A 108761-nucleotide genomic window follows, 5' to 3' on the forward strand; every position below is an offset into this window, starting at 1 on the left:
ATTGATTCATGTATTCTCTAGTCCTCGCTTGAATCAGAGGTACTTAGCTTCATGGGACGCCTGAGTAGAGGAGTTCATAGATGGACTTTAGGAGCTTACCCACGGCTTTCATTAAATTCTCAAAGAGAATCCTAGCATGAGGGGGTTAAAAAATATATTTCAGCTTCAATGTTGGCTTTGTTAGACCCTTCTGTTCAATTCTGATGTTATGTCGGCCAGTTCATATGCAGTAATATAATAAGCTCTTTATTAGTCAAAGTTCTCCCATCACATTTAGACACTGGATAAGACTCTAAATCTGATCTACAGCTTCACACATTAAGTGAGTATTATTGTAGGTTTGTTGTCCTCAGCTTCATGAACTGTAAATTATTTTATAAATGACAACTTCAGCAACAATAAGAGTTTGGATATCTGCCATGAACATTTCAAAAATAAAGCCATATTTAAAAGAAAAAAAACAAAAGACAGTGTGGATTCAAGGTATTTTTATTTTTATTTTTTCAAAAATTCTCTATTTTCTATTTACAAGAAATACACTTGTGTTTTTTAATTATTTTATAGCTTAGTAAGACCTAGAGAAAAAATCCAGTATAGCTGAGAGTCACACTTTGCCACCTACAAATGAACATTCTAGGTACATTATTTACATTTAAGAGATAAATCCAGTTTGTTTTAACTGAATTATTTTTATTAACATAGATTTCTATAAGAAATTTAGTTTGATCATTTCATAGAAATAAAAAGTGTCAATTTTCATATTAGAAAAAAATATTTTTTTTGGTCAAATCTCTTTTCTGTAGCTCTCTAGCTAAAACTTAGTCTCATTGAATTAATGTAATTACCTGAACTCAGTCTCATAAAGTTATCTCAAATAAATGGGGAATGTTGTTAGAATAAGAAGTCAACATTTTCAGTCCCAGAGAAAATTTTCTTCGGCTAACCTGAGCAACATCTTCAGAAATGCTTGTTCTACAGATCCTGCAATGGTCGCACCACGCCCATGGCCCTCAGGAGCTGTTGGAGAAATGGTGTCTCTGTCTCCCACACTTCTCAGACCCAGATGTGCACAGAGGCAAAGAAGAAGCAAAGTCAAAGACAGTCTATCCCTTTGATCTTCCTCTGGGGAGACTGCTCACACACTACAGCTTCGCTGGGGAAAAATATCCCATTGTCTGAGGCAAAAGGACATCACGTCATTTCATCCTGTGCCTGAAAAGGCAGTTTGGAACAAGTCATCCTGATTCTAGAGATGTGAGATGGTTCCCAGCTGTGTCACGACTTGTGTTTGGTTCCTAGGCAAATTGCCCAGTTTCCTCTGCTTCCAAATTTCCCCAACTGCAAAAGAGAGATAATACTTGTTACCTTTCTCTTACGGTGTTCTGAAAAATAAACAAGGCAAATGTTTCTATAGTGCTTGGAGATAATTGTGTGAAGGCAGATTTGCCTAGAACTAGAGGTTGGCTTTTTATTTTTGTTGTTCTTGGTTTGTTTTTGGCCTGACTTTGGCATGAATGTAGAAAATCTAAATTAAATTAAATTCCAACCAATCACTCATGTTTATGGAGCATTTACAGTATGCAAAGCACTGTGCCAGGCACATGGAGAACACAGAGAGGGCACGTCCCTACCCTGAAGGAGCTCACAGCTTCCTCTGAAAGAGGTATTATAGCCTAGAGGTTGAGGAACACAGTGTAGCCATCGGCCAAGGTAACTGGGTTGAAATCTCACTCTACAACTGAGCAGCTGGAGACCCTAGAAAAATCACTCAGCTTTACCAAGCTCCGGTTTCCTCATGCAAAACACAATAGCTAATCTTTAAGTGTCGGCTAAGTGGCAAGAGGTGTTCGATATACTAAAATTTACTTAAAACTCAGAACAACGTTAAAACTCACAGCAACCGTCTGAGGTAGATACTATCATTGTCCCCATATTTGTATCCCCATCTTATGGATAAGGATGCTGAAGCTTGGAAAGATTACATAACTTGTCCGAGGTCGTACAGTTAGGAAGTGGTAAAACCAGGACACAAACACATGCTGAGTGGCCTCAAAGCTTGCAGACTGTACCACTATACTACACTTCCCTCAAATGGGAACATAGTAATACTCACCTCAAATAGACTTGTGAGGATCAACTGAAAGAATGCACAAAAAACCGTTAGCACAGTGTCTGAAGCATAACAAATGTGCAACAAACGTAGAAGTAGTGGTAGAAGAGATTAGAGACACATATAAATGACCAGAATTCCAAGTCAAAAATAAATGCACACCTCCAGTCTATTTCACAGGAAAACTCCTTCTTATAGACCAATCATTATAAAGGGTCTTACAGTCGGGAGTGGTACTGAGGGAAGAATAGTCAATGAACTGCAACATTTGTGCACTGGCATACAAGTGATCTATACTACAAAACAGTGATGCTTCATATACATGTAAATTTCTGGAGATCATTTAAAGAAATGTGAAAGTGGGGTGGGGGGTGGGAGATGAAGGTAAGGGGGATCAAATATATGGTGATGGAAGGAGAACTGACTCTGGGTGATGAACACACAATGTGATATATAGATGATGTAGTACAGAATTGTACACCTGAAATCTATGTAATTTTACTAACAATTGTCACCCAAATAAATTTAATAAAATTTAAAAAAAGAAAAGAAATGTGAAAGTATCTGAAATACCCAGCTATTATTAAAATTCGGACTGTATTCATGAGAACAATTTCCAATTAAGCAATGTGAAAATGCAACTGCTACAGTTCTTCTCCCCTTCCTTAACGCCCATCCCCCAATTTCCTTTAGGAAGAAACAACAGCATGGAGTTTCTTTTCAAAGTCTTAAAATAAAAATCTCCAAAAAAAATGGATCCTGCTTATAAAACCTTTTAGAGTAGTTTGGAGGAAAAAAAAAAGTTGCATAAAGAGCCAAGTGCTTATATCCTAGCCAAGTTATGAGCCTCTGAGAACAGGAGCTTGAAGGGAGGACTGTTAACTCTTCCCCTGTTGGTTTGCACTGCTGGTAAAGCTCATCGCGCCCTCCGTGAGAGGCCAGCCTGCCAGAGAACGGCAGGAATCTGCAACAAAAACGATGACAGTCTGAAATACGCCCCAGTGCCAACCTCCAAATTCTCCTGTCACCCCAGACTCTGAGGAGTTGACAGAGCAGCAGAATTTCAACTCCAATAGACTCAAATGTGTTTCTGGGCCAAGAAGCAGAGCTAATAAGAGAAGAAATTTAAAGAGTATTGGGTATTTGTCAAACTTTTATTTCCTGGCTGTGTGCAAAGAGGAGATTCAACTTCAATTTTCGGCAAAGGCTCTGGGTCTAGCCATCTATCAGAAGGTAAATTTTAATAAGTTTATATATTGTCTAACTGCATGTGTTTAATTGATTTGCATGATCTGATAAAGATATCTAAGATTAAGATTTTTGCCTAATACAAAGCCATTCATTTACCAAAAAAAAAAGAAAAAATCTCTTGTATGATTTACAGAAAAGCTATTTAATCGGGAATTTTAACACTTTTATTCATGTTTCCTTTTCTTCTGCAAGATTAAATATTAAGTACTAAAAAATGATGGGTTTAGTGCAGAGCAAGGACATAGATGTAAAACTGTTGTTGGTCAGAATTGCGTTCAGATCTTGGTGAAGTCTGAATTCTGAAATGTGTTTTGTAGAAATAGTTTACTAACTATATTAAATAAATCATAAGGAAAGTAATTTCAAAACAACTATGAAACCAAAGTAATTTGTGTGTTCTCCATGTTTAAAGTATCTAAAATTATTCAATAACCACCATTGTTCAGTCTGTGCTTAATAGCAATGTAGAAATGGAACATTTTGCTTTTTCAAAAGGTAGAAAAATCCCTGTAATATTATATTATTCTTTGATTATTTTATAGCTATTGTGACTGGTATTCCTTTCCTGATTCCCTTTTACAGTTTTATGACTAATTGTCTCTAATCACTTTCTATCATTTTTTTAAGATGTGCACAAACATACATAAAATTTCTCAATTCCTAATGATTTCTTATTAAGGAAGGGAAAAAGGAGGGAGGGGGATCAAAAAGCTAAAGCGATTACAACTCTCATATTGTAAGGCACTATCACTTCTGGCTCTATCTTCTAAAATAAAAAAATAATGCAAGTCATGCTCATTCATTCCTCCAAGTATTAGAGGTCACCCTGCAGGAGAAAACCATGCTTTCAACTGCAGATCAATACTGTTGATACTATAAGCAAGAGGTACTGCAGAAAGAGTATCTTTCTTGTACGGTCTTTAATCGGCAAAGAGGTTAAATATGTCACCTTGGCATTATATCTGAGCTCTTGTCTGGCCAGAGCCCAAGTACACTGAATAGAAATGTTCACTCGGTCCAACTCAGCAGAAATCTTTTTTTTTTTTTTTTTCAATTCTCCCCTTTCTCATGGATACCAGCTTTTTTGGGTTCACAGCTTGTTTAGCTAAACCTTGATGGTTATGACTATCATTAACTATGACTTTAGAAAAAAAAGGACATCACCAGAGGGTAAGGGGGGTGGGGGGTGGGAGGTGAGGGTAAGGGGGATCAAATATATGGTGATGGAAGAACTGACTCTGGGTGGTGAACACACAATGGGATTTATAGATGATGTAATACAGAATTGTACACCTGAAATCTATGTAATTTTACTAACAATTGTCACCCCAATAAATTAAAAAAAAAAAAAAAAGGACATCCCTCTTAGGAAAGATTTAAGTACATATTTCTGTTCATTCAACAAGATCTAGCAAAGCAGAGGCGTCTGTTTCATCTCCTTATCATCCAATCAATTAATGCTGCTTTTCATATTTTGGAAAAGAATATATTCATGTGATTAATAAATCTTGCCATTTTTCTTTCAGGAAATTTTTGTACAGCTATTTATCAATTAGAGTACTGGATTTCCTTTACACGTCCTTTGGGGTTTAATCCCCAATAGTCTCTCATGTGCAGTTTCACTTATCAACTAAGTAAAAATAATAATGATGATAAAAATGAAATGAATTGTAACGTAGCTGGACAATTCCAAAACATTATTCATTCTATTTTCTCTTGACTGCTTGTTTTTAGTCAGTCAATTTTTAACAGTATGTAAACACTGCTATTTTAATGAAATTTAGCACAATGTCCAGAACATGTTAGAGATCTTTTCCACAAAGAAGAACCCAAATAACTGTTGTTAAAAGACTTCAGGTGCCTTTTGCCCTCACATAGCATTCTGGAACAACCTTCAGTGAAGGAGAAGGAGGCCCCATAAATCCAGGAGAATTTCTGTTGTAGGCGGCCCAAGAGATGCCCAACTAGGCCAGGATCTGGTTCATACAGGGCCCGCAGGGCATCTTTCCCCAAAAGCTGAGCCTGCAATAGAGGTACCAGCTGGGGCTAGCCTGCTTTTTGTCCTGGGCATCAAAAGGTGGACAGAATTCTGGGGAAGAGAGGGACTGTAGCAAGATGGTGTAATAGAGTGAATAATAGAGTGAATGGGCTCTGGAGGCATATAGATGTAGTTTATATCTAGGCTGTATCAGGCTCTGTGAATTTGGTAAATGACTCTTTGGGCCTCTGTTCCCTCATTTGTGGAAACGCAGAATCACACAACCGGTGGCGACCTCAAAGATTTGTTGTGATGACTAAGTGAAGAAAACAGCTATGCCTGGTGCACATGAAGCTGTCAATCGATCATAGCTAATATGAAAGCACTAGCATACCTACACGTCCTGACTGGAACTCCACAGAAAGGGAATTTTCTCCAGGTTTTACCTCAGGGTTTCTTGCTTCTACCTGCACACGTTGCTATATAATAAAATGTCAATGTCAGGTCTCTGCCTCCGAGTCAGCACAGCACAGTGGACAGAGCATGTGTTTCCAAGCCCAAGTGTTGGGCTTGAATCCTGACTCTGCCTCTTACAGGCTGTGTGAGCTTGGGCAGTGATTTCACACCTCCAGAACTCAGTTTGCCCATTTATTAAGCAACTAGTGATACTATTACCCACACATGGGGTTGTTGTAGAAATTAAATGACTTTTTTAAATAACTATAGCACCTGGCAGTGCACTAGACACACAGTGAGAGTGTTCGGTTACGCACTTGAAATGATTTTTTCTGGTAGTAAAATTGGGGATTAAGAAAATATTCTTTGAATTCATTGTCTTTTTTTTTTTTTTTTATCCAAAGAAATGGAAAAAATAAAGCAAACACTACTGTATTCTCCTGGTGGCCTCAACATGAAGTATTTATTACTGTGATTCTTTGCTGCTTCATCAATTAGCTGCTTCTTAATGGCCAAGTCAAATGAAACCAAAGAGAGTTTTCTATTTCAGATTGCCATTAAGGAGAGTGAGAAGAAATGTTGCTTTGCAGTCAATTCTCTTTTATTGGCCTGCTTGGACAGAGGAGAAGGCCCCCAGCATTTCTCCTTTCTTATCTTTTCAAGAATAGGGGTTTTGACTTACTCCAGGGGGTATTTTTGCTCTCTAACTGAAATTCAAACAAAAGGGTTTGGATTTTGTTTTTTGTTTTTGTAAACCTCTCCCCTATGTTCCTAGCATTGAAATGTCAGCTGCTTTTTCTGGCTACATGTAGCAGGAGCAGCCTGTCGTCATAGCAATGAAAGGGTATAGAGAGACTCGAGTTTCATGACCCACTCTGTGAAATACCTCTTAGTCTGCTTTAAAATCCTTCTTTAGAAATGAAGTCCCTAGTCCTGGCTTGTTTCCTTCCTATTATACAACCAGCTTATGCACGCCAATTGCAGTAGCTAAATGTTTCCTTTAAAGATCCAGTGAATAGATGTTAAGAAAATGAACAAGAAAGCTACTAAAATAGTGACCGGTTTACTGGGAGCGCAGGGGAAAAACAACTGGGATGGCAAAGGAAGAGAACTAGAAATGACTTCACTTCATAGCACACACTTCACACCCTGCAATAAGTCCATCCTCCCACTGCCTCCTCCCGTTGTCACCATAGCTATAGGATAGTGGTTATCTAGGGGGATTCTGGGGCAGGCTGCCAGGACACAAATCCTGGTACTCAGACTTTCTAGTGTTTTTTTTTATCTTATTCACTCTTTGCCTCCATCTTCTCATATGTAAAATAGGGACCATAATAGTTATAAAATTGTCATGGGAATTGAATAAGATACTCTATGTAAGGTTCTTATTACAGTCTCTGTCCGGGGGTAAAGGTTGACTGTTAAGCTTGACAAGCCTCAGTTTTCCTTAATTATTAAATGGGGATAACAGTTAATTCATAAGATTATTGTAGGATGAGCTGAAATAATGGATATAAGTGCTCAATAAGAGGTAGTTCTTTTAATTTTTTTCATCACTTGGTCTAAAACTGATAAAATGGCTTTTTTCAACTTGGAATTTCTCAGTAAGTAAACTGTAATGTATACAAGCCTCAGATGTATCATTGTGTAAACATGAGCCACTGAATTCCTAAAGAGGGAAAAAAAGAGAAATAATAAGGGTTTTTACATTTATGACGAGTAGAGAAGATTCTGCTTATCTGAATTAACACTAGGGGGCAAAAGGTATTAACACATCTTATCTTTCATGAAAATGTGTTTTGTTAAAGTTTCCGTTTTAGCTTCTCCAGTGTTTTTCAGGTCATAAAATTATGTAAATATGTAATATTTTAATCTTATGTCTCACACAACTAATGTATTCAGTGTGCTATCCCATGTGAAAGGCCAGCAACACTACAGGAGCAAAAATAGAGAGGGCTGTGCTCTTGAGGAGCTCACTACGTAATTAGGGAGAGAGTCATTAATCACACCATCACATTAAGAAAAAGTGCCTATGCTCAAACATAAGGTGACCTCATTACAAAGTCATCTTCATTTGTCTAATGAAAAGATCCTCAGCCAAAGTCTTTGACCAACCTAAACGTACAAGTGGATAAAATATCGTAAAGTAGACTTAGGATATGTACTCTATGGTGATATAAACATATTTCAAATCTCATTTCACTTTAAATGTTTTTCCCTGATAAAAATGACGTTTTCCATTCTCATATTTTATGAAACAATTTTGTTAAAACTTCCTACAGGCATCTTTAACATCAGTGTTTGTGTTCACCGGATCCACTCTGTAATTATCTAACGCAGAGTACGTCATCAATCCTCTCTCTGCATATTGTTTATAACACACTTCTTAAAAATCTGCTGGTGCTGCACATTGGATCCCCATGCATGAATTCTCATTCTATGGCAATGATCGCTACATATTAATTACTTACTATATTGCTTTCACCAGTGCTCTTTAAAGGGTTTATTGGAAACCACGTGAGTCTGTAAAGCATGGCTTTCTAAAATTGTGCAATCCCAACATTTGCAATAATGAAGTCATACCTCAAGAATAAATACTAACTCTGCTTTAAATATCTTTATCTCCTTTTTTAAAGTGACCTTCTTAAGAACAAAAATAATCATTGCATAAGATTATTTTAGGCTGTTTTCCTGAAATGGTACTCGTTGTTCAAAATGAAGTAATTGAGGCAATGGCCTTTAATGTTAGAGACCTCAGAAGTACTAGAATATAAGGCAAATTCCTCTTCTACAGCATGATTTTAGGGAATGAAAAAATTCACATTACATTTAGCATATATTGTATATAAGTATATGCTTAAATAAGTGTTAAGAAGGCAAAGCACCTTTGTTCTAGGAAAGTATGTGAGGAGCCTGACCTCTGCTCAAGATCAGTGATGGCTTTCCTTGATCTGAAGGCTAGATAGACGTTAACTGTGTGTGTATGTGTGTGTGTGTGTGTGTGTGTGTGTGTGTGTGTGTGTGTGTATGTGATGGGTGGTGGTGGTTGGGGTGAGTGGCTGTTGGAAAGAGGATTCTGAGAGTGTGAACACCTTTCGCAAAGGCCCTGCAGCAGGAGGGATCAAGGCCTATTTGAGGAAGAGAGAGACGGCCAGCTCCTCTGAGCAAGGGGCAGAGCAGTGGGAGATGCACATCCTAAGCAACTCCCCATAATGCTCTATTCCCTGAGCACTGAAGGTATTTATCCTCTGCTTAATTCATGTTTAATATGTGTCTATAACGTCTCTGTTGAACTCTATGTAGAGTCAAAGTTCTGATAGGCATGATCCATGATTATGCCTAGCTCAGACCCACATTGTTGTAGGTTCAGTTATTATAGAAAGGATGACAGGCAATTCAAGGTCAGAGCTCCAGTACTTTTGATACTGAGTATATTATTTACACTCGTAGGGCTGGGACACCTTGATGTCAGATGGTGGTGACTCAGCAGAGAACACAAAATAGGAGAGCATCTTTTTCAGTCTTTCAGATGACTTCAATTACAAGATACAGAGCTCTCCCAAGAGACTCATTAATATTTTAAAAGCCCTAAAGCATCAGTGTTAACTCTGGATCAGGTAACAACATGTATATATGTTAGCCAGAATACGCCTACAGGACTTGTTCTCTGATAACAATGCCTTTGGCTATCATGTAAAGACAAGGTGAAGGAGAATGTCCTGTTTGGGTCTGATTATGAAGTATCCATAATAATCATTTTGTTTACTACATTTCCCTGAGAGGAAATTTTTCCATAGTTATAATAATTACCAAAAATAGCAGCCTGCAGGCTTCCTCTGATATAAACGAATTCAACAGAAGATACCTGTCCTTATTTGGAAATGTGGATGTACGTACTCCAGGAAGTGATATGCCAATCGTTAGAAGAAAAATGAAATAACAGGGAAAATAGTCAATGCAAACCTCTCCTTCTTCTAGGGTATGTGGTATGTTTTTCTCATTTCTTTTGAAACAAAATAGGATGAACAGATCAGGTAGTCATCATCTGCCTTGAAACCAAAAATGCTGAAGCAAGTTTCCTTGGTTTACAAGGGAAGGAGGAGGACTTGTAAGTTTTGCTGAGGCTGCCAACGAAGGAGTCAACAAATGGGGAGAAACTCAAGGCAACATGAGGAAAATTCAATGAGAAAGATTTGAAGAAATAACTACCAGCACTGACATTTCCAAGGAATCATTAACATAGCCAATACAAGAGAGGTAAAAGAATAGATTCCTCCCTTTAGAGATATGGGTGGCCATGTTTACACTTGAGTTCAGTGGTCAGACAGCTTGTTAAATGCTTAAGAGAAAAGGAAAGAGAAGGGAGATAAACAGAGAGAAGTATAGTGAGACGAGAAGGGCCCAGTAGAGACAGATGGTTAGGTTAAGTAGATTTAAATGGTAAGGCAACAGGGAAAACTTCAAAAATAATATTTACCATTTTAAATGTAAATTTAATGTTCTAAATTAATTAATGTAATTTAATGTTCTTAAAAAGCTATAGGGACTGAAAAGAAATCAAATACAAAAATCTACTCTGACCTAATCTTACTCTAATTTAAACTTCTAGAAACTATTATAGAAATTGAAATGGAACCAACTACAAGTAAGACTCAAAATGAACCAGAAAAACCAAAGTATATTCTGGCTGTTTGTACAACTTCACTTCTAAATCTAGATGGATGATGTTCTAGAGTGCGCCAAACTTTAGGTGCCCTCCCCTTCTCTAAGAGACAGAAATTTTAGGACACCAAAAGACAGAGACCAAGAGTCAAAGGGTTTGACTCAGGAATGTCCTATGTACCCTACCAAACGCAATGTCCAAGCAATATTTGCTGTTACACACACAGCTTTCCACCCTCCACCTGAAGGGCCATGTACTCTGTCTCGGAGGCCAGAGCTGACATTGCTCCATCAGAGACCAGAGGTGGCTGACACATGCATAGCCCTTTCTGCCCTGCCTTTCAGGCCAATATCTGCAGGCTTGACTGTGTTACCTTTCTAGCTAGAGGGGGGAAAAACATTTAGGCCCTTTTCCTTGTTTTTCCAGGGCCAAAACTTGTAGACCTGCTGAGAAATCTAATTACAACCTCTTTTCATGGTGAAATTCAATTACAGCCTCTCCCATGGTGAAAGCCAATCCTTTTCATACAATAAAGGAAGCTAAACAAAGGGGTTTCAAGCAGGGGATGTGCCTGTGTTCTGCCTTCTGTCTTAAGCAACTATGCAGAAAGGTTGCAGTGACCTTGGCTTGCTTGGGAACAATGGTTATAATCTATTACTACCCCCATTCCCTTAAGAAGGATATTTTCATATCTGATGCCAAGAGTTTCTGGGGATTTCCTCAAGGATCCATTTGTTAAGGAAAACAAATTTTGAGCCACCCTCCACACACTCATTTTTTTTTTCCCTTTTTTATTTTTTTTTCAGGACTTTATTGGGAAACAGTGTGTACTTCCAGGATTTTTTCCAAGTCAAGTTGTCCTTTCAATCGTAGTGGTGGAGGGCACAGTTCAGCTCCAGGTCCAGTAGCCATTGTTAGTTGCAGGGGGTGCAGCCCACCATCACTTGTGGGGGTCAAGGAGTCGAACCAGCAACCTTGTGACTGAGAGCCCACTGGCCCATGTGGGAATGGAACTGGCAGCCTTTGGCGTTAGGAGCATGGAACTCCAACTTCCTGAGCCACGGGGCCAGCCCCACACACTCATTTTTGATTCAGCATGATGACTTCTCTTACTGAACTTGGAATGTAGTATTAGACAAGGAATAAAAGTAGTGAGTTATTTAAGCCTCCTATAATCTCTTTTTGACATCCTTAGTATTCTGTGCCACCCTTTCAGCCAATCTGTTTGCTTGAGGATAATAAGAAACTGCAGTGTTGCTTGAAGAAGTGTCAAACCAAATTTCCAAAACCTGACTGACATGAATGTTCTCAAAACAGTCATTTATAGAAATACATATTCTACAATTACTTGGCATAAGTCTAGAATTGCTGAAATAATAAAATTATTAGCCATGTTTTTTAAGACTTTTATTAAAATATAGCGAGCATACAATATTATGTTAGTTTCAGGGGTACACCATAGTTATTCAACATTTATTTACCTAAAGAAGTGATCACCATGACAAGTCCAGCAACCACCTATCACCGTACCACGCTATCACAATATTATTGACTATATTCCCTATGGTGTACATTACAGCCCTATGACTTATTTGTTCTATACCTAGAAGTTTGAACTTCATATTCCCCTTGAACTTCACCCACATTTTTAAATTTTTGAATTACAGTTGACATTCAGTATTATTTTATATTAATTTCAGGTATGCAGCATAGTGGTTAGACATTTGTATAATTTAAGAAGCGATTTCTCCGACTAGTCTAGTACTCACCTGGCACGCTATATAGTTATTACCATGTTATTGACTATGTTCCCTATGCTTTACTTTACATCCTCATGACTATTTTGTAACTACCAATTTGTGTTTCTTAATCCCTTCATCTTTTTCACCCTGCCCCCAACCCCCTCCCATCTATCACCCTGATAAATCTAGTACCCATCTGACACCATACATAGTTATTACAATATTATTGACCGTATTCCTTATACTATACCCTACAACCCCATGACTACTGTGTAACAACCAATTTGTACTTCTTAATCCCTTCCCCTTTTTCACCCATCCCGCAGCCCTCCTCCCACCTGGCGATCATCAAAAAGTTCTCTGTATCCACGACTTTATTTCTATTTTGTTTATTTGTTTTTAGCAGAGTCAGCTTTTTATTGAACATGTTACAAGAAGTTTAGTGGAAAAGACCAAAGCCCATGTCATCATCAGAATCCTCAGATTCTTCTTTCTTGCTTCCACTTTCTTCTCCTCAGCAGGGGCAGCTGGGGGCAGGACCTCCTGCTGGTGCAGCACCAACTGCTGGGGCTGGTCCCTGGCCTGTACATTGCAGATGAGGCTCCAAAGTTGACATTGGCCAGAGTCTTTGCAAACAAACCTGGCCAGAAAAGTTCAACATTTACACTGGCTGCTTTAATTTTAAAGGGCATTAATCTTATCCTCCATGACTTTCACTTCATCGTCATGCAGGATGGGAGCCAAGTAGATGCAGGCGAGCTCTGAGATGGAGACCATGATGCGGGCGAGTGCTGCGCAAGCATAACCAGGCGCAGTGCTAGTCACCAGATGAAGTGAGGGCCTCACCCCAAAACATCCTCAGCTTCCTTGAAAGGACCGATCATCTTACTGGCAGCTGAGGAAAAGGGGCTGTTTATTTGTTTTTTATTATTTAGATTCCACATGTAAGTGAAATCACATTTCATCTGTCTTTCTCTGTCTGACATACTCCACTCAGCGAAATACCCTCCAGGTCCATCCATTCTGCCACAGATGGCAAGAACCCATTCCCTTCCATGGCCGAGCAATATTCCATTGTATATAGGGTATGGACCACCTCCTCTTTATCCATTCTTCCATCGACGAATGGATATCCAGGCTGCCTTCACGCCTTGGGCATTGTAAACAATACTACAATGAACATATGGATGGACATGTCCCCTCGAAATATCATTTTGGGTTTCTTTGGATAAATATCAAGAAGTGGGATTATTGGGTCCTTCTTTGTCTCTTGTTATAGCCTTTGTTTTAAAGTCTATTTTGTCTGGTATAAGTATTGCTACTCCATATTTTTTTGTTTTGTTTTGTTTTGCTTTGATTTTCATGAAATAACTTTTTCCATCCCTTTCTTTTCAGTCTGTGTGTGTCTTTTGATCTGAAGTGAGTCTCTCAAAGGCAGCATATGTAAGGATCTTGTTTTCTTATCCATTCAGCCAAACTATGTCTTTTGATTGGAATATTTAATCCATTTACATTGAAAGTAGTTGTTGATAGACATGTAGTTATTGCCATGTTATTATTCATATTTTTATCTTTTTTTTTCTTCATCTTCTTAAACAAGTCCTCTAAGATTCCTTGTAATACTGGTTTGGTGGTAATGAACTCCTTTAGACTTCTCTTGTCTGGGAAGCTTTTTATCTGTCCTTTGATTCTAAATGATAGCTTTGCTGGGTAGACTAATCTAAGTTGTGGGTCCTTGCTTTTCACTACTTTGAATATTTCCTGCCAATCCCTTCTGGCCTGCAAATGTTCTGTTGAGAAATCAGCTAAGTCTTATGGGAGCTCCTTGTAGGTAAATAACTGCTTTTCTCTTGTTGCTTTTAAGATTCCCTCTTTGTCTTTAAATTTGACATTTTAATTATGATGTTTTTGGGTGTGGGCCTTTTTGGGTTTATCTTGTTTGGGACTCTGTGCTTCCTGGGCTTGTATATCTATTTCCTTCACCAGGTTAGGGAAGTTTTCAGTCATTTTTTCTTCAAATATGTTTTCAATTCCTTGCTGGAGATTCAGATATGGCAGCCCACCTGTGTCTGCATGCAGGGAGGGGTAGGGCTCAACAAAGAAACAATGGCTTCCACCAGCTCCTCCATTTGGGAGAAAGCTGCCCCTCCAGCCATCACTCTGAAGCCAGACAACTCAGTTCCTCCCCATATGTCCCTGGCACCTTTCAAGCTGCTGCCCCAGGGCTGGAGCTCAGAGTGAGTGAGTCCATCAGCAAGTGAGTCTATGCGTGGATCCTTTAAGAGGAGCACCTGGGACTCCAGCCACCCTCATCTCACTCAGCCACAGTCTCTACTGGTTTTCACAGCCAGAAGTTATGGGGACTTCTCTTCCTGGAACTGGAACCCTGGTTTCAGAAACCTGGTGTGGTGCTGAGGCCCCTCGCTCCTTCCAGGGGCACCTCTGCAGCCAAGATAACCCTCTTAATTTTTAATGGTCACATGTGGGTGTGGGAACAGCCCGTCCTACATCTCTACCCTCCTACCAGTCTCCAGGTGGCTTCATCTCTATGCCCTTAGTTGTGGAGCTTCAGTTCAGCTAGCTTCAGGTGATTCTCAATGATGGCTGTTCTGTAGTTTAGTTGTAATTTTGATGTGGTCATGAGAGTGGGCAAGCACAGCATTTACCTACTCTGCCATATTGACCAGAAATCCCACTGACCACATTTTAATCACGTCTCTATCACTACTAACAGTCACTGTAGTCCACTGGATATGTATGAAGCCCAGATTTGCAACTTATCCCCAAAAATGGGCAAAATTTTTAGAAGGATCATTCACTAGTAGGTTTTAAATTAAGTATGAGTGGAGTAAGGAGTGGTAAATTCTTTAATTTGGGGGGGTTTTAGTAGTGTGTGGACAGAGTCCCAGAGAGCAGTTTCCAGGCTCTCGGCCTCACGTGGAAAGGTGCTGGCTTGGGTAGTAGATGGCCATCAACTGACTATTTAGCCATCAGCTGTAAGCGATTAGCCATTAGCCACTGATATAACTGCTGTGGCTGCATTGGGGGGTTGGTTTGTTGGCAGAGAAGCAGACAGCAGATTGCGCATCGTGTGGATCCTGTGTCTCCAACCCAGCCGCCAGTGAGAACATAGTGATATGACTCCACTATCTATGAATCACTTGGTGTTCCTTCTTGGCCTCACTATATCCTGCATTTTTGTGTGGGGAGCTGGAGCTGAGACCCTGCATGACACATGGCGCAGTGAGCAGGGTATTGTGCTGGCCAAAGATCTCCAAAGGGTGGTGGAGCAGTTTGTGCATGCTAGCAAGCATAGCCAGCATAGAAAAAGCCGTGCAGCTGCCAGAGAGCTGGACCCCAGTGGAGTGGTGGGAAGAGGTGGACAATTCTTCAACCAGCATAGGACGGAGAAAGCGAAGATTGTTGCGGCTCTGTGGGCTGGGAAGTGCTTGCTGAGGCAGCTCAGATGTGGCATTTGTAATCCCAGGAAGCAAAACTTGCTGAATCCTTGGTGGAGGATGCGGGTGAGGTCAAGGTCATCCCTCACCCCCAGGCTGGGGAGGACTTGGAGCCCTCACCCTACAAAGGACAGCCCCCAGTACCTGAAGATGCCTGGTATACTGATGGTTCTAGCCGAGGAGCTGCAGCCATTTGGATCGCTATTGGTGTACAGACCAAAACAGACACCATTTGGTTTGATACTGGGACGGGCCAGAGTAGCCAGTGGGCTGAGCTACAGGCTGTGTGGATGATAATCAGCCACAAGCCCAGGCTCCTAGTTATTTGCACTGACAGCTGGGCGGTGTTGTGGGGTCTAAAGTTGTGGCTCCCTATGTGGAAACACCAAAACTTGTTGGTAGGACAGTGTCCACAGTGGGGTCGAGCCATGTGACAGGATCTCTGGGACCTAGGGCAGAGAAAGGAGGTGACCCTAATGCATGTCACAGGTCACTCCCCCTTAGTGTTCCCAGGTAATGATGAAGCAGATGCCTTAGCATAGGTCTGACGGTTAGAACGGCCCCCTGCCACTGATGTGACCCATTGGCTGCATAGGAAATTGCAGCATGCTGGAAGCTGAACCATGTGGCAGGTGAGCAGACGCTGGAGTCTGCCTTTGAAATAGCAGGAGATAACAGATGCCTGCTATGACTGTGCTGTCTGTGCCCAGGACAGCCCCCAAAGGCGGAGGCTCCCCTGGGAGACACAGCAGATTATGCAAGGAAGGGTACCCCTCAGTCACTGGCAAGTGGATTGCATTGGACCCCTACCTAAAGCACGCAATACAATATATGTGTTCACAGCAGTGGACACTGCTACGGGGTTGATGTTTGCTTGGCCGTGTCTGGCTGTGGATCAGCGGCATACAATGGTCACTCTTACACGACTCTGCGCCCTTTATAGGCACCCCCAAGTCATTGAAAGTGACAGGGGTACCCATTTTACAGGGCAAGAAGTGCAGCGCTGGGCTGCCAGGATGGACGTACAATGGTTGTTTCATATCCCGTACAATCCACAAGCAGCTGGCATGATTGAATGCTACAACAGCCTTTTGAAGCAAGGCCTCCGGGTGTCAAAACACTCTCCCACAATGCACTAGTGGGCCTTGTGTCTATGGGACATCTTGAGAATCCTGAATGAGAGACCACAGAAGGGAGGGCCTGCACCAGTAGAAGCTTTGCTATATCTAATGGCCGCTCCCATTCAGTTACAGGTTACCACAAGTGAGACTCTTTTAAAGCCAGGCTATGGCACAAATGGAAACATTTTGCTGCCGGCACCCACATGCTTGAAAGCAGGGGAACTGAAGCAATGGACTTGGCCCTGGTAGGTCAAAAGCCCCCACTGTCAGTGGTTGGGCCTAATAGCCCCATGGGGGGGCTGGTTTGACCTATGCTTTTTAAGTGACACCAGGGGTGGTGGCCAAGTGGCCACTGCAAGTGACTGTAGTATATGGAGGTCCCGATGCCGGGACGATTTTGCGGGGAACATATGTGCTCTTGCTATGGTCTATTATGGGGTCCCTGTTCTGTTACATGTTGAAACTACACTGGAGACCCCAAGCACTGCCATAAAGGTCTGGTACCACAAACCGGGAAAGGTGCCAGTGACAGCGACCCTCCTTTCCCAGGACTAAAAGCTCCTCCCAGATGGAAGGGATTTGCCATTGTTGGTTCCTATGACTACTATTTCTTTCCGCCCATAGGTGCCTATAGGCTAATATGGCACAGGGACCCTCGCAGAGGACACTTGTCATGTAGATTGTGAGGCGAGACCCTGTAGGGGTGGAATGTGGGGACAGAGCCAGGACAGCAGTTTCCAGGCTCTCAGCCTCACGTGGAAAGGTGCTGGGTCGGCTAGTAGATGGCCATCAACTGTTACTTGTTAGCCACTGGCCACTGATTTAACTGCCATGGCTGCATTGGAGGGTTGGTTGGTTGGCAGAGAAGGGGACAGCGGATTGTACATTGTGTGGCTCCTGCTTCCTGTGTCTCCAACCCAGCCGCCAGCGAGAATATAGTGGTATGACTCCCCTATCTGTGGCTCCATGGGTGTTCCTTTTTGGCCTCACCATATCCTGCGTTCTTGTGTGGGGAGTGGGAGCTGAGACCCTGCATGACAAGTAAGTTGAAATTTACCCTAGGTTTAATAAAAGTGCTATACCCATAGAGTTAAAAAAAGTAAATAAAATAAACAAGGACAAAAATGCACCATTCAGCGTGACCCTGAAATAGCTCTGAATGCAATACGTTTTTACTGTACTTGATTCTTGAGTTCCATATAATGGATCATATCCATATAACACGATAGGGACTCAGTGGGAAGGTGGCCTGCGATCTATGAAAGTCAGAATTTGTCTTGATTATGAGTCAATGAAAACATGTAACTTGTTTTAAGACACTGTGTTTGGTCAACTCTTCATGCTGTCTTAGCACACTGGAATCATTTTTAACTCTCAAACCAATAGTTCAGCAGTTTCCCAAATTTTTGTTGGGATCAAACAACTTTGAGCTAACTCTAAAGCAGCACAGCATTCTGCTGGAATTCAGAAGAATCAAAACACAAATGCTGAACCCCAGATGTCTTCTTTCTCTCTTTTGTTCTTCCCTGATCTAGCAGATAACAGTAGACTTTGAGGACCTCATAGAGAGGTGCAGGTTAAGCTCGTTCTAGGAAAACTTTCAGTAACTTCCTAAAGTATAAGTTAAAGGAAGATACTAGAAGCTTTGATTTTAATCTGGCAAACCTTGGGTTTAAACCTTGGTATTCCCAGTGATCTTGCATTTAGTAGCTTCTTAGATAGGCACTGGGTATGGGGGCCGAGTACCAGCGTCAGCTCACTGTTAAAAACAACTAATTGATTCTATCCTTTTAATCTGAAAACAATTTGAAGTGACTGATTTCAAAAGCAAATGTTTTCTTATAATTTGAAAAATATTCCAGGTAGGAATGTAGGAGATTACTATAGCTTGAGACCTGGATATGATTAACTTCTTTTCTTTCCCAAAAAGTGACACAAAAAAATCCAGCCCGTGCTTCCTCTACATTTGGTTCTTTGTTGTTTTATTTTTCTCAAATCTTATGTGTTTGGGTGGTGGCCACAGTAAGGCCTGGGGTTGTGGTCATGGCTGGAGTTGTCTGACTCACCTCATGTTTACTGGCATCTTGATAACGGGGCTGATATCTCTTGAATTCCATAGCTAGTTATTAAATGTGTGTTCATTTTAGTACCGTGAAAACAAAAACAGTCATTGTCCAAAAAAATTAACAACAGATTTCCTTGTACAGTATTATTTATACCCAAAATACAACTTTGTTTCAATTTGGCTAATTAGACTACTTTTGATTAGGCAAATTTCTGCATGTTCTGGGACTGACAACCCCAAAACAGTGTTTTTAGAACAGTTTTTAAAATGAGTCAGACTAAGTTAATGAATTAGGTTTCCTTTGGTGTGGGAAAGGACTGTAACAGAAGGGAAAAGAACAGAGAGACTAATTTATTTCCCACGTTTCCAGATTAATCCTGGTGCCATAATATTCTAGAGATTACATGAAAAAAAGAAATGGGAGAGTACTATAAAGTGAAACATGCCATGTTCCAACACAAAATGCTCCCAGAGCTAGTTGCCTATATTTTCTTCTAAAACTCTTTAATTCCATAGCACCTTCAAATCTTGTGATTTTATCAGTGAAATCATCTTTATCGAGTGCTAATCACATTTTAATATTTTGTAGCTTTTTATTCTTTCCAAAAATGAGTGCTGCTATGTTCCATTTATAAAGAAAAATGTGCAACCACTAAAGCAATGTAGGGGAGGAAAAACTTTCTCCTCTACCCTCTTATGTTCAGTAATTGAGGCCTGCAAATTAAATTGATAAAAGACAGGTGAACAGAAGAAAATGGTTTATTCATATGCACATGGGAGCACTTAATTAAGCTGTTGAAGTTAAAGGCTTATATACCTCATTTACTAGGGGAAAGGGAGGGGGTAGAAACAGCTTCTGGGGGAAGAAACAAAAGGTTTCTTTAGGAAAGACAAATGGGTTTTTAGAACAAACAAGAGATAAAAAGCCTTTGTGCCATTTATCTATACAGGTATAAGTGGTCTTTCTGTTTTGTTCAGGGTCAGAAAGCTCCCCTGGAGAGGGATTATGGTAGGTTCTTTTGTGGTCTCTCACCTGGGAGTAGAAGCCACACCAAAGAGGGAATTTACAGCAGTTCTCATTTCTCAGAAGTTTCTGCTTTTAGTCCGTGAAGGGAAGCACTGAGAAGGCTTCCTTCTGCATCTGTTGAATCTCAAATATCTCCATCTTAAAATAATCTTGATACTAACTCTAAGGTTCCGAGTAGGTCCCCATAGCAACTATAGAGACACTTGAAATAGGGCAGCACTGTGGAGCAGGAGCCAGTTTTGTTGGCCGGGGATCTGAAAACTATTAAAACCCATGAATCCTAAACTTTGAATCAAGGGTTGTATTGGTCCAACCCCTGCAAGGAAATGATAGATCCAGGCAGGAAAATTGAATTTGGGGATTTGAGGAGAGTGTAATTAAGGGAGCATTTTACCAACGTGTAGGCAGGGTATGGAGAAGCCACAAGGGGTTGGAAGAACAGGTTAATGAGAGCTAAGCTTGTATGAACCAGGGAAGGGAACATTTTCTAAACCCAGACGGAAAATGCTGCGTGGAGGTCATTGAGAAGGGCTGTGACCTTCAGGAGAGGACCTAATCACAGAGAGGGAGCTGAGAAAATATATATCCAAATTTCACCCTGTTCCTTCCGTCAAATCTCTCTTGCCGCTGCTCCCCATTGGCTAACCCCAACAGAAACCATCAAGCAAGAGAACTTATGATGCAATTCACACAGGCCACCCCAGGCGCAGCTCAGAGTGGAGAAGGCTGCTGAGTGGATGTGGAGTGGATCTGAGGGAGCAAATGGAAACTATCTAGATATTCAGAGAAAAAAAAACAACCCACCAAACAAAAAACTGTCTTCCCCATATGAGGCAGAATACACAGCTGCAGACCAGCTGTGTCCTATCCTTGCTTGAATGAGTCTTCTAGTGCTTCTTCCTCTGTGAAGGCATAAATAAGCTTAGGTTTTTCACCTATTTTCAAAGAACTCTTCGAGCCCCAGTTACAAAATCCATTAGGGTTTATCGTATCTGCTTCTTTTGGTGAAAGCAGGTAATGAATAACACTGTACCACTGGGGCAAGCAATTGTTTCCCCTCTTCAGTGAGTTGGCCCTCACCAAGATCCACGAGACGTGTCACCATGCGCTAAATCCTGGAGGAACTTCTGCTAGGAGCGAGTGCTTTCATGCAAGAAATACTCATCAAATCCCACCATCGTTCTCCAACAGGTCCCAACGCCAAGAGAATGAGGCCACTTGAAACTGTTCCAACTTAGGTATGATTTGCTGTTTTTCTTAATCCTGGGAAAGAACTACCCCCAGTGAATTATTCTCAATATAGTCACAGAGCTGAAAGCACTTGAAATTCCTCTCCCAACAAGCAGAATTTAACAACCGACGTGTTCTGTTAACAAGAGAGGAGAGATCATTTCCATTGAATCCAAAGAAGTGTTATATTATGCTGGCAGAGTTTAATAAGTAAGGAAAATGCAAATAAGAGTAGTCAGAGGAGAAAGCTAAGAACTTGGCATTCAGGGGAAAGAAATTCTAGGGAGGTAGAGAATAAAAGAAATTAGGGAATAGAGAGGAGAGCTAAAAGCAGAAAAAGGACAGGATTCATGTATCTGATCATTTCAGTGGTGACATAGGCTTTAAAGGTGAATTGTCATGCTGTTAACACTGTAGGGTCAGAGCCCCAGAGAGCAGTTTCCAGGCTCTCAGCCTCAGGTGGAAAGGTGCTGGCTCGGGTAGTAAATGGTCATCAACTGTGACTAGTTGGCTGTCAGCTATAACCATTGAGCCATTGGCCACTAGTATAACCGCCGTGGCTGCACTGGGGAGTTGAGTGGAGAACAGTCGAGTCGGTCGGTTGGCAGAAAAGTGGACAGCAGGTCGCATGTCGTGTGAACCCAGCCTCCAGTGAGACTATAGTAGTATGATTCCCCTACCTATGGCTCCATGGGTGTTCCTTTTTGGCCTCACCATATTGTGCGTTCTTGTGTAGGGAGCGAGACCAGAGACCCCACATGACACCCTGCATCACAAACACTATGACGCAAATCATTCAGATATTATTAAGCCCTGCAACATGACAAATGCCACAAGCCTTCCGGTGAGCCTTACTCAGGAGTGGACTCAGAATTTGTGAACCAGAAGTTTACACAATGTGTGGGGCCCTCTTTTTTAAAATTAGGAAAATCAAAATCAGGTACAGAGCTATGTAAGATTCCTGTACAAGTGAGAAGATCTGAAATGTAAGCTTTTTAGCTTTACACCTCTGGCCATTCTCAACTATCTGTACTCCAAAGAATATGAAAGGTGGGGGAAAATAAATGTAAATATGAGAAAACCCCACATTCACAGAGAGAGAGGAAATGAGAATACAGATATCATAACAAGATTTGCGCAAAGAAAAATAAATATGGCCAAACTAATTTATTTCACTACACCCCAGGGCAGGGAGTGGTAGAGACTTTCTGAAGAGCTGGCAAATGTTTGAAGGGAAAAAACAGAGTGTTGTCTTCACAGGCCCAGCCCATAAAGAATTGTGAAATGAGACCCAGTAGGATTAGCGAGTGGTGAGTGGCACAATACGATGAGGAACTCTGAAAGGAATGGTAAGAGGTGTGGAAACATGGCTATAGCACAAGCTTGCCTAAGATAAGCCAGTGGGGATCCTCTAAATATAATTAAAGTAATCCTTCAATTACCCATTAGAGAAGAGGGAGTATTACTAATTTCTCCTGAGCTAGAGAGAGAGAGAGATCTTTGAGAATGTCCCTGAAAAGCTACCCCTTTTGAAATTGTCACATCCTTTGTCGTCCACGCTCCTCCATCACGCCTGGGCACAGTGGTACAGAGGGATGTTCAGGAAGTTCTCACTGGGTAACTGTGCTGTGGGTGTGAGGTGACAGACAGGAGTACACGGGTGCTGCACAGATGAAGTCTTTAGCATAGTACTTGGCATATAGTAAAATCTCAAAAAAATGTAAGACATTACATTAGGTATTGTATTAAACAGTCAATGATGAAACCTACTTCTTCAATAAAATAAGACTTTAATGAACACGAGTGATTCTACTACTAGTGAATATACTTGAGTGCTGTTTCACTCAAGATATTTAATGTTGGGCGGTTGGATGGCTCAATTGGTTAGAGCACAAACTCTGAACAACAGGGTTGCCAGTTCGATTCCCACATTGGCCAGTGAGCTGCGCCCTCCACAACTAGATTGAAGATAACGCCCTGCCACTGAGCTTCTGGAGGGGCAGCCAGATGACTCAGATGATTAGAGCACGAGCTCTGAACAACAAGGTTGCCGGTTCAATTCCATCATGGGATGGTGGGCTATGCCCCCTGCAACTAAAGGTTGAAAACAGCAACTGGACTTGGAGCTGAGCTGCGCCCTCCACAACTAGATTGAAGACAACAAGCTGCCACTGAGCTTCCAGAGGGGCACCAGATGGCTCAGCTGGTTAGAACATGAGCTTTCAACGAGGTTGCCAGTTCAATGGGATTGTGGGCTGAGCTCCCTGCAACTAAAGGTTGAAAACAGCAACTGGACTTGGAGCTGAGCTGTGCCCTCCACAACTAAATTTAAGGACAATGACTTGGAGCTGATGGGCCCTGGAGAAACACACTGTCCCCCAATATTCTCCAATAAAATTTTTTAAAAAAAAGATATTTAATGTTTATTCCAATTCATTATTGCTGTTTATAAACTTGGTGGCTTAAGCAACAATTGTTTTATTAGGTTGGTGCAAAAGTAATTGTGGTTTAAAAGGTTAAAAATAATTGCAAAAACTGCAATTACTTTTACACCAACATGATGTCTCAAGATTTTGTGGGTCAGGAGTTTAGGCAGGTCACTCAGAGGTATGGAGCTGGCAGATGAGCTGCTCTGGAAGGTCCAAGGTGGCTCCTTTGTGAGGATAGATGGAAAACTGGGATCAGCAGGGACCATTGAACAATGTCTTCTGTGGAATGACAGTTTCTTACAAAGTGGTCAAAGCTCCCAAAACAAGTATTCCAAGAGAGTCAGGTCAAAACTCCAAAGCTTTTTTATGAGCTAATTTTCAAAGTCCCAGACCATCACTTCTACCTCAATCATTTGGACAGGTAAGTCGATCCAAAGGAGCAACTTTAAGCAGAGGAGAATTAGACTCTACCTCTTAGTGGGAGAAGCAGCGAAGAATTTATAGCCATCTTTACGATACCATAGTGCTTATAAATATTAAATGAACGATGTTAGAAATTGTCTCAAGACAGCTACGCATATGAGTTAGAATAGAGTTCACGCCCATGGGTGTTTGGTTCTTTGTGGGAGACCTGTTTCTGCCACACCAAATGTTTCTTCTGGATATTTGTTTCGATGGTCCATGGTTCCGGCCAGTACAAGAACTTTAGACATTTGAAATTCCAAATCCTGGTTTTCCCATACAGGCCATATCTTTAAAAAAAGCAGTCTAGCTGTCATCTTTCAAAATTCCAGATGAGGTTCTCCTGAAAGTTTGGTAAGGAGACACTCTGTTCCTAACAGAAGGAAAAGGCTCTCCTCGAAGTTCCCACCATTTCTCATCTTTAACCTCTCCAGACCCATGAAAAGAAATAGGGGTATAGAGAAAAGAAAGAAATAACTGAAAAACTGTAGGTAAAAGGATGAATAAAGGGTCTCTGTAAAATATTAATTTGGGGTTTATTAAACCATTTTTTGCCTTATGAGTGTCTCAAAGAAATGATAGCTCTCGTTTCATTTTTACACTTGGTGAAATTACCAGATGACTATATGTTCACATTTGGGTCTCAAAACAACCCTAGAAGCTAAATAGGAAACATACTATTATTTTTCCTTTTTTGTAGATGAAGAAACCAGTGACTTAACCGAAGTCTCTTGTCTGGCAAAAGGCAGCTCAGGTCTGGAACGTAGATCTCTCAATTCTACACCAAATGTTCTTTCAGCTATGCTGCTGCCTTTGAATACGCTCATGCAATTTGGGCAAAATAATATTTATCTAGTTTCACATCCACTGCATATTTAAGTCTTTTAGAATAATAATTCTTTTCAAAAATGTCTCATTTTTGCATTTTTCACCTAGAGATGTGTTTGCTCTTTCTGCAAAGATAACAATCTGTATTTCTGTAGAGAGTGCACACCAAATTTAAATATCTCAAAATATAGGATTTTTTTCCTCATCCAAGAATAACTGGTATTCATCATACTTAGCAAGAACATCATGGGTTTCATTTTCAAAGTACTTTGTAAGCATCAGCTCATTAAGCATTCCTGCAGTCTTCAGCATGACAGTTGTTTTCAAAATATCTCTCATTTCCCAGGAAAGTTCTCCACTCAGTCTTATTTATACAAATGAGCACATTTGTGCAGGTCTTAAAATAAGAAGTGAAAGGCCATGAAATTATTTCAATCAGTATGTAGCAAATACAATTAGCTCAGCCAGACAGAAATGCCCAGTGGCTGGTCTGAAGGACAATGTGACACATAGTGGAATAACTCATGACCTTCTACATTATAGGTACTAGATTTTTCCACAAGAATACAACACAGGCACCTGCTTTAGAATTAAAAACTCGAGGTGATTTCCCACTTGGATCATTGTAAATGACATAGCCATAGTCCATTGTTAAGTTTTGTTTTCAATTTCTGGATGGAAATATAACAAAACATGAGACCCCTAAAAAATAATTCCAACCTGGGACATAATATGCAATCAGGGACCATGCAGCAAATGTTGGGGTTGACCCTCAACTGGCCACCAAAGGTCATATGACAAACCCTACACTTCTTTTACTTGTATGTCCTAATATGTCTCCCCCACAGCTATGCCAAGATTCTCAGCATTCTCGTAGCTCCTTTGTGGTAAGGCCAATGTGAAAATACCTCTTACTGAGACTAGCAAGACATTAATTCAGGCACATTCTTATCTTCTAAGTGTGGATTTAGATGCATATAGAAAACTGGAATTTAAATACATAAAATATCAGACAAGTGAGCTTGTTTTTGAGTGAACTAAATGTAAAGATATTCTGAAACTAGGACTCTTGGACAGCTTGAAATCACAGAGTGGAGGAAGACTTGGAAGAAGGGAGAAAAAAAGTAAGGGAACACTAAAGTTTCATTTCCTATATAGCACTTACTGCAAGACATAAATGATATTTCCAGGCAGAGCAATGGGAATAATAATCACTGACATGTGTGTTATTAGGTTGGTGCAAAAGTCATTGTGGTTTAAAAGGTTAAAAATAATTGCAAAAACCGCCATGACTTTTGCACCAACCTAACACTTCAGAGTTTGCAAAAAGCCTTCCCACCTCAATGGTTCCCTTTGATACTGGAAGGAATTGTTCTTCCCATTCTATAGATGAAGTTTGGAAAGATTAAGTCATTTGCTCAAAGTACATTTAGTACTTGGCAGAGCTAAGGCCCAAAGCAAAAACCTCTGATTTCTGGTGTGCAGCCTGTTCTACTGGACCACGTGAGACCCCTGGATTCTGAGTCCAAAGTGTGGTGTTCCAGTCTTTGCTCACCTCTTGCCTTTGCACACCAAACCAAATAATTTATATTCTTTTGTTTCTTATAATTAAATATTATCTACTCTCCTTATTGAATCAAATGAGAAAGTACAAAAGAATATATTTTATAAACTGTGAAATGCTATTAAATGTAAGGAAGGTGTAACTACATCTAACTTACTGAATTGATATTACTGGGCCTTGTCTAAACACATCCTTACAGTTAAGCTTTCCTCCCTTTTTTCTGAAAAAATAAATAATCCCTCCTTCTGTTCAGAGTTAAACCTTCCACCTACACATTAATATTAAACCAGCAAATATGTATCAAGGGCTTACTGAGATTCTATCATCTCACTTAATCTTCATCATCTTACAGATAAAGAACTGAGGCTCAAAAAAACTAAATAATTTACCCAGGATGATGCAAATTAAGTATTAGAGCCAATGTAGTCCTGTTTCAGAGCCTATGTCTTTAAATGCTGTGCAAAATTAGCTTCCCATTGGTTCGGGCAACTTCTCTGTTTTCCCCCATTTCAGTTATCTGTGATCGCAGAGCAATCCACCCCCAAATTAAATGGCTTAAAACCAGTCCCCTCATTTGCACATGATTCTATAATCTGTACTGCACTCAACAGGAGGGCTCTTCTGTTGATTTTGTCTGGAGTCACTTGTGTGGCTCCAGCAAACTGGGAGCTCAGCTGAAGCTGAACCATCTCAGATGGTCTCTCATCCTCCCGAGTTCTCTCCATGTGGCCGCTTATCATTCAGCGGTACAAATTAGTCTCTAGTCCAAGCTTTTTTAAAGCACGGGGGATGGCTCCCACGGGATAACAAATCCCAATGTGCAAGTCCTTGCCAAGCCTCTGCTAAAGTCATGCTGTCTAATGTCTCATTGGCCAAAACAAGCCACAAGGCAAAGGCCAAAGTCACAGGGCATGAAGCCCAGGGATTGTGGGTCACTAGAGCCATCATTAAGTACTACGTTTCCTCTCTGTCACTCTATCTTCTTATTTGTTTTACTTATGCTTTCTCCTAAGCATAAAAAATATTGGATGGTCACATTTTAATACAAATAAAAATTTTCTGTGATCATACTTTCTGCTTTGGCTACCATTTAACTCTCCTCCCTTTCACAGCCCAAACATCTTAAAAGAGTGGTCTACACTTCATCACTGTCTATCGACTGTTTTCCAGTCACTACAGACTGGCCTCCACCAGCACTGTGGCACCAAAACTAATCTCTCTCAACTCTCCAATTACCTCTGTATTTCCAGAGGCAATGGATAATTCCCTGACCTTGTTTACTTTGACTTCTCTGTGACATTTAACACTTTCTTTTCCTTATGTGACGCTCCTTTCTCTCATCATTTATAGCTTTAGCTCTTTCCATGCTCTAATGGCACCTAATTGTCTTCACTCACCAGGCTTCTGACTCCTGCCCTCTCCTCTACTCATTATACAGCTTCTCATGCTAATAGCACCCAAACTATGTATTTAACCCCCAAACTCTATGCTTTCCTGCAGACCCACTTATTGAAATACATCTCTGCTGAAATTCAACAAGTCCAAAACTAATTCATCATCGTTCTTCTAAAACCAGACCCTCCTCTTATAATTCTTTATTTGGTGATTAATACCATCATCTACCTATTTGCCCAAAGTAGAAATGTGATAACCTAGGACTCTTCCTTCTCTTCTTCCCACAATACCCAATTGGTCATTACATTTTTTCTGCTCTGCCTTTAAATATTTCTCATAACTATCCAGTGGTATGCTGGTAAATGTTCAGCAACCAGCTTTGGGAAAGTGTGGGGAGAGATTGGGTAGCATTTTATGATTTCCATGGTATAATCCTCCCACCATGGCTGATTTCAAGCTAGTAACATGACATCACCAAACATAATTGGGACGAAATGTGCAGTAGCACACATTACATGGTATTTCCACTTGTAGAGACAACAGGTGTAAATGACCTAAAGAGAGTAACAGTATGAGTGTGAAGTGCTGAGTTTTGAGTATTTATTTCCTTTGTTTTTATATATTTAATTTAATTATAAGCATATATCATTCAATTTTTGAAGCTAGCTCATCAAATTCCTGGAAATTTAACAATTGGCTCTCATGAGCCAATACAAGCTAGATCGAATCCTCTCCTCTCCATTTCTAAGACCACAGCCAAAATTTAAGGCCCTGACCACCTCTCATCTTAATATTGCAATTTCCTCCTAATAAGTCTTTCTGTTTTTCTATCCTCCACATAGCTGTCCCAAAGACCCTTTCTAGCATACTATATGTTTTTATTTAAACATGTTCTTCAGTCAAGAGAAATTTAATTTCTATGCTTTTGCCTTGTTGAAACTACAAGAAGTATCATGGAAGGGGACTTTTGATAACAAATAACCCAACCAATCTTCTATGATAAGCCTTTGTTTTTCCCAACACAGAAAAATATATTTGCCACATATACAAAACCTTAAAATATTTGGAATTCTTTATTTAAACATTCAAAGTGAATTCTGAATTTTTTCTGATACTGGTTTTGGGTTCTTTGTTTGTTTGTTTTTCCTCTTTCCCAACATCTTTGTGTAAGAACTAAATGGAGATTTTTATTTGCAAGAAAGCTGAGAAATCATCTGAGCAGAAGCCAGGAAAGCTGGGTTCAAGCCTATTTCCCTTCTTAAAAGCTCTGTGACCTTAAGTATGTCCTGTCACAGCCTTACTAGTCCTGTTCATCTGCCACATCATGGGGTTATTGCAAAGATTAGATAAGGTAATATCCCATTTGTAAATCTGTTTGGTAAACCTGAGGCACTTTGATAATATAAACTCCCAGGGTCTGTTATGCACCATTACTGTTTCTAACTAATGTTTATCCAAAGGTATAAATGATATAACACACATTTCACTGTTAGTACTCTGAGGGGTCTCTTAGAGGAATTTAAGTCTCCAAGGTGAGTACATGTTGTTTTCATTAAAACTGGAATAGATTAGGGGTAGCCGGATGGCTCAGTTGGTTAGAGAACAGCTCTGAACAACAGGGTTGCTGGTTCAATTCCCACATGGGCCAGTGAGCTGTGCCCTTCACAACTAGATTGAAGGACAATGACTTATAGCTGATGGGCCCGAAGAAGCATACTGTTCCCCAAAATTCCCCAATAAAATTTTTAAAAATTGGGGGGTACTTAAAACAATTATTTTTTAAAAAACTGGAATAGATTAGTAATTTAAGATTACATAAAGTTATAAATGATTTCAGTTTTTCCCCTACACTCTATCACGAGTCACCTATGTGCAGCTTTACTCTCCGTATTTCCAAAGCACTGTTCCCTAGCCCAGGTGGCCCACCTTATGGGGTACACATAGTGAGACAGGTGAAAACAAGTTCTTATTTGTTTCTCACATGATAAGAAAGTCTGTGCTAGCATCTATAGATTCCTTTTCTTCAATAAAACTTTATTTGCTAATGAAGTTAGAACCAAATAGCCATATTAATTCCTATGTTTCCTAAAAAAATAAAATAAAATATTAATAGTAAAGGAAAATATAAATCAGATGAAGAAATGGAAATCACCTCTTGATTAAATAAGGTAGATTAAATATATGCATACATTGCCACTCCCTGTTAAAATTCCAGTATAATGATAGAAAAAGAAAAATTATAAACTCACAATGACAAAGTAAAAAAGAGGAGAAGACAAAGAAGATAAAAGATATCAGCAAATTTTTAGAACATATAAAGCAGTTGGAAGAACAAGAAAAGCTTAAACCTAAGGGTTTTTAGAGAAGGGTGCCACAGACAAAGAAGGCAATTCACACTGCAGAACCCAGAAAAGTTTCAAGAATTGGAGGGACCAAGTAATTTGGGAGATGTGGTGAGGGCAGAGCTTGAAATCAGGAGGATTGGTTGAAAGTGTATCAGATCAACAGATATGAGATCCTTCCTTACGCCTGCACAGCCAGGGGGCTTCCCATTTTACCCTAAACAGGAAAAAGGTCATTCTTCTCTGGCCCTGGACTTGAGATTGACACAGTGGAGAGTGGATATGGTGCCACGCAGAAACCTGGGGGACCAAGTGAGAGTCAGTGTATGTAATGAGAGAACTCCAGTCTTTTCACTCATTCATCTCACAGAATGCTAGCAACCAGGCTTATACCCACCTCCCCAAAGTAGGAGATATGAATATCTTCTCTAGAAAAAAATATCTCCCCAAGAGAAAAGATCTGACAGTGACATTTAGGGTGCCCCATTAAAGTATTAAGTTCCTGCTTCAGCTCCTCCATGAAAGGTCTGCAGGATGACAAGTCCTGCCCATGAAACTTCTAATATGCTTTTTGGTGACTCACTATTAAATATTACTGGACAACCAAAGACATTAGACACTTGAGAAAAGCTTTCAACAAGAAAAACAAAGACCGAAATGAACAAACCAAAATCAGAAGGATAATATGAAACAGAAAAATGCAGGGTGCAGATGAAATTTTCAAAATGTTTTATTAATGTCCTCAAAAGGACAAAAGTATATATTATACACACTAATGAAAAAAGAAGAGAATAATATTTAAAAAGGGGGATCATAAAGAATAAGAAGTTACAGTCATATGAGCAAAATGTTTATAAAATCAATAGAAGAAATGAAAGATAAAGTTGAAGAAGTTTCCCAGAATAATATTAAAAAGATGGAAAAGAGGAGCAAAAATAGTAAGTAAATTAGAGCATCAACCCAAGAATTCTGACATTTAACTATGATGTGGGGATAGAGTCCCAGAGAGCAGTTTCCAGGATCTCAGCCTCACATGGAAAGGTGCTGGTTCAGGTAGTAGATGGCCATCAGCTGTGACTAGTTGGCCATCAGCTGTTACCAGTTATTCATTAGCCACTGATATAACTGCCATGGCTAGGCTAGCAAGCGCGGATTGCAGTTAGTATGGCAGATTGCTGTTAGCAAGGGGGTTGGTTGGTTGGTTGGTTGGCAGAGAAGCAGATGGTGAATTGCGGATCATGAGGCTCCTGCCTCCTGTGTCTCTAACCCAGCCTCCAGCGAGGATATAGTGGTATGACTCCCCTATCTATGGCTCCGTTGATGCTCCTTTTTGGTCTCACCATAGCCTGTGTTCTTGTGCGGGGAGCAGGAGCTGAGACCCCACATAAATATCAGAAAGAAAAGACAAATTGAAAAATAGAGGGGCAAAAATTATCAAAGAACTTAACAGGTAAAAAGTCTCCCAGAACTGAAATACATAAATGTCCGAATTCAAAGAATTAGTGCCTAAAATAAATTTAAAAGGATCCAAACTAAGGCAGAAATTGTAGTATTTTGGAACACTGGGGATAAATATTAAAACTTAAAACCCTTTGGACAGGAAGAATAAAACAATCTTATTATAAATAAATGGGGGAACTGACATTGAAGTTCTTACTAGCAACACTGGAAACTAGAAGAAAATGAAACATGCTTTAAAATTCTGAGAAAAAAAAGTTTCCAAGCTAAAATTCTATATCCAGCTAAACTATGTATCAAGTGAAGAAGAAGAAAAAAAAATACAGATGTTTTTCTGATATGCAGTCTCAAAAATGTTGTTTCAGAAAGCTTCTGGAGAATGTGCTCCATGAAAATGAGGGAGAACACCAAAAAAAAGAAACACATATGGGACCTAGGAAGCAAGAACTCAAACACTAGAAAAGATCAAAGGGGATTCCCAGGGTGGTGGTGACTAGAGATCCCAATAGAAAAGCAGTCAAATGGAGCAAGAGAACTGACACTCTGGGAGGGACCTCTCAAAGGGGGAAAATGGGACTGGGGGATTCCTTTGTGGGTTTATTGTGGTGGTTTTATTGTTGTTGTTGTTGTTATCATGTTAAAAGGAATTTTTTAATTTTGTTGAAAAATTTAGAAGGTTAAATAATGGGTACATGGAAAAGCACATTTAAAAAACGAGGCTGTTTCTAGGTCCAGACAAAATCAAAATATTGTTCAAGAAGAGAAACTTGAGTATAATTCAAAACAGGAAATTACTACTTGGCTCAGGTGTGAAGAATATTTATATTGTCATAAATGTTAAAAGATGATTTAAATAAAAATTGTGATATAATTATTTTAGGTAGCGAGGAGAGGGGAAGAAGGATGAGAAGAGTACGCTATGCATGTGTATGCCTGCATAAGTTGTTTGTCTGTGTGAAGTGATAGCTGTTACAGTATTAAATCAGTATAACAGCTTAACATAATATATTTTAAAATATCCATTTACGCATGTTATTTAGAAATATTGAGCAGAAGAAATTACTCACTTTATTTATAAACCTCAAGTATTATTTAAATCTCTTTGGATGCATTTGTGTATAAAACTATGATTGAAAAAATATTTCAAAAGGGTTACCGACTATTTCTGGGAAATCCAGAGATAGAAAAAAATTTCTATTAAAGTCTGAAAACTGTATCCATAATCCCAGAGTTCAGACTGTGGGACTTATGGATACTCTGAAAGAAAATGTAGACAGCTCACTCCTTTTAAGAGAGTTCATAAGAAGGCCAATTTACTTAGCCTCTTAGGCTCACTTGTCTCATCTCTAAATTGAAGAAGTTAGTTTGGAACTAACTAAACTCAAATGCAAGGCAAAGAACAAAAGTGAAACAGACCAGGTACAAATGCCAGCATCCCTTATACAATATAGTATCTACTCAGATGGAGCCAGCTGTCATCACGAAGCCCTGCTGTTGCTAAGAGGGCCAATAGTTCTAGAGAAATTGCAAATCTGGATTTTTATGTGAAACCTCTGGATTTTTAAATGCTAATTTAAAACACACAGTGCCTACCAAACCAAACCCATCTGCAGGACACTGCTAACTCACAGATTGCCAGTGTGAGACCTCTAAATGAGGTGAACATTGGTGGTACCTTTAGGGCATTGCAATGTCTCATTCCTAAAAATCTTCACTGAATGCACGGGTTTCCCCACTACCAAAGAGTCGATTTGTTTATATAACACATTACTTCACTTGGTGACTTTTATCTTCACTGTGAACACTCCCAAATGTTAAGAAGTTTTCATTCAAGGAAGAACAATCATAAATAGAGTTTCCACTGAACACAGCTGGGCCAAAAAAATCAAGAAGTCATTCTCACAGGGACATAATGGAGTAAAAACTGCCATTAATCTGTCTTTTCAGACATGTTAGTCCACGAAGACAATTACCTTTAAATACAAAGGACAATATCAAGCTCAATATTTGCTAAGATTATTAGATACTCTTTCATAAGGAAACTTATACCCACCACCGCTAATTATCTTCTTGGTTCACAGGTCTAGGAAACATGAAGACTGTGCTTTTTTTCCTGAACATTTTGGGAACTGCAGCCGCAATCCCGGTAAATATTCTTTCTTCTGTTATTACATCTCTCCCTCCTGACATCTAGCTTAGAAATCTTCCATTTAAAAGAAAATGTTCCTATATAGTGGTTTGAAATTCTCTTTTTATCTTAATCATATTATTATTGTTGTTGTTGTTGTTGTTGTTATTGTTTTACCCAAGCAAGGTATAGATGACTAGAAAAATTGAGATAAGTTCCTTTTCAAAAAAATATTTCTTTTAAAAACTATCAGGTTCTACAAGATGCAATAAATATGCAGCTGAAAGTGTTAGTTATCAGTTCATTAGCCAGGGAATATGCCCAAATACCAAAGAGAACAGGAAGAAATAAAGTCTATGGAAGCTCATGACATTAGTATGAGAAATCTTGGAGTGCACGCCCATACTCTCCAGCAGCATTTTCTTTAAGACCATATACAGACTGAATGAGAAATTCTGAGTCTGAACCAATGGGTTAGGGACAGGAAATGGTACGGTAACCTCAAATCAGTTCCTAACTCATTCTTGGGGGGTTGTCCAAGCAAACGTGCTGACAGCAGACAGGACTAGAATGTTCTTTTCTTCACGGTCAGATATCCTGGCCCTACCATTCACACAGCAATAAATAAGCCGTATACAAATTGGATTATTTGAGACCATGTCAGCAGCCTCAAAATAAACTGAAAGTTAGATACATATATGGAACCATGGCTGGATGATCATATCATCCTTAATCACACTAAAGGATTTGTGTATTTTTTTTCTATTTCACCAAATGGAGGAGACAGTCTCCTTTAAATAGACAAAGCAATTTATCTTTTGTCCCTTCTCTCCCTCCCTCTCTACATCTAAGATTCTATCCTTGCTTTTTGGATAGATGGTGGCTAGCTTCTGGTTGATAGATGTGTCAGCAGAGACAAACACCAGGCCACCCAGACCAGGCAGTTCTTAGGAAACAGAGTGGATGACCACTGCTAAGAATCATGCTTCCGGAGTGGAGAGCTACTGCAGCATTATACATTGTTCTCAGAAATTACAAATGTGGGGGAATATTTAAGATCTTGCTCCCCAGCATATGTCGTCAGTTTGGCTTAAATAAACTCATTTTTAAAAAGGAAATTACAAAAGTGGGATAAATTATGTTCAGCACAGAAAGGAGTTCCCTCTGAACCACTGTTTTCTCCTGTAATTTTTTTCTTCCCTGGCAGCTGTTGCTGCTATGTAAACAGGCATCAAAAGTGTCTTTCAACCAAATGTTTGAATGACATGCCTGCATATAGACACATTCCAGATGTTTCCTTTTTAGGACAATTTTTTTAAATATATATATTTTTTATTTTTCAACTACATTTGACATACAACATTATATTAGTTGCAGGTGTACAAGCTAGTGATTAGACATTACTATAACTTACAAAGTGATCACCCCAATAAATCTAGTACCCTTCTGACACCATACATAGTTACAATATTATGGACTATACTTCTTATACTATACTTTACATCCCCATGACTATTTTGTAACTACCAATTTGTATTTCTTAATCCCTTCATCTTTTTCACCCTGCCTCCCAACCCCCTCCCATCTATCACCCTGATAAATCTAGTACCCATCTGACACCATACATAGTTATTACAATATTATTGACTATATTACTTACGCTATACCTTACATCCCTATGACTTCTGTGTAACAACTAATTTGTACTTCTTAATCCCTTCCCCTTTGTCACCCACCTCCAGTTCCCCTCCCTTCTGGCAACCGTCAAATTGTTCTCTGTATCTATGAGTTTGTTTCAGTTTGGTTTGTTCATTTAGATTCCACATATAAGTGAAATTATATGGCATTTGTCTTTCTCTGTCTGACATAGTCCACTCAGCTCAATACCCCCTAGGTCCATCCATGTTGTCGCAGATGGCAAGATTTCATTCTTTTTTATGGCTGAGTAATATTCCATTATATATATGTACCAACTGTTCTTTATCTATTCATTCATTGATGGACACCCAGGCTACCTCCACATCTTGGCCATTGTAAACAATGCTGCAATGAACATGTGGATGCCCATGTCCCTTTAAAGTAGTGTTTTAGGCTTCTTTGGATAAACACCCAGAAGTGGGATTACTGGGTCCTTCTTTGTCTCTTGTTATAGTTTTCGTTTGAAATGTTTTGTCTGATGTAAGTATTGTTACCCCAGCTTTTTTATTTAATTTCCATTTTCGTGAAATATCTTTTTCCATCTCTTTACTTTCAGTCTGTGTGTGTCTTCCGATCTGAAGTGAGTCTCTTGTAGTCAGCATATGTAAGGGTTTTGTTTTCTAATCCATTAAGCCATCCTCCTTTTTAGGACAATTTGTTATCATGTAGACCCAGTCAAATGCTCAAAATAGATTTACCTACTAGAAATCTTGTATCATTTTCCGTTGTGCCTGAGGTCTCTGAAAGTGGTTGATTAATTGATCTGTGTGGACCGATTCTGTGGTTCAATCCTGATTCACAGAATTGATTCTGTGGGTTGATTCTGTGTGGTTAGAAGACTCCATGTAGATTTGCAGAGGGTATATTGTTATAAATATAGATGTGAGCATAATGATAAAACAATTTTATTTCAGAAAATTTCTGAAAGAAGATAAACTGCCATTATTTTTTTGTGCATTTGTTCGATGGGGGAAGGCAAGTGGAGGAGGAAGGGAGCAGAGAGAGGGAGCAGCTCTCCACTAATAAGCCTAAAACCTCCTCTAGCTATTGGCTTCCATGATGCCCCTGCCAGCAACTCGCCAACCTGGTCACCATTCTTTCTCCTTTTGCTTCTTAATAATAGCTTCTTTGGCAATATTTTCAAATATATTACTCCTGACTTAGCTGGAAAGTTTATAAGAAGCAAGAGAGCAAAATAAATCTAAAATAAATCCTGTACTTCATGGCTTTCTTTATATTTCAAAATCAGCACTACAGAACCTGCTGATGGAGTAAACACGAGTCAGTCCAAACAGAATCTGAGTTTTATTCTTACACCCGGATCTAACATCTGAATGTCCACAGCATCTCTCTAATAAAGACCCATGGTGAATACTCACCTAAGATATGAAACAGTTCATATTATTACCACTGAGTGACATTACTACAAGCAGTGGTAAGTTTTCACTTGGGTAACTCCCTAAAAGTTACAAAATATTTTAACGTACGTAACCTTATCTACATATTTCTGCTCACTTCACCTTGACAGATGTCAGGGTAGAGATTACAAAACCACAAGTAGATAGTAAATAGCAGAGTCAAAACTTGAAGGGAGGTGTCCTATCTCTAAGTCCAGTTGTTCAACTATTCATCATGTGCCCAACTCTTCATCTATGCCCCCAATCTTGCTAAAAATAGATAAAGCCATCCCTAGTGGAAATAATAGCTGCTCTTCCCTACTAGATTTGGTGCTCTGTTTCACAGTTTTTTAATTAGTGAAGATTACATTGTTTTTATTAAAAGATTTCGTGATGGATATAAAGCTGACAGTGTTAAGAAAGTAAACAAATATCAAATAAAATGTGTATAACCTTTCTGTTAATTATCAGTGAGTACTTAAAAGTTAACTTAAGAAAATGTACATTATATCCTATGATTAAGTTAATTTGACTTCTACTTTCTGCTAAAAAACACTTATCAAAATCATAAAGTATGAATGCTTGAAAAATTTGAAAAACACAAAAAATAATTTCAAACTCAAAGGTCACTATTATTAAAATCATTTTCGTTTTATTTCAATCCAGTCTCTGAGATATATATGTGTGTGTGTGTGTGTGTGTGTGTGTGTGTATTTTTTTTTTCTTAAACATGATTGAGATTCTGTTTTCACTTACAATTACATTCTGGATATTTGCTTCTATCCTTAAAAATTCTAGAGAATATCCTTTAATTGATGATAGAAATGAAATATATTGCTATTAATAATGATAATAAAAACTAGAAAGTTTGAGCATTAATGTCTAGACATGAATAACACAAACCAGTTTTTAATTTTTTCAGACAAATGCAAGGTTCTTATCTGATCATCCCCAGCCAACTGCTGATTCCTTGAGTTCCGTCCAACAGACTGAAACGTTGGTAACACCTGATGACACTACTGTGCCCATTTTAAGGGTTGAAGATGCAGAAAATGACACAGAAACGGCAGTATACGTAGAAGACCATCCCAGCCATGAGGTAAAGGTAACATGGTTAAGCTAATGTAATTTTTAAAGTCTCCATAAGTTTCCATTTCGAAGATGGTCAAAGAGATTATTTCATCCTCATCTCAGTTTAATATTTTTAAAGATGATCACATCAACCACTTCCAATCACTTGAAGAATTGTGAGATTTAATCAGTTTTACTGCTTGGGCTGATGTGCTATATAATTGTTTCATTTCACGAAATTCAAATTCAGATAAAACTTCTAGCTATAGAATGTGAAGAATATCATAAATAAGTTTACATGCTATGTGAAGAAAAAGAATAATAAATATTGTTAGCTTATAAATTATAAATGTGATGTATATATTAAATTATCTGTTTCAAAATAAACTTTTTCTTTAAGGCTGAAAATTCTTCAATAATAAAGTCAAAGGAGGAAAACCATGACCAATCAGCAGATCAGGACCAGAGTTACAGCCCAGAGCTTGGATTACAGGATGAAGAGGAAAGCAAAAGTGACTTAAGTGAGAATTTGGAGTATATACCAACTGAAGGGACATTAGACCTAAAAGAAGATATGAGTGAGCATCAAGAGAAAAAACTCCCCGAGAACATTGATTTACTTGCTCATGATGTTAGTTCCATTGTAGATTCTAACCAACAAGAAAGCATCACAGAGGAAAACCAAGAACAGCCTATGAATGATTCACAATCTCAGTTGAACAGGAGCAGCATATATGGCCAAGACCTAAGCGATCAAGGAAACCAAGAGCAGGATCCAAACAGTCCCAATGGAGAAGAGGAAGGGGAAGAAGAGCAAGATGAAGTTGGTACCCACAATGATAACCAAGAAAGGGAAAGAGAATTTTCTGAGGAGCATCCTAGCAGGAAGCAGAAAGAAGCCAGTACTCAATCTGATGATATTTTGGAAGAGTCCAATCAACCAACTCAAGTAAGCAAGATGCAGAAAGATGAATTTGAGCAGGGTCACCAAGAACAAGAAGATGGTAACTCTAATGAAGAGATGGAAGAGGAAACTGCATCAAAACTCGAAAAACACAATCAAGATACTGAACAGCAGAGCCAAGAGGGAAAATCTGGCCTTGAAGTTATCAACAACCCTGAGGAGACGGATAAAAAGACTGTTTCTGAGGCTTTGCTCACAGATCCTACTGATGATGGTGATGATGGCCCCAGACATGGTGCAAGTGACAGCTACTTCATCCCAAGTGAGGCCTTCCATGAGGATGAAAAAGCTACTTCCAATTACCGTCATGTCAAATACGAGGAGCAAAGAGAAAGAACACATGAGAATGTGAATGTAGGTACCTGTGGACCTGGAGAATACCGAGGGGTGGGATTATGTACAATGATGCTTGTGTGAGAAAGCAGTTAGCTTTATCAAGAAACAGCCATGACCTTTCTCCACGCTCTCCCAGTCTCCTGTGCTTATCTCTAGCAGTACATCACTACAAATATATTAGTTATTTGCTTTCCTCTGCATCTCCATCATGAGGCTGAAAATGCCTGTTTTAGTTGGGTTCCCCTAGGAGCAGACCCTGGACTTTAGCACTTTTTTTTTTCTTTTTTTTGACAAGTTCAGGGAACAAAAAGGAGTGAAGAAGTGACACAGGGAAAGAAAGGAAGCAAATCAAAAGTACCTGGAGAAAGCCATGTAAATCTCACTCCTCTGAATTTCCCCATGTGGAGAGAGAGAGCTGGGGTATTTATACAGGCTGTTAATTCCCCAGAACTTTCAGTCTGTTCTCTGAGCAAGCCAAGCAGAATTCCATGGTTTTGAAGCCACAGATAGATACTGGCCATTGAAAGTCCCTGGAGCTAAATAGAATTCTAAATTCTGATAGGTATGAGGGACAGGACATTCTGACAACTGCTACTCTAATGCCTTGAGAGCAGGTAGTTGCCATGTCTTATCAATTGAATCACCAATGTCTGGCCAAATGCCTTTGCAATGATAAGAGACCCGGCAACGTTTGTTGATTTAGCTATAAAGACTAAGAACAAAGAGAGACTTCCGCTACAACTGTATTCAGGAAAGACACACCAGAAGTGATAATCATGAAACTGCAGCAGGGTGGGTGGGTATGGGGGAGAAGCATATTCTTATTTGGTTTAAGCATTTGGAGCTTTCGTGCAAAACCCTGGCAGCCGTCTACCAGGACTCGACCGAGCTTTTGGTGGGCAAGGTCAATAGTAAACTTGATTACTGAGAACTCTGCTGCCATTCTAAGATAGGAGTTTTCTTACACTTTAGAAACCTGGTAAGAAACTTTTACTAACAGCTTCATAGAGATTACTGACATAACCATGTCTTAACCACAGAATCACATCATAATACTACATTTCTACTGTTTCCCCAAATCCAAAGGAGCGATTCTAACTTTGCTCCTGATGTTAGTTCCAACTTTTATTGAGTCATCCCCAGAGATACCACGCTGCACTGAGCTGAGAAAGATAGAAATGGCTCCTGTTCTCAAAGGGTTAGTGTCGATTTCCACGGCTGTGGCTGGTGTCTCTTTTTGAGATCTGAAATTATTGGGGTATGAAAAGCTCTGTGAAGTTATGCACAGTGGAAATAAAAATTATGTAACAGCCTTCCAATAACTTTCAACTTCTGTTCTTGTTATTATAAAGGCCAAAAAAGCAGAGATCTCACCAAATGAAGATGAAAGTTCAAGCGAAGTCAACGTGCGGTTGTACGATGTTGGTGAGTACGGGCTCAGCCAGCCATTTGTGATTGTGTCAAGGAAGAGATAGAAGTAGCCACACTGAGTGATCCTCAGCGCTTCATGTGTGACTACGGCACAGAATTTTTCCTCTCTCTAATCCTCCCCAAAGAAATGCTCTCATAAATTGTTGACATTCTCTTGCACACATATGATACAGAGTAGTCCACTCTTACCTTCAGTTTCACTTTCTGCGGTTTCAGTTACCCATGGTCAACTAGGATCTGAAAATATTAAATTTCCCAACCATTGACATCATCATGGCTCAACGATCCAGGATCACCCGAGGCAGGTGATCCTCCTTCTGACGTAGCATCAGAAGGTCAGTAGTAGCCGAACACTACGTCATAATGCCGCCGTCATTCACCTCACTTCATCTCATCACATAGGCATTTTATTACCTCACGTCACCACAAGAGGAAGAAGGGTGAGTACAGTACAGTGAGAGACCGCATTCACATAACCTTTATTACAGTATATTATTATAATGTATCTGTTTTATTATTGTTGTTGTTAATCTCTTACTGTGCCTAATTTATAAATCAAACTTTATCATATGTATGTATGTAGGTATGTAGGTATAGGAAAAAACAGAGTATGTAGTGTTCAGTACCATCCATGGCTTGAGACATCTACTAGGGATCTTGGAACATACCCCCACACACAGAGAAAGGGGGGACAACTATGGGTAAATCTGTTTACAAACTATAAGTCTTGTTGTGATATTATTGCGAAAGCCAGAATTCTTTTTCTCTACATCATTCTCCCTCTGAGAAGAATTCATTCTACCTTATTTATTCTCAAATCCACAACTTACCAGTGAATTTAGATCCCATATTTAATTAAGACCTAATTCCCAATCACAAACATTTTTATTTCAACACAATAAAATTATTGTGACTCATTTAACGTCTGAACAACGTGCACAAAACTGCACTATAGACTTCAGACTATGACCATTGCAGGCAGGCTAAGAAAAGCTGTTTGTTCTTTTTCAATCTCCAACCCAACTGCACAGAAACTCTAGACGATTGTGTAACCAGAGGATCCCACCTGAAAATTAACATTAAAATCATTTCTAATGTTTTCCCAAATTTTCTCTTGTTAATGATAATGGAGCTAATTGTCCAGGTGAATTTGAGCTTACATACTCAGTTTGACTTAGTCCACGTTTCCTGTTCAAACTTTTCGCTTAGATTCTTGCATGAACTTCCAGTGTAAAAAAGGACACATGTGTAAGGCTGACCAACAAGGGAAACCTCACTGTGTTTGCCAAGATCCCGTGACTTGTCCTCCTACAAAAGTCCTTGACCAAGTAAGTATTCTACGAAATGATCCCTAAGGGACACCAAATAGTGATTCAAAAGCAGTTTGCAATTAATTTTTTTGTGTGTAAAAAAAAATAAGTACCTAGTTTATCATCTAACATTTGAATTAATATTAAATAGGACCAAATGCCAACAAAATCAAAGAATGTCAACTGTGCCCTAAAAAGGTAAAAATGGTGCTGATCTATAGAATCATTTTAAAATTCATTCTACCCTTGAAACATCTGCAGTTTTCATTGTATTGAACTCATCTGGAGCTAAATTGTCATCATCAGTGGTATAATTTAATTGATTTTTTTGTGTGCCAAATGGGGTAGTTATGATGATAATAGCCTGACCTACCCGACCATATCTGTCGCAGCACAGTTTACCAGACAGACTATGAGCTTTAAGGAGCAGAGTGTTTTCCCAATGAACATTCAGAAACGAGCTTATTCTCCTGCTTGTCTTTCCTAGGTTTGTGGCACCGACAATCAGACTTATGCTAGCTCCTGTCATCTGTTTGCTGCTAAGTGCAGACTGGAGGGAACCAAAAAGGGGCACCACCTGCAGCTGGATTATTTTGGAGCCTGCAAATGTAAGATTCCATCACTACAACCAACCACCTTTGCTGAGAGGGTTTTTGGTGAATCTGTGCATATCTCAATAACATATGCATACGTACTCATATATATATATGCAAACAGGAAAAAGCTTAACGTAGTTCTGAAACGAGACTGCACATTAGAAAAAAACTGGGGAAGCTTAAAAAAAAAAATAACAATAATGTCCAGGCTTTAACTATAAGAGATTTCAGTTTCATTAGAGTGGCTTGGAATGCTGGCATTGTTTTTTCATTTATTTTAAAGTAACCTAGACAATTCTCATGTGCAGCCAGGGTTCAGAACCACTATGATAATGTGATCCACTTAATAATTGAATGAATCATTGGAATTTTGCTAAATTATTTGTCCTCTTCCCAAGTTAAGTTAAGCCTCTGCCAAGAAGTTTTATGACAACATATCCTCCCAGAAGTTCTTAAAAAATTGTCTTCCTTTCCCAAGATACTCTCAGTTATCTTTGGATCTCCTTGTCACTAAGTGATTCTCCACATTAGCAGTGCTCACTAGTATTTCCGGTTTCCTCTACTTCCAGACACACGAGAGGATTAAACTTCTCAGCATGCTTGATTTCACACATGGCCGTATGAGTTGCTTTGTCCAGTGAAATCTGAGCAAAAGTCATCCATGTGAGTTCTGGGCAAGAGCATTTCAGAGTTAGTGTATGGTTCTCCAGGCTCCCTTTGCCTTGTGCTAAGATTGTGTTGAGATGGTGGAGTCTCCAAACCTTTGTTATAATGTACAACCTGACAACTATATGGTTAACACTGTTCTATGGTATACTGAGGGTGCCAAAAAAAATGTATACACATGACTTGTATTCGTCTTTTGTTATTGGTATATATTATTACAATTTTAGTACAGTTCCTTCCTTTCTTAAAAAGTGTATACATGTTTTTGGCTCCCTCTGTATTTGAAAATTGCTAAGAGAGCAGATTCTGAAAGTTCTCAAAACAAGTAAAATAAAAAATTGGAAGCATATGAGGTGACGGATGTTAACTAAACTTATTGTGGTAATTATTTCACAATATATGTGTGTCGAGTCATTCTGCTGCACACCTAAATTTAGACAGTGTTATATGTCAATTACATCTCAATAAAACTGGGGGAAAAAAGCACTTTTGTTTCTTTAAGCCACTGAGATTTGAAACTATTATATTGTTACCACAGTATAAACTAACTTCTACCGTTTTCTCTGTTCCCCTGTGTCCTCCATCCCTGAATGCCATCTCTCTAGTTCTGGAGAAGTGGTTCTCAGCCCGGGCTGCACATCAAAATTAGCTTTTGAGCTTTTGAAACATCCTGACGCCCAGGCTTCACCCCAGACCAATGAAATCAGAATTTCTTTGAATGGAAGCTGGCATCTGATATGTTTTTAAAACACCCAGGCAATTCTGTTGTGCCACCAGGGTTAAAGACCACTGTTGTGATGATGGGGCAGTGAGGAAGCCATCGGTCACTGGAAGTTGTTAAGCTTCCTATTATGAGGACTTGCCATAGGATAAGAGTAAGACCCAAAGATTAAAATCTATTTACTCTCTGCTTGAAACAGCTATTCCCACTTGTACGGACTTTGAAGTGACTCAGTTTCCTCTAAGGATGAGAGACTGGCTCAAGAATATCCTCATGCAGCTTTATGAGTCTAACCCTGAACATGCTGGATACCTAAATGAGAAGCAGAGAAATAAAGTAAGTTCTCCATGGGTCAGCTACCACGGGTCTTCTACCGGGCCTGAAGAAAAAGTGCCAGGGTGGTGGGAGTGGCTACCTCCCTCAGCATAGCGGCAAAAGCCCATTTTGCCTCCCCGTACCTGGTTAGCACATATGGATTAACAGAATAGTGATGGTCAACGTTCATGCCACAAGGTTTGGGACATGGCCAAACCTCGCCATTCCTGTACAAAGGGGCTCTTTAACTCATACCTAGAGCACCCTCTGGTTGAGTAAACTGAACCTCAGTTCAACATTTATACATTCAGGCCCAGACATGTTATTTAAATCTAAACATCATTTTGTCCTCATAGGTCAGATGTAAATTTATGATATAATAGAAATCCATTATTTCACAATGTAATTAATATGTTAAGATTAAAATGTGCAAAATACTGAGTCCAGAAGTTCCAGGAAAAATTTACTCATCAAATAGTTACTGAGTACATTCTAAGTACTTGGAATTAATTTACCTGCTAGAGATACAGCAATGAACCCAACAAAAATCTCTGCTTTCATGAGCTTACATTTTAGCCAAAAAGATAGACTCAACAAATGTCTGTGTGTGTGTGTGTGTGTGTGTGTGTGTGTGTGTAGATACGTATTTATATATGCAAATATGAACATACATGCAAATATATAAATATATGTAAATACATGTATAAGATATTTCAGGTGGGATGAAATGTGCTATGAAGCAAAAATAAAACAAAAAGGAGGGTGTGCATTAACTGTGCCAAATACTGTTTTTATAGGTTGTAAGATGGGCCTGAGAGTTGGCCACTCATCCGGCATGTGGTAATCGTGATCATAGTTGACCTTGACAAGAGCTGTTTCTGCAGAGTAGGGAAGAGAAAAGCCTGAGTGGACAGGATCCAAAATAGGAAGAAGGATGTGGAAGCAGCAAATATAAACAATATTTTCAAGACATTTTGCTTTAAAGGGAAAAAGTGAAATGAGGTGGCAGCTACAGGGGAATGTGAGTTCAAGAGTCCCACCTACCAGTGGGAGATGGTAGAGGATGTTTTTGTGTTTCTGGACATAAGCCAGCGAAGAAGGAAAGGTACCCAACTGCTATAGGGTAGTCTTGAGTAAATGAGAAGGGGTGGGTTCCTGAGCATCAGTGAGGTGGGCTTAGATGGGGAGCAAAGGAAGTTCATCTATGACAACAAGGAGGGAGGGAAGTTGGTAGATGTGGTCATGGAAATGGGTAGAAGTTTTGTTCTGATTGCTTCCAGTAACTCAGTGAAATAATGGATAACATCACAAGCTGAGAGTTTTACATGCATTGCCCTCAAATAATTTCTATCCTCTCTTTAATACATCCTCACAGAAAGCCTTGAGAGCATTAGACGCAAAACAGAGAAATTTCAATAGGGGTGGCCAAACAGTATCACACCAGGGCTAAACTGAGACAGAGCAGGCACTGGGTGGAAATACACAGAGAAATAAGAATGGAACATGCCAGTGGGGGAAGAGTGGGGCTTTTCACTAACTAACCAATAATTTTGCCAAAGTCAGTTCAGCCCTTTTCATTAAAATCTTCTCATAATTTTAAGGAATATCATAAATATTACTTGATTAAAAGAAATAATCAAAAAGGACAAATTTCTTCTGAAACTATAGGTTTTTTTTAACATTGGGTATAATTCTATGTAGAAATAAGAAAGGCTGCAGTGTTGATTAGAAGGCATTTCATTTGCTCTCACTTGATGGCCTGGGCTTGTTTTCCTCTGTCATATTATTGATAATTTGATTACACTTGTTTGATTCTCTGATGATCTTCTCCCTTCCTAATCCCAGGTCAAGAAAATTTACCTGGATGAAAAGAGGCTCTTGGCTGGGGACCATTCCATCGACCTTCTCTTAAGGGACTTTAAGAAAAACTATCACATGTATGTGTACCCTGTGCACTGGCAGTTTAGTGAACTTGACAAACATCCTATGGACAGGTAAAAGCTCTTTACCTTCCCATTGCTAGGTCACCTCCCTGATATAATGTCTAGTTATCTTTACAAAGAGAATTCTAAACAGTTTTAGGAAATTTCCCAGTTCCATTCTAGAATACCGAAATGCCAAACAATTGTAGTTAGGTGCCTAACCACAAAACTGCTTTGAAAATAACAGATTATAACCACACTATAGCTCCCACGTTTACATGTTGGGGTCCAGCCTCCCACAGGGACGCTTCCAACTCTTTCTTATTCTTGATCCTAAGGTCCCAAGATAGTAATCGAATCAGCCCAATTTGATCACGTGCCTATATCTGGAATAATCAGGTATGGCCAAGTGCATAAGAGCCAGGTTGTATAAACATGATTGCTGGGGTGCACCCCTATAAATTTAGTGTGGAGGGAGGACAGTTCCCAGTCAAGAAGGAAACCTTGTGAATTGACGCTTCCAATGCTGTCTATCTTACCCATAAATAGTTTATTTCATTTGCAGCTTTTCATGAGGGTTATTATTTATTTGGCATACTCAGCAACCTTGTAGAAGAAAAATGGCCTTTGTGATTCTAAGAGCCAACTTTCATACACAAGCTAACTCAGTTAACAAGCTGCCATTGATTTCATTGCAGAGTCTTGACACATTCCGAGCTTGCTCCTTTGCGAGCATCTCTGGTGCCCATGGAACACTGCATAACTCGCTTCTTTGAGGAGTGTGACCCCAACAAAGATAAGCACATCACCCTGAAGGAGTGGGGCCACTGCTTTGGAATTAAAGAAGGTAAATTCATCCTCATTCTCTAGACAAGCCCTAAGGCCTACAGCTCTCAGAGAGAAGTCCTGCTGTGTGTTCAAATTGAAACCTAGAGACAAAATGGCAGCGGCCCTCAGTGCACATGTTGTCATTGCAAGGTTATTTCTTACTTCCTTTATGATACTCGGTTTTCAAAATTTTGATTGCCTATTTTTTGAATAGCTTTCAAACCTTGATTATTGAAAACGTGCTTGCTCATAAAAATCAACTCAAAGTTAGGAAAAGAGAAGGAAGTAGATTAAGATATAGCCTAGCAAAACAAATGTCTAAATTTAAATTTCTCCACAGTGGAAGTAAAGAAAGAACCCTCTTTATAGCAAGTGTGACTATCGAGGGGAGAACTGTGTTGAGGTCTCAGCAGTTGGTTAAGCCTAAGAAAAAGATGTGAACCCAGAAAATTGTGCCAAATCTCAGAAGGCTGCCCTTTTGAGAAAGGAAGGATTTTATATCCTTCTTTAACCTGGTTATTGAGCCAAACTTTTAAAAATCATATGTGAAGAGTAAAACAACCAGCCTGATTCTGCCAACGGGAGATGTCAGAAGAATCTTACAATGCATTGTCAACACACTAACAATTGGGTCTTACATCACACGTTGTGTCCGGATATGATTCCTTTAATCCAAAAGTGACCCATTACTTCATCTTTGGTGGAGAAACAATAAAAATCAGAGGGTTCTTTCTTTACTCTCACAGTGGAGAAATTTAAATTTAGACATTTGTTTTGCTAGGCCATATCTTAATCTACTTCCTTCTCTTTTCCTAACTTAGAGTTGATATTTATGAGCAAGCATGTTTTCAATAATCAAGGTTTGAAAGATGTTCAAAAAATAGGCAATCAAAACTGCTTGCAGACTGTAAATAAACAGTGAACATCAAATCTCAAAAAGCAGAGATTTTACACATATATGCACAGCCTATGTGTAGGATACATGCAACCAAGCAGTAAAGAAAAGCAAGTTCATCAAAGGTCAGAATTTCCCCAAAATGCACTTATGTGAATTTCACTTTAAAAATATTCTTCATGCTTATATATAATGCCTTAAAATTAGGGAGAAAGAGTTGAGAGTATGAAGATTTAGTTATTTATGGATAAATAGGTAAGCAGAAAAGGTTAGTACTTTTTCTCTGCTATACTATTCTGAGAAATAAGCCCAAATGGAATGAGCAAAAAAAATGTATGTTTTTGTAAGCACCTAATTCTGTGTATTAGTGGTCTATTGCTGCATAACAAATTAACCTAAAAGCTTAGAAGCTTAAAATCTCTCCCACAGTTTCTAAGGGTCAGGAATCCAGGAATAGCTTACCTGGATGGTTCTGGCTTAGGATCTGCTCTCAACTCTTTCACATGGCTATTGTCAGGCTTTAGTTCCTTACCAATGGTCCTCTCCATAGGACTGCACACAGCATGGCATGTGGTTTCATCCCGAGTGAGTGGAGATAGAGAGAGAGAGGGAGAGAGAGAGAGAGAGGGAGAGAGAGAGAGAGAGAGAGAATATCCAAGACTGAAGCTGCAATGTCTTTTATAACCTGTTCTCAGAAATGACATACCATTACTTCTGCCATATACCGTTGGTCACACAGACCAGCCCTGCTACAATGTGGCAGGAGATACAGGAGGTGGGGATCATTGGGGGCCATCCTGGAGGCTAGTTACCACACACTATTTATACCATTCGCACTGGTAGAAAATTAACAAGCTTTTAAGACCCAGACCCATACAAATAATGCCAAATTCCTTTCTAACACCTATTCTTCCATAAGCACAGTACTTAAAAATTCAAATATATCCACAAAAATGGTTAACACTGTCTTTTCCAATTCCCTTGTTAAAAGGTAACCAAGTACAGCTGCCCGGCCCCCTCCACCCCACCGTTATGAAGAGGGGAATAACTTAGCTGGGACAGGACCTGTGTATGTATGCCCTTTTAGATGGCATACACTACTTTCATTTGAATTTTAAACGAGTGCTCAAAAGGCAAATTTGAACAGAGACCATTTTTTAAGGCAACCCATTGCTCTTCGCTGTTCGTTTTAAACTTCTGGCGGCTCTTCAGCATGTAGGCTCACTCAGGCTCTGTGCAGGGAGGAGCGAGAAGAGCTTAAAGCTCAGTGACTCACAAAGCTCCTAATAGTCTTGTTTGTTCACTGTGGTTTGGCTCTGATTACGTTATTTTGAAGAAGGGAAAGAATTATCACCATAGTCAGCCAATAAAACAGATATTAAATATTGAGTCAGAACAAATAAACACATTACTGCTTTGAGATGCAGCTAGGGAAAGCAACAGAATATATATCTCTATTTGTAAGTATACTCTTCCTTCCCTCAGGGCTGAGATATCAGCAGAAGGACAAGATAAATTTTATCCAGTGTTTTCCTGAATTTTAATTGCCTTTCATCTGAACCAAAAGTACTAAAATATTCCAGCTCTGTCCTAACCAGCTACCTGAAGTACAGCCTGCCACTCATCCTCAGAAAGTCTTACTTTCCTTGTGCGTAAAAAGGGCGTTCAATTAAGAGCTGGAGAAGTCTTATTTATTTACTGCCCATGTCATTACAAACAGGGCCACATATCCAAAGTAATCTTTAGAAACACCTTCCAAGTGAGAATAACAGGGTAAACGAGTCAGATCCTGTAGGTCCTGCTAAGCCAGTGAAAGACATGACCTGAGGAATACTACAGCATCACCAAAGTGTTTTAAACAGGGGAGTGATTTCACTGGATTTGTATTTTTAAAAGATTCTTTTGGTTACATTGTGGGGAAGCCAAAGAACAGTGTAAGAGGATGTGGTACATTCGAGCAAGAGTTGAGGAGAACTTGAACTAGATCAGTTCCATTGGGGGGGGAAAGAAAAATATATATATTCAAGACACATATTTAAAAATATAATTATATTCAAGATACAGCCAAGAATATAAACACATTCAAGATGTATAACATGTGGAAATAGTAGGATAATGTTTGATAGGGAATAGGTAGGGTCAGGGAGAGTTGAGAGATTGAGAGAAAGAATAATGTGACACTGAGGTTCCTGGCTCAGGCCAGGGAGGGTACGTAAAGGTACCTTCTCCTGAGACAGAAAACACAAGAACAGAAGCGGATTTGGGGGAGATGACAAATGCCATTTGGGACACACTGAATTTTGAAGTACTTGAGAGATAATGTATAGTTGATAGTTGAAGATATGGGTCTGTTTTTTAAAACAGAGTCTGGGAAATGAAATACATATTTGGGATTAGTAGCATACAGAAAGTAATTGATACCAGGGAAAGGAATTAATTCCCCAAGGAAAAATGTGTTGAGTTACATGGAAAAGGGTCTAGCATTGAACACCAGGAAACAACATCTAGATGGTCGATAGAGGAGAAAGAAGGAGTCCAAGAAGGGGAATGAAAAGTCTCCTAAAAGGAAGAAAACACAGTAGTGCCATGTCTAAAGGGGTGTTTCAAAGAGAAGGAAGAGAGCCCAGTGCCAGATGTTGCTGAGGTGTCAATAAGATAAAAGACTGAGAATATTGGTTGGACACAAAAATAAGGATATCCGGGGTGGCCTTGGTAAGAGCAGTTTTTAAGGAATGGTAGAGATGGAAGCCATATTCTATTGGTTCAGAAAGAATAGGCGATGGGAAAGGGTAAAGCGTGGCTGTTTGAAGGCAAGAAAATGCTAGAGAGAGATGTAGAGTTGAGAAAAACATTTTGGGGAATAAAAGAGGCTTGAGCACTCGTGCACTTATTCATTCATTCACTCATTCATTCATTCATTCATTCATGAAACAAATCTTTACTGATGGTCCACATAGTGCCATCATTGTTCTTGAGGCTGGATGTACTCATACGGCATATGTAAATGCTAATGGGAAAAACCAGTACAAAAGGAAAAGATAAGGATATAATTCTTTAAAACAAGTGGAAATAAGGGGAGAATTCTGAGGTCAGAAGACATCTTAGGCACAGGTAGAGGATTATTCTTAAAGTCAGCAGGAGGGACATCTCTCATCCAAACAACAGAAACAAGACAAAAAGTATAAGTGCAAATATATGTAAATCTATAAATAATGAGACTTATTATCCCCATTTTACAGATGAAGCCACTGCTCATAAGAAATATACCAAAGCCCATAATCTTTCCCGCTCTTGGGGTGAGAAGAAGACATATTGGGCAGGAAAATTACCTAGTGTTCCAGACAGGGTAGTAGTTTGGCACACTTCAAATTAATGTGCTTTAAATATTTGTTCAACACTTACTGAGTGAGGCTGTGCCATACTGGTAAAGGGTGGGCTTGTAGCCCCCACAGGATGCTGTCTTCTTCCATAGTGTGGCAACAAGTTCTTTCACAATTACTTAATTGGAAATTTGGCCCTATCATTCTATGTATTTGCATTATAATATATATTTTAGCAGCCCTTACAGATTAGTACAGTTGACACTTCTTGGAGGGTCTCCCTTCAATCTCTTCTATCAGTGGTTCTGATCCCTACATCAGAACTATACCTGCAGAGCTTTCTAAATGTATATATGCCTTTGGCCCACCCCTGGGGAACGCTGATTCAAGAAATCAGGGGTGAAGACTGAGGACGTATTTTTTAAAAGCTTCATGGGTGGTGTTGACGCCCTACCAGGGCCGAGAACCATCTTACTGCCTTAGTGACTTCTCTAATCCCCCAGCTCTGACGTTATTTGTTTATATTATTGCTCTGGCTACTTTCTAAAATTGTGTTTTGCTTTCGTCTCTTACAGAAGACATAGATGAAAATCTCCTGTTTTGAATTCAAATCTGAAAGAATTCAAACTTTCCAGCATCTTCCTCTGTTCTGACCACTTCTGAAATCTATGCAGCTATGATACTTGTAGAGTTATATTTAGTAAAACATTTGCATGTCAAGGAAGACAATGAGAATGATTGCTTGATAACAGTATATGCACCAGGCATTTAACATTAACTTTGGAAAATAAACTTTAAAATTAAGTAAAATCAATATATGCAAAATACTGTATACTGTTTGTGAATAGGAGCTTAACTCACCACTCTGCACTCATTTATGAAATACTTACTGATTTCTAAAACTCAAAAACATAATATGGCCATTTTGTCCAGAATACCACATGCATGTCAAGAAAATGGATTAATGCTCTTTTGTTGTGAATGTGTATTATTTTCAATATCTTAATATCCTAATAAAAATTCATAAAAGTCCAAATGTTTATTCAAGTTTATTTCTGGTGATTTATTTAAACAATTATATGTGAAAGACAAACTGCAGGCTCACACTTCATATCGTTATAATTGTGCTTCTTAGACCCTACTACTTAAAAAAAAATGTTTTTTTAAGGCATGAGTGTGCTTGGGAGATACGTTTCTTATGGGAAACAAACATTCAGTTGTTAAATGGTAGTTGCTCATGAATGTCCTTTTCATAATGTAAGTATAAAGAGGACAAAAATTGAATTCAAGTGCCATGTGGGGACCGAGTCCCAGAGAGCAGTTTCCAGGCTCTCAGGCTCAGGTGGAAAGGTGCTGGCTCGGGTAGTAGATGGCCATCAGCTGTGACTAGTTGGCCATCAGCTGTTACCAGTCAGCCATTAGCCACTGATATAACTGCCATGACTAGTAAGCACAGATTGCAGTTAGCAAGGGGTTGGTTGGTTGGCAGAGAAGCGGACAGCGGATTGCACATTGTGTGGCGCCTGTTTCCTGTTTCTCCAACCAAGCTGCCAGCGAGAATACAGCGGTATGACTCCCGTCTATGGCTCCGTTGGTGTTCCTTTTTGGCCTCACCATATCCTGCATTCTTATGCGTGGAGCAGGACCAGAAATCCCACACGACACCCCGCATGACACAAAGCACAGGGAGCAGGGTATGGCGCCGGCCAGCATGCCCAGAGGGGTAATGGAGCAGTTTATACATGTGAAAGCTCAGCTTCGGGAGGCCCATGAGGAGTGAGGAGCGGCGCTGGGAATGGGAGGCGCAGTCTGCCTGGGAGACTCTAGCCTCCAGCTGGCACACCTCCCTCTTGGCCACAGACGGCGTTGCCTTCCTTTTGGTAACCTGCTGCTGCTGTAGGCTCCGAGGGTTGTGGACGTCTTGCACCAAGGCCTCCACCCAATCGGACACCTGGCATGGCGAGCAGGATTCCAGCCAGGTAGGAATGGTGTCTGACTCTGGGCAGGAGGACAGGTGGCCCCCACACAGTGTATGGTACCCGGTAGACACTGTTCTCAGGAGCTGGACCACTCAAGAGGGGTGGGAGGACATGGATGGCTCTCCAGCCAGCATGGAGAGGGCCCTGCAGGTTCTGGCTGAGCGGTTGCCAGAGGAGACAAAGGATACAGCCAGCCGTGGGGGCTGGATGCTCCTCACTGCATTGCGTTGTAACATGGAGGACACGCTTAATGAAATAGTTCAGGTGTAGGACTAGTCTTATTTATGAGAAACTCTGGCTGTGCCCAGGAAGGCTAGCTGTGCCCAGAAAGACTGGTGGTATCCTGAGAACCCTGGCTGTGCCCAGAAAGCCTGGCTGTGCCCAGGATATTGCATCCACCTCCAGGTTCCTGACACAGGGCCCCTCAAGGAAGACACATGTCACGTAAATTGTGAAGCGAGACCCTGTAGGGGTAGAGTCTGGGGACAGTCCCCACACTCGGAAAGGTGCTGGCTCGAGTAGTAGATGGCCATCAGCTGTAACTGGTTGGCTGTCAGCTTTTACCAGTCAGCCATTAGCCACTGATATAACTGCTGTGGCTAAGCTATTAAGCACAGATTGCATTTAGCAAGGGGTTGGTTCGTTGGCGGAGAAGCGGACAGCGGATTGCACATGATGTGGCTCCTGCTTCCTGTGTCTCCAACCCAGCCACCAGCGAGACTATAGTGGTATGACTCCCCTGTCTATGGCTCTGGGTGTTCCTTTTTGGCCTTACCATATCCCGCGTTTTTATGCAGGGAGTGGGAGCTGAGACCCCGTATGACACCCCACATGACATGCCCTTCACCAAATTTAGTTAAAAGTATGATTATGCACTGCTTGATCCAACTAATTTTAGCCTTTGTACAGGTGTGCATGTGTGTTGGGGGAGAGAGGTGCCCTGCAAAATTTCTACACATTTCATATCCTCAAAATAATAGAGTGGAGAGCCTTGAATTGTCTTAATGTCCTATTAGTCAGAGATAAATATTACTATTGTAAATTGATAGCAAGAAACTGTGTCGTAAAGGAATATCTGTGTCTTCATTTGAGCTATTCTTTGGTAACTATGAATAGAGTAAAAGCAAGGTTGTGAAAATATAAAAGACACCATAAGAGAGTTTTACAAGGTCTGAAGTAAGGCAATAGAAGACCCTGTCACCCACTTTATTCAACTTACTTGAAAGAAAATTAGGTGTTTTATATATTGTCCTATCTGAAATGGAAGCTATCAGTGTGATTATCTTTGATGATTTTTTTTAAATAATCAAAAATTTGTTAAGAGCCTTATCTGTGATAGTCACTGAGATAATGTGCCTCTCGGAATTTATCTGAAGGATACTTATGGAAGTTTGTTTTCTATCAGAATAATCTTCTCTAATTAACATCAAAGTTGTATTTCTTATCTCTTTTTTTAGCTCAATGAATCACTTGTTCTTAACCAGACCCCATCACACCATTGTCATGACTAAATAATTATGTTCAATTTGATTAATCAAAGTCTAATTATTACTTATAATTTTTTCCAACTAGGGAAATAATTTTAGAAATTACTTCAAAATTCAGAATGTTTTTATGGGTAGCTGCAGAGAATTGTCATTAGCATTCTTAATTAGAAACCAAGTTTCTAGTTGTTACTATGTTGAGAACAGTGAAATTATGTTTGGAGGCATTAACTAGACGTGTTACCATTTTAAATGTTTTAAATGTTTTTGAATAGTGAAAAGTAATTTTAATGCTAAAGACACTACTTAAATGTTTTCTAAAAGTGTTTTATTTGAAAATAATTTCCATTTTGAAAAGAAAAATATTACATAACAGAAAATTTTAAAACCTTAAATTTTTCTGTCTGTTAAGCCTTCCATGTATATAGCTGCCCTAAATAACATAGTGTAGAAGCATTTTAATATTCTTGGTGGTCAAGTTTTTAATTGTGGGTTGTTTGTGATAAAGACGTTACTCTAATCCTAACCAAGGAGATGAAGTTATTTTCTCAGTAATCAGTCATTAAGCCCATGTCTGTGTAATTGAGATACTTTAGAAGTTGGAGTTCCTAGTCTAGAACCAGTTATTCAGTTAACTGTGAATTCTGTGACTCACGTTGCCCATGACCATCAAGGTATTAGCAACCTGGCTTAAATACTACGCAGGCATAGAGATCCCAGGAGATCCCACTGCTCTTTGAATTCTTGCTCCAAGGGCCATTTGCAGCAAAGGTAATTAAAAAGACATACAGTATCACTTAGACTGATTCTATTGCACAAGGTAAAAGAATGTAAGATAGTCATGTTTGGATAATTTCATAATTTCTAATAGTTCTACTTAACAAAGAAAGAAAGAAATTCAAGGGTTTGTATCTAAGGAAGAAAAAGACGTGAAAGAGGAGGGAAAGGGGGATTTTTGCCTAAATTCAGGCAAAATAAAATAGCACAAAGGTAACTGAATTGAATTTCAAAAACATAAAATAGTTGAAGAGTGACTGCTATGTAAAGAGATATAGCTTGCTTCAGGTGCTGGGGACAAGTCTTAATAACAACATGATGAAATCGATTTTTTCTTCCAAAATTCAATTCCAGAGTACAGAGATTTGGTTTGAAACCCACAAGGTAAGTTATTTTGAATTTAATGTGATTGAAGACCATAAAAAGGTTTGCTTTCAGAATCAGCTGGCCCGTAAAGGCCACATTGATTTGCTTTATGGGATTTACTCATGTTGTGCGTATTCCCTGCCAACCCCTTACGCCTTATAAGATTTTCCCCATATCATTTCCTTCTTGAGAAATTGTAATTGGCAGTAACAGCACCCAGACCATGTGAAGGCCTGGTAAGTCTCATGAAGTTGGATTTATTTGTATATTACATAAAATTTCATTTGACCCAGTGGTGGTCCATTCCCAATACTAAGCATGGTACGACACTGGTGTTTGATTTGTGGGTAGAGATCACAAGTTCAAATAACTTCAGGGACCAAACAGGTATAAGTTGAACTGTGAGAATATAAGGAAGAGTAGGAAGTGTATGCACTGCTATGAGCCAGAGAATGCATGTCTTGTCTAAAGACATTTCAAGTTTTTTAAAGCACTCTGTAGGCTTACAAAACCAAAATCTAGAGGCAGACTTTAGCCTGACCACTGTTTCAACATCTCTAACTAAATAGTCTATTTACAATGGTAATAGGACTTAGATAGAAAAACCTTTTTAAAAATGATCTCCTGGCCAGCCTGGTGGCTCAGGTGGTTGGAACACCATGCACATCATGCTCCTAACACCGAGGTTGCCAGTTCGATTTCCACATGGGCTAGTGAGCTGCCCCCTCTACAGCTAAGATTGTGAACAACAGCTCTCCCTGGAGCTGGGCTGCCGTGAGCAGCCAGAGGTTGGCGTGGGCTACCGTGTGCTACCATGAGTGGCCGGTGGCCAGCATGAGCAGATAGCAACCAGTGAGAGCTGCCGTGAGCTGCTGTGAGCAGCCGACTGGTGGGCAACTGCTTCAGCCGGGGGGAGCACAAGGCTCATAATACCAGCATGGGCCAGAGAGCTGTGTCCTACACAACCAGAGTGATAAACAATGGCTTGAACCGGAGTGGAGGAGGGAGGCGGAACAAAGGGGGAAAAATAAAATAAAATAAATGATCTCCTAACCCTTCCATTCCAGACTCTTCCTTCAGAATGAAGTTTCTCATCCTGGCTAGCCTTCTGAGCACAGCCACCACTGCTCTACCCATCCCTGTGAGTACTCCCCTCCGTTCTAGAGAGTGTTTCTGGGCTAAAAAGCATTTCCTGTGTCTTTCCATCTCACAAAAGAGGAAAGTGGAGTCCAGGAAAGTTGTAGGCCCAGGGTCTTCCCAGTACAAATCCCAGCTCCACATGCCATGTGCTAAGCGTATGACCTTGAGCAAGGAAGTAACCTATGGCTTTCCTGTCTGTAAAATGAGTTATCAAAACTCCCTACGGGGGGTGGCTGGTTAGCTCAGTTGTTTAGAGCCTGGTGCTCTTAACAAGGTTGTTAGTTCGATCCCCACATGGGCCACTGTGAGCTGCACCCTCCACAACTAGACTGAAACAACTACTTGACTTGGAACTGATGGGTCCTGGAAAAACACACTTAAATAGATAAAAGTTAAAAAAACGAAACTACCTTAGAGTATTGTGAGGATGATAAAAATGCATCTAACGCACTGAAGGGTCCTAATTGGAACATAGGAAACTCTCAAAGAAACTAGCAATATAGGACAAGTATTCTGTGGTGACCTAGGTCTTACACAGTTTAAATTGAGTTTCATTTACAGTACCTGTCCCCCAAACCGTCTCATGTTGACTATAGCCATGCTTTCCACATCTGTACAAATGAGATCTATGAGTCTAATGTGTGTTTCTTACTCTGAATAAGTAGGACACCAAGTAGGCAAGAAACCCTCTCCCCTGATCATTTCTGTGTCTGTGTGTTAACAAAGGAGCTTTTGAATAAGTGAGAGAGTTTTCAAAATGTGTGTTTGGGGATATAAAATTTAAATTTACACTTCCATACTCCCTACACTTTGAATTTCTAAATGCTGAGAACTAAATTGACAAAAATTGTTGATTCAAAGATAAAAAGGTATGCCACATGTAGTTAATCTTAAGAAATGTAAATAAAAACATTCTTTGGACATAAGTTTAAAGGCAAAAAGTACGTGTTTTCATCACTGGACAAAATTAATTCAACTTTTCTCTATTAGATACTCAATTGCTTTTCATTTCAGAGGTGAAGCTACATCACTGATGGGTATAATGCTCAAGAGTGGTTTGCTACCTGTTCTCATTCAGAATAAAATACCTTTGTTATTGAGTGATGTATGCCATATGTTGCCTTACCTTGTTGCTGTTATTGTTTTACAAGTTTGAACAATCAGGAGGAAGTTCCAGTTGTCAGGTAAACTTCTAGTAGTATTTTCAAATGGCACGTTTATTATTTTAAAAGTGCAATTGTCTGCAATTACTGACATCATATTTCTCTTTACAGAGATTTAATTTTTACCCACCACAAGGACCACCATTTTTTCCTCAGATCCCATTTCCCCCACCTCCACAACTGCCCCCGGTAAGCATGGGTTTGGGGAAACTCAAATTGTGAAAAGTATTTATTAGTTGGATGATGGTTAGGATATTTTCCAAATTTTGATACAGGAATATGAGGATTTATTAAGTCACCAGTTATTAGCTATTCACAATCCCCTCTCTGCATAGTTTGTGGTGGCGCGTGACAAGGGGCGAGCAAATTTCCCCCCAAATCTTTAGTGACTTCTTCCAATGTCTTTCTCCACCTGCCATCAAAAAGGTGTTTGTACTGAATTACTTTGACTATGATGAGCCTACTCTTCATGAAGATAATACCAACTTCTTTCTGTAACATCCATTCTTTTTCTAAATCACCCTGCTGCTTTTCTCTAAAGTTTTTTTCCAGCTCTCTGTAGCTTTTTCTCACAGGTAAAACAATATTGTTAGTTTAGTCTTCTTGTTGGACCCTCTCCAATCTTCTGATATCTGGATTCTAATAACATTTTTTAATAAAGGCCAGACTAATGCTAAATATATAATAGAATTGCCTTTATTCTTTATTCCATATGTAATTCTTTTGTTGGATGGACAGATAGCATTCATTCAGTTAATATTTCCTGAGTGTCTACTGTATAATGGGGTCTATAGCGAGGGCTGGAAATACAAAAAGAACGAGATAAGTTCATAGTCTGATGAGGAAGAGAGATTCATACATGAAAAAACAGTGCAATTTGGTAAGTGCTTCTAGATACAAATACAAAGCCAACTTAAGCTGTGGGTCAAAGACTTCAGTCGCCATGAAGAATGAGAAGTGGGTGGGGCACTCAGGCAGAGGGAACAGCAAAATGCATAGGACAGACCTAAGGAGGACGTGGCAGTGTCTGTGTTTGGGGGGGTGGGAGGGAACGACCAGTACAATGAGGCTGCAACACAGGCTGGAAACACGTTAAATTTGGACAGTATTTAGGCAATGATGTTTTGAAAAGTTCACATACATTTTAAAATAGCATCTTGCTTAACTTCTTATTTGGCACCTATGTATCTTTTAAAAATAAACACTATTTTGCATAATTTTGGTTTTATATCTAAATGTAATAAACATACTTTCCCTTTGCTTGTATGTAATTTCAAATGGTTTATATCTCAACTTTAAGTAGGCGTTTGAAAATTGGTCACTAAAACTACAGTCCTCAATGGAACATTCTCTCCCTTTAATACTTTCACATGTGCTAACTGAATGTTAGCCACTAAAATTCTAAGTACTTACATTTATAATTAACTGTTAATTATTTTGGTTCTAGTCAGGTTTGTTTCCCCTTTTTCTGGCTGAAATTCAGTAAGATTTGCTTTAAATTAATGCAAGATCCTGGAGTCGTGGTTTATAATTAGAATTTAGGAATCTCTGTTAACATCTTATATACAAAATTATGTATAACATCATTTATAAAATCTATGTGGCAAAAAAAAAAAAAAATCACTAGTATCTGAAATGGAAACTCTTCCTTCCACCAGATGGCAGAGTAGTATTAAAAATCAGCAAAGAATAAACTACCGTGTTTCCCCAAAAATAACACCAGGTCTTATATTAATTTTTGCTCCAAAAGACTCATTAGGGCTTATGTTCAGGTGATGTCATCCTGAAAAATCATGCTCGGGCTTATTTTCTGGTTAGGTTTTATTATTGGGGAAACATGGTAGAGAAACATGGATTTGCAAGAATTATTAACATATAAGACAAATTCCTGGACTTCAGTTTTGACTAAGCAAAATAAGCATACCTCTTCAAAGAAAAAAAATTATTTAAAATCCACTAGAATCTAATCTCTACCAACTAGAAGGTGGGCTCCCTGAGATCACATAATTGTTTAAATACTGGATACATGGATGGATGGATGGATGGATGGATGGATGGATGGATGGATGGATGGATGGATGGATGGATAAATAAATTAATAAATGAGAAAAAAGCCAAAACAAAATGTTCACATTTCGTTTTATTCACAATTCACTTTTTTCTAGATTCCAATTCCTCTTCCCTTTCCTTTTCCATATGATCCAAATCAGGTAAGTATACTTAATTTCTTTTAAGAAAGTATTTAAATGAATATAAAGAAAACCCTGAAAATTCTTTAGATTTAGTCAGAGTATTTGATACCAAGAATTAATGGTTATCCTTCTCTTTTGGGAACCATTAGTTATTGATATTTTGTCTGATTTGAGTCATTTAATGTACAAATCTCACATGCCCTTGAAAAACTGAACTACCTAAGACCTGAAACTTTCCTTGATTATGTGAAGGGAACCCAGGAAACAGGAGAAAAAACATTTGAAATCAAATAACCTGGGGATGCAAGTTCTGCCATTTAGTACTTTGGAGTAATCTTAAATTCCTCTGAGCCTTATTTTCTTCTAGAAAATAAAATAGTGAAATGATTTATTTATAAAGTCCATTTCACCTCTTAAATTTTATGCTTGTATCTGCCATTAATGGGGGGAAAATGCATTTATTGAAATAAAATCTGTCCTAGAAGCCTTTGAACTAGATTGAAGGTTATGGTCATGATATTAAAGGATTATTTAAATTTTACTTTTGACAGGATTTTATTGAATGAGGGATGATTACATATGATAAGATTGACTCAGTCACAAACCAAAAAATAAGCAGTGTATATTTTAGCATATTAATTCCAATTTTTCTCTACAATTATAGGAAATGTCATTATTAAAGTTTTCTTTCATAAATAAGTGGCCCCAAAATATAGCCTTTTTTCAACCTACCATGTTTCCCCGAACATAAGACCTAGCCGGACCATCAGCTCTAATGCATCTTTTGGAGCAAATATTAATGTAGACCCGGTCTTTTTTGGGGGTAACACAGTACGAAGCATAAGTTTAATTATCTTTCCAGTAAGTCTCTGCTACATTTGGAGCCAAAAAAATTAAAAAATGGGGGGAGGGGATTATGGTAGGTTACTTATAATACTATATGAATCTTAATGATAATTTTTAGAATGTTAAGAATTCTAAACAGCATGATTTCATTAATCAAGCTAATATAAAATGTGTAACAAAAAAGAGATAAAATGCTGAATTACAATTTCTTGATTATTTGATTGTTTCCTTTATTTTAGGTCCTGACACCTAATGATCTTATAGCGGTAACTATATTTTAGCCTGTTAATCTATAAAGTTTATAAGAATATTACATTCAACACCCTACATACTCGTAAGATGAGGCAGTTCATCGTAAAAATTACTGTCTTCATTATTCCAATTCACTAGGAAACAAAATAAAGCACAACTGTTAAATTCAAAACTAAAAAAACAACCTCAATGCCTGCCTACATTCATTTATTCAATTCATCCAAATTATAAATCAATAAAACAACCTCTTCAATTATTGATGAGGGTAAAAGTGAAGAGTCAAAAGACTTACTTACAGGTAAATTGCTTCACAAGAGATGAAACAGATTAGATTATTTCTTCACTAACAAAGCATTCACATAAACATATATTAAAGATTATCAAATCTAAATCCCAACAGATAATTTTTTTAACTGAATTGCACATCATTCAACTTTTTAATGGGGCCCTTTATTTATACAGTAAGTTATTCAGAATCTTAGTTTATGAAAACACAGAAGAAATACTTGGAGTTATGAAAGAAAACATTAAAAAATTCTATTTTCTGGTCTAAGAACTACTTTTCATACTTAAAACATTGTCTGAAATCGAGATACTTCACACAGACACATAAATTTCATCTGGGATATCCTTTTTCTTTAAAACGCTACCTTAACTAAAAAATGGTAAGTTTTACAATTGATGATACCTTAGAATCAGAGACATGCACTAATTTGTAAAAATGTCAGAAAATTAGGCCTAAATCATTTGTGTGCCTGAGAGAAAATTTTCAGGATCTTCAATACAGACTATTTAAAGTCAACCATCTTGAAGAATATTTAAGTATCTCAGAAAATTGAAGGTCAAACAGGTGGCTTCTGAGCCTAACTAAACAAGAACCTAAATCTTTTGAGTTCAAATAGTGAAGTACTCCTCCCACAATCCACTGTTTAAGCAATATTATAGTGCAACTCCAAATGGAAAATCATAAAAATTCTAGCATATTTCTAACTAAAAATGTTTTAGGAAACTACCTTCAACGATTAATTATTGACTACAAAATTAGCAAGTTCACCTTTACACATCAAAACATGCCTCAAAGAGCAGTGGCCTGTGGTTGAAAGGCCTAGATTCTAATCTCATCTTTACAATTAAATTATCTGTGTGACCTTGGGTAAATGTATGAATTTAGCTCCCAGGTCTCTTCCTTCGAAAATATTGATTCCCCAGACACATGACTCACTTAAATTACCAGATAGGAACACTTAATACCTATTTATACTTTTCTGAACTATTTATACTTTCCTTTTCTGAACTTTTTTCTGAACTGTTGACCACAACCCACACTGAAAAGAATTCTGACATAATAATGCATAGAACTGCCTGTATCTTCATGGTGATTTAAGAACATTTTTCTCCCAGTGACGTGGTTAAGTCAGGGAGCAGGAAAAGGCATCCTAAAGGAACAAACACCTCAGGTCACTGTTCTTGCCTAAGAACACGTTGGGACAGTGTTTACTGGCCAGCTCTACAAATAGAGATTTGCCTTCTTGGTACAAAGATCAATTTCTTGAGCAAGCTGCCATTCTCTTATAACAACAGAAGGACCCCGTGGAAGCTACAAAGCAATACTTTTCCAGGGAAACTGGCTGTGTAAGCAAAGTATTCAAGTTGTCCTAAAATGTTGGTTCAGCATCAATCACACCAGGAATTTGCATAATTTAAGAAACATAGTGCTTGTATGGAAGGAAGTGTACACAGTGAGTTTCTTAACCATTCACATCAATTTTCTATCTTTCAGATATAGTAAATATAGTTATAAAATAGTTACAGGAAAATACTTCTGTGAATTAAGGGAATTTTTGTTTTGTTTGTTTGTTTTTCTTCTGTTTATTAGCACTTATTAACATCCACAGTATTAATTGAAACAAGCAAGTCACTAAATAGCCTTATGTTAACCCAGATGTTAAACTATCTCTGGTATTACAGGTGACTTTTTCACCAGCTTCCCCATTCTTATAGTTGACAAAATTAAGAGAATTCAAATCTAGATAGCATATTCATTTTAAAACCTTATATCATGCAAATAAAGAACTAAGCAGTAAAATAGAATTTTTCAAAAACACATTTTCATATAGAAAATATTTTAACTTATATATGTACTAAGTTAAAAATAAATCTATTGACAACACTGATCACTGATTTTTCTTCTTTCAGTTAATCACTTCTATTTTGAATCAACTAGGGGTAAGTCCATATCAATTTTTAACCTATTACAAAGTACAAATCTATTTAATGAACTGAAGATAATATCTTATTAATTTTTTATTTTTAGGGCTTCTTTGGGGTAAGACTTCATTTCTATGATTATACTGATAAAAGTAAGTGACATTTAATCTCAGAAAAGGTAAGAATAATTATTTAGAACCATAAAAACATATGGCAGTATCAAACCCAACTAATCTACCCAAATTAGAGCTTATGAATCATAAACTTGATTTCCTCCAAGATCTTTGTTTAGATCAGAATTTCGGCAGGTCTAAAAAGGTATTCTTTTCATAATGCCCATGGTATTTGACAAAATTTCAGTTTACAGAAATATATGCAATAATAAGGTTATGAAATTTCAAACTGTATATTTTACCTAAAGCTTATTGTTGTCTTATGGACAATTCATAGTCAACAGTGAGCAAAGCCTGCAGTGAAACTACCAAATCTAGAAATGGCCTGATCTCAAGACAAGTCTCCTTAACACAAAAGTATCAGCTTGCTTGATGGAAAGGCTACAAACCTTGAGACTTCCACTTTGATTCTCACTCAAGTTTGCCTTCATTTAAAATATACATTAAAAATAGAGAGAAACCAAAAGGTATATTCCTTTTTTAAATATCTGAATTACTGTCAATTAAATTTATACACAGTATGTATTTATTGTATTTTAATCTACCTTAAGAGAAACCGATGAATCAAAATACTCTTAATTCCAATCTTCAGAGGAATTGGATTTCACCCAAGTTTTCCTTCTGACAAGTTTCATTGTCCTAAACTGCTTATTTAGTGTTTCTTACCACTTCAAATGTTCTTATCAGGCCATCATGGGCCAACTGGGAGGAATTAAACTCTATATTGCAGAAAAGATAGTTGAGGATTCAATTTATCAGCATGTAGGTATAACAGAACCACATTATTCTCTGCCTCCTAACATACGTGATTATTCCAATACTAACCCATTCCATAGCAATAAAATAACCTTAATATGGGAGACAAGGGTGGAGGCGAAGAAAAACTTATGGCAAAAATATAAAATAACTATAATCTGTATCGTTTATTTCGGCAGAAATAATTCTTTCACTACTATGCCAGAAGTTATATAAGGTTAGTAAAATCTCCAAATATCTTTCAAGCACTCTTACACATTAAAAAAAAAAAATTTAAGAGTTTAGTAGACTCAGATTGTGTACATATTGGTAAATTAATAATATGATGAAAGTAGGTATAATCAAGACCAAATTAATAAATGCTTTCTTCAAAGGATGTATTTTAAAACCAGTTTATTAATTAAAACTTCACAAATATTTTAGAAAATACCAACCACGTAAGTGAAGTAGTATTTAGTCTCTGAAAGTGGTGAGAATTTTCAAGTGCCCTCTTTCGCTACCAAATAGTTAGCTTTTTAGATAGGTATGGTCTTACGTAAGTTTAGCATATGCTTCTATTTGAGTTTAAAACACTTTCAAATCTCAAGAACACCTGCTGGCAAGACAAACACTGATTATTTATCCTTAGGTCAAGACATTATGAAATAAATTGCCTTCGGGATAAATTATGCTAATGATTTCAACAATGCTAGCTAGCCAAACCAGATGTGGCCTTTAATTTCAAGTCACAAACCGTAACTGTATCACTATGGATAACGTGAGTACCATTTAGTAAAACTGCATATTTAAAGGAATAAATCATAAAAGCTTCATAACCTTAGTAGGACAATAGACAGAAAATGGGTTTTGGAGCCAGGCCCACCAGGATTCAAATCCCAGCTCTGCCCCTTATAAAATGAACTTTGGGGCAACCTTTCTACATATCATTTTCATCTGTGAAATGGGAATAATACTACCTAACTTCACAGGATCGATTGAAGATTAAGTGATATAATTAGATTCAATAAATGGTATTTATTATTACTATTTATTTTATTAAATATCTTTAAAAAAGAAAAATATTCCTTATATCCAAAATACAAGAAAAGCAAACACACAGGCAGTATTAGCTACTGATATAGGAGCAGACATTCCTCCAGAAATGTCTTAAACCAAAATTTTAATCTGATTTTTCTCTGTTATAGGTGGTGCTGATTACTTACAGTCATCAGAAGAGTATCTCCTTCTATCCCGTCTATAATAGGAGCAGTTTTATCATTTTGCACACTTTGTAAATGTTCCAAGGAAAACTCCAACGCACTACAAAGAATTTAGTATCTATAGACCATATGCTTTAGTCATTCTCTAAATAAAATTTTAATATAACCTAACATCTTTAAAAGTATCAAAACTATTAAACATAAGTAAATGTCATTCTTCAGGAATTGCTCAAACTTTTTCAAGAGCTCTTGTAAGCCATTCAATTTTAGAGAATTCTATTCAGTGCCAGAAAGAAGCAATTTCTTCCTGCCAAACAGTAAAAGTACAGTCAGACTCTCTCATGCTTGGAGCAGGCCATCCTACCCCACTTAATGAGCGTGTCATCTTTGTCAGCACAAGTCCCTTATTACATAACCAGGGCCCAGGATTTTATGGAGTTTAGAAAATTAGTACCGTACATAAACCTTGTAACTCTTCCAGAGGGGTTTGAGGCAGCATCCTGAAATCAAACATTCTACTGTTTCTCAGCAAAATTGATAGTCACACTAAGTGGAAAAAAGCTGTCAGTTCAGCTCAGGTTTACCACCAAAGTATTAGGTTCGTGCAAAAATAATTGCGGTTTTTGCAATTAAGCTTTTAAACTGCAATTAATTTTGCACCAACCTAATAGTTCTGACACTAAATTGGGGGAGGGGGGAGAACAACCCTTTTGATTTACCTTAGTCCTAGTTCTGTCCTCTAGCTGCAGAGTAAGCCTAATACCTTTTTCAAATGTCTAAAGAAAAGACAAACATGTCTCTACCCCGAAACCGACTTTTCTTCAAACACTCTATCTGTAGCCCACCTGGAACAGAGATGAAATTATGACAGTCCCTACTTCAGGTTGAAAAGAGTTAATGTCATGGCACTTTCCCAATGGGTATCTTAGCCAGAATGTGATACACGTGTCCACTGAGACAAGGCAGCGTTATCTGCCTCCCTCTTCCAGGCTTCCAAGAACACCTAGAACACCAGCTCCTTCCTTTCCTCTGGGAATTATAATGTTAACAGTGAGTCTCGAAAAGCTATTTGAGTCCTTACCATTTCCTTCCTAACAAAAAACACTTTAACGCCCAAAGACCTCCCTCTGTCTCTGATTTCAATTCCTTTCTAGCCATCTATTTTAATTCATTGATGACATACACAGTTATAACAGAGTAAAATCAATATATCAATTGAAATTTCCTGGACACATTTTTTAATTCAGAATTGTTTAAAATGAGAACATAAGCTCTTATTCATTGATCTTGATCTTTATTGACTAAAAGAGTGCTGACATTTCCTCATAAAACTGAAGACTCTAAAGACAAGAATACGTAAGGTTTCCATTTTTCAAATCAGCTTCAACAAGATCACATAAAGCAAAATGTGAAACAAATAATTAAAAAATAGATTAGACAATTGTGCTCCTCCTGAAGGAGCTTGATTGGCAGAAATGTCCTTCCGACCACAGAAGATCAAGGAGAACAAAAAACAACTGGTAAACAAGAACCAGATGGAAAGCTGAAGTTACAGCTGATTAGAAATTTATCTTTATTCAGACTATGATTCTTCAAAGAGCATCAAAGTTGTTTGAATTTGGTTTAAGGCATGCTTACATAGAATACATACAAAATATGACTGTTTATATTCTTTTAAGTGGAAAGCAGAAAATTCTGTGTTGCACTTCACTGCATTTAGTAATTTTATTCTGAAGTAAAACCTTCTAAATGATAATCATTTTGAAAGTGAATAAAATAATTTCCAAGTCACCTACCCTGCGTCCTTTCTAGTATGAGTTCCGAGATACTGTTTTCTTTTCAACACGCTCATTTGCCGGCCTTTGGCTTACATGGAGATGTGAGCTACAACCCATGGCAGTCAGTTTCAGGGTCCTCACTCCAATGCGCATCTCGTTTCTTTGCCACAAGTTTAATAAACTGAGAGTGACTGGCATAAAGCTTGAGTTTATCAGTGATGTCTACCCACTTCACTTTTCCAGCATCATCTCCAGCTTCTAAGGCAAGGTTATCCATTATCTCACCTGGTTACCAAAGAAAAAAATCTTCATCACCAAGGAAAAGTGATTCATTTATTCATTTCTTTTTTAGCATAACTCTGTATCTTCAAGTATACTTACTAAAAATAAAATCATCATTGTATTTAAGTAGTCAAGTGAATTAAAAACTAGAATATTCCAAATTTTAATCATGTTCCTAAATTTTAAGTAGCGGCACCAGTAAGAAAGCTTTTCTCTTTAAAAAGTAGGAATATTATCCTACAAAAAAACAGAGTTCATATTAAATAAGCATGAAACCTTATAGCAGAATAAATTCTAGAGGGATTAGAGATTTAAATGTTAAAAAAAAAAACAATTAATCGTAACTCGTTTTATAGTTTTAGGGTAAGTGGACTTTTCTAAGCATGTAATCAAATCAGATACCATAAAAGAAAATATTTATGATTATATTAATATATATACTTATTTATTAATTATAAATACCAAAAAAATTAAAAGTGCCCACAATCACAATTCGGAATATAAATGGCATGTTTCTGTATGACAATTTGGCAACATTAATCACATGCTTTTAAAAAGCAAATGCTCTCTGATGAGTATTCATTTAACAAATATCGGAGTGCCTCTTATGCACCAGACTCTGTACCAGACACTGAGGATGCAATCAACACTCCAGCAATTCTACTTCAAAGAATTTATCCTAAGGACATAAAAAAACAAGCCTGTTCAAGTATTCAAGGCAACATTTATAACCAAAAAGAAAACAATAGACAACCAAAATTCCACCTATAGGGCACAGATTAAATAAATGATAGGACAGCTATACAATGGACTCCTATACAGTCATTAAAAATGAAGCAGATCTATATATACTGACATGGAGAGAGGGCCATATATTTTTTTTAAGTGAAAATTCAAGTATAAAAACAGAACGTACATTATGAGCCCATTTTTATTTTAAAAACAGCTATACAAAGTCTGGAAGAAAAAATGTCAACACTGTTCATCTTTGGGAAATGAAATAACTGTTTTTAAAATTTTTCCTCTTTATTTTTAAAATAACTTATAAACACGGTTTACCTTTATCTTTATAATAGTTACCTTTGTAATAATAAAATAATAAAACTACTTCTTTAGAAAAAGAGCCAATCAATTAGAGTTTAGCACAAAAGTTTGCAAATTTCAATTCTAAATTGGCAGCTCTTTGTGTGTCCTCTTTGCAACTACATCTAACCATCAATGGAGACCAGAATTAAAAATAAACCTGAATCTAAAAGTTAATATATCTGATTATCTAAATAACAACATCCTCTAAAACATGCTCTGTATTAGAACTAATAATGTCTGGAAAGTTCTTTTACACCCCCCCCCCTTCCATTCTGGTCACCCCATAAATGACACAAAACAAAATTCTAAAATGTTTAGAGTCCTATCTGACATGTAAAGAGCTTGGAAGTTATCACTACCATATCACAAGAAAAAAGTTGAACAAACAAAATCAAGAATTCTTCTTGGATCCATCAGAGAACTGAGGTCAGAGGTTACATTGCCATCTTGAAAACTGGAGAGATAGGCAAATACAGAGAATCACGACTTACTAGGAACAGAAGCACACCACTGGAGCCAGCAAGTGGTGGGCACATTTAAAAGGTAATTAACTAATTTCTGGAAACTAATCTATAGACTAATTTGAGAGAAAATCTCCTAGAGGCCCAGTCTTGGTGGTGTTGGGGGGGGAGAGGGGACATCACATTTTCTTGATTCAGAAATTTTAGCTTCTGACACTTAGAACTACAGCAAATAATAAATAAGCACAGCCTGACTTAAACATAAAATTCAACACGAAAGGCCTATCTGCCTCAGTTCCTTTTACTAGATACAGCATATCCAGCTTTCAAAAAACACTACAAAGCATACGAAAAGGCAAAAACACAGTCTGAGAGACAAAGCAAGCTTCAGAATCAGGTTTTGGAATTATCAGATCAGAAATATTTTAAGCTTAAAAAGAGAATGGAAGGATGAAAACAGTTAATTGAACAACTCATAAACTATATAATCAACCTCTAGAGGATCATTGTTTTTAACTCCAAATATAAATAGTTAACAAATTTATCAGTAGTTAAGTAGTACAGACCTGCTTCTAAGTTACATGTGTATATGAATATTTTTCCATCTGAAATATGTCTTCTAAGTTCTCATTACCAGAATGAACTCTTCTAATACTTCAGTCAGGGTAGTTGTATAGCAGCAATGGAAATGGTGCTAGCAGTTTCCCCAAGTTCAACAAACAAAAGCACAGAAAGTGAAAGTGACAGATCTTCTAGTTCCAGCCAATCTTATTAAGTGAAAAAACTGAGTCCAAGAGAACAAGTAACTTGCACAAGGGCACGCAGCTCAGAAAACAGCAATGAGTAGGACAGTCAGGTCTCTCACATAATGGTACCCTCACTTCATTATGCTACCGATGAAAACAAAATATTCAAAATGTCATCCAATTTAGTAATAAAAAATGTTTTAAGAGAAGCCATTCAATGTATAAATTAAAGGTCCTAATAAATTTTTAAGATAGCAGATTTCCCCTCTCTTTTTGTAATAAGATTTTATTTTTCAGTATCTGGAATTTTTTTGGTATTGTCTTGTGTTTTAACAATACATGTTTGTTGTAAAACTATTTCAAAGAGTAAGACAGATATAAATCCAATTTATTTTATCCTGGCCATACTTCCTACCCAGATTTCCAGTTGCTTTTGTTTTTGTCTTACACAAATGGACTCATAGTATACAATCTGACAAAGTTAAGGCACATAATTTTAGTCCATAAATTCAATATTAATTTTATATGCTACCAATAAAGTAAATTAGTTACTGGTAATACTTCAGGCTTTCTTCCATGTATTCTGTTAGTAACAACAATTTTGGTTTCATATAATATAACCCTATAATCAGGAGCTGATTGGCTTAAGAAGCTAAAACAGTCCAGATCTAACTGTGCCTTGGTAGACTGCTTGACTTAAATTGATCCTCTAACCAGTTAGTTTAATAAACATAAGTAAAATTACCTGTTTCATCATGGTAGTTCACAGCTTCTGTCTCCATCCAAGCATTATCAGTGTTTCGAGGATCATCAACATATCCCTTATATATCTGTTTTTAAAAGGAAGCAGACTCTAATTTCAGAATCAGTAAGTCATATCTAGCCATATGATTTTTTAGAAGTCTATATAATTTAGGTATTCTTCTGTTTTATTAATTTATTTGATTATCATTTCAGACATACTAGATTCTTCTAGTTAAAAAAGGATATCTATAAATAAAGTTAATAAAGACTAATATTTAAGCCATTAATATATGGAAAGATCTGGATCTAGCCATTTAACACAAATGTGCCTCAAAAAAACTGGACAACATAAATAATTAAGAAATCTGAATTCTAGAAAGAAAACAAAGCAATCCAAACAAAAGCCAACAACAACAAAAAAATCTGTCCTTTTCCTTATTTATTCGTGCACATATACCTTATAAGATAATCTTTAAAATCTTTACAAAGATTGTTTGGACAAAACAGACAAGGTTATCAACCAGAAACACTCTGAATCACATAATTTCAACAGAAATGTCCTTTCAAAAGAGCTGATTTCATGCAAAATTGTAAACAGGTTTTCTGTTGGATGGGCGAGCTCAGTGTTACATTAGTTCACACCTACTCTAAAGAAAAACTAAGAGGAAAAAATGTAATAATCAACGTAAAGTTGGGCTATAAAACTTTACATAAAAATCTTACAGTGAAGATCTACTATAATTTGTTGTTTTTATGTATATGTACTACAAATATACAAGTATTTCACTTTATTCAGAGAATGATCTACCAGATTTCCAGGTGAACTTTAAGTAATTTTCACTAATCCACAAAACTAAATCATCCTAGGAACTACCATTTCTTACCACTAGATGTTCCTGGTTGAAGAGTTTGTGCAGCTGTTCCTCTAATTTTCTCTTTTCAGCACTGGATTTCTGTAAGGAGTTGAGAGCTTCCTCACCAAATTCTCTTTTCAGTGCAGCACTAATCTTCTCTCCTGGATCCACCATCCCCTAAGAGTCACATTTTTGTTAAAATAATAATAATAATAATAATAATAATAGGCTTTAATTCATTCAACAAATATTTACTGAGTGATGCAGTAGGCATTATTGTTCTATCTGCCCACAATCACGATCCCCATTCTTCTGTCATATGTTCTTCTCTAAACCATTTGTTTCTACTGTGTTTCCCCGAAAATAAGACCTAGCTGAACAATCATCTCTAATGTGTCTTCTGGAGCAAAAATTAATATAACACCCGGTATTATATTATATTAGACCCAGTATTATATTATATTGTATTATATTTATTATATTATATTATACCCGTTACTATATATTATATTATATCATATTATATTATATTATATTATATTATACTTTATACTATATAAGACCCAGTCTTATATTATAGTAAAATAAGACCGGGTCTTATATTAATGTTTGCTTCAAAAGACACATTACAGCTGATTGTCCATCTTGGTCTTATTTTTGGGGAAACAAGGTAGTAGAAGCAGCGTATCGGGGTATCTTACATACTTGACCTCAGAAATTGGTCCAAGGTTAGCCTATGGTAAACGAAGCCAATCAGACTGCTTTCCTAGTATTTTACAAAAGCAAGCTAAGGAAGGAAGGCCTGGAGGCAAGGAAGAATACAGCAAGTTGATACTTTCCCCATTGTTCGTTCCATTCCAGCCCACTGACCTCCTCAATGCTCCTGGGGTGTACCAGACATACACCCACCTTAGGAACTTTGCACCTATTACTTCTGTCCAAGATGCTTTTCCCCAGACAGCCATATCATTCACTCATTCACCTCCTTCAGTTCTTTACTCAAATGTTACCTTCTCAGGGAAACTCTAAACATCCTATCTAAAACTGCAAACTCTCAAACACTTCCTAGTCCCCTTTCTTGCTTTAGTTTTTTTAATAGTTATATCCTTCTAGCATACAATAATACATCTTATGTCACCTGTCTCCCCCTCTGGAATGTAAGCACCAAGAGGACAGGGATGTTTGTTTATGTTGCTGCTGTATCCTTAATGTCTAAAATTATTAGCTGACAAAAAAGGCAGATACTCGGAATATACTGATTAGGTGACTGACTGTAAAAATTGTATCAGTGACAACAGTCCCCTGACTGATCAGAAATTTCAAATGACAATAAAAATATAAAATCCTATGATGTAATCATTATTGCACTTTGCACTCAGCATGAGTGAAGTTTCACTATTTGGCGGGTAATAATTAGCCTGGGCTTTTATCACAGTGAACTGAGATATTCCTTTCCATTCCATTTTTATCCCACAAAGAAAAAAGTCATTCTTGCAGATAATGGTATGTCATCTGCTCATCAAACTATCTCCATTTCACAATATGATATTAAATATGCCACATACATACACGTTTTTAAAAGCCACTTCAAATATACCACTAACATGAACTCAACAAAAGTACACTCTTCCTGATATTATGGAAATTTTAAAAACTACAAGGAACAGTAAGTAATAAAAGTTATCTATTTTATTATATCTAAAGTTATCAGAAAACAAAAAAATGCTAAAAATCTTACCTGGGGCTTGGAGTAGATATTGAGTTCTGAGATGGGACCCCACAATAATGAGTACCTACTTTACACCAGCTGCTCTGTATGCTATACATCTAGCAATCTTATGAAGCAGATATGATTATCTTTATTGTAAAAATGAGGATCAGAAATCTACATCACTCAGCTCAAAGTGGAAAGGTCAGGACATAAGCCTAAGTCTAACTTCAAAATCCATGTTCTTTCCCAAGGGTTTTAGATTTAGACTCAGATTCTAAATGCCTTGTTGTATTATCCTATACTTGGTATTGGCAATGACACTTCATTGCAGTGATGAATTACAAAAGAATTACTAGTTGAAGTGGGGAAGAATGGAGGATAAATGAAGCAGAAAAGATCCACACACAATAACCTTGCAGTAAATAAAGCAACTAAAAAGAACTTAAAACATTAATTTGATCTAATTATAATGCTCACCCCTGGGAGTGCCCATTCTCCACAGTCTTTCCTTTTGATTGCAACAAACTGTAAGATGTTTTTCCCAGAAATGGGGTGGGTGATTTTATTTCCACTTCTATCCTTTTTCCACCTGTAAATAGTAATGTAAGAGCATAACTGATTTAGAACAAAGACAAAGGTTCTATCTCAAGCTTGAGACAAAGTTATAAAGAGTACATATAAATGTACCTCAAATCAGCTACTTTTACCAAAAAAATGTTTTATATTTGAAATATTCTATATGTAAGCACTGTTACAAACCAGGCCTTTCTGTAAAAGATATTGTATTCTTCATAATAAAAATTCAGGATATAAACAGTTTTTACAGTTTTAAAATGCTATCAAAAAAAGAAATTTAAAAGCAGAACAGAATTTAAAGGAAGGATCATAAAAGTTAAAAAAAAAAATTTTAATTAAAAATAAAGTCCAAGGATCCTTTTTAAGAATTACAGGTAGTGTAAAAGATCGGTAGTATTTGCTTTTAACAGTTCACTCTGTTATCAGAAAAGCAGGTTATATGATACAGGTTCAACTGGTCTCAAAAGTAGTACTTCTTGGGGGTGGCCTATTAGCTCACTTGGTTAAAGTATGGTGCTGCTAACACCGAGGTTGCCAGTCCCCACATGAGCCACTGTGAGCTGAGCCCTCCATACCAAAAAAAAAAAAAAAAAGTAGTACTTCTCAATCTTTATGCCCTTCTTTGATTTAAACAAAAAAAATCTCACTCTATCCTTTAATTTTATTATTTTGAATTGAATTGCATGTTTTTTTAAAAAAAGTATCAAGGCAATGATAATTTCAGAATGCACTTTTTCTAATCACAGCTTTCTTCCCAGAGATGCTGATAAATCGCCTCTTCCCAACTCCAACCGTATTTACCCTCCCCCTCCCAATTTTAAGAATTGTTCTAATACTCTCTTATGCAAAGATAAAGATTTTGAACTTCCAATACTAAACCGAAAAAGAAAGCCTATTGTCTAATCACTGCTCTGCAGGAATCTCAATGAAATAAACTTTGAGTTGCCAAATTTTTTTATATGGTGGCCGACGACCATATCTAACCCATAATTCCTCCCCTGAAAGAGCTCATAGTCTAGCAATGGAGCTAGACATGCAAGTGAATAAATTATAAGCCAGAGTGACAGTTTGGTAAGTACAGTGACACACAGCCTTTCTGTTTTGATCACAAACTACAGTGAATGCTGCTGCCAAGTGCCATCCAACGGAAAGGCAGGGATTTTCAATATGGGAAGCAGCACATCGAACCTTAGTAACAATGTGTGACAAGTTTCTACTTGTTCGGTGCAGTCAGTCAGGTGTGAGCTACAGTTGAGAAAAGGTGTGTTTTAAAGTGTGCCGTAAATCATCCTCCATCATGACAACACTCCATGTCACACATCGCTTCTGGTATGGCAATTTCTGTCAAATAAAAACATTGCAGTGTGTCCTCATCCACCTTATTCACCGGATATGACACCGTGCGACTCTGGCTCTTCCCCAAAGTCAAAATGACCATGAAAGGTAAAAGTTTTGAATCGACTGAGGACATCAAGGCAGTCACAGCAGTGCAACTAAAGACACTCACGAAAGAGGACTCCCAGAACTGCTTCATAAAGTGGCAAGAATGATGGGATAAGTGTGCTCGAAGCGAGGGGGAGTACTTTAAGGGGGATTAATGGCAATGTGTCTTTTACTGTAATAAATTTTTTTATTTAAACATTCACCATATTGTTTGATATCACCTCATATGTACATGTATATGTAAACACATGGTTGCAGTCTGTATTTTTCCAATCACTCAGCTCTTTACTACTGAAATGTTTTTTTAGTTCTTACCTGGTTATGATGGGATCTGCAGCATGATTTGGGCCCCATCGCCCCAAAAGCCCTCGGCCAACCAGTCCTGTCCGCCCTACAGGATTTCTGGGGGGAAAAACAAAATTAACTGAAAGGGTTCATCTCTTTCAACCCAACTTGATATGGCCCAATAAAAAGTAATAAGAGCTCTAAGAGGAAAATCATATCTGCACACAAATGCAGGAGGACTATCACATATCTAGCACTAAAAGCACGTATTTCCTTTCACTGTTATTTAACTTTTGTGCATGTCTTAAGCTTTGGACTTGATCCAGGAGGAGGATCTTATTTCCGAAGTTGTTCTACAATAAAAGAATTTGTTTCAGTTTTCACCTATACTCCTAAATTCACACTAGAACCTTATTGTATTCTTAAACTTGGAGGATGAAATGCTGTGTACCTAATCATCTATCGCTACAACAGTGATGATTTATTCAGGACACCCATGCTTCACTTTCTCACCATCCTCTTTTTCAACGCCACTGTCCTATAACCTTTCCCATTAAAATATTTTTTTGTTACATTTTAAAGTCCATTTTTCCTCAGTGGCTTCTTAATATTTATTATCAGTAATATGTATTATTTAATATTTCAGGACTTCAAGTATTCAAATTTTAAAGAAAAAAAATTTATAAAAATGTCAACTTACTATTTAACTTAATGCCATTATCGAATATTAAAAAGTCTGTCAGATAAACATAGCAACACTCATGTCTGAGTAATTTTCTTTTAATCAATATTCCTTAAATGTTCAAATTTCATCATTATGTACCAGTAAAATGCCCTAATCTGATATCTTACCTATTTAATATTATATTTTTGTCCTCCCAGTATGTAAAAGTAAATAACTTGCCAAACTTTCTCTTTCTACCCTCTCTTTTTATTCTGTTCTTCCCAGTGACTGTTATTAAAGCTAAATGAATTTTTATATTGTTTTGTACTAGACTCAAAAATATTTCAGCAAGACTTGCAGATAAAGACAAAAAGGCACGATACGACATCTGGCCAGGTGACAAAATTCTACTTTCCAAATTCACAGGAAGAGGGGCAGGGTGGCCAGTAACTATGTTTTATTCCACGTAACCACCCCTGAACACAAATGATCAAAGCCAATATTAAGACAGAGAATGTTAGTTTTAGAGATGACCAAGCCTATACCTTGTAAACTGGAAGTTTTAGAAAAGACATATAGACTACCATGCAGCTTGAGAAGCAGAGAAAGGTGTTTGTAGGGAAAGAGAAATGAAGGCAACATAGGTATAAAAGCAGACATGAGGGAGAGAGACAATCCGGGTGGATATCCAATTTCACCCTTTCCTAAAGTTAGCTTTGGGCTCCTTGAGATTCTATAGTGCTAGAGTACAGCTCACTTTTTGCTTAGGCAAGCTAGAGTTGGTTTCTATTAGTCCAAGAGGCTGGACTAAAACAACATATTATCTTGCCCTTGCTGCCTATCATTTTATATATATACGTATCTTTTAATATATTTTACCCAGAAAAGAACCTAAGGAATAAGTCAAATGCAAGGAGTGTTTGACTTTGAAAGATTCAATAACATAAAAAGGCAAATAAGTTCCGACCAAAGAAAGGGTTTTGCAAAACTAAAGGACCAGGTTGCAGTGAGAGCAGTACTGTCAATTTCCTAGTCCCAGAGGAACTAAGAATACAAATTACAACATTTTTACAAGGTGAGAACCATCTGTGATCCTTCCTTTGTTTTATTTGGGTCATGCTAATTTTCACATTTCTTCCAAACTTTTACAATGTCTACTTAAGGAAAATGGAAACTTTTGGAGTTGTGCAGAAAAATCATTTTTAAAAGTACAGAAAGATTCTTGATGTTAAATGATTGAGCTATTTTTATTTTTACTCTTACATGCTGGACAAATTCTTACTTTTACTATTTAATAAATAACTACTAAACATACAATTTTCAACCCTTTGTCTGTTAACTTATTCAATTAATTATTCCTACTTTGAAGGTTGAGTTACAAAAAGACATTCAAATCCTGCCTCTGCCACTTACTCACTATATGTAAATTGCTTACATTCTCTCTCATCTGTAAATAGAACTAGAAAAATCCACCCCGTTAGTGTGATGATTTAATTAGATCACATATATAAATTATTTTACACAATGTCTGGCATACACAAGCACTCAATAAATGTTAATTATATTTCCTACCTTTTGAAGACCCATTATTGTAAGAAGTTCCATTCCCAGTACCTACCTAGGTCTTCCATTTTCAATCTCATATAGGCCATTCTGGCTCTTTCTCTCAACTTGCCCATCTTTTTCATTAAACTTGGGAGAAAAGTTACTTTCACTGTAATGAGAATACCAATATAAAATAAGAAATAATAGTCCAATACCACCAACAGCTTAACCAAAACAGCTTACAAGAATGTATAACATAATCCCTCTGGGAAGGACTAATGACAGAACAACTGGACTTCCTCCCACACGCTACAAAAAACGTCTGTATTACTATTAGCAAGAAGGAATGGTTTGTGGGCAAAATATGGTAACTATTGGTTCCTGTGTGGTTCAAAAATAAGATTCCTTCCGATATCTCAATGTTTCTATTGCCACAAAGTAATTTTAATTTCTTCAGATGTGCACCTATTAGTATTTTTATCAAAGTAAACCCACAAAATAGTGAATTCACCCCACAAACTTCATAATAAATATAATGCAAATTAAAATAGATATAATATACTGGAAATGTCCCAGATCTTAATCTGAGAAGTATTTACAGAGCTATATAAAGATAAAATTTTTACTGAGCTATACCTAAACACTAAATAAATGTGTACTTCTATTGTATTTATATCATACCTCAACAAAATAAATTTTTTTTTACAAACTATTTATTTTTATTTTTATTTTATTGAGGAATACTGGGGAACAGTATGTCTCTCCAGGGCCCATCAGCTCCAAGTCGTTGTCCTTCAATCTAGTTGTGGAGGGCGCAGCTCAGCTCCAAGTTCAGTTGCCGTTTTCAATCTTAGTAACAGGGGACGCAGCCCACCATCCAATGCGGGAATTGAACCGACAACCTTGTTGTTAAGAGCTCGAGCTCTAACCAACTGAGCCATCTGGCCAACCCTCAGAAAGCTCAGCGGCAGCTCATTGTCTTCAATCTAGTCGTGGAGGGCACAGCTCACTGGCCCATGTGGGAAACATTCAGGGAACCCTATTGTTCAGAGCTCGCGCTCTAACCAACTTAGGCATCCGGTCGTCCAAAAATATTTTAAAACCAGTATAGATAAAGAAATCACTGACATAACAGCATTGTCAGTGACTAAAGAGTTGTATAGCACTGGACAGTTCATGGGGAATGCTGACACAAGTTTCAGTTTTTTTCTTGCTTTAATTCCAGTAAGTGAGTATAGAAATATTTGTGCTCTCCTTTGGGAATAATTTCCAATTTGAATGATCCACATATTTTCTCAAGACTTCTAACCAAGCTTCCATCTAACACACAAATAAAAATAATGGTAAAAATCATGAAATTGTAAAACCAGAATTAGAATGCTCTTGGGACTCTAGAAATTCACTGTTAAAATTTAAAAAGCATGAATCTAATTATAATTAAAGCATTAATATTAGTAATAAAGCTTGATTTAGGTGGTGATGTAAATTCAACTTTAAAAAAATTGAATGAAAACTACGAAAAAGTATTCAATCTTCCTCTGTTTACACTATATATAGCACCCCAGCCAATGTCATTAATTTTATTTGTGCATAATGGGTATGTATAATGTATGTATAAATGCGTAACGTACATCCTCTAAAAGGAGGAAATGGAACTTACTTAAAGCTTATAATTTCTCCATAGGTCAGCTTCATGATTAATTCATAATCCAAGTACTATCACAAAGTTACAAAAACATCTTTGGATAAAATAAGGAAACTATAGGTCAAGTGACAGCAATGAGTCCATGGTAAAGTTTAAACATCTAAGGAACTAATACTAGATCTATCCAACTAGCAAAATTTTTTACTTAATTAAATAATGCCTTAAGAGGACTATTTACAATAAACCCAGTAAATTAAACTTATAAAACTGTCCTTGACTAAGCAGTTTACCACAGCAGTTAAGAACACAAATTCTGGAGTCAGAGCTCAAGTCCAAGCTATACCATCTAATAGCTCTGTGACAATATGCAAAGGGAAAACTTTCTGTGCTTCCATTTTTTGTGTGTGTTTTGTTTTTCTATAAAGTAGAAATGACAATCCTATTTGCATTCCAGAATAGTTATAATTAAATAATGCTTTTAAAACATTTCGTAGAGTGCCTAGCTCAGTTAGTACATTAAAAAAACTCTATCATTGTATTTATTAAAAGGAACATAAACATAAAATGCAAATCAATGTAGCATTTCAATGAATTTCATCAAATCACATTTTTCCCTGAGTTTTTTGTTTTCCTTGTTTTCTCTCTCTCCTTCATCTATCCCTTTACTATTTTTTCACACTGGTCTAATTTTATCATCCTGTTTTTAGTAATCTGGAAAAAAACTTCTGATAAATATTTTCACTACTTCAAATACAAGTGTAGCTGTGTATGTAAATAACCACAATATATGTTCTATTGCTAACCAGACAAAACAAATGAAAACAAATACCACCAGCTGTCATTTCACAAAACAAAAAACTCCATCGCAAAATAGATTTACCTATTTGGAATGATCATCATAAAACCCCCAAAAGAATAAATAAATATGGACTGTCTAACTTTGGCAAGAATTCAAGCAAATAGAGAAACTGAGTTTTAACAAAGTCAACCACTAGATAAAAATGATTTTTTTCCGCTGTCAAAATAAAAATTTATAAATACAACCATTACCTTCTCTAAAGGTCTTACACCCAGCTGATGCCAGCGAATTTGCTCACCTGAGCTGAGGATCTGCCCACCGCGGTCCAGCCAAGACAGAGACTGCAGTGTATTCCACAGGATTATAGTCTTGCCACTCAACAAGCCAGCCTACTTTCTCATTAGGAACATGGCTGCGCTGAACTTTTGAACCTGGGTAAGGAGATGTCCGAGCCTTTTTGTGGGACTTCACTTTGGCACCACTAGAACCAGACATGATGTTGGAGTTAAGATGAAACCCACAGGATGAAAATGAGTTTCTGGGAGGAAAAAAAAAAAAAAGGAAAATATTTTACATAAATAATAACAACAAAAATTAAAGAACATAATTCAAAGACCCCAAAACATACTTTTCAATTCAAAGACTTAAAAATCAGAAAATTCAAGTTTGATGCATATTAGTATAAAGGTCCAATATCTGTGAAAAATTATTTTCAAATATGAAAATTCAGAAAATATTGCTAAATCTTATTAATTGGAACCTACACTGATTTACTCTAGTTGAGAAAAACGGACAGAAGTATACTTTTACTAGCACAAAAGTTGGGGAAGGGTAGCTTGTATTGGAAATACAACAATAAAAACAAATGTAAAAGAAGACTGTTTAAGTCTACATGAAGTAATACATTTGTAAGAACAGTCTACAATCTAATATACATGAGTAAAATGTATGGCAAAAGTAGCAAAAAGGAAGAATAACTGGAAAATAAAAATATACTGTTATATGGTTCTTACATTGTACCTAAAGTAATATAACATTACTTAAAGTCAGGCTGTAATATACAAAGTGTAAACTTTAGTCTTGTAATTGGCAACAACATGGATGGAATTTGAGGGCATTATGCTAACTGAAATAAGTCAGACAAAGAAAAACAAATACCATATGATGTCATTTATATGTGGATCTAAAAAGAAAAAAAAATGCATCCGTACAGAGAACAGATTGGTGGTTGCCACAGGTACAAAATGAGTAAAGGTAGACATAAAGTACAACCTTCCAGTTATAAAATAAATAAGTCATGGGGATGTAATGTACAGCTTGGTATATATCCAAAAAAAATAAAATACCTAGGAAAAAATTTAACCAAGGAGGTATAAGACCTGTACTCAGAAAATTATAAGACATTGAAAAGAGAAATTAAGGAAGATACAAATAAAAGGAAGCATATACCATACTCATGGATAGGAAGAATTAATATAGTTTAAATGTCCATACCCAAAGTAATCTATTGATTTAATGTAATTCCTATCAAAATACAAATGGCATTTTTCACAGAACTAGAACAAGTAATCCTAAAATTTATATGGAACCACAAAAGATCCCAAACAGCCACAGCAATCCTGAGAAAGAAGAATGAAGCCAGAGGTATCACGCTATCTGATATCAAAGTATACTACAAGGCCACAGTAATCAAAACAGCATGGTATTGGCATAAAAACAGACACACAGATCAATGAAACAGAATAGAGATCCAGAAATAAACCCATGCCTACATAGTCATTTAATCTATGACAAAGGAAGCAAGAATATACACTGGGGTAAAGGCAGTCTATTTGATAAATAGTGCTGGGAAAACTGGACAGGTAAATGCAAAAATATGAAACTGAACCACCTTCTTACACCATGTACAAGAATAAACTCAAAATAGATTCAAGACTTAAATGTAAGACCCAAAACTATCAAACTCCTAAAAGAAAACATAGGCAGTAAACTCTCAGACATTACCCTTAGTAATATTTTTACTGATATATCCCCTAAGACAAGGGAAGCAAAAGAAAAAAAACAAATGGGACTACAACTAAAAAGTTTTGCACAGCAAAGGAAACCATCAACAGAACAAAAAGACACCTAACTGAATGGGGAAAAGATATTCACCAATGATACATTTGATAAGGGGTTAATACCCAAAATTTATTAAAAAACTCATAAAACTCAACACCAAAAAAACAAACAATCCAATTAACAAATGGACAAAGTACCTGAATAAACGTAAAGAGGACATACATATGGCCACAGACATATGAAAAGATGCTCAACGGTCACGAATCATCAGAAAAATGCAAATAAAAAACACAATGAGATATCACCTCACACCTGTCAGAATGGCCATTATCAATAAATCAACAAGCAAGTGCTGGCGAGGATGTGGAGAAAAGAGAACTCCTGTGCACTGTTGGTGGGATTGCAAATTGATGCAGCCACTACAGAAAACAGTATGGAAGTTCCTCAAAAAATTAAAAATAAAACTACCTCATGACCCAGCAATCCCACTCCTGGGTATTTATCCAAAGAAATTCAAAACACTAATTCAAAAAGATATATGCACCCCTATATTCACTGCAGTGTTATTTACAATAGCCAATATATAGAAACAACTGAAATGCCCTTCAACAGATGACTGGATAAAGAAACTGTGGTACATATATACAATGGATTACCACTCTGCTATGAAAAAAGAATGAAATCTTACCATTTGTGACAATATTGATGGACCTAGAGGGTATTATGCTAAGTGAAATAAATCAGATTGAGAAAGAAAATACCATATGATCTCACTTATATGTGGAATATAAAAGAACAAACGAAACAGAAACAGACTCATAGATACAGAGAACAAACTGATGGTTACTAGTTCGGAGGGGGTTAGGTGAGAAGGATGAAGGGATTAAGAAGTACAAATTGGTAGTTACAAAAGAGTCACAGTGATGTAAAGCACTGTTTGGGAATACAGACAATAATATTGTAATAATTATGTACAGTGTCAGGTAATAGACCTCCTGGGGTTATCACTTTGTGAGGTATATAAATGTCTCATCACTAAGTTGTTTTGTACACCTGAAACTAATAAAAGAATGAACTGGATATATAATTTTTAAGTCTGCTCTTAGAGCATTTAGGGAATGAAAAGGTTCTTGTCAAAATTTACAGTTCCATAGAAAAGCTGACTAATAGAAAGCACAGGACTGAATTCTGTATGAGTAATTCAGTAGCCACCGTATTTCCTTAACAATGAACTTGGAGAATAAAAACCAAAGAACAGGAGAATAAAAATAAGAGGCAATGTGAGATACCATAAATCCCTAAATTTATCCAGAGTTGACAAATCAAGAAAAAGAGGTAGATAATAAAAACACCAAAAGTAGAGGTTGAGAGAAAGAATAACTTACACTTTTCATTTTACACCATTTATGCTGTCCACGTTTTTAAACTGTGTGCATGTATTAACTTTAATCAGTTTTAAGTATTAACTAGGGGGTGAAAAAACAGCAAGGGACAAATCCACACCCAAACACCTCTGTGGACACTAACGTCGGTGACATATGGAGGATTGCAAATTTCAACAGCAGAGATCAAGAAAGATCACTATCACTAGTTTTCCTCAAAGGGCAGATAAAACATCTTGAGCCTTTTTGAAAATGTGTACGCATATCGCTATAAAAACCCGGAACGCAAGCGAAGCCTACAGAATCCGCGGGACCAGAAGCTGGTTCCCACAGCAACCCTCGGTCTTGGAAGCAGCCAGCGCTAGGAAGGGGTCTATACCTGCACTCCGGAACGCTGCGACACACCGAGCACGTGACAGTCACAGAGGCCAAGGCCACAGAAAGAGACACCGTGGCTAAAGTCTTTCCCAGGACGCGTCTGGCCATCAACGTCCCGCAGGTGGCTTCATGTAGAGAGGCCGCTTTAGCTTGAGCCCGCAGCTTCCGCCTGCCCCACAGCCCCGGTCCCCGGGTATCTAGCGGGTGCTAGGACCCGCCGCCGTCCCGATCCCGAGAGGGAGTGGCTAGGTCTACCTCATAAATACACAGAGACCAGGAGCCCTAAAATAACAGTCCGGCTTTCCCTCAGTGCGAGAAAAGCAGCCAGATCACCAAGGGGCGCCAACGCTCCCCGCCCCGGCTGCCGGGATCAGTGACCCGGGCCCCTTGACGTTCCTGGTGCGTGACGACGCTTTACGCCTGCGCCGCAAAGCGAAGACCAGACCGGCTTCCTAACGCCTGAGTTCTCCTTTCGAGTCTGCGCAGGGGGTCGCGGAAGAAAAAGGAGAAAGTGGGGGGAAAAAAGACGCGGAAGTGAAGGGGGAAGAAGGAGAAAGAAAGGGGAGTAAGAGAAGTGTGTTGTCCTCTTTCTTTAGGCCAGAAGGGGTCACAGGCAGCTGGTACAGTGAACCACGCGCGTCTGAGTCACCGCTGAGGGAGGGGTTATGGGAAAAGGAGGTAGACAAGAGACTTAAAACCAACGGAGCTAAGGTTTTTTCTCTTCCTCTTTTACCAAGTTGCTGCAGTTGCTAATTTTCACAAAGGCTTTGTGGGTATGGTCCTGACAAACCCGTGGAGGAGTAAACCAGCTGCGAAACAGGCACACGGCCAAGAGGAACTCGAGGCAAAAATGAGCCAAATTGAAAGTTGGCAATTCAGATTCTCCAAAATAGTCTGTAACTTGGATTTTATCTTTTATAATTGTTACCTTATTAATGTGGTAAATGTTAAACTTAAGTACGTAATGCACTGTTGCAGTGGTGTGGTATAGACAGACATAAAACTGACCGCTTTAAAATCCAGATTAATCACACTGTACAGTTCTGAACAGGGGGAAACTCTTACCAAATAACGACTCCATCTAAACCTCCCCACGAGGAGACTTGACCAAACTCGACTATGGCTTCTAGCAACTTATGGCCTTGCCGCTGGGATGATCCCAGCATCTGCCCCAAACTTCCACCCCCCTTAAAATGTCTACCTTGAAAAATTCAACACCACCAGGAGACTTAATTGTTTATTCCAGACAAAACCTGGTCATAGGCCCAGAACGCCTCTCTTAGAGCAGTGTCCTTAGAAAGCTTGCAATTACGTATCCTTTCTCTGCCCTTGGTGCCATAAATCTGTGACCCAGAACTGTCTCCTCAAGGACCTGAGAGCACCTATCTTTGAAATGCAAGCATTCAGGGACTATCACTCTGAGCTAGCTCCCAGTCCCTGTGGAAGGGTAAGGGCCTAACTGTGGGCTCCTTTCTTCAACTTGCAGTACTGCCTCCTGTCATGAAGATGGAAGTTTGTTTCTCCTCATAAGTGCCAAGTAAGACACCCAGATGGCCTAGTCACATGGATCACTCACCGACCCCCCTTAACACCTTTCAGTGCCTTGCCCTTTACACACTCCACCCTTTAAAAAATCTCCAGCCTTCTGTTTCAGGGAAGTTGAATTCAGTTCATGCAGTAGTATTACTGAATAAAATGTGTCTTTTCAGCTTTAATTGGCATCCAGCTTTATCTTTGACAGTTCTCTTGGGTAGTGAAGCTATCATTAAAATGCTTGCTTTTTAAAAAATATTTGGACTTGGCTTCCTCTGATCAGATAAATTTTGCTCTTGGTGTTGTTGACAGCCATCAACCTCTGCTTAAACTGGAAATGTATTAGGCAGGTTCTGTTTAAAAGATGCAGCTCATTTTAAAGTCTGCTGACAATCATTAGGAAGGAAAGGAGTAAGTTACTGAGTCACAAAACCTCTGATCCAAGAACGGGAAAAACAGAAAGGAGTTCTCATAGGAAGTTCTTTGAGCCTGGTCTTCTAACTCTACATTCCTTAAGGGAGGTTGCAGAGGACTTAGTTCAAAGACGGACACCACAATGCGAACAAAACCAACTCCATGGCACTGGGACTGCACCACAATTAGCTCAGACAGCCGGGTCTCCCAGGTTCCTCCTCTCAGGGACTGAACTCCCAGATCTGCAGAAACTTACCTGGTAAGTGTGTGCTGCAGCTGACTCTTGGGCAGAACCGAAATGCAATCTCAAATATTCACTGTTTTATATAACTATCCATTTACCCATATCCCAAATTAAATGGGTGTCATCAGAACTTAAGTGAAGCCTTTTGTTTTTGTTTTATTTTTTTGTTTGGAAACCACATACCAACTTTATGGGTGTCTTATCATTGGTGAGATTGGCAAAAGATACTGAGAAATATGTTTAAATAGGAAAGCAGTGTATGTGATTACTGGAATTGATGGGTATGCTAAAAATAAGAGTAACTAAGAATTCTGTTCTCCCTTTTTCCATTTATTTTGTTACACAACAAATGTTCACTAGTTACTATTTACCAAGCACTGCCCTAGGTGACAGGAAGACAGTTGTGAACAAGATGGAAAATCTTGCTTTCAGGAAGCTTACTTTCTGGGGAGGAAAATCTATAAATAAGTAAACTAAGAATCGCAGATTAGGAGAAGTGCTATGAAGGAAATAGACAACTTTCTCTGGAAAATAAAGCAACAGTGACTACTTTAGATTATAGGGGAGGGTATCAAAGAAGGGTTTCCTGAGGAGGTGGCATTTAAGAGGTACGTAAGGACATGAAGCTACCAGACACTGGATAAGCTGGGGAAGGAGTGTCATGCAGGGTGTCATATGGGGTCTCTTGTCCCGCTCCCCACATAAGAACGCAGGACATGGTAAGGCCAAAAAGGGACACCCACGGAGCCATAGATAGGGGAGTGATACCACTATAGTCTCGCTGGCCGCTGGGTTGGAGACACAGGAAGCCACATGATACGCAACACACCGTCCACTTCTCTGCCAACCAACCTCACTTGCTAACTGCAATCCACAATCCGCGCTTGCTAGTTTAGCCACAGCAGTTATATTAGTGGCTAATGGCTGACCGGTAACAGCTGATGGCCAACTAGTCACAGCTTATGACCATCTACTACCCGAGCCAGCACCTTTCCACGTGAGGCCGAGAGCCTGGAAACTGCTCTCTGGGACTCTGTCCCCACAAAGAGTATTCCAGGCAGAGAGGACTGTGAGTGTTAAAATCTCTGAGGTGGGGAAGACCTTGGCCATAATCAAGGAACAGAAGGGTCAATGTGCTAAAGCATAGTAGTAAGCCAGGGGAATCGTGATCTTTGATGAAGCATGCGAGACTCAAATAACTGCTTCCCAATATGTTTATCCATCCTCCCTTTTTCTATGACACATGTAGAAAGGTGTCCAGTTAAAAGTTTATCTTCCTATGTTCCCTGTAGTTAAAGGGGCCATATGACCCTTGCTGGCCAATGAGATGAAAGTGGAAGCCTACCGGGTGGGTCTCTGGGAAGACTATTATTTTCCTGGTGAAAAAGCGCTCATTTGGCAGAAACTATTAACCCTTTGTCATTTCCCCTCCTTCCTTTATTCCTGCTGGAAAGGAGGACACAATTCCTAGAGAAGGAGCAGCCATCTTGAGACCATAAAGACAAAAGCCACATCTATGGATGGCAGAATAGGGTGCAAGAAGGAGCCTGAGTCTTTTATGACCCTCAAGTACTTGCACCAGTCCTGGATAGCCTGCTTCGGGACTAATGAGGAAAAATAAGCCACTATTTGGCTAAAGTACTATGATCGGGTTTATTTTATGTAAAAATCTTGACACAAGAGCCAAATCATATAAGATCTTCTAGGCCATGGTAATTCAAATTAGGAAAGCCATTAATACTCCACCAAACTTTATTCCTTATGACATAGAGGAGCAGGTACTCTAAAAGTTGTAACTGGATAAACAGCAACAATAGGGCAGGGTTTAGAATGGAAAGTCAGGTTACTAGATTCAAGATACTCCCACTACTGTCATCTCTGTCTTCTTTCCCATAATCCTCTGGGTCAGAAGTAGCCAGCTTCCTTCTTTCTCTTCCCTTATGGCAAGGATTTTGTTCATATCTTTTGTGTTCTTTCAATCAGGGGAGACTTCATATCCACCAATTCTGTTTCTTAATAAGTTAATGCATATTGAAGGAAATTTTAAAACCCTTTTTCACTTGACAAAGCGTAGCTTTCAAAATTAATCCTGTGCTAAAGACTCAGAAATCCCATTTGACAGTCACTTCTTTGTTCTAATTCATATCTATTCTTCCCCCTGAAACACTGAAACCATTATGCCAATGGACAGGGTGTCCCAGGGCAATAAGATACCCAGAATATAAAAAACACATCTAAAAATATTTTTAAAGTATTATCCTCATAATATTTTTTACTTTGACCATGTAATTTGGGCAAATTATTTAACTTCCCTGTGCCTGTTTACTCACCTGTAAAATGAGGAGAAAACCTGTAAAATGAGAAAATATGGTACTCAACATCATAGAACTATGAGAATTGAAGATAAATTTTGTTAAATATTTTAAAAATGTAACATTATTCTTTTCAAGCACTTAAAATATGGTAACTACTATTTGCTGTGCAGTTTACACATATTACCACGTTTAACCCTGACAATAACCCCAAGAGGACTCATGTGATTGTCCCTACTTTAGAGATGAGGATATAGACTCCAAAAAGTTAAATAACTTGCCCAAGATCACACAGCCTGTCTAATAATTTGTAAAGTCAGGTGTATTCATTTCCCAGGGCTGCTGTAACAAATTACCACAAATTTAATGGTGTAAAACAATAGAAATTTATTCTCTCACAGTTCTGGAGACCAGAAGTTTTAACTCAGTTTCACTGTGCCCAAATTAAGTTGTTGGCAAAACCACGCTCCTTTTGGAGGCTCTTAGGAACAATCTATTCTTTGCCTTTCCCAGCGTCTGGTGGCTGCTGCATTCCAGATTTGTGCAACACTCCAAATGGTCACACTGCCTTCCCCTTTTCTGTTTGTGTCAATTCTCTCTCTGACTCTCTCTTGTAGGGACACTTGTGAATTCATTTAGTGATTACCTGTATAATCTAGGTTAATCTCACCATCTCAGGATCCTTACTTACATCTACAAGGAACCCTTTCCATATTGGGTAACATTCACGGATTCCAGTGTTTAGAACCTCATATCCTTTGGGGTCATTATTCAACCTACTATAGCGGGACTTAAGTTTAGGTCTGTCTGACTATAAACTCAAATTCTTAACCATGCATTTGTTCAATAAATATTCATTAAACCCTGATGTGTGTGAGCCCTGTGGTAGGTACTGTGGATACAATGAGTGCTCAAAACCAATCAAGAGCACTGCCCTCATGAATCTATAGGCTAGTTGGGGGGAAAGACATTGGTAAAATAATCACACGTAAATGTTAGGTTGCAACTATGATTGATATTATGAAGAGAGGTTCATAGTGCTCTAAGAATTTATAATAAGGAGATTTGGTCAAAGTCCACTTAAGAAGTAATACTTGAGGTGAGATCAGAAGGAAGAATAGGAGTCAATTAGGCATAAAATGGAGAAAAAGGAAAAGCCCTTATGCAGTCCTGTTAGCGGGATATCTGGCACATATAAGTACTCAGTAAATCAAGTTCTCTCTTCCTTCCCCCTCCCTTTCTTAGGGAATCTACTAGTACAACTACAGGGCTAGTCAAAAGATACAGAACTACTACAGTGAGACCCCTGCACAGTTTTCCCTAAGAATCTTCCTAACCCACCTCTATGCAATAGTCCATACAATAACTGTCTTCACAAGTCATAGTTCATCTGTATCTAAATAATAAATATATCTGTAATGTAGCTTGCATCAGCAAAGTAGGAACCAACAATCAAACTTAGTCTTCTATACAAAGAGCTAAGCATGTTCTCAATGCAATCAGTTATAAAATGGGACTGGGCATGATCAGGACATTCGAAAAGCCCAACAAACCATCCTCTAATAGAACATTTACCATAAAAAAAAAAATGAAGGCCTTGTTGACTCTCAGGTTTTTCTTAGACAAGAAAATTGTTCAAGGAAAATCTTTGCAAATGTTACTATGTGCTACATAAAAGAGATTTCAAAGGATGCTCTTTTGCAGTTGAAAACAAGTGTTTTCCAAAGTTTTTATTGTTAGGGTTGTTACATGGAAGAAACAAAGTTAGCTTATTTAACAGCTAGTTGAAGAACAAAACACATTTTTGTTTCCGTATTTTAAGTCGATAATTTTTTCCTTAAAGTGAGCTCCATAAGGTTGCATAAATAACCTCTTATCAATATTGTTAGAGAAAGAACTTAGAAACATGGATTTACATCAAATCAAAACTACTGCATACAATAGCAGGGCTGCAAGGAGGACTATAAGAGTTATCTGGACATATGTCCATAATTATGAGTTCCCATCCCTATCTTTCCACCTTCTATTTCTCCAGTCTATTGGAGTGTATGTGCATTTCATTTGTAACTAGTTTGAGTAGGGCATCTTCTATATATCTAGTTTGTTTGTTTGTTTGTTTGTTTTTAAGAGTTAACATGAATTTATCAAAAGGGATGGATCATTTTCACCTGAAGTGAACAGGGGTAGAGGGGAAAAGGTCAACACAAAATACTGGTAAAAATGTAAAATGACACAGGTCTTTAGAGTAGGCCCTTAGGCAGTCCTGCGCATGCTCACAAGAAAGCTGCACTCCTAATACAGTAGCATTCCTAAAAGGCATTCCTTCTGGCACAGAAAAGTGATTTGATTATAGTTGACTACTGCATATTTACATATTGCTTGCTAAAGGATTTGGCAGACATCTTACTGATTCAGCCACTTGAACTGTACCACAGTGCAAACAGAAAATTAAATGGTCAAATTATAAATTAAAAGAGGTTTAATTCTCTCTGGGAAGAGACCCTGTCCCACCACCCTCCACTTTCAAAATCTGTGTGCCATTTTCAAATATAAATCTCTTTAATGGCCAAGTCTCTAACCCATATCAACACAGTAATCAAATCTTTGGTAGCCCAATGGTCCCAACCACTGGAATATTTATTGAGATTAATGTGTGGAGCATTTAAAGCTTGCCAGAAAACTGGAATTCCCTTTGTAGCTTTGTGGCTAGGCTTGCTAGGAAACAATATCCAAAATGGGACATTAATCCCCTTGGGGAAGGGAAATAAGAGAAAAAATAAACATGTGGGATTACAGCAAACTAAAAAGTTTTTCACAGGAAAGGAAACCATCAATAAAACAAAAAGGGATCCTACTGAATGAGAGAAAATATTTGCCAGTGATATATCTGATAAGGGGTTAATATCCAAAATTTATTTAAAAACTCACTCAACTCAACTCCCAAAAAACAAACAACCCAATTGAAAAATGGGCAGAGGACATGAAGAGACATTTTTCTAAAGAGGACATACAGATGGCAAATAGACATATGAAAAAATGCTCAACCTTACTAATCATTAGAGAAATGCAAATAAAAAACACAATGATATACCACCTCACACCAGTCAAAATGGCTATCGTCAATAAATCAACAAACAATATATGCTGGCGAGGATGTGGAGAAATGGGAACCCTTGTGCACTGTTGGTGGGATTGCAGATTGGTGCATCCACTATGGAAAACAGTATGGCAGTATCTCAAAGAACTGAAAATGGAACTACCTTATGACCCAGCAATTCCACTCCTAGGTATCTATCTGGAGAAATCCAAAACTCTAATTTGAAAAAATTTATGCACCCCTATGTTTATTGCAGCACTATACACAATAGCCAAGACATAGAAACCACCAAAATGCCCATCGGTAGATGACTGGATTAAGAAACTGTGGTACATTTTCCACAATGGAGTATTAAGCAGCCATAAAGAAGCATGAAATCTTACCATTTGCAACAATATGAATGGACCTAGGGAACATTATGCTATGTGAAATAAGTCAGACAGAGAAAAGACAAATACCATATGATCTCACTTATATGTGGAATCTAAAGAAAAGAATAAATGAACAAACTAATCAGAAACAGTCTTAGAGATATAGAGGAAAACTGAGGGTGCTAGATGGGGGGGGGAATAAGGGGGAAGGTGGAGGGGATTAGAAAGCACAGTCTGTAACCACAAGATTGCCACGGGGATATGAAAGTCAATTTGGGAAATGTAGTCAATAATGGTGTAAAGATTTTGTAGGGTAACTGTTGGACACTTGTCTCATTAGGGAGACCAGCTCAGGGATGATGTAGACGCCTGATCACTGCACTGTACACCTGAAGCTGAAGCTGAACAATAATGAATGTCAACTATAATTATATATATATATATATATATATATATATATATATATATATATATATATATTTACAAGAAGTGGAGTACAGCAGCATTAGGAATAGAGACAATGTAAATGTAATGGCTGTATGCAATGTCAGAGTGGTAGTAGATTGGGGAAGGGGGGTTATCACTGTGTGAGGGATATAAATGATAAATGTCTATTACAATGTTTTTTATACCTGAAACTAATTTTCTTTAAAATGGGACATTAATGTTTAACAAGGAGATAAATTAAAAGTGCCATAGTAGCACATGGAAAAATAAAACTCCAGGTACTGAGTTTAAGAGCTAGGACTATATGGAGGATATGGTAGTGTCCCCATGACTGAGTAGGGGAACTCCAGGCCATATTCTTCCCCTGAGTCCAAATCAGTCCTATATAGACATAGTCTACCAATTCTAGAGAACGGCCCCCATATTCTTCCTTCTGTAGGAAACGTGACACAGGATTCCCCATTGATGCCATCAAGCTTTTCCTGCCCTGGTTAAAGGTAGGCTGAAGCAGATACTAGAGTTAATTTGTGTGGCCCAGAACCCTGCCCATTTGTCCCCCTCCCTTCCCACTCCAGGAGATTTTGTATGGGGACGTTGCATTCACAAGCACCCCCGTTTATGTGTGCTTGCCTATTTGAGGCAATAGACATATTGCTGGTAGTCATTTTGACGAATCCACATTCAAGTAGTGCATGGGTATGCAGAATTTATGTTTTATTGTACTTATAACAGATTTACATTTTACCATTAAATACCGAGCACAAGTGTGTGCTGGTCTTATGTGTGTAGATTTTTGAAATGTAAAGCTAAATGGATGAATGACTTCAAGGATATGACATAGTAAATATCAATTGTAGAATCTAGGTGGTGGTAAAATGCTAGGTAATATTTGCATTTCATAACCACCACTAACAAAGAGGAACAAAGCGTCATGGCCTCTTTGGGTTCTGAAAGTGGCATATACATAAAGACAGCTGTTGGGAATACTCCTTGGACACTTTACTTGATTAACTCAGAAGGCTGTGTTGCCAGAGTAACAGAGTGCTCTATGTCAGGTCCAGACTATGCTGCAAGCTTGCGTGCTTCTTGGTCCTTATGGCCCTGCAGACAGTTTGGGCATGAGCTACCCCAGGTGGAAAAGGAAGTTGTGTGCACTCACAGAGCAAAAGCCCTGGGGCTCTGGCGCAGGACTGTGCCTTCCATGGCAGACAGTTCCTTGCTGTTTGAAAATCAGGCAATTACTTGGCCCTTCTAAATACCAAGGGGCTGATCATGAAAAGTCAAGTAACTAGGTGACCCAAGGAGGCTGCATTAACTCTGTCATGCCAGTAAGGTAGCCTTTAATACACTGTCGTGCGGGAGACCCTGCTCGCTGCGCCATTTGTCGTGCGGGACGGCCTGCAGGATCTCTGGTCCCGCTCCCCACATAACGCAGGATATGGTGAGGCCGAAAAGGAACACCCACGGAGCCATAGGTAGGGGAGTCATACCACTATATTCTCTCTGGCGGCACTATACTCACACTGGAGGCTGGATCCACACTGTCCGCAAACCGCCATCCACGCTTGCCAGCCCAGCCGCCATCTTCTTGCTAGCCCCATTCTTTCTCTTTCTCCTCTCTCGTAGCCACAGCAGTTATATTGTGGCCAATGGCTCACTGGTTACAGCTGACGGCCAACTAGCCACAGCTGATGGCCATGCAATCACAGTTGGCCATTTACTACCTGAGCCAGCACCTGTCTATGTGAGGCTGAGAGCCTGGAAACTACTTTCTGGGGCTCTGCCCCCACATACACTCAAGGCACAACTTTCAAATAGCCGTCCCAATTGCATTGGATTAGTAAATCTCCTTTGGTTCGTTGTCTCTTACACATCTGTCCCAAAGAAATCTTGTTTATGTCTACTATTCATAAGTCTCAAAGAAATTGCGTTCTATGTTTAGTTTCTATGGAAGACATAGTTGTGCTGATGAGAGAAGGATTAAATGTGAGCAGGGAAGCAGGCAGAGACCACGTCATGTAGAACTTTGCAGAAGAGGAAAAGGAGTTTGCATTTTATGCTTAGTGCAATGAGAGGCCTGAGTAAATTAATCAGGAGACTGACAGGATCTAATTTTCATTTTTAAAATATCCCTCTGGCTCCTGTAAAGGAGAGTTGAGAAATGCAGTGGTAGGTGGAAAGGGTTGTGATAAAGGCAGTTTATTGTTTTTTAAGATAGGAGTGTTTGTATGCCAATGAGAGTGATTCAGCACAACGCTGTGAAGGGGTGAAGAACATGCCTGTTGTGCGGGAGACCCTGCTCGCTGCGCCGTTTGTCATGCGGGGCAGCCTGCGGGGTCTCTGCTCCCGCTCCCCACATAAGAACGCAGGATATGGTGAGGCCAAAAAGGAACACCCACGGAGCCATGGGTAGGGGAGTCGTACCACTATAGTCTCACTGGTGGCCGGATTCACACGACCTGCAACGTGCTGTCCGCTTCTCTGCCTGCCACCCTACCGAATGACCAACCAACCCAGCCATGGCAGTTATATCAGTGGCCAATTGGCTAACTGGTTACAGCTGATGGTCAATTAGCCACAGCTGATGGCCATCTAATACCCGGGCCAGCACCTTTCCACGTGAGGCCGAGAGCCTGGAAACTGCTCTCTGGGACTCTGTCCCCACAATGCCACTGTAGCATAAAAATTATTTTCAGTTGAAGGCACTTGAGAATAATAGGCTTTTTAGTGAACTTCTTATCCACTCAAGCAGAGCCTTCCAAAAAACCCAATTGTCATAAATCATCTCACAAGGAGATTGGGGAGTTTCACAACCAGGGAAGATTGTCACAGACGTTTTCACAGAACTACCGTATCTCCCATGTATTCTCCTAAGGGCCTATTTATTTTACCTAAAAGTCATTTGTTTTCTCATGAGTGCCTGCTGCCTCTCCCCTTCCCCTATTAAAATGGTATATAAGTCCCTAATTCTAACCTGCTGCTTAAATCACATTTTTCTGTGAACTCCCGTCTTTTCTCTTGCTAATCTGTGTGTGTGTGTGTTTAATTCACAAAACCTCAATTACTTGACATAAGAGGGTAACAGAAAAGTTTTTCCTCCTTGATGGCTAGAAAATGATTCAACAATAATGTCATAGAGCTGATGCCTAGGGCTCTGGAGAAGGACTTGCCTTCCAGGCAGAGAGCTACTTGCAGTTTAAAACTCAGCTCCAACAGGAAGAAGAGGGAATAATTGCAAAAGTGAAGCTCTTCCGAAGGCTGGAAGGACAGCAGCAGCAGGACGCAATGGGATCGAGCGCCCAGTGGAGGAGTTTCCCCGTGGAGGACATAGGAGCAGGGACACTCCATCTGTAGGAACAGAAGAGGAGGTAGAGAAGTCTGAGGCAGAGAGGCTGATTGATTTGGTACTTAGAGGATGAGGACATTCCTTATCATTGCTTCTCTTTTTGTCAGTTGAGACAGGTTCATCAGCTGAGAGTCAGGGTAGGGAAGAGAGTATAGGCAGTTTGAAGAGAGAGGACAACATGAGACAGGGCCTCTTTCAGAGAGTGGGAAAGAAAGCATCATAGGAAATTTCCTCCAGGGAGTATTTCACACCCATCTGAAATTTGTGTTCACAAATTCACTCTGCATCATTGAGGTTGTTGTTTGTTTTGTTAAAAAATAAAATTCAACTGAGTAAATTTTAAAGATCTTATTGGTTTTATTCAACAGTTCAAGAACGGGGCAGCATCCCATTTAGTACATTGAAAGGAGCTCTGAGGAGCTGTACAACAATGAAAGACTTTGTGCTCGCTTCGGCAGCACATAAACTAAAACAAAGAAAGACTTCCATAGGCAGGAGAAAGTAGAACAAAGAAGTTATACTATTGGTGCAGTAGGAGTAAATCAAGCAGATTGTTTCACTAGTGCTGTCCAATAATTCCAGATTGACTGATTGAAGATTCCATTTCCGGGAAAGGCTGAAACTAATTGTTAGGTTGTGGGGACAGAGTCTCAGAGAGCAGTTTCCTGGCTCTCGGCCTCACGTGGAAAGGTGCTGGCTCAGTTATTATATGGCCATCAGCTGTAATCAGATGGCCTTCCGCTGAGGCTGGGTGGCCATTAGCTGTTACCAGTTAGCCATTAGCCATTTATATAACTGCCGTGGCTATGCTAGGGTGTTGGTTGTTTGACAGAGAAGCAGACAGCGGGTTGCAGCTAGCAAGTGGGGTTAGCAACAGTGGATAGCAGATTGCAGATCATGTGGATCCTACTTCCACAGGTGTCTTGCCTGGCCGCCAGCGAGACTGGGGTGCAGGAAGACCCCCTGTTGGGGTACTGGTAGATGTTTGCTTTTGTGTCTCAACCAGCCACCATCGAGAATATAGTGGTATGACTCTGCTATCTATGGTTCTGTTGTTGTTCCTTTTTGGCCTCACCATATCCTGTGTTCATGTGTGGGGAGCGGGAGCTAAGACCCTGCATTACATAGGCGTTAAATCTAGGCATGGTGACACAGGGCTTAGCATAAGTGACTCCATTTTGCACCTGTTGTCTTGCTTTTAACAGTTTATTTGTGTTCCGAAATGTTCAGCTTCTTGGTGCAAGCACAGCATAGAAGACAGCAGGGTTTAATGAGGGCTGGGTCTTCACTAGGTGAGTCTAGAGGAAGTGAGAAAGGATAATTGACTACAATGTGGGAGTTTGGATCTAAGCTGAGTATGGAGATGGGGGAACAACTGAGTGGGGTAATCAGGAAGTGGATGAGTCAGCTGCTTGCAGGATACCAATCATGTAGTTGCTGCAGTGGGTGTATTCAAGTGAGTGAGATGGCAGATGAGGGGAGCTGGTGAGAGTGTGGGAGGCTCCAAGCTGAGGTTGGGATGCAGTGCAGTTACTAGGGATATAAAGGTCATGAACACAACCCTAGGAATGGGTGGTAAAAAAGAGAAATGAGTAAAAGACCAATCTATCATTTTTTGGCCTTATTCTAGTCTTTTCTCTGCACATTAGTCTCCAACATGTAACTGGTTTTTACCATTGCACAATAATGGTAGATTTGGCAGTTCTCAAGGACGTGATGTCAAGGTTTATGAAAGAGCGGTGACCTCTCAAAGGTTATCACTAGCAGGTAGATAGTTAAGGCACAGTAAATAGATTCTTACAATTCACACAAGAGAGATAATAAAACCAAGGTTCGGGCAGCGTTACATAGCTCCAGGCAAAATCAAGTGTATAAACCCCTTTGTGCTTTGGAAGTCTGTAGACAATAAAGGTGACAAAAATAGAATAGTGTTGAGAGCTTTTGCTTACCAGGAAGTAAACTGCTCAATAGTGTGAAAGAAGAATTGAATTAAGCAAATTCACTCTAGTTCCCAGGGTTATAAGTCAAGGGCAAACAGCCCTGCAAGCTTTTATTTACCTCCTCATCTCTGCATAAGGGAATAATTTCATATGAAATGAATCAAGTTATAATGAATATCCAGAGTAGCCTGAAGAGGAAAACAAATTAGAATAAAACAAAGGGGGAGATTATAGGAAAAATTCAGAACCTCTTTCTCTTGGTACAAAGTTTACTCTGAGTCACTTAGCAGAAAACAGTAAGCAAATTAGATTAAAAAAAAAAAAAAAACAGTGTTAAATTCCGGTACAGAGTGTAAATGGCAACCTCTCTCAAAACCTAGATTAAAAATTGTATAGTTTGCACAGTTATATAAGAAATTCTCAGATAAGAAATCCGGGTTCAAATTCAGGTCTCATTTCTGAGGCAGAAAACTTGATAGATCCAGAACAACTGACTGGTTTAAGATATATTTAGTTTGACAACTTTATAATCCCATTGATGGATTTACTGATACTTTCCTCAGAGTACAGATTTAGACAATTTCCTTATAGGATATTTTCTTACTGGTCATTTTGATAGATCACTGTTTTTCCGAAACTTTTCACTACTGTGGCTAAATTATTCTTAGAAATTATTAACTTTTGTGCCTATTTGATCCTCTAATCTTTGATTCAATCAATATAGACTTATCACCTTTACAATCCAGGGCATTGAATTAGGTTTAATATTCCAGGTCAATGAAAAAGTACTCTTTTTTTAAAAGAATCTAGGGAATACAATTATGTTTATCTTCCAAAATACTATTCAAATGTTATTCATTGCCCCATTATTGAGGAATACATTTAAATATCATTCCTTAATCATTTATGCTACAAAAAAATTACAGAGAAAAGCTGAAGACTAAAGAAAAGCTATACTCCCATTTACCCTCCAGCATTAGGTGTGACTAGAAATAAGGGGACCAGTTTTAAACAAACCTGCCGCAAAATATACACTTCTTTCAAACAGTTTCCCAGGGAGGAGGTGTACTGTGGACGCTAGAGTTATGATGCCAATATCACAAACGAGAAAACTTCTGAGACCCACTGGGCATGAATAACTGATTCTTACTGAGGGTGAAAATGGACCAGAGCGCAAAAAGAGGCCTACGTAATCAGGATCTCTAGGAAAATGTGCAGTTTGAAGGGGAAACATATCTTAAACATTAACATGATTAATTATCTTTGATATTAGTTCCCAAAGACATACTTCAACATTAATTAATTGAATTCTTTTGTTCAGTAATTTCAAATAACATTAAAGGAAAGCATAAAGTTTAGAAATTATTTTTTAAATCAAGTTGTCTCCAAGGCTTAGAGGAAAAAAAAAAAAAGCCTAGAAACAAATATTTGGTTCTTTGTCCTAGGCCTAATGACCGGTAGGTACGTGTAGGGTCAGAAACCCCATGCCAGTCTGACTTTAAATGCCATACGTGTTTCACTCAAACGTACCAGGCACATCCCACCTCAGGGCCTTTGCACTTGTACATATGTATTGCCTCTCAGTGTGAAACATATTTCTTTCTGTGAATTGTGACATAAAATATTTTAAAGACACTACATTACATCAAGCTGCCTCCACTTCTCTACTCTCTCGTACCTGGGCCTCCTAAACCCAGGAACAGAAATAAATTTATCATACAGCTACATAATGAAAATAACCTTTTGATAAAGCAGTAGCTTTTAAAACTAGATGACTTTGTCTTTCTATTTTCTTTAATAGTCCATATGTTTTTGTGGCTTTATTTGGTTATTACACATTTTAAAGTTTATGCAAAAATATGAAAGAAAAACAAGTTGTTGGAGTGGCATTTTCCTCATAGTCTTTAAGAAGAAGATAGAGTATAGTTAGATTGTTGTGAGAGAACTTGAGGCGTAAACGTGCAACAGGAAATGGGATAAAATGTATAAAGTTCAGGGCAAAGGTCAAGTCCAAAGCAGCACATCTGTGAGTTACTCTGCTATATATTGAATATTTGTGTACTTCCACATTCGTACATTTAAACCCAATCCCCAATGTGATGATATTTGGAAGAAGGGCCATACCTCCCGGAGGTAGGACACTGGGAGAAGACAGCCATCTATAAACCAAGAAGCAGGTTCTCACCAGATGCCAATCTGCTGGCAGCTTGATCTTAAACTTACCTCAGTTCAGCCTCCAGAACTGTCAGAAACAGATTTCTGTTGTTTATAAGCCACCCAGCCTATGGCATTCTGTTATAGCAAACTGAACGGACTAAGATACAATCACAGAGAAGTGAAAATTGAAGTTCTGGGCTTAGGTTAAATGTCTAGAGAAGAGAGTATTTGACAGATTCTTCAGACTTCAGATTCAATATCTCCTCCTCTGGCCACCGTAAATAAAGAAAGCATCCCTCCCTCCTCCCTGTTTTTCTGTCAAAGCACCCCTCTGACTCTTCCATAGAATTTTTATAATAGCAAATTTGTGATTACATATTCATATAGGTTATTACTTCATTTTCTACCTTCCTTACCAGGGGGTAAGATTCACAAGGACAGAGAGTGGGTGGTTTTATTCAAAATTATAACAACAACAATGATAGCAAACTCGTCCAAGTGTTTTGTGTATATTAATAGATTTATCCTCACAGCAATCCTAAAAGTTAGATTCTTATCAGCATTTTATAGGTGAGGCAAATGAGGTGTGGAGGGATTAAGTAACTTGCCCAAGGTGATGAAGGTAGTTACGACGGAGCCATAATTCAAACACTAGAAATTTCACTCCAAAACCAGTGCTCTTAACCTCTGCTACCACGACACACTGCCCCTCTAAACCCAGGACCTATCACAACCATTGGCACAGAGGAGGTATGTAGTAATTTGTTACATGGATAAAGTACTCAATCATGTTGTCCTACTGTTTAAAATGTACCAATATGCCTGATCTCCAACCGGATGTCATATTCTAGCCTCTGACGTAGAAAACCCTACAAGACTTGGCCTCAGTCCACCTGCTCAGTCTCATCTCCCATCTCTCCTCCTCCTAGAATCTTACACGGTTCCCAGAACATGCCATGTCATACGCATCATGCCCTTGCATGCCCTGTACCCTGTGCTACAAGTGCTCTCCCTTCTCTTCCTATGCACTAATGTGATGAACTCCTACTTAAGTTTGCCTGTGAAGCATTCCCTAACCTGCATAGGGAGAAGTGACTACTCCTTTCTTTGAGCCTCTTTTAACCCCGTTAACCCCATTAACCCTCTTTACCTCTCAGTACTTTTCACACTGTTCAGCAGTCATCATTTCGCATACGTGTTTCACACATTGGACTGTTTGCTCCTTCTAAATATTAATATTGTCACACCTATCACTTTGTGCAGCTACTGGCACATACAGACATTCAATAAATGCTTGCTGAATCGAATTGAAATGGAGGCAAAAGATGATTCAGTGAAGGAATTAGAAATGGAGAAGTCCTTAGAAAGAGAAATATGTACCTGGCACAGAGAAGATGCTCAAAAATAGTGGTTACATTGATTTGAAACAGTCTAGTACAATATCCAAAAAGAAATAATTAAAACGTGGATAGATCAAGTTTGACTAATATTGTCACTAGATTTCTGGGCAGTACAATCAACGAGACTTAGCTTCTTTTAAATACTTTAGAAACAAAGAAGTTTTTTGATTAATTCAGAGTGGACTAGAATAGTGACTTTCAAAAATAACTTTTTTTTTTCCTAGTTGGATTTAGGAGCAAGATTGAAATGCCCCTCCCCAAATTCCTACTCTGCCTGTTAGAATCCTACTCACCCTCAGGACATAACTCAAATCAATCCTCCAGATGATGTAGGATCTGCCGGCAATTTCTGGGTGTGGGCCAGGATCGTGTTTCCTGAAGCCGAAGAATAGACACACGGACCCAGGAGAGGCAAGGAGTTGTAAAGGAAGATAGTTTATTAGAGGCAGGAGAAGAGGTTCCAGCTCTCGAGTGGGAGAGGATACCTGAAACTGGGAAGCCCAGTGACTGAGGCAAAAGTTCTTACTATTATACCTGCCCTTGTCTGCTTGAGGAAGGGGGCTGGAGCTTTCTAATGGAATTCACCTATCAGGTTTGTCCTGTTTGCCCATGTTTGCCCATGCTCAAGGGATTAACGAAATAACCTATTCCTATCAGATCTGCTCCTTTGTCTGGCCAAAGGGTATTTGAGAGAATTTATTAACCTCAAGGCATATTCTTATACCTCTGTCCTGGAGTGAAGGAGACATTCCAGGACCTGGAGTTTCACGATATGGCTGCTTTTTTTGTTTATTCCACCAGGGACTTCCCTGTCTACCTAGTAACATGCTAACCTGTCTCATAGTAAGCCATTCCTAACCTGAAATCAAATCTCTCTCCCCTTACTCCCATAGCACTTTTTTGTTTCCGTTTCTATTCAAGTATTTGTTTTGTTCCCCCCCTCCTTGCAGGGTAACTTACTGGTCTGTCCTTTTCCTTAGATTGTAGACGCCTAAAGAGATGGATACCTTTTTCTCTATAGTCATGCATCACATAACAAAGTTTTGGTTAACTACAGACTGCAAGTATGATGGTGGTCCCATAGGATTATAATGGAGCTGAAAGATTTCTATTGTTTAGTGACTTCTTAGTCATCATAACTTTGCAGAGCAATGCATTACTCACATGTCTGTGGTGATGCTGGTGTGAACATACCTACTATGCTGCCAGTTATATCCAAGGATAGCACATACAATTATGTACAATACATAATACTTGACGACAACAATAAACGACTGTTACTAGTTTACATATTTACTATCCTATACTATTGATTGACATTTCAGAGTGTATTCTCTCTAGTTATGAAACAAAAGTTTGCTGCGAAACAGTACGGTGTTGTGCCAGCAGCAGCCTCTTGATTCGTTGTGTCATTTTCTCTTGCAGTTGATTTAATCTCGTTGATGGAGATTTTTGAGTGTGCCGGGCTCGTGTCTGAACACGAAGAATGGAAGCATGGACCAAGGAGAGGCGAAGAGCTTTAGAAAGAGGATAATTTATTAAAAGTAAAGGCTCAGAGCTCCTGAGCAGGAGGGGGTCCCAAATGGGGTGCCCAGTGACTGAGGCAAAAGCTGTTACTTTTATACCTTCCCTTGCCTGTTTGAGGAAAGGGAGTTGGCACCTTTTAATGGAATTCAACTATCAGGTTTGTTCTGTTAGCCCATCCTGAAGACATTAGCAACATAACCCATTCCTATCTATCGGATCTGTTCGATTTGTTAGGCCAAAAGGAATTTTATAAGATAATTTATTAACCCCAAGGTGCTGTTGCATTTTGTCCTGGAGCTAAGAGGTTGTTTCAAAAACTGAAGTTTCAGGATATGGCTGTCGTTTGTTTATTCCACCAGGGACTTCCCTGTCTACCTAACAACATGCTAACTAACCTGTCTCATCGTGTTGTTTTGTACAGTGACATACTCTACAGGCTTGTAGTCTAGGAGCAGTAGGCTGTGCCATGTAACCTAGGTGTGTACTAAGCTATATAACAGTGACCCTGTATCTTTTTTTTTTTGAAATTTAAACCTCAGATGTAATTCGATTTGACAGTGGTTTGGCTGGGGACTTTATGAAAGTTTTTTTTTTTCCCCTTCTTTGCTTCCCTGTCCTCCCCCCCAACCTTGATGACATTGTTTACTATGCACACCGGTTCCAATGGTTCTGTTTACGTCGGGTCAGTACACACATAGCCGGGTAACTGCGGAGGGTTTTTCCATCTGTATGGGATTCACTCCTGACCCTGGGGAAGACCAACCGATAGGAAGCACTTTTTCCTGAAGTTGCCTGCCAATTTCTCCTTCCTTTGCTCTGCCCCTCCTTGCATGTCTATAAAACCTTTTAGCGATATGAAGAGCAGGAAGGCAGTCTTTGTGACAGGGAGTCCACTGTCTTCCCTTAAGGCTGGCATTTTGGAATAAAACCTGCTTTTCTTTTCACCAACCTCGGCTCTCGATTTGAGCTTTCCTGCAGCAAGCAGCGGGACCTTGTGCACAATAGGTAACAATACCACCTAGGTCTGTGTAAGTGTACTCTTTGATGTTCACACAATGATGAAATCACTTAACAACGTTGTTAAGCAGTGGATAACGGTAATTCATATCCCTCTTGCTGCCTTGCGCATAGAATGTGTAATTAAATTTGTTGAACTGAATTAAATAGAATTGATAGTGATACCTTAATAGTGTTTTGTAGGAAGAATAAAGACACTAAAAGAGTTTCTTGAAGGTATAAAGAAAAGGAAGAATTCCTTTCAGACTTCCCACAGTATAGTAATGGCATTTTCTTTGATTCTTTTGTTTTGGGAAAGACCCATTTTCTTTTTTATGATAAGATTTAGTTTTTCTGTTTAAGTCAGAAAGTAATTTAAAAACTAAACCAAGAAATTACATAAAAATTCTTTGTTTTTCAATACATAAATTACTGAATTAAAAAAATGAACGTAATTACCTTACATTTCTAAATAGATCTCCACCTACTTTCAAGAATGACAGTTTGTGCATTTTACATTGCAGTGCAGTTTGTAATAAGGGCCTTTGCTTCATTACCATAGTGAAATGAGAAAATGTGGTATAAAGCAGATAATTAGAGAAAATTACACTATGGAAAGCGTAATTGTATTTTTGTTCCATTCTAAATAGAGAAATTGGGGGCATTTGAATTTAGGTCCTTTAAGTCACAATCTTACAACAGGTAAGAAATATTCCAAGAAAAACAAGGGACCATAGCACAGAATAACTTTGTAGGAACAACCTTTTACAGCATTGGCTACCTCCAAATTTTCCTCTAAGATGAGTGCCTAAAGCCATTTGTTGATTTTTTTTTTCAAAATTCATATAACACTTACAATGTACCAAGCATGGTTCTAAATACTTCATATATGCTAACTCTTCTAATCTTCTTGACAATCCTGTAAGGTGATTATTAATATTTGATAGATAAGGAAACTGAGGCACAAAGAGTTTAAATAACTTGTCTAAATTTACACACCTAGAGAATGATGGAGCTAGTATTCCAATGTAACTTTGGAGTTTTTTTCTCTAATGCTGTGCTGCCTCAGATTTCATAAAGGCCAATGATGAATAATTCTGAGACGACAGTGATTTCTTCTGGTCCAGTCTGTCCCACACAATCTAACAAGCAGCATCATGCTGAGGAACACCACTGTAGCTAGTCACAGAATGTAAATGCTATTTGTTGACTTTCAGTTTTCAGAATCAACCAATAAATCAAGCACAGAAAATATTACAGTTATAAAACAGGAAGTAAATATTACCAGTCCTGACACTGTGAAAGTAAATGTACACATACTAGACGTTGGGGCATAGAAATGGACAGCTAGGAAAATAGGGCATACTCTCCTCTTACAAAATGAGAAGCCAAAAGTTTCAACATATATTTGTTGGAATAAGACATTAAAATTGTAAAAGTTTTCAATACAACCAAATAAAAGTAGTAAAGATAATAACATAATTATATTGGGAATATATATATTATATATTATAATATATAATATATATTATACAGTGCCATTTCATGATTAATATTATATATTATATTAATAATATTTCCTGATATTATATAGTGCCATTGCCTGATTAATCAATAGTAGATATTAATCCGTTTTCTCCTGTGACAGCTGAGGATGTAGCTCACTTATTCCTCCCCTAACTCCCTTCTCCATATATATGTATATATATACATATATACATATATATATGCATATATAATTATATTGGGAATATATAGTATATATTAAATATATAATATATATTTATAGTATATATTAAATATTATAGTATATATTAAATATTATATATAATATATTATAAAATTATTACATATTATAATATATATTATATATTTTTTATATATATTCCCAATATAATTATATATCTATATGGAGAAGGGAGTTAGGGGAGGAATAAGTGAGCTACATCCTCAGCTGTCAGGAGAAAACTGATTAATATCTACTATTGATTAATCAGGCAATGGCACTGTAAGCCTTTATTAGATGCGTTGAAGTCAGCTCTGCAATAGACAGCTAAATGGATTAAAAGTAGTCGATCTGAGAAGTTAGACAAATGTCAGACTAAAGACTGCCTTTTTAATATCTGCCCTGTTGAATCAATTTAAACCAGATATACTCATTACCTTGTATTCATTACTTTTAAAAAAAAAAAAAAAGATGCATTTGGATAAGCTAACATCTAACTTCACCCAGCTCTCAAATTAAGTCTTCAGAGCCAAGTGTGAAGGCCTTTATCCAAGAATGACAAGAAAACCATGCAAAGTACTTCCTTCAGCACAGTCTGAAAATCATTTCTGGATGGTCTTCCTCAGTATTCTTTAGTGTAACAGAGAGAAGAAAATGATTATTCGTCACTGGCTTGTGCAAATACTAAGTATGGTAGCCTTTCATTCTGAATCCTCTAGGATTCTACAGAGCCAGTGCCTTACAAACAGACCCCCTTACTGATGATTGGTTCAGATATAGTAATAGCTATCATTTATTATGTACATTTGTATATAAATAGCTCTGTGCATTTTAAATATCTCATTTACTCAACCAACCTTCTATTATATCCATTTTACAGATAAGAGGAGAAGGTAAGTAATTAACCAGAGATCGCACAGCTAATTGCTAATAAAAACCTTAGCAGGAATTAAAACTCACTGTTTGAACAGCTATACTCTATTGCCCGCTAATTAGTCATTTATGTAATGGTATGAGAGGGAGGTGTTTTGAAAGCTGTTGGAGTTATGAATAGTAGGAGATGTTATAAACAGTGGCAGTTTTGATCCTTTTGGATTTTCACAGTGATTTAGAATTGGCTTAGCTTTTATTTTTTGCCCTAAGAAAGAAGGCAATCTAAAGCAGTCATAAGGACCTAGACTTAAATTCCACTCAACCATTTATACTATGACCTCAGACAGTCTGTTTAATTTCTCTTAATCCTTTATTTCTTCATTCATGTGCTAGAGAGCTCAACTGAACCTATTACTGCTTAAGCTTATTGAGAGGATAAAAAGAACTGTCTAGGTCTTGAATCGTTTTCTTGTCATTCTTGGATAGAGGCCTTCACAAGTGGCTCTGAAGTCTGAATGTCAGAGCTGGAGGGAGTTAGATGATAGCTTATCCAAATGCATCTGTTTGTTTTTCAATATAATGCCTGACTATACATAGTAAATGCTCAAAACATTGTTGAGGAAACCCTTAGGCTTACCTTTTTTTGTTTGTTTTTTATGCCACTTCAACAAGTGGGAAGGCAATGAGAAACTGAGATGCTCCACATATAAAATATTTTAAGCTCTCCCAATGCAAGCCATTTTTTAAAACTACAAGTATACAAAACCACACACTTTACCACTGTGTCAGAGTAGTAGCTAATCATCTCAAAAAACCTTTCACAAAACTAACAAAACCATTCATGTTATATTAGTGTTAATTATAATTTATGTAGAATTGAATAGTTGATAGCGTACGGTCCTTTATGTTAACTCATTTGAATTTCACAAGAATCCTGTAAGGTATTAGTAACAGCCCAATTTTACAAATTAGGAAGGTGAAGTACAGACACAGGGAAGTGAAGTCACATACACATATAGGATTTAGGTATGAACGAATTCAACCATGGGTTCTTTCCTTAGACCAACAGAACCTTGGTTAACTTAGTGAGTCAAAACCACCTGGTTTTTTCTCAATAGAATTTCTTAACAGGAAAATAGAGTCAGAGCCTCAATATATGTCAAAGTCAACATATACAAAAGCAAACACATGGAAAATGTGATTTCTTCCTATAGGTGCTGGGCAAAACAGTTTGACAAACAGTAACCCTGTGTCTAGCCCCAAGTTTTTACTTGCTGTGGGAACTTTAAAAGGTGGATATAACTGATTTGTTTATAAAATAAGGAAAAAACTAATTTTTTTTCTCTACTTCCTAGGAGGCTATTTGAAAATCAAATGAGATAATAGATATGGAAAAAATCTCTGGAACCTGTAAACTTTCTATACACAGTTTGTACTATTGTAAACTTGGATTTGGGGGCCGTAAGAAAGAGTTGCAGATGAGATTCAGAATACTCAAGAACTACATAGTGGAGTTCTACTTTTGCAGGACTATCACTCTCTCTTCACCCCCTATAATAGTGTAGGAGTGCTTAAGTAAGAGGGAAGAGTGAATATAAATTATTCGTGAACTTCCATTGCTTGTGCTCTTCTCGCCTCTTAAATACACATGACAAAAGTCCCTTTCCAAGCACTGCAGTGTCTTACAAAAAGCCCCAATTCAATTACTGTCAAGACCTGAATTGAAGAAAATACATACAATAGACAATTATTAGACTCTTACTTCACACAAGCGCAGTTGGGTCTTTTTTTTTTTTTTTTTTCAATAACCAATCAGTAGGATTTTTTAAAATCACCAGTTTTATATGGAATAGTTACATACTCATACACAGGCTACTAAACCAAAAATTCATTAAATAATCTTTAGATAAAGGTGATTTTCTTTCTACCTTATTATCCATTCTATAGGCAGTGACTTATTAAGCTGGATAAATATACAATTACGAAAGGGTAATACGTTTTTTTCACAAATTCTAATAGGTTGAGTGAAAAAGTTATCCAAATATGGTGCTCTTCCTGGTGGAAACAATCCCCTTTAATATGATCAGGTATTTCCTGGGTCTTGATTATCATTGTCCCTGAAAGGACTAAACTTCCTCTGTCCTCCAAAAACCGTGCTTAGCTCAAACGAAAATGTGATGTGAGGTTGTTTCTCAGCTGGGACAGAACAACTGGCGGCCTCCCCAG

The 108761-nt window shown here is 38.2% G+C and overlaps 2 protein-coding genes, 2 long non-coding RNA genes and 1 pseudogene across 8 annotated transcripts; 3 read left to right on the forward strand and 2 right to left on the reverse strand.

The window, feature by feature from the left end:
* The first annotated feature begins 2946 nt into the window (after positions 1–2946).
* On the forward strand, positions 2947–52213 carry SPARCL1 (SPARC like 1). 4 transcript variants are annotated; one of them, XM_074323782.1, is made up of 12 exons: positions 3144–3343; positions 24693–24746; positions 33661–33725; positions 37725–37901; positions 38274–39191; positions 40526–40598; positions 41814–41932; positions 42402–42522; positions 44097–44233; positions 46058–46206; positions 46833–46981; positions 51753–52213. In XM_074323782.1, the coding sequence occupies exons 3-12, from the start codon at positions 33672–33674 to the stop codon at positions 51779–51781; spliced, it is 1926 nt and encodes a 641-aa protein (XP_074179883.1). In that variant the 5' UTR covers positions 3144–3343; positions 24693–24746; positions 33661–33671; the 3' UTR covers positions 51782–52213. The 4 variants fall into 4 exon arrangements, with proteins under 4 accessions (XP_019586815.2, XP_019586814.2, XP_074179883.1 ...); XM_019731256.2 differs by lacking the exon at positions 24693–24746 and having other exon boundaries at positions 2947–3343; XM_019731255.2 differs by lacking the exon at positions 24693–24746 and having other exon boundaries at positions 2962–3343; positions 37725–37907.
* Positions 12545–13096, reverse strand: LOC109447197 (large ribosomal subunit protein P1; annotated as a pseudogene).
* Positions 52214–54852: 2639 nt separating the features above from the next.
* LOC109447199 (secretory calcium-binding phosphoprotein proline-glutamine-rich protein 1) lies at positions 54853–63825 on the forward strand. 2 transcript variants are annotated; one of them, XR_002137335.2, is made up of 7 exons: positions 54853–56924; positions 58075–58107; positions 58198–58275; positions 60252–60296; positions 61364–61390; positions 63573–63602; positions 63691–63825. It is a non-coding gene; the product is annotated as a secretory calcium-binding phosphoprotein proline-glutamine-rich protein 1 (long non-coding RNA). The 2 variants fall into 2 exon arrangements; XR_012493362.1 differs by having other exon boundaries at positions 63573–63796.
* A 3436-nt stretch (positions 63826–67261) lies between these two features.
* Positions 67262–84832, reverse strand: NUDT9 (nudix hydrolase 9). The gene is made up of 8 exons (XM_019731257.2): positions 84154–84832; positions 80630–80869; positions 77961–78056; positions 75709–75795; positions 73852–73963; positions 71694–71840; positions 70811–70895; positions 67262–67775 (listed from the first exon to the last, which is right to left on the reverse strand). Exons 1-8 carry the CDS (start codon positions 84258–84260, stop codon positions 67597–67599), a joined length of 1053 nt encoding a protein of 350 aa, XP_019586816.1. The 5' UTR covers positions 84261–84832; the 3' UTR covers positions 67262–67596.
* Positions 84806–85867, forward strand: LOC141569652 (uncharacterized). Its single transcript, XR_012493364.1, has 2 exons — positions 84806–85044; positions 85639–85867. It is a non-coding gene; the product is annotated as an uncharacterized LOC141569652 (long non-coding RNA).
* Positions 85868–108761: the final 22894 nt, after the last annotated feature.

This window comes from Rhinolophus sinicus, linkage group LG02 (assembly GCF_036562045.2).
Source record: "Rhinolophus sinicus isolate RSC01 linkage group LG02, ASM3656204v1, whole genome shotgun sequence".
Classification (NCBI taxonomy): Eukaryota; Metazoa; Chordata; class Mammalia; order Chiroptera; family Rhinolophidae; genus Rhinolophus; species Rhinolophus sinicus.

Excerpts from the sequence above, each read along its gene's own strand:
- SPARCL1 (XM_019731255.2), top strand. The coding sequence starts at position 33,672 with ATGAAGACTGTGCTTTTTTTCCTGAACATTTTGGGAACTGCAGCCGCA. Across the intron at positions 40,599-41,813 it reads CGTGCGGTTGTACGATGTTG|ATTCTTGCATGAACTTCCAG; the intron begins GTGAGTACGGGC and ends CTTTTCGCTTAG. Across the intron at positions 42,523-44,096 it reads TTATTTTGGAGCCTGCAAAT|CTATTCCCACTTGTACGGAC; the intron begins GTAAGATTCCAT and ends TGCTTGAAACAG.
- NUDT9 (XM_019731257.2), bottom strand. The coding sequence starts at position 84,260 with ATGGCCAGACGCGTCCTGGGAAAGACTTTAGCCACGGTGTCTCTTTCT. Across the intron at positions 78,057-80,629 it reads TGGGCAGATCCTCAGCTCAG|TGAAAGTAACTTTTCTCCCA; the intron begins GTGAGCAAATTC and ends TTCTCATTACAG. Across the intron at positions 71,841-73,851 it reads GAGAATGGGCACTCCCAGGG|GGGATGGTGGATCCAGGAGA; the intron begins GTGAGCATTATA and ends TGTGACTCTTAG.